The sequence below is a fragment of the Hoplias malabaricus genome, chromosome X2 (genome assembly GCF_029633855.1).
Source record: "Hoplias malabaricus isolate fHopMal1 chromosome X2, fHopMal1.hap1, whole genome shotgun sequence".
NCBI classification, from domain to species: domain Eukaryota; kingdom Metazoa; phylum Chordata; class Actinopteri; order Characiformes; family Erythrinidae; genus Hoplias; species Hoplias malabaricus.
The window spans coordinates 9,911,050-10,048,068 of record NC_089819.1 but is presented as its reverse complement, the minus strand read 5'-3'; the positions used below and the strand labels follow the sequence as shown (position 1 = coordinate 10,048,068).

The 137,019-nt window shown below is 38.9% G+C and overlaps 7 protein-coding genes across 9 annotated transcripts in view; 5 read left to right on the top strand and 2 right to left on the bottom strand.

The window, feature by feature from the left end:
* The first annotated feature begins 24,297 nt into the window (after window positions 1-24,297).
* LOC136677230 (factor in the germline alpha-like) lies at window positions 24,298-33,082 on the top strand. Of its 2 annotated transcripts, XM_066654701.1 has the most exons (6): window positions 24,298-24,624; window positions 27,189-27,338; window positions 27,522-27,584; window positions 27,801-27,890; window positions 28,203-28,358; window positions 32,806-33,082. In XM_066654701.1, the coding sequence occupies exons 1-6, from the start codon at window positions 24,409-24,411 to the stop codon at window positions 32,821-32,823; spliced, it is 693 nt and encodes a 230-aa protein (XP_066510798.1). In that variant the 5' UTR covers window positions 24,298-24,408; the 3' UTR covers window positions 32,824-33,082. The 2 variants fall into 2 exon arrangements, with proteins under 2 accessions (XP_066510798.1, XP_066510799.1); XM_066654702.1 differs by lacking the exon at window positions 27,522-27,584 and having other exon boundaries at window positions 24,300-24,624; window positions 32,806-33,081.
* Window positions 33,083-34,911: 1,829 nt separating this feature from the next.
* On the top strand, window positions 34,912-76,490 carry LOC136676586 (beta-adducin-like). The gene is made up of 15 exons (XM_066653689.1): window positions 34,912-35,080; window positions 56,876-57,094; window positions 61,240-61,381; window positions 61,642-61,793; window positions 63,422-63,502; window positions 66,117-66,266; window positions 66,596-66,739; window positions 67,041-67,139; window positions 67,546-67,722; window positions 69,938-70,180; window positions 71,500-71,616; window positions 72,520-72,606; window positions 73,155-73,281; window positions 75,577-75,645; window positions 76,225-76,490. Exons 2-15 carry the CDS (start codon window positions 56,945-56,947, stop codon window positions 76,488-76,490), a joined length of 2,004 nt encoding a protein of 667 aa, XP_066509786.1. The 5' UTR covers window positions 34,912-35,080; window positions 56,876-56,944.
* On the bottom strand, window positions 41,437-44,969 carry LOC136676587 (TOG array regulator of axonemal microtubules protein 2-like). The gene is made up of 9 exons (XM_066653690.1): window positions 44,820-44,969; window positions 44,339-44,717; window positions 43,961-44,098; window positions 43,788-43,872; window positions 43,361-43,466; window positions 42,363-42,598; window positions 41,924-42,082; window positions 41,658-41,777; window positions 41,437-41,571 (listed from the first exon to the last, which is right to left on the bottom strand). Exons 1-9 carry the CDS (start codon window positions 44,967-44,969, stop codon window positions 41,565-41,567), a joined length of 1,380 nt encoding a protein of 459 aa, XP_066509787.1. The 3' UTR covers window positions 41,437-41,564.
* On the bottom strand, window positions 48,051-51,894 carry LOC136676237 (TOG array regulator of axonemal microtubules protein 1-like). The gene is made up of 9 exons (XM_066653091.1): window positions 51,796-51,894; window positions 51,315-51,693; window positions 50,937-51,074; window positions 50,764-50,848; window positions 50,371-50,476; window positions 48,971-49,206; window positions 48,533-48,691; window positions 48,267-48,386; window positions 48,051-48,179 (listed from the first exon to the last, which is right to left on the bottom strand). Exons 2-9 carry the CDS (start codon window positions 51,676-51,678, stop codon window positions 48,173-48,175), a joined length of 1,215 nt encoding a protein of 404 aa, XP_066509188.1. The 5' UTR covers window positions 51,679-51,693; window positions 51,796-51,894; the 3' UTR covers window positions 48,051-48,172.
* Window positions 76,491-78,768: 2,278 nt separating the features above from the next.
* Window positions 78,769-83,826, top strand: LOC136676456 (U4/U6.U5 small nuclear ribonucleoprotein 27 kDa protein). Its single transcript, XM_066653505.1, has 6 exons — window positions 78,769-78,974; window positions 79,892-80,012; window positions 80,225-80,337; window positions 81,147-81,226; window positions 82,221-82,285; window positions 83,559-83,826. The coding sequence occupies exons 1-6, from the start codon at window positions 78,938-78,940 to the stop codon at window positions 83,611-83,613; spliced, it is 471 nt and encodes a 156-aa protein (XP_066509602.1). The 5' UTR covers window positions 78,769-78,937; the 3' UTR covers window positions 83,614-83,826.
* Window positions 83,827-85,189: 1,363 nt separating this feature from the next.
* Window positions 85,190-118,607, top strand: LOC136676777 (max dimerization protein 1-like). 2 transcript variants are annotated; one of them, XM_066653996.1, is made up of 6 exons: window positions 85,190-86,646; window positions 87,338-87,437; window positions 101,890-101,919; window positions 110,359-110,473; window positions 111,129-111,288; window positions 111,706-118,607. In XM_066653996.1, the coding sequence occupies exons 1-6, from the start codon at window positions 86,580-86,582 to the stop codon at window positions 111,894-111,896; spliced, it is 663 nt and encodes a 220-aa protein (XP_066510093.1). In that variant the 5' UTR covers window positions 85,190-86,579; the 3' UTR covers window positions 111,897-118,607. The 2 variants fall into 2 exon arrangements, with proteins under 2 accessions (XP_066510093.1, XP_066510092.1); XM_066653995.1 differs by having other exon boundaries at window positions 111,703-118,606.
* Window positions 118,608-132,724: 14,117 nt separating this feature from the next.
* The window catches only part of LOC136676946 (low molecular weight neuronal intermediate filament-like), a 10,468-nt gene continuing 6,173 nt past the window's right edge, over window positions 132,725-137,019 (top strand). The window contains exons 1-2 of the mRNA XM_066654258.1: window positions 132,725-132,887; window positions 134,074-134,610. Coding sequence (XP_066510355.1) covers window positions 132,789-132,887; window positions 134,074-134,610 — 636 coding nt within the window. The 5' untranslated portion in view covers window positions 132,725-132,788. The remainder of the gene's footprint in view (window positions 132,888-134,073; window positions 134,611-137,019) is intronic.

The window sequence follows — 137,019 nt, the reverse complement described above, 5'->3', positions numbered from 1 at the left end:
AGACTTTACCACTGCTAAAACCTCCCACACAGAAAGTTATAACATAGTTACAAAATAGATGTTCCCTGGTGCATTTTATTTTGCTAAAAAGATGGTTACAAAATACATAAATATGATGATGATGATAAAAAGATGATTTGTTAAATATTTCTGTTGTATTTCTTCAGCACAAATTTAAACCCCATTAGTGGGGCTCCATGAGGCAAAAATAAAGGTGTTTATGCAGCAAGCCAGTAACCATGCCTTAAACACCAGCAGATGTAAAAAAAGATATGTAAAACTATGTAAAAGTTTGTGGGCAGTGAAAAATATTACCTCTTTCTTCAACAAGTTCCATTTTCATATGTCATCTTGATATCTCAAGGTGAATGGAACACATAAACACATGCACTATTGTAAGATTGGTACAGAACACAAGGGCAGAGTGGCACAGGCCTACAACATGTATTTGATAGACCTATGCACTAACGGCCTATGTGGTGGGCAGGTAAGATATCAGCCAAAGCTGAAGCTTGTTTTGTTCATTTCAGTGCTTTTCAGAATAATTTGGCAGTTACTACATGATCTGAAGAAATATTTAGAGTGTTGGTGAAAGGAATCAGACCTCTAAAAATTTCTATGAACACACTTACACACACCTTTTCAGATTAGATTTGGGCCCAAAACACACTTGCTGATGAAGAGATACAGACAGGGTGTTGCAAGGGAAAATAGTCCCCAAAGCTATCTGTTGTTCACAATTTTATGACTGTGAATATTGCACGTAAAAGGTCATAAGACATTTGCAGGTTAACTCATGGTGTTGTTTATTAAATAAAATTATTATTTGAATTATAAACACTAGATAAAAAATACCATATAACAAAAAACCTTTTAAAATTATTTTGTTTTAATCTCAGCAAAATTTATTGGCACATTTACATCACTTTAACTTTACGTAGTGTTGTCTTCTTACAATGTGAGAATGAACAGAAACACTGTGGATTTGCTTTTGTTTGTTTGTTTGTTTACAGATCTTAACCAAAACTGAAAATTCATTTTCTCCTATCTCTCTTATTATCTGATGGGGATAGCTTTGCTTTTCAGTCTGGTACAGTTATTAGGAGCAATGTTCTCTGTATGTTTTTTTTTTTTTTTTTTTTTACCTTCAGGTTTGGAAACTTCTGCGTTTGATTTCTTCTGCTTGGACTTTCCCCATTTCTATGTCATGTATTATATATTATCAGAAGTACTTCCTAAAAAGAATAATTTATGCCTAATGGTTGTTCTACCTAGCCCAGTCGTGTGTTCTGTGTTTATTGGGAGAATAAATGCATAACTGGTCAATTCACCTAGAAAAAAGATGATTTTAGTAAATAATGGATTAACACGGTGTTTTTATTTTCCAGGAAGATCCTTCCTAAATGTGGATGATATTGCTCAAGTGTCAAGGTCAAAGGAAATTAAAAAAAAAAAAAAAGTGCGGACGTGCAATTTCTCACACTACTTTTTCTCTTGCTTCAGTCCATTTTGCAACAGTTTCTTTATAACACAGGTTGTTACTTACATTTCCTTTATGAAATCCTTTTCTTGAACTTTCAGAGACATTGTTCAGCTGAATTCATTACCAGAATGGTCATAAAATTAGAATATCATTAAAAAGTTTATTTATTTCAGTAATTCCATTCAAAAAGTGAAACTTGTATATTATACTAATTTATTACACACAGACTGGTGTATTGTAAGTTTTTATTTCTTTTAATTTGATAAATCTAACTGACAACTAATGAAATCCTGTTGAAAAACTTTTTCATGATATTTTAATTTTATGACCAGCACCTGTACAGTATAATTCCAAAAATGTTGTAATGTAACAGCAATTTCTTGATTAAAACATAGTGTAGCATAGTGTTGCTTGAGGTGTAGTGACGGAAAGAAAAAACAGCATTTCTTCATTTTTGTAGAAATATATGTGTTTTTAATGTTCAATTATTTGTCATTGTACAGCATAAAATAAAATGTGTCTTCTGCATTTAACCATTGGCAGGGAACACACTCACACACTAGTGCACTAGGGGCTGTGACCACACACTCAGAGCAGCAGGCAGCCATCAGCTATGGGTTCGGCAGGCAGCCATCAGAGCAGTTGCCTTGCTCAAGGGCACCTCAGCCGTGGATGGAGGGAGGAGGACAAGGCTGTTCCTTCACTCCCACCATCCCCAATTTTGCTGCCAGTTGTGGGAATTGAACCAACAACTTTTCCTTTCTAAACCCTCTTCTCTAACCCATAGGCTATGACTACCCTCTATGGACAGACAATTCTTGTTTGTCATCATCTGCATGTGTTTAAATACATCTGCAGGCATCACTGCAAAGATCAGTCTTAGAAATTGTTACATTTTCACTGTTGAAATGTTTACTTTCTATTGAATTTTCCTCAACAAATCAAATCAAATTTATTTGTATAGTGCTTTTTACAACAGATGTTGTCTCAAATCAGTTTCACACAATTCCAGTAAAGATAAAGTTCTAATATGAACTGTAAAAATGTAAAGAAAGAAGAGAGCAAGCCAGGGCGACAATGGCAAGGAAAAACTTCTTCAGCTGAGGAACCAAGGCTCACAATGGGGGACCTACCCTCCTCTGGTCAATCTACTGATAATAATAGTTAGGAGTCCATGAAAACGTCAATGTATGGTGGGCAACTCTAAGGCAAGTGGTGGTGGCTGGAGCGTGGGCAGCTGGTCTGAAGCATGGAGCAGGAGCTCAACAGTCAGTCATCCATCAGTGTCCAGCCGGACAGTTCAGTGGTCGTTTACTCGGAAAAAGGTAGAGGGATGGAATTTGTTTTGATCTGTTTGGGTGAATGTAAAGCAGAGTATGTGAAGATTTCCAGAGTGTGCCTAATGACTCTGGCAGATCCAACTATGACAGTTTTAACTAAAATGAGAGAACCAGAAGGACCCACAGATGCAGGAGCATCCTGAAACCCTGGCATCCCTCAGCTCCACTGTCAACAAACCTGAGTGATCGCGTGAAGTAGCAGGACGACAGCAGCAGTGTCTCAGTTTACTATAATTCCCTGTGTCCCCCGGATCTGCTGCCTATATCTGTGGGGGAGCATTAACTACCAAAAGCTAAACTAAACAAATGAGTTTTTAGCCAAGATTTGAAGATTGTGACTTTGTCTGAGTCCTGAACATTTTCTAAAAGTTCGTTCCAGAGTTTGGGTGCTTTATAAGAAAAAGCTCTTCCCCCAGCTGAGGCCTTCTGAATTCTGGGAACTATTAAAAATCTAGTACTCTGTGATCTGTGTAATCGTGGAGGCGTATGATAGGAAATAATATCTTGAAGGTATTATATTCAGGAGCCAGTTTCAGAAAGCACTTGTCAGAAAGATCTTCATTCCCACATCCGGCAGAGCTTCGACTGCATCCCGGAGGAGAAAAGTGACATTGAATCCAAATGGGCCATGTTCCGGACCTCCATTGTTGAGGCAGCTGAATGGAGCTGTGGCTGCAAGGTTGTCGGTGCCTGTCGTGGTGGCAAAAAGCTCCTGTGGGGCTGTCCTGGCTGAGATGTATTTGCAACATCGCATGGACATCGGGGGCAATGCATCTGGACTGGTAGACTGGGGTGGTGGTTCCCCTTTTTAAGAAGAGGGATCAGAGGGTGTGTTCCAACTATAGGGGGATCACACTCCTTAGCCTCCCCGGTAAGGTCTATGCGGGGGTACTGGAGAAGGGAGTCCAACTGATAGTTGAACCTCAGATCCAGGAGGAACAATGCGGATTCCGCCCTGGTCGTGGAACACAGGATCAGCTTTTTACCCTCGCTATGATCCTGGAGGGTGCATGGGAGTTTGCTCAACCAGTCTACATGTGTTTTGTGGATCTGGAGAAGGCATTCAACCGTGTCCCTCAGGATATTCTGTGGGGAGTGCTCTGGGAGTATGGGGTACTGTGCTCTTTGCTTCAAGCCATTCAGTCCCTGTATAAACAGAGCAGGAGTCTGATTCGTATGGCTGGTAGTAAGTATGACTGGTTTCCATTCGGAGTTGAACTCGGTCAGGGCTGCCCGTTGTCACCGGTTCTGTTCATAATGTTTATGGATAGAATTTTCTGGGCGTAGCCAAGTGGCAGAGGGTGTCTGGTTCTGTGGTCTCAGGATTCCATGTCTTCTTTTTGTGGATGATGTGGTCTTGTTGGCTTCATTGAGCCAGGACCTTCAGCTCTTGCTGGACCAGTTTGCAGCCGAGTGTGAAGCGGTAGGGATGAGAATCAGCACCCCCAAATCTGAGTCCATGGTACTCAGTCAGAAAATGGTGGAGTGCTCTATCCAGGTTAGTAGTCAGATCCTGCCTCGAGTGGAGGAGTTCAAATACCTCTGGGTCTTGTTCACGAGTGAGGGAAAGATGATGCAGGAGATTGATAGGCGGATTGGTGAAGCGTCAGCAGTAATGCGGGCTTTGTACCGGTCCCTTGTGGTGAAGAGAGAGCTGAACAGAAAAGCAAAGTTTTTGATTTACCGTTCAATCTACGTCCCAACCCTCACCTATGGTCATGAGCTTTGGGTAGTGACCGAAAAATGAGATCGCGGGTACAAGCGGCTGAAATGAGTTTTCTCCGCAGGGTGTCTGGACTCTCCCTTAGAGACAGGGTTAGGAGCTCGGACATTCGGGAGAGACTCGGAGTGGAGCTGCTGCTCCTCCATGTCGAAAGGAGCCAGTTGAGGTGGTTCGGGCATTTGGTCCGGATGCCTCCTAGATGCCTTCCTGGTGAGGTGTTCCGGGCATGTCCAACGGGGAGGAGGCCCCGGGGAAGACCCAGAACATGCTGGAGGGACAACATGTCTCGTCTGGCCTGGGAACACCTCAGTATACCCCCAGAGGAGCTGGAAGCAGTGGCTGGGGAGAGGGAGGTCTGGGTTCCTTTACTCTGACTGCTTACCCTGCGACCCGGACCTGGATAAGCGTTGGAAAATGGATGGGTGGATGGATGGTGAGCGAGCCCATGTAGGGCTTTATATGTTAATAACAGAATTTTGCTATCAATATGGAATTTAACAGGCAGCCAATGAAGTGATCATAGAACTGGGCTGATATGTTCAAATTTTCTAGTTTTAGTGAGAACACTGGCTGCAGCATTTTGAACTAGTTGAAGTTTACTCTCTGCTGGTGCATCCTGACACTAATGCATTACAATAGTCAAGCCTTAGTCAAGCCTATGGTCAAGTAATAAAGGCATGTACTAATGTTGCTGCATCATGCAGGGATAAGGCATTTCTTATCTTGGTGATGTTGCAAAGATGTAAAAAAGCTGTCCTAGTGATACTGCCTATGTGCTGATTGAATGATAACTCTGGATCAATTATGATGCCAAGATTTTTTGCTGCTGTAACAGGTTTAACTGGAAGTTAACTGGTAACTTTAAAATTAAATCTGATGATTTATTTCTTGCCACTTTTGGACCCAGAAGCAGGACCTCTGTTTTGTTGCTGTTTAGAAGGAGGAAGTTACGCAACATCCAGCCTTTCACATCTTTTACACAGTCCTCTATTTTCTTTAAACTGTGTTTGTCATCAGGCTTGGCTGATATGTACAATTGTGTGTCATCTGCGTAACAGTGGAAGTTAATGTCATGGTTTCTTATAACTGTGGCTAATGGTAACGTATAATGTAAATAATAATGGTCCTTGCGGATTTCTAAATCTTACTTTAGAGTAATTAGAAGATAAATTGTTTACTTTTACAAATTGATAACGTTCAGGTAAGCATGATTTGAACCATGATAGGGCTGTCCCTGTGATTCCAACCATGTTTTCTAACCTTTTATAAGAATATTGTGGTCTATTGTATCAAAATCTGCACTGAGGTCAAGAAGCACCAACAGGGATACGTGGCCTTGATCAGAGGAAAGAAGAAGATCATTTGTTATCTTGACTAGAGCTGTCTCAGTGATATGATGTGGCCTGAATCCAGATTGGAATTTTTTTCATATATATGATTCTTATGTAGATATGACCTAAGTTGTTGGGCCATAGCTTTTTCTATGATCTTGGATAGAAATAGTAGATTAGAAATAGGCCTGTAATTAGACAATACGTTAGTTTCAAGATATGGTTTCTTGATCATAGGTTTAATAACTGTTTAAAAGCTTTGGGTACATGGCCCAGGCTAAGGGATGAGTTTACTAATTTTGTGTGAATTGCATCAAGTGTGCAAGTTGTACAGGTTGCAGAGGTGATAATCTTCTCTAGTTCTAATTGTGGGAGTGGGTAAAAAGTTTTCAAGTTTAAAGCATGCTTGACAAATGTGGAAATATAAACTTTTGAGGTATTAATGCGGTGATTTTTTTTTCATCTAAATCTTAGTAGAATGGTTTGAGAGAAAAAAAAAGAAGAAAAGCTCCATTGTATTAACTTATTCAATCAAAGGGAGCAAGAGTTGTGTCCTAATTCTGTTTTCAAGCTTCTAACACCCTGAGAGCTGAAGCTGTGTTTACAAGTTGCCATTAAAAAGGTGTCATGACATGCCTCAAAGCAGAACTGGGGTGGTGCACGGTGGGTACATAGCAACATAAGTTGCCATGGTGATAGTGGTATTACTGCATGTCTGGCGATGGTTTTTAGCCAATATACTATTCAAAAAGTGTTGTGAATACATGCTCTTGGTTCTAATTTTGTGGGGAGGGGGGAGAAAAGAAAAACACCCATTCTACAGAAGACAACAAAGGAAGTTGGGTAAATTTTACTTGCTGGCCACAGTGGAATACAACATTTTGTGGAAGTAGTAGAAAATAGTTGAAATTTCCATTATTGTTTCACTGCAATATTAAAATATTAAAATATTATTATGGTTTATCATCAAGGCCTACCACAAACATATATACAAGCAGCATTGACCCTAATAAATCAGCTGATCGCATTTCTCACAGAGGTATGCACTTCAGAAAGGACAAGGGCAGAAACTAGGACATTTCTGGAAGGAGACATAGGCATGGGGTAATAATGGGGGCCAGCAACTGATCAGATTCCAAACCTACTGCATTGTTTCAAGCAGCCACATGACTGTTTGTGAAAGAACACCTACACTGTTCCATTGTGTGTGGCAGCTGAATGACTCGAGCCCACAGTTTGAGATATTTTCAGCCGTGGCGCAGGTTAAATGTGCTCCAGCAGATGACTGTTGTTATTTTTCCAAAGGCCCTCTGTGTTCCCAAACGGATACAAGAAACTACAAATAAAAAGTGTTTAAAAACAGACTTTTTTGGGGGCCTTGAGCAGCTAAAGAAGAAAATATTCATGGATAGTGTCCCTATTTTCATAAGGAAAATCAATTTGGAAAATAATACCCACATAAAGGATGAAGTAAATAATATTACCAGAATACTATTAGCTGCATAACATTTGTCAAACAAGCATTATCTATATTTCAGTAATGTGGAGGGGGCCATTCATGCAAAAGACTCACCATTAAAGGCCTGTGTTTCAAAGAGTGGCATAAAATAATAAATCTATTCTGTTTCATTCTGTGAAACAGAATGTGAAGCTGCAAGCAGTATTTAAAGTAACATTATGCACTATAGCCTAGTGCAATTAAATTTCACTACAGCTTTTCTGGTGTGATTAAAATAGTTACATCCACTAGTCTCTTAAGATTAAAATTAGTTTGAACAGTTCCTAAACCTGGGGCGGCACAGTGGTGCAGCAGGTATTGTCACAGTCAGACAGCTCCAGGGACCTGGAGGTTGTGTGTTCAAGTCCCGCTCCGGGTGACTGTCTGTGAGGAGTTGGTGTGTACTCCCCGTGGCCGCTTGGGTTTCCTCCGAGTGCTCCAGTTTCCTCCCACAGTCCAAAAACACACGTTGGTAGGTTGGTAGGGCAACTCAAAGGTGTCCGTAGGTGTGATTGTGTGTGTGAGTGAATGTGTGTGTGTGAGTGAATGTGTGTGTGTGTGTGTGTGTGTGTGTGTGTGTTGCCCTGTGAAGGACTGGCGCAGGGTGTATTCCTGCCTTGCACCCAATGATTCCAGGTAGGCTCTGGACCCACCGTGACCCTGAAATGGATAAGCGGTTACAGATAATGGATGAATGGATGGAATTCCTAAACCTTGATTCTGCTAGGTAGTTTCATGTGGTAATTTGTAGGCCTGAATGTTGAGAAAGACTTAAAAAAAATGAAAGACAAAATTAAAAGTAACATGCAACAGGTGTGTTACTGACAGGACATCTAAATGAAATGATCTAGGACTACAAAAAATAATGTACATTAGTGTAACACAGTCTAGGGTCAATCTAGGGTCACTTGAAACTTTTCTCATCATCAAAACCCAGATTAAATTCTAAGGCGCAATTTCAGCAAACACAAAGATCAAAGCAATGAGAGAACAACCAGTAAATGCTTCAGCATGATTGCATTATGCATATTGCCCAATGAAAGCTGCTGTGTTCAAATGATGTGGTAAACTAAAATTACATAAAAATGGATTTATGTTTGTAAATGGGCAGAGAACATACGTCACTGAAAAATGTTTTTTGAATTCCTCCTCATGTTCTCTACTGCACTGGCATACACGCTTCTGGGAGCGTGTTAGGGTTAATCTCTGTAATCCACTATGCTTCCCGGTTTGGATTACCTATTTATAGTCAGGTAGCTGGCTATACATGCAGATGCCTGAGTGATGTTGCTTAATAGAAATTTTTTTGTTTGTTTTATGATTATTGTTGTTGTTGTTCTCATTCTATTCTATTGGAATTTTACTTTTTCATTCATCAATGTGACATTACTTAATAATAAATTCAAGCATGCGACTGACATAAAATGTGTGTGAATGATTTCATAAATAGCTTAATAATGTGGAAACAAGCTATTTTATGTTTGGGAAGGTAAATAAGATCTCATTCTTCTGCTTTAAATATCTTGTTCCCATGCATTACTAAGTCATACACACATTTTTAAGTCTTTAGCCCACATTAATAAGCCATTTGCTTGTGTAAGGTTTATGAAGGGCATGGTCCATACAGTTGTTATATTTGATTCTATTTCCTGCCTTGTGTATGAAAACTGCTTTACAAATAAATAATTAAAGAGTCCTGTTATTATTAGTAGTATTAGTATTAGTAGCAGCACTAGTAATGCATGTGTATTGTAGTAAAAAGACATTGATGAAGGAAAATCTGACAGCAGTAAAAACGGAATTCCATACGTTAATGTCACTGAGATGCTCTGTGAAGAACACTGAAAAATCACAACATATTGCATATTAAAATCTGGGTTTAGGCCAGTGTGACCCTTTTTATAAATGCCCATAAATACAGGCTGAATAGTTATATAATATTGGAAAAAACTGACTCTTATTAGCAAGTTCCCAAAGACCTATAAACAGTTCAAAAGTTACTATGTGTAATTTAAGCTCATATTCCAAACCATGCAGAGGTTTATTAGGCTTGTGGGAAAAGAAAACCTGGCTCAATTGTGTGTTAATGTGTTGACCATGACACTTTTGGACTCTAATTAGAACTGCATCACAAATTACAATCTTTTATGAGCTCCACCAAAGTGGAAATAACAAAGCATCAGAACATATTTCAAAGGGGAGTATTCCACAGATGTAAATCGATGCCTTATTTAATTAGTGAGATGATACAAAGCCATTTAGACTGACTTCAGATGAACGGGCAAATGTGAAGTTCGAGGTGTTTTAAATGTGTTCTGATTATGGAATTACCATTGAGAATATGCTAGATTTTTCTTTGGGCACTATTTTGCATTGCCCTGCATTTACGACACCATTAATGGGCTTAAAAAATTACATTCTTTTCCACCTTAATCATTCATTTTCTGATCTCTTAAAAGCAAACTATCTGAACCTCATAGCAAATGATGTTAACTGAAATTATGTTTCAGGACTTGCATGCATGTTTAAGTGCAAAACTAAATTAAAACACTAAAAATATTTCACTGAAAATAGACTGCTTGGCAACAGGAATGCTGCTATTGTATGAAAGAGAATGTCATCAGCAATAGGTAAAAATAGAGGTACGTTGCTATGCACAACTTTAATTTTAAAATGATATGCTACGTCCATTTAAATACTAATTCAGATGATCCAGATGAATCAAGTTTAAGGTTGGAGCACAAAGCACAAAGTCAAACTTATCAGCAATTATCTCTTTTTCTATACAGATTCCTTCCAGAAACCTTGAAATATTGTTTTAATTATTTCATAATTTTTAATATTTAATATTAATTAGTGAGCTGTTCATCAAACAGAAATAATGTTTTACTCAGTTATTTTCCTAGTGATGGTAATTACTGCTTTGAAGTATCATCAGCTTCATAATGTTCAGACCAAGGACTTTTCAGCTTTAAGCACAGTTTCTTCTAATGCTGCTTCAGTCGTATTAATTGAAAGCATTAAATGGCAGCAGAAAGAAAGACTTCTTCAAATGCTGCCCCGTTCTCCTTAAAAAGATGAAGGAGATTAAGGTGTTTTCACCTTAAATGATGTAGCAGTTATGCACCAGTTCTTAAGTCCATGTACAAAAAATAAGGTCAGGAATCTCTGTGGGCAAATCAAGATCTTCCACAGCAAACTCATCCAACCATGCTTTTATGAACCTTGCTTTGTGCATTTGGGCAAATTCATGTTTGAACAGAACACAGCCTTTCCCAAGCTTTATCACATAGTTGGAAGCACACATTTATTCTAAATATCTTATGTAGTGCTAAAATTTCCCTTCACTGGAACAGAGTGGCCTGGCCAACTAGTGAAAAACAAACAGCACAGTGCAGTAAGGTTTTCCTGGCATTTGGCAAATTCAGATTCATCAATCAAACAGTCAGATAAAGAAGCATTATTTTTCACCCCACAGAACACATATCCACTACTTCAGGGTCCAGTGTCTGTGTACTTTACACCACTCCCAGGGCAGTTGGAACTTGCGCTATTCCATTGCACAGTACATGGCTCTGTGCCCCAGTTCTCACAGAGCAGTAGAGCTTTTCTTTTCTTGCTGCATGCCTCTCACTGCTGTTTTTTGTCAGTAAGCAATCCCAGGGACATTTGAACCTCTTTAAAAGACCTCATTGTGAGGCAGATAAAAACAAATGTGATTGTTGCTGCAAACTGGAGATTTTACAGATGTTTGGTTTGTGCTGAAGGTCTCGTTTCGTTGTGATCGACAAGTATCTCTGGCCAGTGCTCTGCAAGATATACATCTCACTTTTATCCCTATTTGGCTCACATGGAACCACATGCAAGCACGTACTAAAAAATAAGCATCAGTTCCAGGTAACAGATTTGCCTAGTGGAAAATCAAAAAAGCTAAGCCAAGCAGAGTAGGTACCATGCAGTGGAAAAGCACCATTATTCAACAAAGCATAGGTGACTTTTTTGCAGTGTGCGCAGTTTTGATCCTCTCTTTAAATTTACATGGTCTGACACTTTGTGGCTGAGTTGCTGAAGTTGTTAAACACTTCCACTTTTTAGTAATATCACAATATCAGTCGCATGAAGTTGCATCCACTATGCTGTACAACAGGCCTTCTGTTCACATTGACCTGAACACTGGAATCAACACATTAACATTTTTATATGTGCATGTGTACATGGGTCTAGCTGCAGAAGATAGAGTTGCAGGCTACTCCATCTGCCAAGAAAACCTAACCACAAATGTTTTTTTTTTATTTAATTACTCCCAAAGGGACTGCATTCAGAGAGAAAAAAGACAGGAAGAGAACAATTTTGTCCTGTTGTTGTATATACACTCATTAGGACTACCTCCCACTGCCTTGCCTTGTTAAACCTGAAAAAGAAGTTGTGAAGTTTTCCTAGAATACTATTTATCTCCTTCCTATTATGTTGTATTAATGATATAGCACAATTACTGCCTGTGGAATTATGCATTATGTTCAGAAATGAAGGCAAGCTTGTGACTCACTAGAAATGCTTACAGACCGTCTTAACCAATTACTTTGTATATGATATGAATTGATCTTACTGAAATAACACTGCGTTATTGATTAGAAGTGGGTGTTGTAACCTAAAGCCTATGAAAATATGTTGAAGTAGCTACATTTTCTAAAACAATCTTGAATAACATGTGGGATTTATGAAAAAATAAAGAGTTTGGATTTAAAAGAAATGGGAAGCAAGTGTTGGCACAAGAGTTCACAGAACGATCTGATGATCCGGTGTTTTCTGCAACAGCGTATTTCTCTTCTGAGAAACAAGATTAGAACATATCTTCTGTAAAGATGTGATGACATTTAGACTAAAGAGCATGATTGAAGCCAGGCACTAATATTGGATGATTAGTCCTTGATTCCTTACGTCACTCCAACTCATCTCATAGGTGGGAGTTAAGTGCAACTTCTCCACAGTTCAGTGGACTTCACATTCAGCATGGTGTTATTACGCTCATGTGGGGTTCCTCTGGAGCAACCTAAATGAGCACACCTTATTGTAGCTGAGAGGTATCTACAACTTTGAAGAATTGTGTGTTCAGATCATTTGGTGCATGTGTAAGTTTAAATAAACTCCAGCCATTTTAGTCATTTAAACAGTACCACATTAAAAACGGAGCATCAGAAGCCACTGTGAGAGAAAATGAAGAACTATACAGCATTACTGCATCGCTATTACTCATTAGAGTTCAGAGGAATTCAGTATTGCATACATGACAAATATAGTCATTGGTAAATGATTTCCCATTTTGCTCAAATGTAATAAAGGAATGAAACCAAAAAGTTTAAGGACTCTAATGGCCATGGTCAGCACTGACATTGGAGAAGCTTGAACGCAACCGTTGAAAGAACAGAATTTATAGTGAAAAACAAACCAGGGACCAATGAGTAGAGCTGAGTAGAGCCACATAGAGTTGGGTAGAACTGGTATCATGCAGTGGAAAATGCCAATTGTGAGTTATTTATTATTTTAAAGTTCAGCCATTGCTAACACGACATTCAATCATCCACGGCTAGAGGAGTATAAAGCCTCCAAGCTGGGCTGTGTTGCAAAGGAACTGTGTTCTGTGAAGTGATATAACAATATCCATTGCCTTCGGGTTGACTTGAAGTGGTGTGTGCTAGTCATACATCCGCATCTGACCTCAGTACAATTATGTGGCTAAGTCTATCTTACTAAAATCTTTCTAGAGAAGTAAAGCTGTTCCTGCACCAGTAAGGACAAACTCTGTACTGATGCCCTTGCTTTTAGACAAAACATTCAGAGACAGTGTGCTAGATGGTAAGTCCATCTATTCCTCTGCACGTTATTATACCACTGCTCAATAGCCAGGAAGCGTAAAGACCTAAAATGAATTTGAAGCAGGATTATACGCTCATCTGTAGACACCTAGTGGTGTGAATAACTGCATTACATGCACACATTAATCTGACTAATCTATATAATCTGTATATAAAAGACAGAGAGTTGTGTCCAATAAAAAGAATTGTTATATAATACTGTAATCATGAACACTAGTACTACGACCCAATAGACAATAAACATCTCTTTATGATTCACCAGTTGATTGTAAATATCTAATGATGCCTTTTTTTAACAAAATATTTCACATTCAGCCTTTGTCTTATCTGCAACTCAACTGAAAGTTACAAGACAGAAAGCGAGGAACACAGCATCAGACACAGACAAAGAAATGTATGAAAGAAAGAAAGGGAGAGAAATACATAAAATGACAGCAGGAATGAGAGACAAAGTAAGAGACAGCAAGAAAATGAAAAAGGGAGAGAAATAATCAAAAAGGACAAAGAAGAAAGAAAAAAAGAAAAAAATAGAAGGAAAGCAATTTCAGCAAGAGACAAGGTCAGAATAAAAAGAGAAAGAAAAAAAAAGATATATATATATATATATATATATATATAAAAGGAGAAACAGACCAAATAAGTCAAAATATGACATGAAATCAGACAAAAGAAGAAATAAAAGAGACAAACAGACCAAACAGAAAAAGATGAGAGCCAACAAAAAATGACAAAATCAGAAACAGACAAAATGAGAGAACGAGAGATTACCAAAGATACTTTAAAATGACTCTATCATGCAATTGTTAGTTCTTGTCCCTTTCACTTTTGGCCAAGACAAAATGTTCAGTATTAGCTGAATGCTTTAGCAAAGCTGTATTCAAGTCAAGTCTGAGTTTAAATGAATTGAGGAGAAAGAGTTTGACCTTGAAAAGACTTTATTGATACACTTTCCTGTCTGAACACCAGTTAAAATTCCTCAATGAGAAAAATAAAAAACACTGATAGTTATAGAACTTTAATCACGTCTTCCTCCTCAGTATCCAGAGTGCATAGTACCCAGTGCACAAAGTGTGAACATCCCTCTCAGCCACAAACACTGCACAAAATGGTACAAAAAGGACACCCAGCCCCTACAGTGGGGACAATATGTTTGTTAGTTGCCATAGCCCCATGTACCACCCTCCACAGAAGATCAGCTTTACAGAGACCACCAGCAACCTCGTGGCAAAGAGAGAAATAACTGTGTCTATTTAGACTCTCTCAGGTCAGAGAGAAAGTTCTGCAATGAGACGTTAACATAAGTGTTCTCAGCCCTGGTCCCGGTGGGCCACTGCCCTGCATGTTGTAGTTTTCTCCTCGCTCAGTGACACCCACTTCATCTTTGGAAAGGGTTTTTAATTAGGTCATTAGTTGCATCAGGTTTGTTGGGAGCAGAGGAAATTCCAAAATGAGCAGTGCAGTAGCCCACCAGGAGCATGATTTATATCCACTGCTTTAACACGGGCCACATACAATGCTTTTCCAAAAGCATCAAATAAGTCTGTAAGTTGTGGAAGTTTAAAAATCAAAAGTGAAGCCTCCCACACACACTCACTTTTAGACTGGGCCTCCACAGCAGGAGCAATGGACAGAGAGGGAAAAGGAAGTTGGAACCCTGTGGACTCCCATCCCAGAGGCTCTTTGAACTGGACAGGTAATGCTGAAATGACTTCCCCCGGAACTCTGTGAAGCAGACAACCAGACTGGACCCCTACCTAAGCTGCATGTACTCTTATCGACTTCCAGGCCCCATCAGCCCTCAGTCATGATTCTTGCTTGTAAAGATATTGTGAAACAGCGGTTTGTCCTCAACACAAGAGGTGAGTGTGCATTCTGTCTGTCCATAACATAGATGACCATGCCCTGAGGACAGACAAGTAAATCATGGTTGTTCCTGATAAATCCATTTGAACATGTCAAGTTCTAGGTTTTCCACCTCCTGTAAAAGCAGGCCTGTCCTCCTTCAAAAAGGAGTTTCTGAGCTGTCCGCAGGCAGAAGGGCTTGACAGAAAGAACTGGTAAATAAGGCCATGACCCCCTTTCTGCAATGGCAGAGACGTTCCAGTTCCAGTACAGAATAACTCCAAAATCTTTCTCAGGTGGTTCCAGAAGAGTGAGCCTGAGCCAGGGCATGAAAGAAATCAAGTTATTGACAATCAACAGGACAGCTGGGGTACAGTAGTGTTCAAAATAATAGCAGTCCAATATGACTAACCAGATTTATCACTGTTTTTGGTATAAATTATATAACCACATGACAAACAATTTACTAGTTGGTGCAGTAGATTCTTAGAAAACCAACAGACTCAGCATTCATGATATGCATGCCCTTGAGTCTGTGTATTTGAATAATTAGAGAGACATGGAAGAAAACAGAAGACTACCATTCGAATGGATAGAAGAATAGCCAGAATGGCAAAGGCTCAGCCAATGATCAGTGCCACGATGATCAAAGACTCATGTTACCTTTGAGCACTGTGACAGTTAGAAGATGCCTGTGTGAAGCTAATTTATTAGCAAGAGGTCCCTGCAAAGTCCCACTGTTTAAAAAATAAAAATAAATACTTAAGCAGATACAATTTGCCAACATACACATCAACTGGCCTAAAGAGAAATGGAGAAACATTCTGTGGACTGATGAAAGTTAAATTGTTCTTTTTGGGTCCAAGGGCCACAGACAGTTTGTCAGATGACCCCCAAATTCTGAATTCAAGCCACAGTTCACTCTGAAGTAAGTGAAGCATGGTGGTGCAAGCATCACGATATAGGCATGATTCTCTTACTATGGTATCAGGTCTATTTACCGCATGATCATGGACCAGTTTGCATATATCAAAATACTTGAAGAGGTCATGTTGCCTAACACCGAAAAGAAGGAAATGCCCTTGAAATGGGTGTTTCAATAAGAAAATGACCCTAAAGACACCAGTTAACGAGCAAAATCTTGGTTCCAGTCCAACAAAATTGAGGTTATGGAGTGGCCAGCCTAATCCCCGGACCTTAATCCAATAGAACACTTTCTACATCAAAAATGTCATTTCTGAGTCAAACCCATGAAATGCAAATGTTGACAGGTTGCCAGAAGTAGTTGGTTGACTCTGTGCAACATAGATGTGAAGCAGTTTTAAAAAACTGTGGTTATACAACTAAATAATAGGTTCATGATTCACAGGAATGCTAAATCACACTGCTATTTTTTGAACAGCCCAATGTTATTTTTGTTATTTTCTGTAAAGTAGTTAAAAATTATATACCTTTCTCTTCATGTTTTGATTTAGAAAACAGTGTGCATATTCCCAGTGCATGGAAATAACAACTGTAATAAAGTTTTGGTGTTTAATTCATGTTTTTGAACACACTGCTATTATTTTGAACACTACTGTGTGTCCATTTCCACTGAAACAACCTGCCACACACCTTCTCTAACATCCCTTCCCAGTTTATTTTATGCTGATGTTCCTTTGTTGCTTAAAATATTCCCAAATATTTTAACCCACTCTGCCATGACTGCAGCTGCCATAGTAAAGCTGAAAAACCTTTCATTTTCCATTGTTCTGTGATAAAGCAGCTCAACCCAGCAGAGGATGCCCTCTCAAAGAAGCCAACTGTGAAAGAGAGCCTGAACGTTGTGCTCTTTCCTGAGCGTCATCAGCACAAGCAGATTGCCACTGTCTCCTACAGCTCTCACACTGACAGCCCCTGCAGCCAGGCCCTCATTCTACACAATAATGACTCTACTTCAAAGCTTTATTGTTGCCCTCATAGTGGACAGCCCTTCTAAGACCTCTGTGAGATGCCTTCTTCTGATCAACATCATGTACAAAAGACAAGTTGTCCATGGTAATACGACCAGGTACAGAGTAAGTCTGATTGATTAACATAAACTACAGATGCATATGATCCTTCAGTCTATTAGCAGGACATTTTGAATATACTTTATAATTAGTACACTATGAAGCCACTGGTATTGTGTTTTTGAAGTGTCCCAGATCCCATTCCTTTGTGAGAAGAGGCAGTTCCACACCTGTGCACCAGGCTGGTAACTGTCCAGTGTTCAAGGTCAGCTGAAAGTCCTTATACAAGTCCATTCTTAGAAATCCCCAGAAGCATGTAGAATTGAGCTGGTAGGCCGTCCAAACACAGCAAGAGTAGTCAGGTCTTGCAGTTCAGTGTCAGAGTGCAAGGATGTAATCTGTGCTGTTCTCAGTCAAGGCAGCTCATACAGTAGGACAATCACAGACCCAGTTCTGTATAGTTCTGCATGAAAGTCCATGGCAGTTCTTAGGGATGCACCGATATGGAAATTCAGGGTAAATTCCAATATTGTACATATACATACCTTCCTATGCCTATATACAGTACGGTGCACCGGAGATTATGAGATTTAAAAAGCTATTTATCTGAGCAGTAAGTGTTTACTTGTTAAAAGACAAGCAACAAATAACACCCAACATTAGAATAAACCCAAATAACATTATTCCAGTAAGTGTGATATTGTTATGGTTGAACTTTTTCCAAATCTCTGCTCGTGGCAGTCCGTATTATTTGAGGTTATCGTCCAATACTTAGTTTTACCAGTTAATAAATAATGATTTTAAATAATGTGTGCTATTGATTTAACAAATTCATGCAGTCAAGGAGAATCTGATCAAAACAAACTCATTTACACCTACTACTTTATAGAAAATTAAATATCTATAACATTTTATATTTGTTTTATATGATTATTTTTTGTATTTGCTGTGATTATATATAACTTTATACAAACACCACACTTACTGAGAAGGCATTAGTTTAAATATATATATATAATTAGCTTAGGTGCCTAAGACTTCTGCACAGTAGTGTACATATTTACAAAATACAAAAAGGGCCTCTGGATTACCATTATAGAAATATGTAACATTTGTATAACAGTTTAGCTTTCAACCAATGGTATGCAAGCAATAAAATTATAGGTGTTTCCTGAGAAAATTGCTAGCCACATTTAGATAACTGTCCTCACATAAACTGGTCACAGCTGTAAACAAGTTAAATAATACAGTAAAAGAATAGGTCTAAACTTCACCCAGCATAAAATAAATGCATTAGCAATTATCTGTAAACACCAGAAAATCAAAGCCTCAGCCCAATTCTGTTTAAAAAAAGCAATTATCTGTCAATACCAATAGTATTCCGATATCGTTGTGCATCATTAAAAGTTCTTTCAATTATTTCAGTGGGCAGAGTAGTCACAGAACCATCAGAACTTCAAAACCACTTCATGTGATTCAGCTTTACGCTCCAGATTAAAAACGTAGTGTGTCAGAGCATCTGTATTCATAATGTTGTGAGGAGAGAGAAAACTAAATGTACAAAAACATTCCACAGTATAGCAAACACCTGCCCAAGTTCCCAATCTTCAACTCAGCACAGTGCTTCATCAACACATACATACTCTTCTTTTTTTTTTTATGGCCCACCAATCCCCTTTTCGGTGGACTATTAAACTTTGTTATTTATTTCATTGTCCATGATATCACAATGTGTCCAGTGAGGAGGGGCAGATATATATATCACATACAGGGTACAAAACATGAAAGAAAGATGAAACAGATATACATCATCAACATGGTAATCCAAAAGAGAGATTGACAAATCAATAATAAACAATAATATTAAATATCTTGATACTGGCCACGGGCGGCACGGTGGCGCAGCAGTTAGTGTCGCAGTCACAACCTCCACAGCCTGGAGGTTGTGGGTTCGATTCCTGCTCCGGGTGACTGTCTGCGAGGAGTTGGTATGTTCTCCCCGCGTCCGCGTGGGTTTCCTCCGGGTGCTCCGGTTTCCTGTCATGGTCCAAAAACACATGTTGCAGGTGGATTGGCGACTCGAAAGTGTCCGTAGGTGTGAGTGTGTGAGTGAATGTGTGTGTGTCTGTGTTGCCCTGTGAAGGACTGGCGCCCCGTCCGGGGTGTATTCCCGCCTTGCGCCCAATGATTATAGGTAGGCTCTGGACCCCCCGCGACCCTAAATTGGATAAGCGGTTACAGATAATGGATGGATGGATGGATACTGGCCACGTGTGTGTGTGTGTGTGTGCGCGTGTGTGTATGAGAGAGTGAGTGTGTGAGTGAATATGTAACTCAAAATTGAGCACAAAAAGTAAGAATGTTTGTGTTTGATAGATTATTTCTTTGTTGTAACAATTCTTCTTGGCAAAAGATCTTATACCGTTGGACAGCCTGTTAATTTCCCTTTAAATGGTGCCACATTTGTAGGGAACATGCATTTGTGGGAGGAGCAGTAGAGCTGAGTATGTGGGTTGCACCCATGAAAAATTTGCCAAAACAACTCTGACAACGCCAAACAGCTTATATTGCTGTTGCTATTGAGACTTGTTTTGAGCTTTTGGTACCCTGATTGGCAGCACCTGTGAGCATGGGCCCTGCAACAGTGGTCAGTAGGTGTCTGTTACAAGAATTGTCATGCCATGTGTGACTGGTCTGGATAGGGCCTGTGCGATAGGGCAACTTCATGCTGATTTTCCACAAAAAAAACAAGCTGTGGCATTATTTGGAGTGAGCCCTAGTACCATCTCCAAATTGAAGTCCAAGTTCCATATAACAGGATGTCAGAGACAGGCCATGAAGTGGGCGTCCCAAGAAGACGAAACCCCAAAAAGATCTTTTCCTCATCCTGTTAGCACTTAGGTAATGCAGGCTGTCTTCTACAGATTTGCAGTCAAGGTTTTGCCGACGACTCTGCCCAGACAATCCAGAACAGGCTGCACACAGCCAATCTCCTGTCTCATTGCCAAGAAGCACTGTTACAACAAAGAAACAATCTACCAAACAGAGTTTTCCATATGTTTGATGCTATGTTATTATTCTTAAACATTATAAAATCATTTAGTGAAATGAAATATGCCAAATCCACTTCAAAAATGCTCAGATTAATCTTTTCAGCATTACATCCGGGTCAGTGAGTCCAAGTCCTCTCCTCTTTATTGTGGGTTTAGCCTGACCAAACACAAAATTCATCAAACAAAATTTGAAATGCTGTGTAAATGTGTACTTTGGCCCCAGTAGAAACAGACCAAATGTAAACATCATTCGAAGTCTTTAACAAAGTCTGTGTAAAAAAACAAAGAGCATATTTAAACATGAGCAGTTAGACATCGCTATGTGTATGATCTCCCGTCCTCTTGGGGACTGTCAGTTTGTACAGCAACCTCAACCACAAGCAGTCCTTGCCCCTGATGTTCACTTATATCCACCAAAGCCTTCAGGTGCCTCACCTTGACACAAACCACAGACTTGATGGGATGGATCTGTATGTGGACCCCCTGCCATCCTCCACTGGCTGAAGACACAAGCATTTATAAAGATTTTTAAGATTTATAAATATTGTAAATTACAAACACTCTAAATAAAATGTCCTTTTCTCATTTCAAGTAAAATTTTAAAAAAGTAAATAAAGTCCCTAATGACTTGTAGTTGCCGTTACTGCTTCACATAACCAGCAATCTGACTGGTTCTTATTGCTGGAGGGCGGGAATCCATGTTCAGTGTTATGAGAATTTCAACCCGTAATCGTTCCCTTAATTTTTAGTATTTCTGATTTTACCTCACACAACACTGTCATCCCAAAAGTGTCCCAAAAGAGATTTTATCATGTCACTTGGGCTATTTTTATTGGCCCTAGGACAGAGCCCTGCCCTGTTTGTGTCACTCACTGGAGTCACAGCGCTCATCATAATGCACAGATCTGATAGTCTGAGCAGCCTCACATGTGATATGCAGAAACGCATGTGTTTAGTCTCGTAATTTCCTGGAACGCTAAACCTGAACCGTAATGACTAGAAGAGTCTCATCATTTAAAACAAACACTCTGGTCAAAATTAAACAGCTAGTTTATCAGTTACAGATCCAGGTCCGGAGAGGACAGTGTATTGGTCGCAGGCCGCCTATTTGTGACCCCTACTCTATGTGGCGATTTCAGTTTGCTGGGCTAGAAGCTTTGATGTTTTCAACCCAGTGCAATCTGACACTCATACATGGCCCATCTTATGCAGCCCAGCATTCAGAAACATTTTCATCAGCGTGATGGTACACCCAGAATGAATGGGTATCAGCTGGTTGCAACATACCAGCTCTTCCCATACCCATATTGTCAGTTCTACTCCCCCCTTATATATAGGCTCAACCGGAAGCAGTCCTTGCCCCTGATGTTCACTTATATTCACCAAAGCCTTCAGGTGCCTCACCTTGACACAAACCACGGACTTGATGTGAAGGATCTGTATGTGGACCCCCTGCCATCCTCCACTGGCTGAACACACAAGCAGCTTCATCTTAAAAGCTTGATCAGCAACTCAGAAACTTGCAGTAGATCATGAAGCTCTCACACCTGTTGGGAAAGAGCTGGCTGCACCTCACCCAGCAGCTGTTCAAGCTCTCTATGTCAGGGGTAACTAATTAAAACTCATTAAGGTCCAGTTAGAGATCATTTTCTCAAGCCAAGGTCTGGAGCATAGTGTATAATCTGCATTAGGATCAGTGCCATATCCTGCATATTGAAGTAGCCTTGCAGTTATAGCATCATTTTATGTGGTTAACAACAGAATTCCAAGTAAAAAGGCCAAACATGGGAAACCTCCAAGCCTGAAAGGTCTAGTTCATCTGTGTTTAGGAGGTACACTGGTCAAGCTGTATATTTCAGCTTTTCAAAGTAGTATATGTCCAGTTTCTCTCCAGAGCATATCCAAGTGATAGAGCGGCCTGGTCTGTAGATCGATAAGGTCTTCCCCTCTCTCATACGAGGGCAAGTACAGAACTATTGCCTTCAGCCAATGTTGCCCTGACCAGTTGTCCACCAGCTTCTTCTGTATCTTTGCCAGAAGGCCAAAAGGTGTTTTCAAAACAGCCAGTCAGGGAAGATGCTACAAAGCTATTGATTACCAGCCTCTTCCAGCATGTTATTGTGTTGGTTACAAATGTCAGGACACTCTCTGTTTTTCCTGATGCTCTATGATCTACCAGCCAAGGTGAACACCCAGCACTTCCAGACCTGTCTTACTCTACTGCAAGCCCCTAGGCAGTGGATTTGGTGTCCTTCCAAAGTCCAAAGAGCAAAGCTCCACTGTTGTCCCAATTCACTTTAGCAGATAACACAGAACTGTATGTGCATAGACACTCTTCCAGCTCTTGTATATCTACTCTGTCACACACAAATACAGAAACATCATATGCGTAGGGTGATACAATGATACCTGGTACCCCATGAATACTCTGTTTACCTTTTTGAGTATTCGCTGTAGTAGATGCTCAATGGCGAAAGAGTAGAGCTGTCCTGTCATGGGACATCCTTGTCTCCTCTCCCCAGCCTGATTAGTCTGACCAGGCCCCCATTGCACTTTCACTAGACAAGAAGCGTCTGTGTACAGCAGCTTAAAAAAGTTTTCTCAAAAGCCAAAATTCAATAACAAACTGAAAAGTTAGCCGTGACCAACTTTATCAAAGGCTTTTCCCTAGTCTAAAGAGATCAAACCAAGATCAGTAGGAATACTGCTTCACAGTTCTAACACGTCCCTAATTACAAATAAATTCAAGTCCAGAAATACAATAGGATTGTTATTAGTGTACGATGGCATCTAGTATGCCCTTGAGCATATTAGCAAATGATTTTGAAAAGATTTTATACTCAGTAAACAAAAGCGCCAAGGGGTGCATGTTTTTCCGTTCACACAGGTTTGTGTTTTATGCAAAAGAATCAGTATTGCCCTCCTGCATCTACGTGTCAGCTCACTATTCTGCATATATTCCATTAGAATATATGCGGAATAAATAAAACCTGATAAATTTGCTCCCAAAAATGTCATATAAAATGCCACTGGTAGACTATCGATGCTTGGAGTATGTCCTGGTGCCATCTGGAAAGCAGCAGTTTTAAGCTCATTAAGGGTCAGGGGGAGCTCCTGCGAGTCCATATTCCTCAGGGCTATTTTAGGTATGTCTGTAGCATGTCCACACATACACCATCATATGCCTCTGCTGTACTGTCAGAAAAAAATTAAACTGCCATTTCATTCATGTCAATGGAGAGATCAAACATGTACAGTTGTTTCATTATACTGTGTTTCAGTGTGAAAGAAGGAGGAACTGGGAGCTTAACATTTTGAACCTGGGTGTTACAAGAGCACATTTTGCCCTGTCAAAGAGGAAGGGGACCATAGCACAGCTCCACCCACTGTGCCTGCAAAGCCTATCAGTTCTGACCCAATATGTTGAAGCAGCTGAACTATTTTGCATAGATCATCTCCGGTCACCTGTTTCCTGTCTGAAGTGGCATACTGTTAAAAATAAAGCTTGATCTCCGAACATTCCACCATTGTCTTAAAGAGTTCAAATCTGTTTTACTGTCTGACTCAAGTCCAAAATTCTTCTGTAAAATAACAAAGACCATGAGAGCAAATGAAAAAAATGAAAGAAAGAAATGAGAGAAAGGAATGAGAGAAAACTATAAATGGAAACAGAAAATGACAGATGGGACAAAATGAGAGGTAGAAAATGAGTGAAGAGAAAATGATAGAAAATTATATATATATATATAATATGAGAAACAAAATGAGACAAAATGATAGATAGTGGAAACCAGAGACAGATTAGACACCAAATGAGATAGAGACAATATGTAATATACAAAATGACTGAGAGAGAGAGAGAGAGAGAGAGAGAGAGATTGCCTTAATGGACTTGAATTTAAGCTCAAAACGATAATGGGGCTGACATTCAATGATCCGGGTGAATATGCGTTTTTTTGTTATTTTTTTCAATATTTTAACCGCCCAAAATCGGTCCCTCCCTCAGCCCCCTGGTCTCAGCAAAGCCCGGTGCTGCTGTCAATCATTAACTCATGTACATTACCTTCAGCACTAATTAAGTGAAGGTTGGAGTCTAGTATCCAATCAGAGAAAGGCGGGGTCTGAACACAGGTGTGATGATTTGAATTCAGTGGAGCTGGGCGAATTCAGGAGCACGGTTTTTTGTTTCTGAGGCAGTCTGTTCTGGTTCATGACCGCATGAAGTTTTTTTTTTATTATTATTATTAATGAACGCTCTACTGTCCGTGTGAAAGATGAGCGCACGACAGCTGAGAGCAGATGTCATGCATGTGCCTGAGCGCGAGCTCATGGCGGATATTTTGTTACGGGAGACGGATGAGTCGTCACTTCCGGTGCATGTCACGATTACTAAGTGGGTGCGTGAGAAGAATGGCGGGTACACGGCCACGGAGAACCGGGAGAACACGGCGCAACGGAGACACCGCGCAAACGCCAAAGAGCGGCTCCGGGTGAGGGGGCTGTAAGCAACTGTTTAAAAACACTGCATGTTCACTGAAAAAAATAGTACAACCGCCCTTTCTGAAACAGCCCGCGACTTCATTGGGTTTGATGTCACACTGTGCTGGCCCATAACAAACAAAAATAATACAAATTAACATAACTGGCAAAAATTGTTACAAGAACTGATTAACATGTTACTATATTTGACATTACAGTGTCTAACATTAAAACAACAACAAAAAAAACTAAACAATAGCTGACCATAAGAAAACAGACATATATAGGCATATAATATTTATGATTCTTGAGTATAAAATCCTTTTTAAGAACTCTTGAAGAACAATGGTTCATTCTAGAAACATGGCTAAAGCAGGAAGAATAGCTTTTAAAAAGTTACAGTAACTGCCAAACAATGAAAACTAAATAACTTTATTAACATCAATTATCTGTTAATGCTTGAGGGTCACAGTTAGTCCACAGTCCACCTGGAATAGCCTAACTGGACACAAGGCAGGAACACACCCTGCTCAGAGCACAATTCCATCATACACTTTCGGAAAAAATATACAGTAATTAGTTACTAAAGGTACAATGCGTGTAAATGTACCTTTTAAAGGTACAACTGTGGTGTTAATATCCAACTGTGTTCCCTAAAAGTACATTTATATACTCTTATCATGATGAAGGAGAGGCGATTATTTGTAATATTTCATTATAGAACTGTGCGAAAGTAAAAGAACATATCACAAGTACAGGGTGGCATGGTGGCACAGCAGGTAGTGTCACGGTTACACAGCTCCAGGGTCCTGGACGGGTCTCTCTCCGGGTTCTCCGCTTTCCTACCACGGGCCGAAAACACATGTTGGTAGGTGGATTGGTGACTCAAAAGTGTCCCTCGGTGTGAGTGTGTGTTGCCCTGCAAAGGACAGGTGCCTCCTCCAGGGTGTATTCCCGCCTTGCGCCCAGTGATTCGGGGTAGTGACCCACTGTGACCCTGAACTGGATAAGCGATTACAGACAACGAATGAATGAGTAAAGATCCTGGAGATAAAACTGGGTGTGTGAAATCAACACAACTTTAAAATATACAATTATTAGAGAATATAGTACGAACATGTTCCCTAACTAAAGGTACTAAATATGGATTTTCTGACATTGTAGGGCATCTCAGACCAGTGGACAATATTTTACCCAATCACTGCTGATTTTGACATGTGTTTGGAGGGTGGGTATTTAGGGGGGGAATACACACCCAAACACACTATAATCTTCACAGACAGCAACCCAAGACAAAGATTGACCCCAGGAGCTGTATAGCAGCAACAATACATCAAGTGCCACAAAAAGTTACTGAGTATAACTCTTCCATTTCCTCCTTCTCCTGTGTAGGCCACTCATGATTTAATGTTTTGTTTGCTCCTGCCTTTTACATGCGTTTGTATGATTAGTTACAGTAAACAAACGAGTGAACAGGCAATAGATGTCTGAAATTGTCTGCATATTGTTATTAGCATCAGACACGTATGCTATAGCACCCAGCAGTAAAGAGAAAAGTTCTCATCTGTAGTATTTTGTAGCTGTTGTTTCTAGATTGAACAGCTAAAATGTTAAATTATCTATAATCCCACCAAATTCCCTCAGAAATTGTAGTCCATAACCACAATTCTTGTCTGGTTTAGTTCATTTCCTGGATTTATTGTTCTTGTGAATGATCCAGTAATCTAAATTTCAGTCTAGCCTAGATTTAACTAGCTACAATGATATTTTCCAGGTCAGTAGTTTAGCATTAACCCAGTAAGTTTAAGCATGACCTTAGTGATACTGTGGCAGCCATTTGTTAGGATGAATTATGTCCATTATGCCCATTTGCACAACATCATAAGCCCTGCTCTGCAATGGTGTAATCAGTAGCTTTAATTAGCCTGTTAATTAGCCTTTTGTTTAGCCTGTTCTGTGATCCCACTATGAACTAGATCTAGACATTTAGCTAGACAAATAACTGTTCAGTAGAAGATTGTGTAATTTAACAACAGAGGCTTAAAGCAAATATATTGATGGGCAAAGCATGAAATAGTCAAGCCGTACTTGAACTTTCTGTCCAGTTGATAGACATGATTGGAATTGGAATTTGTGCTGAGTCACTTTTTTGTTCCTGTGATTTTTGAAGTAAAGCCAGAACCTTTTACATACTTTTCCAGTCTTTCCACTCAGGAACAAAGATCTGTCTCAGTCAGTGATGGGAGTGTTTCTGCCCTTGATTACAGTAGTCAGGAAAGCCATTGCCTGCTGCTTTAACCTGACCACTTTTAGTTGTCTAAGACTTTAAGTTGGAGGAGGGAGAATTATTTTCCCATTTTGATATCCTGTAAAAAAGTATTCTGGAATGAACTCCTAAATGTAATGTTTTAACTGCATTTTATGTTTCAAAATTAGCCATTTAAGAAAGGACATTATTAAATACTTTGTATATTTTAGATATATATAGTTCCTTATTATAATTTTTGTGTCGATATCCTCGACCATATGCTTAAATTGTTTGTTTTTTTATCTTGTTCTGTGGCTCCCTCTGCAGGTGAAGAGCTTGAACAGCATGTTTTCCTATCTGAGACGGATAGTGCCGGTAATGCCAAGGGACCGTAAGCCCAGTAAAGTGGACATGCTGAGGGCAGCAACCGAATACATCCGCCTGCTCTCCTCAGTGCTCAACGACACCAAGGCAAATGTGAGTGGAGGAATAGGGACTTTTAACAATACTAAAATTGTCAGGTGGGTAATAAGGCAAAAGTAAAACTGATAAAAGCATAATTTTATTTTAAGTTTACCCTAATACTCAGTATGCATCAAAATATTTGCGCATAAAATGTTCCAAGTCATTATGGACAGTTTCTGTTGCTCTGTTATGCAGTTTAAGCAAAATGAAAATACCTGGGGTCAAGCAGAGCAACATTCAAATATGGAGAAGACAAAGGTTTCTTTTTCATTTAACTCACTTCCTTTCCATTAAACATTCCCCATTTTATGCTGCCAATCAAAGAGAACCATTGTTATTATCAGGTATATATAACTGTGTCGGTCTTTAATTTTTACTCATTCTCACTGCTGATGTGAGTAGTAGATAATGGAGAGGGGAAAAAATTTGGTGTGAAACTTTGAAACAGTTCTTTTGATAGAAATTTATTGGCAGAGTAATGGAGAAGCAAATGAGCCCGTGGAGAATCTGAGCAGTCATTTAAGCTCCGATGACAGATGTGCTGACCTCTGGGACATGGATGAGGTGAGTTTCTTTCAGCTCTGTTCATTTTTCTCAGTCTGTTGTTTTGGCTGCAAACTCATTTACTCTTTCTCTCCCTGTATTATTTTTCTATTTTTTTTTCCAAATCGTACTACTTGTCTTGTGCCTTTCTTGTCTTTTTCTGTTATCATGTTTTTTCTTTAATCTCTGTTTCTTTCTTTTTCTCCCTCTTTCACTCACTCTTTTACTGTCCTGCTGTTACACCTTCTTTTCTCCTGCTCCAATCTTTTTATCCCTCTTGCGCTCATAATCATTTTTGTTCTCTCTCACTCTCCTGCTGTCTCTCTCTCTCAGGTTCTGGACTCTGTCTCTTCATCTCCGTGTGATGGATGGAACTTGACCACTCCTCTGGCCACTACAGCGTCAGCAGACGAGCCTGAGCTGAGCAATGTTCCAGTGCAATGCGTTGTCCCTGTCTACATTGTCCAGGTTGGCTCTGATCATGCCTTGGTAAGAGCACTGTGCCTAATGAGATGAGATGTCTAGCTCAGTGTGGTTCAACCCTGGTGCTGGGGACAGACTACTCTGCTGTTACAATTTAGTGATTTCCCTGCTCCTAGCACACACCTGAGCCAACTAATCATACCATTAACAACATCTGAGTTTAAGTTTATAGATCTGTTTACAGTCTGTTAAGTGATGTTGGGTCTCTCTACTCTTCAGCATATTGATATTTATCCAAGAAGTGCATATTAGCATAATTAGATGCTGCACAGATTGCTGCACACACGTAAATTAAATACAAGAATCAGCACAAGTAATCCGTATGCAGAATATTTGTTATTTTTGTGTTTTGAATAATGCATAAGGAGTGGCATGGTGGAGCAGCAGGTAGTGTCGCAGTCACACAGCTCCAGGGACCTGGAGGTTGTGGGTTCGAGTCCCGCTCCGGGCGACTGTCTGTGAGAAGTTGGTGTGTTCTCCCCGTGTCCGTGTGGGTTTCCTCCGGGTGCTCCGGTTTCCTCCCACAGTCCAAAAACACATGTTGGTAGGTGGATTTGCAACCCAAATGTGTCCGTAGGTGTGAGTGTGTGTGTGTTGCCCTGTAAAGGACTAGCACCCCCTCCAGGGTGTATTCCCGCCTTGTGCCTAATGATTCCAGGTAGGCTCTGGACCCACCGCGACCCTGAACTGGATAAGCAGTTACAGATAATGAATGACTAAATAATGCCTAATTAATATTGATTGGTTAGAGATATAATAGAAGCAGCAACTTCTTAAAGGTCAGTAACTCCAATGTGATTATGCAAATTTTTTAATTCTAATGCATTAGACACAACAGGTTATTTGATACAGACTCACAGCTCCAAGGTCCTGTTTGATGTGTATCCTCTGAGTGTTTCAGTGCTCTCACGTGGTTCAAAAACACATGCTGGTAGGTAGATAGCAGTGGTGGATGCTGGTCTTTCAAGGAGGGGAAGCTGAATTTCAGCCTACATCATAAAATGTGACAGTTTATTTATACATAAATTCTACCCTCTGTTCCTTTTCAAGAAAATGATCTGTGACACTGTCGTACCAACAAGGCGTCTTTTCCAGGGACTTGACTAGTGTCCTCTCAATGGCCAGCGGAGCTAGGCTGCTTAAACGGCCTTGGCCCATGTGAAGTGTGTCCGCCTGTGCTCCCACGGCTCTTTACACCAAAGGATCGCTGATTCTCTCATTTCGCTGTCAATCAAAAATGGATTCAGCCTCAGACAGATCATCCAATCATCATGCAGAAGCTGAGCGTCCGGGCCAGCCCACTGCCCCATAGACCCCCAGAGACGCTGAGCATCTGATGGGCGGGACAAAGCCCAGTATTTATCCAATCACTCGTCTCGTTTCCCTGCTTCGCTATTGAACTCTGTGGATGCTATTTAAAGCACTGTGAAGCTGCGGGAATGATTGACAGGAAAGCCGTTTCTTTACCAGTGATAAGAAGCTGATTCTGAACAAAAGTTGAGCGCGTTGTAGTGCATATTTATTCAATGACATGTACACACAACAGTATATATTTGATCACTTATTTTTTGACATTTTAGGGGAAGCTGAGCTTCCCTTGCAGTCTTAGAGCAATCGCTTCTAGTAGATAGGTTATTAATATGTAGCCATAGGTGTGAGTGAATGTTTGAGTGTGTGGTGCCCCATCCAGTGGTTGTTCTGCCCTGCTCCAGAACAGGATGAACAGGATGAAGCGGTTACAGAGGATAGGTAAAATAATTAATTACAGTGCCTTGTAACAGGAAAAGCAATCACATTACAGAAATATGCTATTTTGCACCACTATGCCTATAACTCTTTAAAGCAGTATATACAATTTGCTTCTGTAAATCCCTAATAACTCACTGTATACATTTTTCTTAAATGTTATTCAGAACGCTATTGTGATGTACATCTTTATATTATGGTTGTCTGAGGTTTGATGAGGCTTGGTGATTAAATGCTGATTGATTAAATGTTTCATAAATGAGTCAAGGACACAATTTATAGTCAAAGCAGTTTCCAGTCTGTTTCTAGGCAAATGACTCCAGCTGGCATTATCATGTGCTGAAAGCAGTATAAATATTTCAAAGTGTTACCTCATTTAGATAAATCATTGGCAAAGTCTGAGAATGTAAAAATAAATAGTAGAAGATAAGTCATATTCGCCTCCTCCTGCACCGGATGACTCATGTCAGCTGATTTATCGGGTATAAAACCCTACTGCACTAACCAGCTCACCAGATCTATGTACAGTACCAATGCTGATGAAAAGCATACCGTGACAGTTTAATGCAGCCACGCTGACATTGTGTAAGCTGTGACTTTTTATTATGACTAGTGTTGCCACATGTCCTTGTTTTCCCAGGATTGTTCTCTTTGTTTTACCGTCTGTCCCAGAAAATTAATCTTCTTCCTATTCGGGAAGCCTATTGTCCAGGTATTTCTGGAAAACGCACTTCCGTTCACATATTCATTAACCTTTAAATAAACATGTATTCTGCTATAGCATCAGTGTTCTCTTCCCTGCGCCTACATTGGCGTGGTCTGCTGGGCTCTGGGTTGCTGTAGCGGACGGATGCTTTTATTTGGTTGCTATGTAGGCTCTGTTCGAATACGTAGTGAAAACTCGCTCTCTAGACAGCTAGGTTAGTCTCCAACCCCTACCCCTGGAGCTTAGCCAGGATCACTGGTTGCAAAGCAGTCCAGACACTCTGGAGAGAGAGCCAGTCCATCACAGGTCATCATACTCTCACACTCACAGGTATGGACACTTTTACGCAGCCAGTTCATATATTGATATCTTTTTGGACACTGGGAGGAAACGGAGCACTTCAAGCTAATACAGGCAGCCGCAGGGAGAACGCAACCTTGCCTAGCCATGTTTGTGAACCATTTCCAATGGATTTTTTGTTCTCTTGAACTGTTCATTTATGTGATATTCACAAAGCCAGTCCCATGAAATGAAATGGATTAGAAAATTGAATGAGGAGTTGCATAATTATCTTTATCAGAGTGTCACCTCACATTTAGAGATGAAATTACAACCCACAAAGACAGTGAATTAAATCTGACTTAAAACGTATAAGGAAATTGGCTGCAGAATATGAAATGTGTGAACTGAAATGAGGCTGACTCCTGAGTGGTGTTTCACTTTGACTCCACTTTTCTTAAAACTCAAATGAGGAATTTTTGAAACAAGACCAGGAGCAGTTCTGAATCAATCTGCACATTTTTTATGTATTTTATATAGAGTACACTTAACATCAAACCCGAACTTGCTTCTTACAATGTCATTAAGCTTTGGAATTGAATGTTTTCAGTCTGTTTTCAATGCCTCGTTAGCATTAATGTTTATGAATCATTGATTCAGTGTAAAAACAGTCTTGGCAAATCAAAGCATTTTCCCTGCCAACATATTTCTCATTATGCGACTGCTATAACAGTGCAGTGCATTACTAGATATTTTGCTGGGTTTCAGTATTTGTTTAAAAAAAATAGTGCTTTATATGAGCACAATTTACCAGTGGAAAAAAATGTATTAATAAAATGATCTCAAAACAAACACACATTTGGAATAACCCGAATACGCTTGCAATGTTCTTGCAACAGTATCATAATGAGAAAACACCAATCAGCCCTAACATCAAAGCCGCCTCCTTGTTTCATCACCCTTCACTCATTTTATCTTATGTCATAGGTGCACTCTGCAGTTTTGCAATTAGAGTGTGTAGTGCATGTGTTGCTCTGCATACTTTGTTAGCAGACTTTAACCCTGTTATTCAGTAGTCAGTACAGGCTGTTCAGATCCAGCAGTGCAGCTGGAGTATTTAATCATCAAAGTTTCACTGCTAGATTGGGAATATTTCATCACTGATGAAGGGCTAGAGGCTGACCAACACAAACTGTGCAGCAATAGATGAGCTACACTCAAGGAAAGGATTCTGTATAGAACCCTAAACATGGGGAAAAAAAAACATTTGCATGGTTAAAGGGATCATTGCAACATAAAGCGGTTCTTCAGATTGATGGAGAATCTGCTATAGATGGTTGTATATCGTGTTTAGTCATACACAAGGTTCTTCGAGTGTTCAGGGTTCTATACAGAATCATTTTGTTTAGTAGAGAACACTTGTAGATCCATCATTTTTAAGTGTGAACTTGATCTACAAGGTGGACCAAAAGGTAAGAGTGTCTAACAGAGTGGACAGTGAGTGGTACACAGTGTTTAAAAACTCGAGCAGCATTGCTGTGTCTGATCAACTTGTAATGGCACAACACACACTACCATGCCATGCAGGTCTTAAGGGGATAGGTATGTGACAGCATAGTCCCCTGTAGAACTGACACATGAATATTCTATATTCTTTTAATTTACATAATTCACATGTTCTTACATTTCAGAACGATGTAATGACTTATCTTTCCATTGTAGGTGTATCAAGCGAGATGAGGATGTGACCACTTAATTTTTCCACAGCATGAAATGAATCCTTCACTCACAGTAGAAATGTGACTCAGAATGAAGATGTTTTTGTTTGTTTATTTTTTTCTCCCTCTCTTTTTAAATGTATGTTGTAAATGTATCTAAACTGCTACTGAAGTCATTTCGCAACCAGTGAGTCCTCTCAGTAGTTTGTTGGGGTATTTATTTTGTTTGTTCTCATGAGCACTATCTAATAAACATCCACAAGCAATGCACTGAAGTTCCTATCACTGAATCAGCAAATGTCCCTAACAGAAAATGATCTAATCTTCTGGGGAGAGTGTGAAACAACACGTTGTAGTTTTTATTTTATAACTTTAAAAGGATTTCGGCGAGAGAAATATTAAAACAGGCTCATCTAATATTTCATCTGACAACAACAGTATTAATATGTAACAGCTTGTAACTTTCTGGCAAGACCTTAAGTTTAAAAAGTAAAAATTTAGTGAGGTCTTCACTTCAACTTATTCCAGAGGTATTAGATAGTGCTCCATCATTCCACAGAACAGTTCCGCTGCTCCACTGCCCAGTGTTTGAGGGCTTAATACACATTGGATATATTGGCTATTGACCTGTGCAGCTGTTCCGGAGCATTCTACTTCATGTAGTGCTTTTCTTTAGAGATTATACAGGCTGTGTGTGTTCTCAGTGGATGACCATGAAAGTAGCTGGGCGAATCATTTTAAAAAGTGCAAATAAACATTTGAAAATATTGTGCCCTGTACCTACTGTTCAGAGAGAATTCAAGCGAAAGTGGCACATGTCACATCCAGAATTACCCCTCAGGCAAGGTTACTGCACCAGACTCAAGGGCTGTTTGTGACTCTCGCTAAAAAGTGATTTGCATGGTAAATCAATGCAAAACACCAATCAGTGAATATGATTCTCTTTTGTTGGAGACAGGCTTTCAAGCCTAAATGCATGAAAATATATCCCTCCAAGTAATTATAAGTAAAAAGAGGTCATTTTAAATATAGTAAAAAGGCTTTTTGTCCAAACAATAAGAGCACATTGAGATTAACACATAAAATGTGCCTCCACTCTGTTTAACCCCTCCCCTGATATTTTAAATATACCAAAAATAAATGTAAATGTGTTTATAGAGAGGACATGGCTTATTTTCTCTCAAAAACCGATAACCCATTATGGGACTGGAGTTCTTATACAGTTGCAATTCTGCTGTTCACCACCAGATGGAGGCTTCATAACGTTTTGCTGCGATGAAAGAGCAGTTAACTACATTTCAGAAGTTACGTGTCAGAGATTACACACTATAAATTCCACATTATTATAACTCGTGTCTTATAGGCTAGGGAGGGTGTAAGGTGTATTATTATTATTATTATTAATAAGAAATCCACTAATGCAAATAATGATAAAAGGAAGTAAGATAAAAGAATATTCACTGGGATAAATACATTCGGCTGTACAATATACTCTGCCCCCTACAGAAAGTTATGGTTCTTCTTTATAGGCTTTAAAATGTTTATTGTTGCTGACTGTTCTGATTTATCATGTGTCATTTCATAAACAGAGTAAAGTGTGGTATTCAAGTTTGCTCGATTGAGCAATTATTGAGAGAAGGCTGAAAATATGACCATATCAGTCATTACTTGATCATGTTTAAATAGGCCTGGTACATTCTCAGTGTTAACAGCTATGTCAGTTGGTGTATTATTATTGTTGTTATTATTATTGTAGCCGATCTATAACAGCATCTGTATCTAATTCTAAAAAGTGGACAGGAGAGTGTTTATATTTCTGATCTAATAATCACATTAACTTGGTCTCAGTCATTTTCCTAAGTCTAAAGAAAGCCATTGCTCTTTACTCAGGAAAACATGATCCTTAAGAGAAATTGTTAATCACTCATGTATATTAATTATTAATAATTAGTACATTAAATTAATTAGTAAAGTTATTTGTGCATTATGTACACTGGAGCCGGGTTTACAACGTGTGTGAAGGCTGCAAGACCCTCAGTGATGTTTTGCAGGCGTGGCAGTGGGCTGGTCCAGTCTGCAGAAGGGGGGATGCTCTCAGCATCACCACAGCCTTTAAATCACTACGGGGAGGCTTATTCCAGGGAAGCGAGGACTGGAACATATTCCTGTCAGCGTTGGAGGGAGAAAAACTGATTGTGCATCATTTTCAGTCGATTTATTGCTTCACCGACTGAGACTTGACTGCAGGTGTGGCGTGCTCCAAAGGACAATGGTTTAAGGTAAGCTTTTACAGTAGGCCATGCTTTTTATCGTTTACCCCCTTTCCACAACGGATATAATCAATTGGTTCGCTTGTACATATCATTTTATGAAAACCTGCTTTGGACATTTTTATATTATTATATTATATACATCGTAAATAAACATCTTTTCTCACAGGTTTTAAAGCTTATCTTAATAAAGACACATTTTGCAAGTGCCAGGAAAGCTTAAGCATGGGCTGTATCTATAATAAAAATAGCACCCGCCTTCTCATTTGTCAGTTTCGTATTCGAATTTTTCGTTCCACCTTAAGTGGTGCAGCGGATACATTCGGGCGCCTAGTTTAAGGTGGAACGGAAAAATTCTTATAAGCAGCTGACGAACAAGAAGACGACCCCAGCTTCGTGTAATAAAGACAATACTGTGACGCTAGGTATGGAGGCTAGGACACCACTGTTTCTCTTCTTTGGTCAGTATTGATTAGGGCTTATATTGATACACTGTTCTGGCTATAAATACCATTGTTTACATTGTGCACAATAACTTCTGTCAATGTGTCCTTTTTCTGCACAACAATCTGACGTATCGGGGGTTAGGCCGATGGTTTGGTCTCATTATGAGCGGAATCAATTTCGCTTCTCCTCACTAATGATGTTTCGAGCAAGTCGGCTCTCTGAGTCGACTCACATTGAGGAGCCGATTCTTTTAGTTGTAAATACAGAACCGCTTTAAAAAAATTTTAACCTTTTTTTTATTTAACGCACTTTAGACGTTATAACACTAGTATTTAATGAGCTGCATAATATTCTGTGGTTACTTAAAAAGTTAAATCTACATAATGTAAGTTAATAAATATAATAAACTTAATGTAAGTTTTTTCATTTTTTATCACAAAATTTCAACTCATTAGAATTTGTAATATTTATTTGTTTATTTATTTATTAACAATTATGGGGCATGTGTTTTGTGCAACATGATGGGTTAAAGCAGTTAAGTGTGAAATTTCATTTATGATTCACTTTATAAAAAAAGAAGAAGAAAAAAAAGAAAATACTGAGATTTGTGAATCCTCACAGCCCCTCACATGGGTCTCACTGGAACATTCTAACAACAACACATCTCACACATTTCACTAAACATGCTTTGTTTTATAACTTAAAGATTTATATATTGTTTCCATATAATTGTAGCCTACTCAAATAATATAATCATCTGGACCCTTTTTTCCCCTATGCAAAATATGAAAGGGATTTTCTATGCAACCCATCCTCTATTGAGAACTCACTACATTTTAAGGTGCAAATAGTAAATTAACAAAATATTTGCATTAAAAGCTGTGGATGAGCTGATTTATTTTTACTTAAAAGATCAACCTACAGCCTTATTTAACCAGGTCTCTTCAAAGTGCTGTAAATGACTCTGATTGTGGCAAATCTTGCAGAGCTCAATTTGAAAACAAAGATCTGAATTAAGAGTCGTTTGGGAGTCTTAAGAGTCGATTCTCTTTGTGAGCTGAATACATTGATGTGATTCACTGAAAAGATCCATCATTGCTCCCCGCTGTAGCAGGCTGCACCCAACCAGAGATTCGCCTGCAACAAGCCCGCTTTTACACTTCAGCCTCAATCATCTCTCCCTACGCTTGAAACAGTGTGGAAAACAGATGAAAAAATTCCAGTTAGCAGAAAAATATAGCGTGGAAAAAATAATAAACAGTAGACGGATGCTCGTCGCCAGCAGCGACTGCTCATCCAATCAGAGCAGGTCTCGCTGTTGCTAGGCAGCCGCCAGCGCGCGGGATTTTGGCAAGTGTTGGGGTGGAGTCAGTTTAGAGAACTGGTTCTTGTAGTGTATAATACTACAGTGGGACAGCATTAATAAAACAGGGGGAATCGCAAAGAAATAAACCCATTATCATCAGACAATTTCTGTATTGTTTGCTGTGGTTGGCAGTGGTAACACCATTACCATATGTGAGAGACCTGGGTTCGATTCCAGGTCTGGGCAACCAGTCTGTGCTACACTAATAAGAGTAATTGGGCAAGACTCCTAACACTGCATTGGCCTACCTGTAATACTAGTAACCTTGTGAGTCGCTCTGGATAAGAGTGTCTGCCAAAATGCCAAAAATGTAAAATGTAATTAGTTAATTTTTTTGGAATGCTGGTGTTTGGATGAAGCTAAAAAAAAACAAAATCCGAGGAGAATCACTGTTTGTGCCTAAATATTGTGGCAACCACCACAGTTTTATGGGCAGGGGCCATACAAAATGGCTTGAGCATGCCTTACTGTCAAAGGGACGTTTTGGTGTTCATGATTGTTGTTGAATATAGTCTGTTGTTGTGTGTGAAGATGTTGAGTTGTGCAGTGATTCTATTTGCACATACCCACTATTCGAATGTTACCTCTACTGCAACTTTAAAAGAATAATAACTCAATGTATGGATCTGCCAGAGTTTAAACGCTTTTTCTTCTGTAAATATGTAGGTTCTGATGTCAATATAAAAATGTATTAAAACAACAAAGTTCAGTCGTTCCATTCACAGTAACTCAATATCTTTTGAACATTCTAACAATGTATTACAATAAATACATAAATATTTTTCTCTGAATATTATTAACAAAATAATAATAATAATAAACAGCAACAATGGTGATAATGTTTAATTTATTTAATGCCTGTCTCAGATCCATGGTGTTAGTAAATGTAATATAATTAACATATTAATAATAACACTATTATAATATAATGTCTACTTGTCTTTTTATTTCTGTTTTAGTTTTAATGTTTTGACAATAATCATTTGCCACTAAAGCACTTCCAAGTATGACAGGGACCATTTATAATCACTCTCTGTGTGTGTGTGTGTGTGTGTGTGTGTGTGTTTGTATGTGTGCCCATGTGTGACAGAGAAAGAGAGATGTGGGAGACCCCATGCAGATGTCTTGCCCATTTGAAAGTTAATTAACTTTTCACTACAGTTGTGTCATTGAATCAAACTTTATTTAACATCTTGGCACATTGAATGTGACATTTACGAAAAAAAAGGATATAAATTTAAATATAATTTTGTAATGGACTCATTGTTAATCTGAATTTTTGACAAAGCTATACATATAGGATATAAAGGCCTCCAGGACTCTGGTGCAGTGTAACTAGGACAAACTGTCCATCATCAAGATCTCAGCAATGTTTACATGAATCCAGTCAAATTTTTACAACATTTCTTCACTAGTGTAAAGCCTTCTCAGTATTTTAGAGGCTGCCTCCTGAATAAAATTGGCAGAAAAACTTTAGATGAAGTAATATATTTACTATTGAGTTATTCCTGCTGTTTACTGAGGGAATGCCCATGAACCAAATGTAAAAACTGTAATTTTATTGAGTGAATAAAAACGTTTAAGATTAAGAACCTCCATGTCATGTAAAGCTTTTTTAACACTGCATTCAAACCAACCTATATTTTAATGAGTGCAAGTTTTATTTTCTGATCTAGAAGCAGTGTGCTGCAGTCTACTGCTCTTTAACGTGATTACTGTGTTCCACTAATGCCAATTAAACCTCACATATACTTCCACATTCCCTCCAGTCTGCAGTCTTCTTCCTGCGCTCTTCTTCTAAAAGCTTTAAAATCCCTCAGTTGTGGTGAAGAACCTCTTCCGCTCAATGAGAGGTTCTTTCAGACAGATCAATATGCCTGAGTAGAGCGGACATATCCACAGCAAAGTGGTCTTCTCTCCATTTCTTAAAAATGCTCAGTTCTAGAAAAACATAATTGTTTAAAGTGCAGAGGAAAGGAACCATACATTTTAAGGGTTTAAGACATTTTCTTAAGATGATGCGTTTATCTCTGCTTCTATCCTGATTTATACAGAGATCATCTCTGAATATTGCAGCCTTGTTTCTCAACAAATCTGGTGTGAGCACGGACCGGCTCGCTCTAGAGAAGAAAGGTTCAGAAATCCTGGACGGGTCCAACATCGCACAAGTCAAAGATCCAGAGTTTGCTGAAAAGAGCAAAAAGGAATGTGTGACTGAATGGAAGTATTCTACCTCACGGAAGGGTGATTAAAAAAAATAAACGATTTCTTCAAATAAAGTCTTCTTTATCTTAAAACCTAATAATAAACAGCGATAACAAACTATGGTTTAATCGCAATAGTACACTCCAAGTTTGTGCTATAACATGAGATATTGGCACTGGTGTGCGGCCACCTGCCTACGATGAGAGGGAGTGCCTATTATTGCGTTAGTAGTCACTAGTGCAGCACCAGATACCCTACTACTTGTACAATGTGAGGCATGTTTAAAATGAGGGAACATGGGTTGAAAGGTGTAATAAATAAATAAATAATAGTGTATTAAAGGGTAGAAGCTGGGGTTAGTGTTGATAAAATAAGTGTGTATAAAAGTAGGGGATTTTTCATTTATAAAGAGCAGAAAACTTGAGTTGAAATGTGTATATTTTCATAACTTATGACAACCACGCAATAGACATTATCAACACATTGTATTGTCTGAAAACATCATATTCAATGCTTCTGAGCTTCTTGAACTTTTTTGTATTGCCAGCATCAGTTAATAATAGTAAATTAAGGTGATTATAAATGCTGAATTGGAGAAATAATAACCCAGTGTCCCATGTTATACCGCCAGTTAATTTCAGTGTTCTTAAAATGTGATAGACGTTTTGTTTCAGGATACTGTGATAGAGTATCTCTCAATGGTAACACATGGGTGGAGTGTGATGCCAGTTTTGGCTGCAGAGGGCCAGGCTTGTTAAAATTGTCCCTAGAGACAGTGCCTCAGAGTGGATTCTCTCTAAGCAGCTGATCCCCTGCCAGACGGGCTGCAACAAAGACTTTCAGCTTGAGTACTGGAGCATGGATAAATGGACAGGCATATCGCTTACATATCAATAACAATAGTGTCTGTCTCAAGGCCATCAAGCCTGAAGACGTCAGAAGATAAATGCTGTTCATTTTCACCTTGCTTAAAGTCTTTTTGTAAAAAGCAGGAAAGGGGCTTATTATATGAACATATGAGTTTTAATGTAGTGCTCCATTGTTTTAAAAACCTTATCATTCACTGTGCAGTCAGTACCCATATATGGAAATTAAGTTTCAATAATAGCCAGTGTATTTACAAAGAAGGGAGTCTAATCTGTCTAATCTAACTTATGTTTAAAGTTCTGGATTTGTGACAGTGATTATGTTGGTTTTGGTGTATCACATTATGACCACCTCCTTGTTTCTGCACTCATTGTCCATTCTCTCAGCTCTATTGACCCTTTAGGCAGTGTTTGCTCTTCTACAGTTACAAATGGAATTTCATATGTTGTTCTGCATAGTTTGATGCCACCTTTCACCCTGTTCTTCTATGATCCAGACCACCACAGAGTAAGTATGATTTGGGTGGGGGATCAATCTCAGCACTGCAGTGACACTGACGTTGTGGTGGTGGTTAGTGTGTGTTGCACTGGTATGAGTGGATCAGACACAGCAGGGCACCTTGAGTTTTTCAACACGTTTTCCACTCACTCTCCACTCTGTTAGACATACATACCTTGTTAGCCCACCTTGTAGATGTAGAAGTCAGGGACCGTAGTTCATCTGTTGCTGCGCAGTTTGTGTTGGTTGTCTTCTAGTCCTGTGGTTATAACGTCAGACATCCGAAGACTGTTTTTTTAGATATTTAATATCTGCATGAGAAACAGATTCCATGCAGCACAGGAGGAACAGATGCACTAACACATCCACTAAGGCAGGATGACCTGCGTTGACCTCCATTATGTTAGGTGCCAGCATTCTGGTGCCCTCTGGAGCTGATTGACTGATGTTCTTAGGAGCAGTGGGTGGCACTCTACGATGTGTGTCTGCCTGTGTGGTGCTCTTTAGAGTGGGCACAGTGAGCTCAAAGCTGGAGTTTGAACAGTACTGAGACTTAAGTTTTGCTTTTGGGTTCTGGGCTTGACTCTGGACAGATACTAAAGACTCCTTGTTAACGCCACTGGAGAACAATTCCTTTGAGGTAAGGCTTGCGTTAACATCTATGAAAATGGGTGGGACTGCATTAAAGTCCATGAAGGCAAGCTAACAAGGGCTGAAAAATTTGCAGAGTACCATTAGGATACATATTGTTCTCTTCTATTTCAATGGATAATGTGCAACCAATATTGTGCTTGAATAATTTCACTGTTTGAGCAGAAGAATATCTAAAATGTGCCAAGACCAGGATTGAGAACCACTGGTGGACAGGAAAGCACAGTGTTGATTGTACAGATAAAATAAAGGTTCCAGTATTCAAAATTTGTTCAGCAGCACAGCTGTAGTTCATTGGAGACAGGATGTTATATAGTGATATATAGAGTTTTATTGTTCAACATTTTAATTGGCTTAACTGGAGAATCAGGTGTAATCCATTGTCTCTGTTTTCCATTAACAACCATAAATGAAAATTCATTTCTGATGAATATTGGCCTTTCACCCAGGATTTCATGTTCAAGCTCTGGAGGAGAAACAAAGTAGTAAATCTTAGATGAATGGTACAAATCTAACCACTAAATCAAGAGGTCGTGGTTTTATTTCCCATACCTCAGTTTAGTAATAATAGACCTGATGAATGGTTTCTCCTTCTGAGGGATGAATTTGTCCACCATTTTATTAAAATCCTTGTGCGTGGACAGAAGCCTCAGACTATTTCGAGCATGGAATCTAATGGAAAAGAAAAGGATCAATTAAATGTGTATCTGTAAAGAACAGCAAATATAGTACATGCCTGTTGTTGACTTTTACACGAGGAGCACATTCACCTAGTGGACAAAAACACAGGACTGTTAAATGAAGGAGAAAGTGTCTACCTGACATCCTGAGCTGCATCCAGTGCTAACTGGCTGATGGACACCAGGTACAATCTGGTAAAGTCAGATTTGTTGGATAGTACGCGAGGTGCTTTCATCAGTTCAGCCAGTTTTTGCAGATTCAGAGCTGTGCATTGTCTGACTGCAGCATTGCGGTGGCTACAACAAACCACACATAGAAACTGCTGTATCATTCCATAGCAAATCATTCTTATTTTAAGTTTACTGTAATAATATTATAAGACATATTTCTTCAATTGACTATAATTGTGAACTTGAAGTAATTGTGTGTATTTTTCCCCCTCTTTTTCCACTTGGAGATAATTTTGTTATTGTAATTATTGTTGCAATTATTATCATTATTTCTCACAAATGGCCTAAGCTTCTGCTTTATATATCGGATTGCAAGTCGAAATGGCTTTGACTGTAGATCCCTTACCCGATTCCAGTGGTTACGAGGGCATTGAGGGCACGTTTCGGGTTGCAGTTCTGCAACATGTGTCCAAGAGCCCGCTCTACATCATCACGAATGAAGTTGTTTGATTCTCCAGCTTTGAGAAGCAGCACAGAGACAGTGCTGTCCAGCTCCTTGTGCATAGCCTTTTTTAGATGGATATACATGTGGCCCAGAGTTGCCATCGCTGCGCGTGCTACAGCTGATCTCGGGTTCTTCACCTAGACCATGTCCAGATACAGAAGTGATTATGATACTGTTCAAAACTTCAAAAATATTGTTCATTTGTACCATTCACTAGCTCTCTAGTCTGTTTGTGTGCTCAAAATCAGTCTAAAGTATTTATGAAGCCCTGGTGTCTGTAAATTAATGAAAAACAAAGTGGCTCGGTTCAGTATGCAAGTCTCTCTCTCTCTCTCTCTCTCTCTCTCTCTCTCTCTCTCTCTTCTCTCTCTCTCTCTGCTAATGGCAGAAGCTTCTGGAGTTGTTTTAGACAACAAACAGAAGTATAAATGTTGAGAAACAGGAACCAAAATGAGGATTCCTGCTCCATATATGTGTAATAATTATCCATCCATTATCTGTAACCGCTTATCCAATTTTAGGGTCGCGGGGGGTCCAGAGCCTACCTGGAATCATCGGGCGCAAGGCGGGAATACACCCTGGAGGGGATGCCAGTCCTTCACAGGGCAACACAGACACACACACATTCACACCTACGGACACTTTTGAGTCGCCAATCCACCTACCAACATGTGCTTTTTGACTGTGGGAGGAAACCGGAGCACCCGGAGGAAACCCAAGCGGACATGGGGAGAACACACCAAGTCCTCACAGACAGTCACCTGTAGCGGGGCTCAATCTCACGACCCCTGGACCCTGGAGCTGTGTGACTGCAACACTAACTACTGCACCACTGTACTGCCCATCATATATGCTATTTAAAAAATAAATAAATAAATAGGAGCATAGTTAAGCCTTACCTCCTGCATCAACAGTAGGACAATATCATGAAGTTTCGGAATTAAAACTTCCTCGTGATGCTCAGCTAGAGCTCGAACATATTTTAGGCCTGCCACCTTTTTTTCCCTGTTGGAGATATATTTCAAACATGCACTTCATAATGTTAAACTTTTGTTCATATTTCCAGCTTTTTACAGTATCCATTTTAAGTGTATACATCTGATGCTTAATTCATTTCTTGTAACATTATCAACACATCCTTTCTGAAGTTGGCTGGTACAAGGCAGACTGTGATTCAGTTCCTAACCCAAGAAAGCATAGTCAAATATACAAATAAAGTCCTGGGCAAGACTCCAAACACTACATTTACCAGATTAAAGTTACAAGTTGTACTGGATAACAAGTGTCTGCTATATGCTGTGAACGTAGTTTAATAATCCTACGCACCAGTCCAAAGCTTTTAGCAGACTGAAGGCTTGCATGAGTCCCAGTTCAGGTGTAGTCAGCGCCTCCTCTTGGAACAGTGGCTGTTCTGCATGCATCAACATTGTATAAAATTAGTTGATTTCCATTTGGATTTTACTTTTAATACATTTAGAAGCATTTGTCCTGACTCTGACCTGCAGTATTGCTGGCTGTGCTAAATAACTTTGGTGGGGTGAGTAGTCTTCTGAATCTAGATGATTTGTTCCTGGGTTTAATGGGTTCAGAAGGGGGCTCTGGTTCAAGACCTCTAAATGCTGACAGTGCACGGCGCTCTAGAGGGTTGTAGTAACAAAAGGAGCTTAGAATTAGACTATCAACAGGAATGATAGAGTTCACAGAGTCATTGCTTTTCCAAAAACTTTGAATGGCTTCCATCACATTGATGGCCTCCTGTTCCAGGTGAGCTTCCATCGTATGAACCTCGTCCAGGTGATTCACCAAGAGCTCAACCTGGTCAAAAGGGGAGCAGGCCTTCTCCTCCTTGGGCTTTAGCACCTTATCAGAGTCCTTACCTTTCTTTTTAGTGACTGTGGTCTCTGTGGTAGGGGTCATAGAGTTGGAGCAGGAGCCAAGAGCTGTGACGTTGCTGTTTATTCCCTTATTCCGGATGGGTTTTAATGGATGAGATCTGTCCACGCCTCGCAAATTCTTCTCAGGCGGCCGGGGCACATAGATAGTTTGCTGACTACCTTTAGACTCAGCATCCGTAAGATTCAAGTGGGGCATGAACGTGCTTTTAATTGCTCTGATATTTTCCTCTTGGTTCTTCTCAAATTTGGCACTCAGGCTGTGTGCCCTGGCTAGCATAGTCTCATTGTGAGCTTTTTCTATTTGCTGGAGCCCTCTTTCAAAAGCAGGATTTACTCTTGAAGGCATCTTGTGCACACAACGCTTTGAAATAGAAAACATATATGTAAGATTTCTCTTGAAACATAACATATATCCTCTAAAAGCCAGAAAGAAATCTCTTCATGTTAAAACCACTTAACTTACTCTGTTTTGCAAGAGGTTTTTGTTCATAAAAGACTTCAGTTCTTCACTTTTTATGGTCCAAAAATTAATGATGTCTTGCTCTTTCTTCCTTTGCTTCTCAATATAGGAAAGTTGGTCTGAAACTTCTAGATCTAACACTGTTTTAGACATTTTGATCAAAAGGCTCTGTTTTCAGTTTCACTGCTTGCTGCTGAAGTTTGAAACAAACTGTGATCTCCTGTGACGCATCCGAGAGTTCTACGCTAATGACATCACAGTGCTTAGCACCATCTAACCAATCAGCCTCCAGCAACACAGTCAGTCAACCAACCAACCACACCCATTTCCCTTACTGAAGGTTAAGGATGATGTCACAATGGCCTTAATGGTCACTGGGCTGTAAACTTTCTGAACCAAGACACATATCAGGAGTGACCTTCATTAAACCTTTTAGTATTTAGTCTAGTCTTTAGGTGCCAATATACAAATGGGCATCATGTACATATGTTACAGCAGCAGCATTTAAATAGAATGAACTAGTGCAATCAATGGTCAGCTGGAAAATATGCACATAGATAGGAAAATATAACTTTTTTTTTAAACCTGGCTATGTTCACACAAACCTCATTGTCTTTGTAATATGAAACATCTGTGACTTTTTTGGGATTGGTTTTCCTCAAAAATCCTGGGAATGCTGTTAGGATGCCTAACATAAGACTCAATGAAAAAAGGTTTTAATTAAAAATTTGGATGTCTTTAGCAAAAAGCTAAAACTTATTCATGGATGAATCTTCAGGCAGGAAGATTGTTAAGCAATTTCTATATTTAAAAGAGTTAGATCTGTAACCTAAAAGGAAATTTAGCCTCTTTTGCAAGATGAGGAATATATAGATCATGAAAGTCAGCATAATTCATGTGCCTCTAATTCAAGAACTGTTTGGTGAAATGTTTTCAGTTGTGTATGGTACAGAGCACTATGATACTACCTTGATATCACATGACAGTCCGTCTATAACTGAACAGTGAAATGCCAGATGTTTTTTAGTCTGCAAGCTATTTAAGGTTGTGCAGTTTATATTCGCTGCACAGTAATACATACCAGAGTCTTCAGACCAGCTCTACAGATTTAGTGTTCAATCCGGACATTGCAAAGCACTGAATGAGTTCTGCCACTCTCAATGAATGTAGTAATGAATGAAAGTCTGAATGTAGCCAATGAGAGTCAGAACAGTGCTGGCTGTCTCTTGACAATACAAAAGCATCAGAGTAAAGAGCTGCCAAGGTTATAATGAAACTGTACTTCAGCTGCAATTTAACAACATTCAACATCCCTGTTACCCTCCTGTTGTTTTCAATATTTTCATGTCTTTGCTGTCCAAGTAAAAACATGTATCTCCATATTGTCACGCCCTCGTCTTGTCATGTCTGTTTTTCCGGCCATGTGCTCGTTCTCAGCACATGGCTCTGTTTGTTGTTGCCCTAGTCCTGCCTTTGTTCCGCCTCTTCGTCTGTGTCTCATTTGTTACCCTGCCCCCTCGTTATCTGTCCAGGTGTATCTCGTCTGTTTGTTCTATTTAAGTTCCCTTGTGTCTGTCTTGTTGGTCAGACATTTCACCTTTGTTTTGTACTCTCTGTTCTGTCTGTCTTGCTTATTTCTTATACCCTCCAAGTCAGTCTTTGTATCTCTTTTGTCTCTTTGTGTGTTTACTCGGTTTATGTCTATGTTCAAGTTTAGTCTGTTTAGCTTTCTGTGTCTGTTTAGTTCTAGCTGTTCAAGTGTCTATTTAGTTCTGTCTAAGATTAGTCTGTTTCTCTCTTTGTATGTTTAGTTCTCTCTTCCTAGGTTTCTATGTCCAGTTCCTTTTCTCTGTCCAAGTCATTGTTTCCAAGTTTCTCTGTCTCAGTCTTTCTTTGTTTAAGTTTTCTCGCTAGTTATCTTAGTCTGTCTTTGTATGGTTGTCTTGTCTTGTAAATAAAAGTTACTGTGTTTTAGCAAGTGCGTCCGCCTCCGTCAGTCCGCTCCGTGATTGTGACACATATTTTGTTGATTATTTTTAGTTAAGTACGTTATTCGAACCCAGCAGCTGTGTGAAATTGTCATGCTGAACAGAAATGCTCCAAAATTCCATTAAGTCAAATCTTGTTATATAGACTTCCACTGAAAGTCCAGGAGGTTTTTCCTTCTTATATAAAATGACTGTATATGGGATACATGTTTACTTGTAAGATACAGAAGGTAATGTTCCTTAAATGGATCTTCATAGGTTTATTTGGAAGATTCAGAGACCTTAGTTCATCTGTTGCTGCGCAGTTTGTGTTGGTTGTCTTCTAGTCCTGTGTTTATAACGTCAGACATCCGAAGACTGTTTTTTGGATATTTAATATCTGCATGAGAAACAGATTTCATGCAGCACAGGAGGAACAGATGCACTAACACATCCACTAAGGTAGGATGACTTGCGTTGACCTCCATTATGTTAGGTGCTAGCATTCTGGTGCCCTCTGGAGCTGATTGACTGATGATCTTAGGAGCAGTGGGTGGCACTCTACGATGTGTGTCTGCCTGTGTGGTGCTCTTTAGAGTGGGCACAGTGAGCTCAAAGCTGGACTTTGGACAGTACTGAGACTTAAGTTTTGCTTTTGCTTTTGCTTTTGGGTTCTGGGCTAGACACTGGACAGATACTAAAGACTCCTTGTTAACGCCACTGGAGAACAATTCCTTTGAGGTAAGGCTTGCGTTAACATCTATGAAAATGGGTGGGACTGCATTAAAGTCCATGAAGGCAAGCTAACAAAGGGCTGAAAAATTTGCAAGGTACCATTAGGATACATATTGTTCTCTTCTATTTCAATGGATAATGTGCAACCAATATTGTGCTTGATTAATTTCACTGTTTGAATACTTACACCTAGAACAGTTATTATTAGAGTGCATATACAATGTCACACACTGTAAGGCAGTGGTTCTCAATCCTGGTCCTGGTGGGCAACTGGCCTGCATGTTGTAGTTTTCCCCTTGCTTTATTACATGCACTTCATCATTGATAGTTGTTGTTAACTTGCTTATTAGCTGAGAGCAGAAGAATATCTAAAATGTGCCAAGACCAGGGTTGAGAACCACTGGTGGACAGGAAAGCACAGTGTTGATTGTACAGATAAAATAAAGGTTCCAGTATTCAAAATATGTTCAGCAGCACAGCTGTAGTTCATTGGAGACAGGATGTTATATAGTGATATATAGAGTTTTATTGTTCAACATTTTAATTGGCTTAACTGGAGAATCAGGTGGAATCCATTGTCTCTGTTTTCCATTAACAACCATAAATGAAAATTCATTTCTGATGAATATTGGCCTTTCACCCAGGATTTCATGTTCAAGCTCTGGAGGAGAAACAAAATAGTAAATCTTAGATGAATGGTACAAATCTAACCACTAAATCAATAGGTCGTGGTTTTTGTTTCCCATACCTCAGTTTAGTAATAATAGACCTGATGAATGGTTTCTCCTTCTGAGGGATGAATTTGTCCACCATTTTATTAAAATCCTTGTGCGTGGACAGAAGCCTCAGACTATTTCGAGCATGGAATCTAATGGAAAGGAAAAGGATCAATTAAATGTGTATCTGTAAAGAACAGCAAATATAGTACATGCCTGTTGTTGACTTTTACACGAGGAGCACATTCACCTAGTGGACAAAAACACAGGACTGTTAAATGAAGGAGAAAGTGTCTACCTGACATCCTGAGCTGCATCCAGTGCTAACTGGCTGATGGACACCAGGTACAATCTGGTAAAGTCAGATTTGTTGGATAGTACGCGAGGTGCTTTCATCAGTTCAGCCAGTTTTTGCAGATTCAGAGCTGTGCATTGTCTGACTGCAGCATTGCGGTGGCTACAACAAACCACACAAAGAAATTGCTGTATCATTCCATAGCAAATCATTCTTATTTTAAGTTTACTGTAATAATATTATAAGACATATTTCTTCAATTGACTATAATTGTGAACTTGAAGTAATTGTGTGTATTTTCCCTCTCTTTTTCCACTTGGAGATAGTTTTGTTATTGTAATTATTGTTGCAATTATTATAATTATTTCTCAAAAATGGCCTAAGCTTCTGCTTTATATATCGGATTGCAAGTTGAAATGGCTTTGACTGTAGAACCCTTACCCGATTCCAGTGGTTACGAGGGCATTGAGGGCACGTTTCGGGTTGCAGTTCTGCAACATGTGTCCAAGAGCCCGCTCTACATCATCACGAATGAAGTTGTTTGATTCTCCAGCTTTGAGAAGCAGCACAGAGACAGTGCTGTCCAGCTCCTTGTGCATAGCCTTTTTTAGATGGATGTACATGTGGCCCAGAGTTGCCATCGCTGCGCGTGCCACAGCTGATCTCGGGTTCTTCACCTAGACCATGTCCAGATACAGAAGTGATTATGATATTGTTCAAAACTTCAAAAATATTGTTCATTTGTACCATTCACTAGCTCTCTAGTCTGTTTGTGTGCTCAAAATCAGTCTTAAGTATTTATGAAGCCCTGGTGTCTGTAAATTAATGAAAAACAAAGTGGCTCGGTTCAGTATGCTAGTCTCTCTCTCTCTCTCTCTCTCTCTCTCTCTCTCTCTCTCTCTCTCTCTCTCTCTCTCTTTCTCTCTCTCTCTCTGCTAATGGCAGAAGCGTCTGGAGTTGTTTTAGACAACCAACAGAAGTATAAATGTTGAGAAACAGGAACCATAATGAGGATTCCTGCTCCATATATGTGTAATAATGCCTTATTGGAAATGCCTTCCAACTTGGAAGATGGCGAACTGCATTACCAAAAGTGCTACAAAACTAAACAGCTCGAGTTACAGATGAGTTTCTGGTATAAAACTTACAGACAAGTTTAACAAATTTTTGCAACATACTAACAACAGTCATTATTTCCCCCCGAACATACTGTTCCACCTTAAAAGACACTGGGCTTAGAGCTGTGTTTCCCCATAATCATAGACATTCCCTTTAAATGACAAACTTGATTTATTTCATAAATATTAATGTATGTATGATTTGATTTTTGCAAAACACTTAAAAAGTTGGGACAGAAGAATGTTAACCACTATGCTACATCATGTTTGCTGTTATTTATTTGGGAAGAAGAGCAGATGCATTGTGGGTCAGCAATGCCACATATTAACACATGCAGACTGAGGCCTGGCAATGTCTCACTGAAATAACCATAGACTTTTCAGAAAAGACTTTACATTAATAGCAGCATATCTTCTGGAGCCTACCGTGAATCGCTGTGCACAAGACAGGAAAACACCCTGGACAGGGTACCAGTCCATCACAGGGCAACACTCACACCTAGGGACAATTTTGAGTCACCAATCCACCTACCAACATGTGCTTTTGGACTGTGGGAGGAAACCTCACAGACAGTCACCTGTAGCGGGGCTCAATCTCACAACCCCTGGACCCTGGAGCTGTGTGACTGCAACACTGCCTACTGCACCACTGTACTGCCCATCATATATGCTATTTAAAAAATAAAACATATATAAATAAATAGGAGCATAGTTAAGCCTTACCTCCTGCATCACCAGTAGGACAATATCATGAAGTTTCGGAATTAAAACTTCCTCGTGATGCTCAGCTAGAGCTCGAACATATTTTAGGCCTGCCACCTTTTTTTCCCTGTTGGAGATATATTTCAAACATGCAGTTCATAATGTTAAACTTTTGTTCATATTTCCAGCTTTTTACAGTATCCATTTTAAGTGTATACATCTGATGCTTAATTCATTTCTTGTAACATTATCAACACATCCTTTCTGAAGTTGGCTGGTACAAGGCAGTCAAATATACAAATAAAGTCCTGGGCAAGACTCCAAACACTATATTTACCAGATTAAAGTTACAAGTTGTACTGGATAACAAGTGTCTGCTATATGCTGTGAACGTAGTTTAATAAACCTACGCACCAGTCCAAAGCTTTTAGCAGACTGAAGGCTTGCATGAGTCCCAGTTCAGGTGTAGTCAGTGCCTCCTCTTGGAACAGTGGCTGTTCTGCATGCATCAACATTGTATAAAATTAGTTGATTTCCATTTGGATTTTACTTTTAATACATTTAGAAGCATTTGTCCTGACTCTGACCTGCAGTATTGCTGGCTGTGCTAAATAACTCTGGTGGGGTGAGTAGTCTTCTGAATCTAGATGATTTGTTCCTGGGTTTAATGGGTTCAGAAGGGGGCTCTGGTTCAAGACCTCTAAATGCTGACAGTGCACGGCGCTCTAGAGGGTTGTAGTAACAAAAGGGGCTTAGAATTAGACTATCAACAGGAATGATAGAGTTCACAGAGTCATTGCTTTTCCACAGACTTTGAATGGCTTCCATCACATTGATGGCCTCCTGTTCCAGGTGAGCTTCCATCGTATGAACCTCGTCCAGGTGATTCACCAAGAGCTCAACCTGGTCAAAAGGGGAGCAGGCCTTCTCCTCCTTGGGCTTTAGCACCTTATCAGAGTGCTTACCTTTCTTTTTAGTGACTGTGGTCTCTGTGGTAGGGGTCATAGAGCTGGAGCAGGAGCCAAGAGCTGTGACGTTGCTGTTTATTCCCTTATTCTGGATGGGTTTTAGTGGATGAGATCTGTCCACGCCTCGCAAATTCTTCTCAGGTGGCCGGGGCACATAGATAGTTTGCTGACTACCTTTAGACTCAGCATCCGTAAGATTCAAGTGGGGCATGAACGTGCTTTTAATTGCTCTGATATTTTCCTCTTGGTTCTTCTCAAATTTGGCACTCAGGCTGTGTGCCCTGGCTAGCACAGTCTCGTTGTGAGCTTTTTCTATTTGCTGGAGCCCTCTTTCAAAAGCAGGATTTACTCTTGAAGGCATCTTGTGCACACAACTCTTTGAAATAGAAAACATATATGTAAGATTTCTCTTGAAACATAACATATATCCTCTAAAAGCCAGAAAGAAATCTCTTCATGTTAAAACCACTTAACTTACTCTGTTTTGCAAGAGGTTTTTGTTCCTAAAAGACTTCAGTTCTTCACTTTTTATCGTCCAAAAATTAATGATGTCTTGCTCTTTCTTCCTTTGCTTCTCAATATAGGAAAGTTTGTCTGAACCTTCTAGATCATTAGACATTTTGATCAAAAGGCTGTTTTCAGTTTCACTGCTTGCTGCTTAAGTTTGAAACAAACTGTGATCTCCTGTGACGCATCCGAGAGTTCTACGCTAATGACATCACAGTGCTTAGCACCATCTAACCAATCAGCCTCCAGCAACACAGTCAGTCAACCAACCAACCACACCCATTTCCCTTACTGAAGGTTAAGGATGATGTCACAATGGCCTTAATGGTCACTGGGCTGTAAACTGTCTGAACCAAGACACATATCAGGAGTGACCTTCATTAAACCTTTTAGTATTTTGTCTAGTCTTTAGGTGCCAATATACAAATGGGCATCATGTACATATGTTACAGCAGCAGCATTTAAATAGAATGAACTAGTGCAATCAATGGTCAGCTGGAAAATATGCACATAGATAGGAAAATGTAATTTTTTTTTAAAAACCTGGCTATGTTCACACAAACCTCATTGTCTTTGTAATATGAAACATCTGTGACTTTTTTGGGATTGGTTTTCCTCAAAAATCCTGGGACTGCTGTTAGGATCCCTGACATAAGACTCAATGAAAAAAGGTTTTTATTAAAAATTTGGATGTCTTTAGCAAAAAGCTAAAACATATTCATGGATGAATCTTCAGGCAAGAAGATTGTTAAACAATTTCTATATTTAAAAGAGTTAGATCTGTAACCTAAAAGGAAATTTAGCCTCTTTTGTAAGATGAGGAATATATAGATCATGAAAGTCAGCATAATTCATGTGCCTCTATTTCAAGAACTGTTTAGTGAAAGGTTTTCAGTTGTGTATGGTACAGAGCACTATGGTACTACCTTGATATCACATGACAGTCCGTCTATAACTGAACAGTGAAATGCCAGATGTTTTTTAGTGTGCAAGTTATTTAAGGTTGTGCAGTTTATATTCGCTGCACAGTAATACATACCAGAGTCTTCAGACCAGCTCTACAGATTTAGGGTTCAATCCGGACATTGCAAAGCACTGAATGAGTTCTGCCACTCTCAATGAATGTAGTAATGAATGAATGTCTGAATGTAACCAATGAGAGTCAGAACAGTGCTGGCTGTCTCTTGACAATACAAAAGCTAAAGTAAAGGGTAAGTAAAGTAAAGAGCTGCCAAGGTGATAATGAAACTGTACTTCAGCTGCAATTTAACAACATTCAACATCCCTGTTACCCTCCTGTTGTTTTCAATATTTTCATGTCTTTTTTGTCCAAATAAAAACATGTATCTCCATATTTTGTTGATTATTTTTAGTTAAGTACGTCATTCGAACCCAGCAGCTGTGTGAAACTGTCATGCTGAACAGAAATGCTCCAAAATTCTATTAAGTCAAATCTTGTTATATAGACTTCCACTGAAAGTCCAGGATGTTTTTTCCTTCTTATATATAATGACTGTATATGAGATACATGTTTACTTGTAAGGTATAGAAGGAAATGTTCCTTAAATAGGATTATTCGGAAGATTCATAGTTATACCATCGCCATTTTGTTAATACCATAAAATACATAATAAATAAATTATTGTTATCAAGCATTGGGGGGCACGGTGGCGCAGGTAGTGTCGCAGTCACACAGCTCCAGGGGCCTGGAGGTTGTGGGTTTGATTCCCGCTCCAAGTGACTGTCTGTGAAGAGTTGGTGTGTTCTCCCCGTGTCCGCGTGGGTTTCCTCCGGGTGCTCCGGTTTCCTCCCACAGTCCAAAAACACACGTTGATAGGTGGATTGGTGACTCAAAAAGTGTCCGTAGGTGTGAGTGAATGTGTGTGTGTCTGTTTTGCCCTATGAAGGACTGGCGCCCCCTCCAGCAGTGTGTTCCCGCCTTGCGCTTAATGATTCCAGGTAGGCTCTGGACCCACCGCGACCCTGAATTGGATAAGCAGTTACAGATAATGAATGAAAAGTCTGCATTGATACTATTGATGTTTTATTTAGCAAAAAAGCAAATAAATAAACAATTTTAGTTGCACAATAGCCACCCACCATCTCTAAATTACCAGGAGTATTTATAATTTGGTTATAAGAATAGAAGACAATGAAATAATCATGTCAATTTTCATGATATTTACCTAAATACAAAATGCAAAGTAAGCAAAGTCTCCAAGAGCAAACATCCTACTGATACACAGATTATGTCACTAAATAAAGCACATTCTCTTTACATTATGAGTGAGATCTCAGAGAAAATTGAATAGTGTGTGTAGTATCCATTATTGAAGTGTTGATTCTAAGAATGGTTTGTCATAGTGAAGCATCTTCTCTTCACTTAATGTTCATATGGTCACCGATCTTATAAACAGTAAAATACAGCAGTCTTTAATACAGCACACCAGTCGTTAGTACCATTCATTCATTCATTGTCTGTAATATTGTTCCTATATCCAGTTTACGGTTAGCGGTGGGTTTAGAGCCTACCTAGAAACACTGGGTAAAATTTCTAACTGCGCAATCAGGAACACACCCTGAAGAGGGCGCCTGTCCTTCGCAGTGCAAAACCCACGCACACTTTCACTCACACCTATGGAAACTTTTGAGCCAATCCACATAACAATGTGTGTCGTTGGACCGTGGGAGGAAACCAAATCCCACGCGGAGAACACATCAAACTCCTCACAGACAGTCACCTGTAGCAGGGCTCAAACCCACAACCCCAGGACCCTGGAGCTGTGTGACAGCAACTCTACCTGTTGTTCTACCATGCCACCACTCTTTAATATCCATCCATCCATCCATTATCTGTAACCGCTTATCCAATTTAGGGTCGCGGGAGGTCCAGAGCCTACCTGGAATCATTGGGCGCAAGGCGGGAATACACCCTGGAGGGGGCGCCAGTCCTTCACAGGGCAACACAGACACACACACATTCACACCTACGGACACTTTCTAGTCGCCAATCCACCTGCAACGTGTGATTTTGGACTGTGGGAGGAAACCGGAGCACCCGGAGGAAACCCACGCGGACACAAGGAGAACACACCAACTCCTCACAGACAGTCACCCGGAGTGGGAATCGAACCCACAACTCTTTAATATCAGTATATTTAAATATAATGTATAGATAAGAAATGTACACTGTATGCCCAAAATGTTGAAAAGTACACAAAAAGAAACAATAAATAAACTTTTTAACCCCCTTGTCCAGATTGTGTACAGGGTGAGTAAAAAGTCACAGGATACAATTTTATCTGAATATGCCAGTAAGTAATGGTTGAAGGGCCTCAGGCTATATCCAGAATATGGCCACCATCTTGAAAGGCACCATATTGGATCAAGAGCAAGTTTTTCCAATGGGAAGGTGGTCATGTAGCATATTAAAGAAATAAAAGGGTGTCCTGTGACCTTTTACTCATCCTGCATATAAAGCATTTGTATATAAATTATTTTTAGACACAGCATGATCCTTTTAAAATCTCATTGCTGTTTACATCATTTAGCCTTTAGGATTTATTGAGTCTTCTTTTTTTTCACCCCATATAATTTCCTGAAGATGTTTCCATAGACCTTCAGCTGCCACTTTGCTGTTTAGGTGAAATGGATATACATCTACATATACATTAAGTGCATAGATGTAAGGGTAATGCATTACAGGAACTTAAAGTGCTTTAAGGCTGCAGAGGTTCCTGCAATATGGCTAGGAGCCATGTGCTCTGCAAAGCAGAATGTTTCTGCAGCACTAGAACAATGTGCGAAATTATTAGTTCCTCAGCGAAATTGTAGGTTTAGGATAAGGGGTCTATACAGCAGCAGTCAAAATACAGACCAAAAATAAACTGTTCAAGTAGAACAGAAGGCTAGTTTCATCTCCAGCACTACCACAGCTGTATGGATGGGAGTCCACGAGTTAATTGTCTTCTGTCTGTCTGTGTGAATGTGTCCTGTTAGCTAATCTAACAGTATTGGTGAGAGTTGGTATACTCCTCCAAGTGTGTTTATTTGTGGTGACATGTTAGCTGCAGTTTGAAAAGATGTAATGACAGTCCAGTTAGCCCAGGACAGTGTCCACTAGAGGGGAATAAAGCTCCCAGCACTGCGCTGCGAAGCAGTGGAATTATATTTTCTGGACTGATGGGACACCATCCAGTAGTTTGGGGAAGTATTGGAGTGGTGTTGATGATCCAGATTCAGAACCTGACCTCACTAACTCATCTCAAGTGGAATGCAATAACATTTGCATGGGAGTGTTCCAACATTAAAAGTAGACCTTTTGAAGAATGGCACATGCTATTACTTTCTGTAATTTACACCAAGTGCAATTTTTCCTATAAGGTGCACATTTGTTTAAACTGCACATTGGAGAGCACTGACTGGACAGCCTGGTCTATAACACATACAGCAACCCAGAAAACCATGAAATTGGACCTGGCTCCTATTATTTTGTAGTGTTGCAGTTCACCAGTTTTGGATGCAGTATGGGTTGTTTTTCACTCATCAGTCTCTGAGGAATAAATCTGTGTTTTTTGATTCATGCAGTTTTCCTTTGCTTTAGAATATGATATACTCTGATAATATATCCTCACATGGACTTTATATTTTATATTTGTCTTAGACATAAAGCGTATTATCATCAGCATTTGTAACAAAATTTTCAGAACAGAATATTACAAAACATTAAAGTGTTGTTACTGTATTCTCCACATCCTGGTGTATAGTACTGTGTTGACATTTGAAGTTCCATTGGACGGTTAGTGCAGCATATCACATGACTTTGGGTGTGGTGTGCAAAAAAAACCTTATCTGACATCCACAGGCCAGTGTCTGTGTTTAGTGTGTGGGAGGGGAGAGGCATGTGTTTGTTTATCTCTTCTCATGTCTATGGGCTGAGAGTGTGCTACGTAACTTGATTCCATTCTGTAAATGTCAATGAAATTACAGCACAGATCATATTTCAGTAATTCAACATGATTGATTATATTTCTTCTCTTCTCTTCCCCCAGCTCCTCCCTCTCTCCTTCTGTCTCTATTTTTGTCACTTTCCTCCTTTCGTTCTCTGGCAGTGAAAGAACATGAGCAATTCTCCCACCCCTAAAGGGACCCCGGTCCAGCGTAGCCCAGTGGATGGAGAGTGTGTGATGATGGAGGCAGTTCAGTCCCCCCAGCCGTCCACTCCAACCAGCGGCTCAAAGAAACGGGTGTCCAGCATACTGCAGAGCCCTGTGAGCACAGTTATGTGTCTCTGTTTGTGTGTGTGTGTGTGTGTGTGTGTATGTGTGTGTTTGTGTGTGTGTGTGTGCGTGCGTGCGTGTGTGTTCATACCTAAAGCTGTACGATATATTGTTTGCTACATCTTATGGCTATATTGGACTTTTCTGATATGTAACTAGAACTCTAACAGAGCATAATTTTAAAAAACTGAGATGTGACAATCGTGACCAATAGACAGTCATAGAAAGCAGGTTTTACAATAAGGTTACATAAGTTTGTGATATTTAAGACAGTAATAAATGGTTAGGTAATGTCACAGTCATTAAATAATGCTATTAATGAGCATTCTTTTAGGACTTTTATAAAATGCCTTAGCCATTTTAAGTCCATTTTTACTTTTCACATTTTCTCAAATGTGTGTTTGTGTATCTTTCTGGGTTGGTAGGATACACCTCTCTCTCTCTCCTTCCATCATTCAGCATAATCCTAGCCAACATAATTTTTCAGTAGCTAATGTAACCAAATAACTTTTAGTGTTGTCCTTCAAGTGCGTTGTGTTGTTCTCCCAGATTTGCAGCATGATGTGATAAAGGGATACCCAAGTAACAGGAGTGAAATGAGTGTGGAGATTTCTGCCATTTAAAAATGCCTTCTGTCTTTATGATCATTAATGGAATTTAATAGGAACTAAAGTGTTTCAATCATTTAAATGTGACCATATTAGCTATATCATAAAAAAGAACAAAAATCTTGTCAGATTAGCATACATTAAAAATTAAGGACATGTTTTTTATATTTCTTATTAAACCACAGTTCTGCTATAAAAGCTGTATGATTGAGTTTTTCAATGCAGTATGATTCAGCTATTGTATACTTTATTAACTATTTTCTTTGCACTTAGAAAAATGCTCTGGGGCAATGTTAAAGCATCATTATTACAGTTAACCCTTCAGATTAGGCCATAAATGTCAGAACTTGAAGAGTCAGGAAAACCCCAATTCTGCAGTAATAAAAATCCTAGTATTGTGTTAGCACTAAGCTAACAGCTAATTTGCAACACCGATCAAAACCCATTAAGTTCATGACATTTCTAATAGTTACGCTACTTAAGCTAATTAAAGAGGCCTTTAGAATAGCTACAGAAGCCTAAACCATTGAGAGAGTTTGTTTGTTTGTATCTATAATCTCCTGACAGGGTAAATTTTAGTTTTCCAGCAATAAGAATAGAACTATTATACTTAAATACAGTTTTTTTGTTTTTAGTTCCCAGAAATCTTTAGGCTTTCAGAGTATGGAATCAGATTTGCGCCAAAAAATAGAATAGAAAGCCTTTATTGTCATTATACACAGCGTACACAGTATACATAGTACAATGAAATTGGAAGCTGCTCCTTAAAAAAAATGCCCACAGTGCAATATTTAAATATTTAAAAAAGAATCGCACAAAAATGTTTATCTCAAACGTAAAACTTATAACTTGCAAACAAAATATCCAGCTCTGACCTTTGTGCTCCATGACTTTTGTGCGTGAGCTCTGAGTTCTGTGCACGAGCTCTCTGAGTTTTGTGCGCCTGATCTGAGTTTTGTGCGCCAAAACTGCTCGCAAAACTCAGGGATCAGGCGCACAAAACTCAGAGAGCACGCGCAGAAATCAGAGCTCACGCACAAAGGTCAGAGATGGATATTTTGTTTGCAAGTTATAAGTTTTACGTTCGAGATAAAAATGTTTTGTACGATTCTTTTTGGCACAAATCTGATTCCATATCAGAGAAGGCCTTGAAGGTTTTGAGAGTTTTCCTCTGCTCCTGTGTTTTTCAACATAATCTCTATATCACTTGTGTAGTATAAAATCAGTACTGGATGCCCTATATATGTGGGTTATTTTCTGATGATTCCCCTGTACTTACTTATGCAGAACAGTTTAAACTAAAGAGCAATCAGTGAGAAGTATTTTTGTTAGTGTTACAGTTATTGCAGTGTGAGTCCTCCATTAAGGAAGAGTTTGTCAATGATGTGTCAAACTGCTGTACTGTATAGATTTCAGCATGAGGTTGTGTGTATATATGTTTGTGTGTGTGTGTTTTGTATATGTAGGCATAAAAAAGGGTTGTGCACTGAATATAAGCTTTTAAAAGGTGACAGAATAAAGAATAGACCTCAGGAGTAGTGTGTCTTCACTTCTTCTTTTGGCTCCTAATTTCTTCTTTCTTTAATGGTCCCCCCCCCCCTTCTCTCTCTCTCTCTCTCTCTCTGTATATTCCGCTATCACTCCTTCCCCCTCATTACACTCCTGAAGATATGATTAGCTCCACAGCTTAGAGATAATCTGTCCTGAATCACTATTCTGAAAGAGAGAGAGAGAGAGAGAGATTAGGATGATGTGGAGAAGGCAAGGGATTGAGGGAAGAGAGCCAGTAGAAAGAACAAAGACAGAAAGAGACAGTGTAAGTGTGGAATCATAAACTGTCAGTGTCAGAGAGTTTAAGAGGGAGTCAGAGATAAAACTGAGAGACAATAAGTGAAAGATAGAGTACTTTAGGGGGAGTGTGTTGGCTGAGAGAGAAAGCGATAAGTGAGGCAGCAAGAGAAAGAGAGAGATGTAAGTGTGTCAGTGGAAGAAAGAGGGAGAGAGTGGGAGGGAGGGGACAGTATCGATAATATCAGTGAGCTGCAGTAGCTGTCACTTAGAACAGACACAGTTAGAGTGAGTGAGGGACAACGAGAAAGAGACAATATAGCCTAGAAAACAACAAGAAGAAGCAGGAGACAGGATGGTTAAGAAAGAATAAGAGAAAGGAATAGACAGGAGCAAGAGTGGAAGAAGAGGAAGAGTATGACTGCAGTTCTTCATCTTTGTGTTGGATTGTGGAAATTTAGGACCTGTTTGCACAGCTTCTGAATGTATGTGTATGACTTAGTCTCTACATTGTGTGTCTGTGTTCCAGACAAAAATATGTGTACATCATTTTATTTATTAGAATAATTTCAAATTTTTGGTTAAGCATCAAATAGACTTACTAACTTGCTAAACCTGTTAGTTAATGATTACGTCTGTCCATTTTAGCGCACTCTGCCACTCAGTTTGTTCCTGAGTTGCACTCAACATTGACGTTCCCATGTTCCGGGATGTAAACTGTAGGGTGTCTGTGGTTGCTTTAACAGACACAATGACTGAAATGTGCACCCAGAATCTCAAGAAATGCTGATATAGAGCAGACTAACAGAACAGGAATAATGTATTCAACAAATGTTTTTGTCCAGTCATATTGTATTATGTGTTTGTCAGTGTCAGAACACAGCGCTTTATCTCCATTTTTTTCATTTTCACATTTGGATATAATGTGCAGTTTTGTAAGTTGTCATCTGAACTGTCCACACATTAGAATGGACATCCAAAATAATGTCCCAATCTGATCCAGAATAAGTTCAGCTCATTAGTAGCTACTTTAGCTCATCCAAAGTAAAGGATATTATTCCTACAGAATAATTAGACAGTGAATTGACTGTGAAGTTAAGTTTATAACGTGTTGGGTATTGGTTATCAGTAGCCTAAAATTAAATAAGCAGTTGCACTGTGTGTGTTTGTGTGTAATGTCCAATATGTATATCACATTGTTTACAAACTGACATTTTGACTATTATTTTATGTGGACAAAAGCAATGTGCTCATATGTAAACTATGTTTTTAAGGTGAATATGTGTTAGGGTTAGTGTTAAGTTAGGGCTGGGTTAAACCATGGTTATGATTAAGGTAAAGGTCACTCTCCCCAAAATGAATGGAAGTCTATGGAGTATGTGTGTGTGTGTGTATACAAAGAAGAGGGATAAAGTTGTTTGAGGGTATCTATTCAATTGTTAGCACACATTGTTTTAAATTTGGAGACCACTCTTCATTTATTTATAAATGTTTGTTTTTCACTGTCAAGAAAATTCAGAAAACATATCTGACTGAAAAGTAAACTCCATTCCAATTTTGGAAACTTATTCCAGTTTCTCCACATATATTCCTTTGCCTATCAATGGCTAACTTTATATCTCACTGGAAATTAATACATGGAGGGTGTTGTGGTGTTTGTATAGTACTGTGTAGATGGAGTTTATTTAGTATATGAGTAATTACGCTCACTGTTGCTGTCTCTGTGTGTTTGTGTTCCAGTCATTCCGTGAGGAGCTGGATGTGTTGATTCAGGAGCAGATTAAGAAAGGAGGGAGCTCCTCCAGTCTTTGGGCTCTCAGACAGATTGCTGATTTTATGGCCACTTACGGCTCTCCAGCTGCCTTCCCTGTATCACCGTCCAGTAAGTATACACACACACACACACACACACACACACAAACAAACACACATTTTGGAATGTTAAGATACCATTGCTCTAATATGCTAAATATTAAGTAATAAAAAAAAATAATACTAAAATACCATTGATAGATCAATATTGACATGCGATTCACAGCCACTGTATCTCTTTACTGTATCTTTGTCTATCTGCCTTTTTGTTTCTCTCTGTCTGTATTTTCCTCTCTCATCTTTTTGGTGTGTCTCTGTATCTCTCATCAGCAATGACCATGGTAACCCCTATAAATGACCTGCATGGCTATGAGCCTGGCTCTATGGTGAAGGGTGAGAGACTGATGCGCTGTAAACTGGCCAGTGTTCACAGGCTGCTGGACCTTTATGGCTGGGCCCAACTCACCAGCGCTAACCTCACGGTGAGAGAAAACAAGTTACACACTGACTACAGCTGAGTTATCCATGTTCCCCTACAATCTGTCCTTTCATAGCAACTGATGCGAATTTGTTCAGTCAAACGGAGCACTGACAAAGTCTAAGGCTGTGGATCTCTCTTGAAACAATGTGAAATACTGTTACTATTCATCACAGTTGGTACTTTACAGTCTGGGAATAAACATTACTATTTAAGATGTCATTATTTGTGTGCTGGGCCTAAATCCTCCTTCTATTTAAAAAATAAGGCATTAAAATAATTCGATGTTTGGCATTTGCATCAATTTTCTTGTAACCAACAAAGTAAAAGCTGATTTTTTTAAATTGTTTTCTTTTGGAATAATAGTACTATATGTAGAGGTTTCATTGATTATATATATTGTTGTCACGGTTGGCCAGGGACAAGTAGGAGGATCCATCCATCCATCCATCCATTATCTAAAACGGCTTATCCAGTTCAGGGTCGCGGTGAGTCCAGAGCCTACCTGGAATAATTGGGCGCGGGGCAAGAACACACCCTGGACTGGGCGCCAGTCCTTCACAGGGCAACACACACACACACACACACATTCACTCACACCTATGGACACTTTTGAGTCGCCAATCCAGCTACCAACGTGTGTTTTTGGACTGTGGGAGGAAACCGGAGCACCTGGAGGAAACCCACACGGACACAGGGAGAACACAACAACTCACAGACAGTCACCCGGAGCGGGAATCGAACCCACAACCTCCAGGTCCCTGGAGCTGTGTGACTGCGACACTACCTGCTGCATCAGTGTGCCGCACATTATATGCAAATTAATTTATTTAAAACAAATAACAAAACAAGGGAGGCATGGTGGCGCCTCCTATATGGTACATATAGTGTGTATATATATATATATATCTCACCTCCAGTGTTTGCTTTGAACTCTTTCTTAGTAAAATACTAAACTCACTCTAATGACACTTTTCCACTGCATGGAACCTACACGACTTTACTTGACTCAGCGCGGTTCTTTTGCTTTTCCACTGGCCAAATCTGGTACCTGGTCCCTGGAACCGGGTAGGTCCCAGTTCGGTTCAGGTTCCAACCATGCAGAGTAGCTATTAAATGGTGATGTGTAAACCCTGCAGAGCACTGATTGGCCAGAGTGATTTGTCTATCACCAAGAAATGCAGAACTCAAAGGCAGCCCGTAAGTTTACTTCGATGTGTTTTGAACAGGTTTATGTGCTCCTTGGGTCGGTGGCCGATGAAAATTTCCAGTGAAAGCAGAACGTGCAACAAGTAAAACTGATCTGTGCGGAGCCGTGTTTAGTCAAAAAAATGAATAAATGATGAATAAACTTTACTGCTGCTGTTATTGTGGTTTTCTAAGGCAGCAATTCCTTTTAGAGATGGGGTTTTGTGACATCGCCGTCTCCATTTCGCGGGGGGAGCCCTGCCAGTGCAAAATTGACAAGCGTGCCAATTGTGTAGAGCTGGACCCATGCAATGAAAAAGTACCATAATACTCACTATGTTGCACTTTCCTTAGGTCTATGTTGCATTTTCTTGTGTTTGTGTCTGTATTATTGTATCAGTACTAGTAATTAATACAGTCAGCTCTCTCTCTCTATTTGTGCAGATACGCATCAGTAAAGAGCAGGAGCATTTTCTGGTTCTTCCGGATGGTCTATCCTATAGTGAGGTCACTGCATCCAGCCTGGTAAGATTTTACATGCTGTTATTACACTTCAAGCAAGAAAACAAGCACACAAAAACTCACCTAAACGCATAGGAGACCTTAGCTGTTGTTTGTGGCTGAAGGTTTCCTGCTAGTCTCTGTTATAAAACTTATAACAAACATAGCTGAATTTTGATAGATTTTTTTGTGTGTGGCAGAGATTGTCACTTTGAAACACAAAGCACATGAAGAACAGAACAGAAGTATTTATTTGTGTTTGTTGTTACTGTGATTAAACAAAAGAGCAAAAGAGTCATATGCTATTTTGGATCCAGGGATTTGTTTCTACTCTGATTTATATCACTATGCGCTAATGTATCTGAATTGGTCAGTTAGTGTTCTTTTTCAAGTGTTAGTGGCAGGAAAGGAAACATTGGCTGGTTTCACATGTCTCAGAGGAAGCATGTGCTAACCCTGACCTTCACAGCGTGATAGCATTGTATGATAGGTGGGAGTCTTGCAAGTGGGTGAAAATGAACAAAGATTAAAGAGATGTGCTGAAAATACAGTAGTGGAGAAAATGCATGATTGAGTTTGCATAGCTTCTCTAAGTGCCATACTACCATTCCTCTTCTGTTCCTACTTTATTTTTAACTGCAGACCTATGCACTTTTTTTCTGTCAATATATCATGTACTGATTCTACTTATATCTCAGGGCTGAACTCAATGTGACATTTCATTCTTTTAATCCTTCAAGATAGTCACCAAATGATCTCATCTGAAAAGCATGCATTTTTAATATGTAGGGAGTAGCTGAATTATAAGCGATTAATTATGCATGCTTATCTCATTTATAAGGTACATCTCCAGTAATATTTACTTGTGTCTTGCAGTAATAGCTTCCAAAAATGAACAGGCTGCAGTATCTAAGGTGAATATAATCTGACTAGACTGAATAGTGCCTGTGCTTTTAATTTGTCATTTTATACAGCTGAATGCCTTCACATACTCACAGAATGTTTGGAAGGCTATAAGTGACATATACAGTCAGCTGGCCAGCTGAACACAGACAGCCATACAAACATTAGTGAGGTCAGGTTCTAATGTTGGACGTTTAGCTTTGTACAATAAAACCACTCCTGTTCATCCCAGAGATGAACGGAACTCCATCACCTCGCAGATCACAGTTATACAACCCCAGAACCCTCTAATTGATGCTTGGCATAAGCCCTAGCGTTCTTAAGTTAATGTACATCTGCTCTAAAGCATACCATTTGATTTTATTTAGATATATATATATATATATATATATATATATATATATGAACTAGTAATTGTTTATATAAATGTTCCTGTTAAAAAATAAGTACCTTTTGTTATAGATATGAGTGGATTATTGTGAGTATTATTACTGTCAGTAACTTAGGAGCACAGCCTTGAGAAATTAACTTTAGCAGTTTACCAAACAGCTTACTGATGGTAATTTAAAATTTCTGGTATTTTATAATACACTGAAATACTGATGGACACAAGCTTCAGCCATTGGCCCTACATATATTTACATTACAAAGACATTAATTCGAATTTTGCTTTACTGCATCTGTTACATTCTGCAGGAAGCTGCTGTGTAACATGAGTGTGACTATTTTTTTCTGAAGATGATAAAATGAGCAGAAAACGGGCACATTTTGGATGATGTTAGCTGCCAGTTAAAATTTACAAAAATAGTAAATGACATGAACTGCCTCTAAAAGCAAAACTAGCACAGGAATTGTGAAACAAGAGCTTTATGAAATGAGTTTCTGTGGACGAGCAATGGTATACCTACGCTCAGTATGTGCAAAGCTAAATGTCAGCTGAAGAGGTACAAAGCACACTGCCAGCGGATTTGGAATGATGAATCACTCCCCTCTATCTGGTAGGGTCATGGAATAATTGGCAAGAAGCCAGGAAAATGCTACCTATCGGAAATAATAGTGCAACTAATAAAATTTGGGGGAGGAATGGTGATCATCTGTTTTTGGGCAAAGGCTTATTTACATAATGACGTCATGCAGTGACCCGTAATACAGCATACGCTCTTTACATGAGTTTAGTCACAGTGAAGTATGGTGGAAAGTGACTCTGAAGTGGAGGAATTTGCTCCAAAAAAGTGGAGTGGCTTGTGGAGATGGTTTTGTTATAAAATATCAGATGTACCATAAACCAAGGTATTATGTTACCATGAATGAAAGAATCTTTTAATATTATTAATATATACTAAATATATTTAATGGAATATATTTCATATTAATATAACATTGATTTTATTCCAATAGTCTGTTTTTGAAAGTAATACAAGTATTTTTCAGTGTTTTGTTCGTATCGCCAACAATATCATTATCGTCAAAAAAACCTGAGATATCGTGATATAATTTTAGGGCCATATCGCCCACCCCTAGTTTGGGCTAGGTTCCTTCAACCCTCTGACAGTTATTGTTAATGCTACAGCATACAAAACATTACATTTTAGACAGTTATGTGCTTCCAACTTGTGTTGGAAGTACAATGAACAATGTAACATTATAGAAAAATCCCTTTGCTGTTACAGACTGTGCTGAAACAGTACAACAAGAGTCTGGTGTTTGACTGCAGTGCATGTGTTTCTCTGTGCAGGTAAAGGTGAATATTCTGGGTGAGGTAGTGGAGAGAGGCAGCACAACACTGGGAGTGGACCTGTCTGCCTTCAGCCTGCACTCAGCCATCTACTCAGCAAGACCTGATGTCCGCTGCCTTCTGCATCTACACACACCTGCTACTGCTGCTGTAAGATTCAATCAGACACACCGATCTGCACACACCCTCTACTGCCGCTGTACGATACAAACACAGACAGATCTACACACACCCAGTACTGCTACTGTATGATACAAACACACAAAGATCTAAACACACCCTCTGCTGCTGCCCCCCCCCCCCCCCCCCAACACACACAAAACACACACACAAAACAACACAAACAAGCAAGTATGCAGATCTTCAGATTAAAGCATGGGTTGTGGTTAATATCAAATCGCTGTTTCAGTGGAGGTTTTCATTTGAAAGTAACTTGTCTATGTGTAAAAAGCCATGATGTGAAGTTTACTCTTTCACAGGTCTCAGCTATGAAGTGTGGCCTCCTGCCATTGTCCCATGAGGCTTTACTCGTGGGAGATGTGGCATATTATGACTATAATGGAGTCATGGAGGAAGAGGAGGACAGAGTGAACCTGCAGAAGTGTCTGGGTCCTACATGCAAGGTGATGGAAAGAGTGAATGCAATTCTAAGCAGAAAATAATAATTAATTAATGACTGCTATTACTATTAAATCTAATCCTAATAAAATGAAGAACTAATACTTCAGATATTAAAATTATTCATATTCATCAAACATTACTTTGTATCTATCATACTTTCTTTCTGTAGTTCCGTTGTTGAGAGTGAGAAACTGAGGTGTGGAGCCATGTACTGACCTTAGTATTTTAAAATTGCATTCTGCATTTAGTTTCTAATAGTGTAAATAAGCAGTTTTTAATTACGTGGAATTTATTTTGTATCAGGTTCTGGTCCTGAGGAATCACGGCATTGTGGCTTTGGGGGAATCCGTGGAGGAAGCCTTCTATACCATCTACCACATCCAGTCTGCCTGCCAAATCCAGGTCCTCCAAAAATACCAGCACTACTAGCCCCTCTGAGGAATAACATAATAGAGTCCATTACTGGGTCAATGGGGCAGAGAGAGAGAGACAGATGCAGTCATATTCAACAGTCATAGGAAAATCCTAGTAAAATGACAGGTCCAAATGATTTTTAAGGTATTTGTAGATGAAACATTTTATGAAAAATTTCTCTCACATAGAAAAGAATAATACATTTCTTATTCAGCAGTTAAGCATCAATCATTCATACTGATGTTGTAAGTGGTGTTTCAATTAGGAATGTTTTTAAACAAGGTACATTGCAGGACAGAGCTCAATTACATATATGTGTCTTAAATGCACAGTAATGAAAACATCTTGTTTAACTATAAGGTTTAAAGCGAGCTTGGTTTGATGCTGTGGGCAGGTGTCAGCTCTGTGCTGTGCTGGAGGAGAGGAGAACCTCATCCTGCTGGACCGAACCACACACAGACCCAACCCCACCGGTACTGTGGGCTGGGCTGGGTCCACGTTTGGCCCTATGCACAAAAGCCGGCTTGGAGAGCATGAGTTTGAGGCCCTCATGAGGACCCTCGACAACCTGGTGAGAAATAAAAATCTAAATTAAATATATGTCATCTCATGGAACTGGCTTGTAACACACACAAAAACAATTCCCTCTGCAATGCAGGGATATTTCAAACACTTAGGACTCAGTGGAGGGCTTTCACTGCCCTCTGCTGTTTTTATTCCTAGAGTGGGTGATATGGCAAAAATATAACTGTACTTGAAGATAGTTCCAGAACTCTCAGTAGGAAAGTTTTTAGTTTTTGGACTTTAGATTTAGTTGGAAAAGACAGGGGGAAAAAAAGAAGTGCCATGTTTAAAAATACTTTCAAAGCCTGAGAATACAGTAATATTTACTGACATCTTTAATGTTGAAATAATCAGAACTGTTAATGAATTATAGTGTTTTCTAGTAGTATTGACATTATCTTGTAACTCACTCATTCATTTAGTCAGTCATGTTAATAACACAAGGGGTGTTATTCAGTGCTTCACATTAGTGATATAGAGTGTCCTTTTTTTCAGTAACAAAATACAAGGATAAACACATCAGTTGGTAGTTTCTGAGGTAGCTTCAAATTTCAAATATAAAAATCACATTCCCTTCAGATGCAAGTCTTCTGCCACATGATAACATTTGTGCTAAACATAACTATAAGCAGATCTGTATGATTCATAATTATATATATATATATATATATATATATATATATATATATATATATATATATATATATGACTTCATGGGGAAATGAAAAAATATATATTATTGCCTGGGAGCCTGAACTGAGCTGTTGCACCAAGGAATGGCACAACTCTGCTCTGGCTTTTCCCTGGCTCCTCCCACCTAATCTCCACATGTGCCTCCACCCAATTTAACCAGAGCACACTCTCGTGCTGGTGCATAGTCTAGGTTACAGGGTTCTAGCTCTCAGACCTTGTTGGTAATTTGGGGTAGAGTCTCTTGAAGTTGTCTTCTTTGCGTCTTAAATCTGTTTCCTCTTGACGTCTTGTCTTTCTACCTCAAGTGTCTTGAGGTTCAATCCTGAAAAGAAAAAAGTATTAAACACCACAGTTTAAATTTAATTTTATGAGGTATAAAATTAAATAACTTTTTTTTTTGTTTTCATTATGTTTCCTCCTTAAGCCCATCAGCTTTCCCCTCATAGCTTCATGGTCCGTGTACCTTTTGTTAACTGGTTTTCCATTTTTAATCCTGCAATAGAAAAATGGAGAACGACCCATTTCCCTATTTTTAATAATATAAATATCAATGATTTAAGGAAAACAACCAGTTTTCTACAACATAATGAAACTAAATACAACCAAATATGAAAAAGGAATATGAACAATTATAAATCAAAATGAAATGGAGAAGCAGAAAAGAAAATGATGATGATGATGAGTTTTTTCATTTCTGTTTGTGGCTAATTATGGGTTGGGCTGCTGGTAGATTAAAGATGAACATACTTAACCCATTTCCCAATTTAACTAAAAATATTCTCAAGGTCGGGGCAACATATGCTGAGATTTCTGTGCACACTGGGGACATGGGTGTCCAGAGAGGGTGTTCTAAAGCTAATATAAGGAAGTTTGTGAAACTGCAGCAGAACTGTGTTAATATGTGAAAAAAAATCAATTTATAGTGAACTAAAATAAAAAATATATCATATTCCAATATTCCTGGCATTTGTGTTTTGATGCACTGGAAGAAAAGATAAAAAAACAAAAAAACAATAAAATCGACATTCTCTGGTTCTGTTGATAACGTACAAAATAGGGAAATGGGTTGCTCTTCATTTTTCTGATGCAGGATTAGAAATGGAAAACCAATTAACAAAATGTACACAGACCCTTTTGTTCATTCATTCATTCATTCATTGCCTGTAACAGCTTATCCAATCACTTGGTGCAAGGTAGGGACACACCCTGAAGGGGTGTACTTCACAGAGCAACACACACACACATGTTCATTCACACACTCACACCTACAGACAGTTTTGAGTAGCCAGTCCACCCTCTGTTTTTCATTGTCTTTGGGTGTATTTAAGTGTAACTGTAAATACATTTATAAATAAATAAACAAAAATTTGCAGCTCACTCAAATGAAAAATGCAATTTATGGTTATGGTGAGATGGGGTTAATCAATATATTTTTAGCTTTTAAGCACCCATGGTTCATACTGAATGCATTGTAGAATGTTATTTTGTCTGTTTTTACTGCAGTTATACTGTGATCTCTCTCCATTCAGGGCTACCGCACCGGTTATGCCTATCGATTCCCTGTTCTGCTGGAACGTTCTAGAACCCGCAGAGAGGTGGAGGTCCCAGCCACTGTCACTTCCTTCAGTTTTGAGGATGAGCGGAAGCACCCCCACTCTCGCATCCAGCCTCACGCTCAGAAACAGCAGCTGGAGAAAACAAGATGGCTTAACACCCCTAACACCTACCAGAAAATCAACCAGGACCAGGCCAGTCCTGGACACCGCACCACGGTCAGCAGGGCTTATTTATATAATTTTATACATAGTTTTTATATAGTTTTAACACGTATGCATAGAAACATTAAACAGGAAGGTGATAGTTTATTTGTATGTTCTCTATAACGGTCAGTTCACATGAGATGAAGAATCAAACTGCTTTATAGTTCCTGAATGAAGCAGGTTATTCTCCATAAAATGGGTCAACCCATGCTGTCGGCCATGTTATGGGTTTAGTACAAACTCTCTGACACATCCAGCACACTAGGTGTCAGTATAATAGCCGTTTAGCTGTTTCTAGTGGTCAACAAAACAAAAAGATAAACTTAAAATATTTTTGCCAATCACAAACCAGTACATATAAACCAAAATAACAGGAAGTAGGAACTAAAATTTTGTTTCTCAACAATTGGGGGCGTATTATTAGATGGAACAGTTTTCAGGCCCATGCAGTGAATTCACATAACATACAGAAATGGTGAAGAATACTTTAGATTATACATCTCTCTCTCTCTCTCTCTCTCTCTCTCTTTCTGACTCACACACACACACACACACACACATATAAACACACACACACAAAAACAATTCCCTCTGCAATGCAGGGATATTTCAAACACTTAGGACTCAGTGGAGGGCTTTCACTGCCCTCTGCTGTTTTTATTCCTAGAGTGGGTGATATGGCAAAAATATAACTGTACTTGAAGATAGTTCCAGAACTCTCAGTAGGAAAGTTTTTAGTTTTTGGACTTTAGATTTAGTTGGAAAAGACAGGGGGAAAAAAAGAAGTGCCATGTTTAAAAATACTTTCAAAGCCTGAGAATACAGTAATATTTACTGACATCTTTAATGTTGAAATAATCAGAACTGTTAATGAATTATAGTGTTTTCTAGTAGTATTGACATTATCCATGATATGCTCAGAAAAGCAAACTATGAATTTTATCATGATTAAGATATTATAATATAACCTACACCTTATCTTCCTTTAATTCTTCTCATTTTGCTCATCCAGCTGTGTACTGAATCTGCAGTCTGTCACTATTCTAAACAGAAACTATCAAGAAACAGAAATCAATTGTATGCTAAAGTATATCACCCCTGTTTTTAATCATATATTGATTTTCTAAGTGTGTATATTTTTTAGATATTTGCAAATGATTTTCCGTAAAAAAAGTAGTTTTAAGATACATTTCAGACGATATGTCATTTTTTTCATTGAAAAAAATGTAAAAAATATATTATTTGACCAGGGGTAACCAAACATTTGCATATGTCTGTAAGCAGGTGATCTTTCAACATCTATAAACATGTACATGATCTTTCCTCCTCAGTGGCTGAGGACAGATGAAATAACTCAGAGCAGCGGAACAGCCATTAAGATTGAGAACCCAAACCAGTTTGTCCCCCTCTTCACCAACCCTAAGGAGGTGCTTGAAACCAGAAATAAGGTAGAGTCGACCTTTTCTTTACAGTGTTACTGAGAGTAAAAATCTAGGCAATGTATATAACATGTCTCATTATGAAATTATAAGTTTAGTAAACCTATTTCTAGATTTGTTTTTGCTTTATAGTACCTTATTACATTGGCAGATTACCTATATATATGAGATTAGAGGTAAGGTGTTTGAAAAACTGAACTTAGTGATAGAGAGGCAGTCCTGTTTTTTTTTTTTGTTCACCTACTGCTGCTGGAAGTCACAGTCACTAAAGCAATAGTGCATTGTCAGGATCTGGGATGGTCGACCTCTGGCTAGGTAGAATACAATAGCACGGGAAGATGCGCCAGTAAATGTGACTAGTGCCTCTTTAGGTAAATGTGGGCTAATTTATGAGGGGCTCTCAATAGATTGTCATATCTATGTTATAATCTATTAATTCTGCAGGCAATATTACACTTTCTGAGTGTAGGTAAAAAACACAAGTATGTTGACCAATAATAAGCAGTGATTTTTACCTGTTCCAAATTTAAACAAAATCTCAGTGGAACATAATTTTCCTTCTATATACACATCATGTGACTAACCTGTTAGGAAAACACAGAATTGACATTTAACCAAACTGCCTTCATGATGACCTCTTCTTCAACTCCTCCGTAATGTCCAAGGCAACAGCCAAGATTAGCCACACAAAATATGCCTTGTTCTAATTCATGGCCAATGGCATACAATTTAATATACAATGAAAAAATTGCTTGTCTGATGGTAGTAAAATAACAAACAATCTCTTTTTTTCAAACAGCTCTTTAAAGAAATAACATCTAACTTGAGCATGGCTGGCAATTTCAGTAAGATTAATGTTTATATCTGAGCTTTGCTTGCATTTTGAGAAAACGTTATCTGTTTTTATTTCAGATTCGAGAACAGAATCGTCAGGACATGAAGACAGCAGGACCTCAGTCTCAGTTATTAGCCAGCGTCATCACTGAAAACAGCCCACCAGTACGACACCACCAAACACTAACCAAAAATGCAAACATTCCAGTCCAATAAGTCTTGTGTTGATTGATGCACAGCTAAGAGTTCAAAAGACATAGGATTATACCTTGTCATTTTCCTACACTAGTTTTTTTCCCCTTTTGGCCGTACAAAAATAGAAGTTAATATTTAAAATTCATGCCTACTCAAACAATATGCGTACTGATTACCATGCTTGGCTAGTTTTCCAATAGGAACATTTTTAGCAGCTGTATGTAACCTATTATGCATTATTTACACTTTTATGGGACTTGTATTTCCCATTAAATAAATAAATAATTATAATGAATTAATGCAATAAAATAAAACAATAATAATATATTAGGCCCACAGCTCCACTGCAAAACTAAAGGTTCAAACACCAAATTGAGGTTGACTGCATAAAGTATTTTGAGAAAATATTATGTTTTTGAATTCTTATAAAGAACTCAGAAGAAAGGAGTTGTTTACAGTGACAGAAGGAAACTACTAACCATACGTTTGTGTTTATCAACTCTGTGTATTTCTCTTAGTCTCCAGAGAAAGTTGAGCTTCCTTCCACCCCTGAGCCTGAGCCCCCAAACCCATTTAATGAGCTGACGGATCAGGAGCTGGACGAATATCGCAAAGAGGTCCAGCGTAAACAGCTTGCCATTGACGGTACAGTGCATAATGCTCTCTATTGCCTCTGAGTTTCTTAAGCGCTGTGGTATACTGTACTGTAAATATACAGTGGAAATATAAAATGACGCAAGAGTTCTTTGGCGTGATGCCTTTGAAGAAACACTTTTGGTTCCCCAAAGGCACTCTTAATGGACTGATCTTACTCCGGTGTTTTTCAGTCTAATCTCTGTCAGCTTTGTCTGTGGAGTACACCATTAACAACAGGCAGTGATTTTGAAGTGCTTTCCTGTACTTAAATAAGGACTAAAAACCTGCTGACTCAAAATCCACAATGATGGAGTGAATGGATTTTCTGGGATGAGTGTTTTGTTTTGTGGGCTTTTTTGTGTCATTAAATAAGTCTAAATGGTTCTGTAATTAATGAACCTGGTATAGAGTTTGTCTAGTTTAATTTGGTTTAATTTAAAACCTGCCTGAGCTGCATATCCATGCTGAGCATAGTAAACCAGATCAGCTGATTTTGTGCTACCGTTCATCTTATCAGTGTGTAAAAGTAACTCTATCCAGCCTTTATTGTGCAGTACTGTAGATACTATGCATTATAGGTATAAGATATCTCCATAATTGCAATTATGCCAGTTTCATAATTGATTTCTATTATTTAGATAGAATAATAACACAAAAACTGATCAAGTGTTTTACACAGATTATTATAAACAGATCTGCTCTAGTGCTGGTATGTTTGAACATTTTTTTAATGGATGTATTGTGCCACAGAAACAGGATGCCTTCAATGGAAATATAAATGTGTTTGTCACCACAAAGAAAATAATAAGAAGGGCCATACAGTTCACTTTTCTCCTCATTATGGATTTTTTTGTCCTCATCTATTATTGGCGAGTTGTTTTTGAGAATTATCTTTCAAATCATATGACAAAACCAGAACTCTTCCATTCCCAGCTGGTGCAAAAAGCCCTGCTGCTTATAGTTGGAATGTTTTGATTTTGCAGTTATAGAATGCTTGTTTAGCAAGCCCTTCTTTATAATTTGCCAATATTTTTCATATTGTACATTTAATATAAATATAATTAATTACTTACATTGTCCTTACTGAATCTAAAGGGATGTAATATCAATAGTATGCTTACCCAAATTACAGTGAACCTAGACATTTAAATTTTTTTTTAAAATTACATTGATCTACTGTTGTAAACCAGTGCAAGGAAATACTTGCTCAGCATATGGAATTTACACTCAATCCATGAATTCATTCATTCATTCCTTATCTGCAACCACTTATCCATCAGGGTCGCAGTGGGTCTACCCTGAATCATTGGGTGTGAGGCAGGAATACACCCTGGAGGTGACACCAGTCCTTCACAGGGAACACACACACACACATTCACTCAGATACTCACACCTACAGACACTTTTGAGTCGCCAATCCACCTACCAACGTGTGTTTTTGGACTGTGGGAGGAAACCGGAGCACCCGGAGGAAACCCACGTGGACACAGGGAGAACACACCAAACTCTTCACAGACAGTCACCCAGAGCAGGACTTGAACCCACAACCTCCAGGTCCCTAGAGCTGTCTGACTGCAACACTACTTGCTGCGCCACCGCGCCGCCCATCAATCCATGAATGAATATCAGAAATAAATTTGCCAACCTGAGATATTTACTAGTCCAGTTAATTATATTTACAATAATTTCTTTGTTTGCTGTATTCTTCAGTTTTTTATGATACTGAGATTGCAGTCGAGCAACAACACGTGAGCATCACTATGCAGTTAGCTGTGCTCTTTTGCCTAGCATGGGCTACAGAGGTTTAAAACTCCCAGACATTAGACCTGACCTCAGTATCATGTTCTTGTGCATGAACACTACCAAATACTCACTGAGAAATCTAATGAAAAGCAATATAGTACAACATTGAGAAAAACTAACTACAAATACTCATAATTTCAGCAGAAATTTTGGAATATCAACAGTCCTTGGTAAACAATAATAATTCATCTCAGGTACGGCCACACCCAACACCACCTGGTTTACCCCACCTGTCATGGACGGACAAAATTTTCAGCAAGCTCAAAAACCCTCAGTGATACCATGCTCCATTCACTGTATAGAATGAGTGTATAATGCTTCACAATTAACATTAATGTTAATGTTAAAAAAGATTTTCATACCTTGCTCTTTGGCGATCATCCCTCACCTGTGTCCTGTCTCACGTTTCACAAACACTACCCCTATAAAATGTTTTATTCTTTTGTGTTTTATTTCTCCTTTTTTGTGCCTTTGTATTCACTTCTTCTTGGGATGTATCAGGTGGGGAGGAAGTGCTGAACGATGCAGGTACTCCCCCTGCGGCCTCCCCCACCAAAGCCCCTCCCTCAGGTGAGCCCTACACCTGGAACCCTATCTGCATGCCTCTGCCTGGTTCTGTAATGCAGAGGAGCATGGTTTGGCCTGCTATTGTGTTTTGTTTTTTTTTTCATAACAAATGTTGCTACGTAGGACAAACAGTAAGAGAACCCTAGTACAATAATTCTGTCCGCTAATGTCAGCATGGTAGCAGTGTGGCTTTGTCAGTTCTTTTGCTTTTTTAGTTTTTCACTGATGCACAAAAGCTAATGTAATAGGTTTATTTATCCATTTTTGTTAGCTACATAAGTCTTATAGCTCCAGTGCAAAATAAATAAAGAAGACATCAGGCGTCCAACATGTCTTGGGCAGCTTTGGGATAAAGGAGAGATTGTGTAAGTTTGATTGTTCGGTTTGTCAAAATATGGTCATTTACATGTATCAGTCGAAACATCACAGCAACATCAGCTTGAATAGCAAGAGGTTGGAAATGGGAAATAAAAAACCTTAACAAATGTTATTAATGGACCACAAATGACTGAAATATAGAGGAACTAGACCCTTTGAGCTTTTCTTATTTATCTACATGTTCTTTTCTCTTTGTACCTATAGATGGTGACACTACAGATGCTGTACAGAATGGAAAAGAGGAGGATGAGAAGCAGCAGGAGGAGTTGGAGAAAGGATTGAAGGCTCTATCCACCAATGACACATCGGAAAGCTCACCTTTGGCCCCACCCGCTGTTCCACCCACAAAGCCTCCAGGCACCACCCCAGAGGGCTCTCCTTCCAAATCGCCCTCCAAGAAGAAGAAGAAGTTCAAAGCTCCATCTTTCCTGAAGAAGAGCAAGAAGCAGAAGGAGAAGGCTGAGATCTGAGCTTCAGAAATAAATTCCACAAACACTTCTGCAGTACACTACAGTAACACACAAGCCCACACACACACACATTTACATAAACACACACCTCAACAGCCCTCGGCTAAAAATGTTGCACTTACACTCATTCAGACTCACTGTGTATCAATCAGATCATCCACCTGTAACATACTGAGCATTTTTGGATTATTGTTTTGTGACATGAAGCTCATTTTCATTAAGATCTTCATCCACAATCTTGACTAACCTTCAGTGAGATCTAAATAAAAGTTCCAGTTGAGCTCTACACTCACTCCCCATGCTTTTAAAACAATATTGCACTTAGCACAAGCATATAGACGAGAATGTGGCATTATGTAAGCACTGATTGTTCATGTTAGTCCATTTTGATTGTTCACTGATGGTCATTGCACAACTATTTGTATAAGTGTATTTGTGTGCACTCTACTGACTGAAAGCTGGTTTCCTCATTTTTCATAATAATTCTTGGTTTTGAACAGCAGGGATACAGTACATGGCAACGGTGATGATGAAATATCTAACGTTGAATGGAAAAAAGAAAAAAGAATCTGGCTTCTTTATGCAACGTTAAAAGGCACTGAAACATTCCACTCCTAGTTTTTATTTTGTACAGTTATTGGGGGAACTTCTTTGCAGTTGTAATTATTTTTATGACCAATTTCTTTTATTTAATTGCTTTTTGTGTGTATATCTGCTGGTTTTCAACTCTGAATCCATGTCATATTAGAATGTAAAGTGTTAAATGCTAGGTTGTACCAATCATTAAAATTCATTTAAAGGAATTTCTGCTTCATGTGTTTAATTGTAAATATCAAATGGCAAAAAATGTCTTCTAAATGTATTTATTTCTGTCTTATCTGTTTTTTTATTATTATTATTATTTTATTACAATCAGTGGAATAAAGTAGACACTGTCTAGAATTTCCGATCGGTCATTAGCACAGAATTCTCACTTTAACACAGTCTTTTTCAGAATTTTGTGTTTTCAGTGTTTGATTTTATTAGAATCTCATTTCCTTCTAAGAAACCTTGCTTTTTTTGAGCAGTGAGTGCACTAAGCTTTATGACTTTTTGTAATTTCATTCTGATTTGCTGGAGTTTTTAAGATTTAAAGGCAACAGTTCAGTTACTGCCCTGTGCACAATAACATCAAACACAATATCATATTATGTGTAACTTAAAATGCTACCGCATGCAAAATGAAAAAAAAAAGGTATAGGCCTATTCAAAATACCATGTCATTTCAATGTCTATACTCTAACGGCTTATACAACTCCAGCCACCAGAGGGCAGCAGGGAGCCTCGATTACAAATTAGCTTCTAAGTGTGTAAGGTTCTTTTAACAAAATTCCCAGTTAATACTTATGCCTTGAACTTCAAAGACATTGTGTTAAAAGCAGTTTGAAAAGATTTAATGGGTTTTCATGAGTTTGGGAGCCAACTCACACTAACTCCAACCTTCTTATCTTGGCAGCATCCTGTGGAATTGGACATTAAGAACATCCGTCCACATACTGACTAACATGGTGATTTCAATGTGTTTTTTTACACACCACACCATGAGCTTGACCCAGTGTAAAATCAAATGTTCGATGCTTACTTAATGCCAATAAACTGCCTCCTTGGTCACCCTCGTGCAGAAGAGCTAGTCACCAACAAAACTAACCTTAACTAACTAACCTGGGGAAGTTCAGAGAAGAGAATGTCCTCCTCTTGACAATTATCCACCATACTAATGGGGTGATAGTCTGGGTAATGCTCCAAGGTCCCTTCCCCCAAAGCTCTATATCCTATTCAAAAATTAATAAATTAGTTAATTAATTCGAAAATTAGAAAACATTATCATTAATCTTTCTAGTAAATTTTTATTAGTCTGTCAATTTATCATAAGTCATCATTATAGAACAGTTAGTTCCACCCAAGTATCACTATAACCGTACTCGGAATTTTAACTAGATATGTATGTCGTTCTTAATGTTCATTAATAATATACTGCTATAGGGTTTAAACTTATTGCTACAGATAAATACATGAGCTGGCCAACACGACCTATTCAAAATAGGCAGCGAAAGCTAGCTATTATGCATGGAGACATGTTGCTTGGCAACAGTTCAGTCCAGTTTCAGGGTTATTTGTGCAGGCGAAACTAAATAAATTATTAAATTAACAAATCCTGAAGTGTCGTCGATCATTACTGCGAACTAATTAATGGCGCCTGTGTAACTAAGGAGACACGGAACTGATCTAATTAATCCTCGGACGTTTAGGTAGGAACTACGTGTTACTTGATGTTTGTTTCCACCGGAGCTAATTTCACGCGGCTGTTATTTGCAATGGCGTAGTGTCGTAGAGGAGCCCGTATATTTTTTTCAGAAAACTTGTGAAACCGGAGGATTTCTAAGAGATTTTGAGAAGAGAAGTGGAGAATGGGGCGAAGCAGGAGCAGAACACCACCACGTCGAGGTATGAAAGAAGCGTTAATATAATTAAAATGTTACATTCAGCTGTCGACCAAAAACAGCCCACTCTCCCAAGTGATGAATAAACACATGCACAAATAATGTTAATGTAAAAGCATGAAAAACTGTTCACTAGTTCCCAAATCTAAACAGATTTACTGAAATACGTGGTTTATGAATGAAAATACTGACGGATATAGTAGTATATTCGTCAGTAGTGAGTAAGTTATTGTTCGTTATTGAATAACTCATACAGAAAATGCCATTTTCCCAATAAAAAGTTGCAGACAGTTTGTGCGACATAGATCTTTACTACAAGTACAGCTCAGTGTTTATTACATATTAATACACATTAGGTAAGTAAAAATGTGACAGTTTGTTACCATAATAGTGCGAAATAAATTGTTTAATATTTTATTAAATAATTGAATAATTATTATAAATTATCACTATTTTATATATACACATATAATTAAAGGAAATCAGTTAAATATAAAGTTTTTTGTGTAATATTTTTAAATGTATGTCTGTATACTGTATACATTTAATCTTATATTGTGTAAGGTTCATTTTAATGCTGTATTAAGAAAAAGAAGCAACAAAGCTATATCACATTTGTATGTATTTGCATAGAGTATCAGCATTCGGGAAACACAGGTTAAAATTTCATTACTGCTAACTTAAATCTCATCTATTAACTTGACATAAATTTTGTCATATTAAATGTCATTCATTCTCCTGTTCATGCACTAGTTTGTATGTTCATCTAGACACAGAGTAGCAGGATACACTGTCATGGGAATACTTTAGTACACAAATGTAACATAAACCTGGGAGTTATGGTAACCAACACACTCATGGAGAAAATTTTTTAAGTCTCTCTTCTTATTTCTAATCTGTTCTTTTGGTTTATTCCTACAGAGAGACGGCGTTCACGGTCATCTTCCAGGGATCGTCGGCGCAGAGATCGTGAACGTTCACGGTCTCGAGACCGGGACAGACGCAGGAGTCGATCACGATCACCACACCGCCGGAGGTCCAGGTGAGGCAACAGAGGAGTTATAGTTTGAGTGTTGTATTTTAATACTGTTATTTAAATCTTTTTTTTAAAGTTAAAGTTAAATATGTATACTTTGTTTATGGTAAAATATTAATTAATATTGTTACTGGACTCAAACATTGCCCAACACAGCGGTCAGTAATAAAGAACTGTTAGAGAAAGATTAGTTAGTACTGAATAACACTTTCTTACAGATCTCCACGACGACACCATTCATCCTCACTCTCTCCCATGCGACAGAAGGACCGACGGGATGAGGACAGGAAGGATGTGAAAGAGAAGCCTGCAAAGATGCATCAGATATCAGGTGAGTGGGGGCTTCTGAGTGGTTCAGCAGGCTAAGACTTGGCCCTGTCATCAGGAAGTCATGAGTTTGATCTCTGGTGTGTACTTGGACATCTGAGGCCAGGAGTCAGAGAGAGCACAATTGGCCCCGCTCTCTGTGTGGGTAGAATGACTCTCCTCACAGTACTAGCCAGCATGGGTGTTTGTGAGCTGATGTGATAGATCCGGGTATATTGCACTGTCCTCCGGTGTGTAAAACTGTTCTGTGGTATTGAATTAGCAGCAGTTCAGTCTGATGACTTAAGCCAGGATATCAGCCTATACCAAGTACTGATTTGACTTGTTTATCTTTTTCAATTTGATATCTGGAAACATCAGTTAATTCAAAATAGATCTTTTTCAGAGGTTTTCTCATAATGGTTTTAAAAATTATACAGACTAGAGAAGTCTGAAATAGTTATTTTCTGTCAAAGCTGGTGTGAACAACAGAAATGGAAATCATTACACCTTATATACAGTTTGTTTTATTCTTATGCTGCAGGTTTTTGTAGATAAACACAGGTTCTGCTGTTCTTTCTTCATGTCTAGGAAATCTGACAGTATTGCCACATTTAGAAGTATACTGTCAAAAAGGAGTACATTATGTTAAACCAATTCCAAATGACCTGGACAACTTTATGATATCTTTGTACTGGTTCTAAGTGTAATAATGATATCCACATTATTTTCAATATACAACAATTTACTCATATTTTATATATGTGATTGTCGCAGCTAAAGTTACATGTGATTGTTGGAAAATGCTATTTTATTTTCTCTTTTTTTTTGCAGCTGAGGACATGCAAGGAAAAACAGAAGAGGAGATAGAAATGATGAAGATGATGGGCTTTGGTTCATTTGACACCACAAAGGTGAGAATTTTGAAATCACTGTGAAAACATCAGTGTGATTGGTTTTTAAGTTATGAACCAGAAGAACTCGGGGAGATCTTTGAAATGTATTTGGTGCATTCTATATTAGTGTTGCATGGTATACCAGTACTAAATCAGATACTAGATCAGAATGAGCTGTGAATGTGCAAAAAGTGCTGCCAAAGACATGTTTGCTTCTATTTATGTTACATTTATTACTTTTTCTGAACTCCTGATCTGAGATCCCATAATTGATTGAGGCATTCAGCTTTATTCAAACAGTAAACTTATGAACGTATGACACGGGGCCAAAGGCGTCACTCTTAACAAGCAGACACCAGCGATTCTGCTGAATGCCCTCATCTTTTAGAGGAAGTAAATTACTTTTCCTGACGCTTTAGATTTTTGCAATGGTATAATTTCAGTATCGGTATCAAAATATTTAGGCAGGTATTGTATCGGAAGTCATAATTTTGGTATTGTGACAACACTATTATTTTAAAAAATAATTTTAATGAATTATCTGTGCCATTTATCAGGATTTTAACTGATGTGATAGTTTACTCGAAAAAATAACTTCCCCTTTTTATATTATAGCAGATAGACCGGATTATCCTATAATTTTGCATGTAGGACATTTAAGTGAATATTACATAAAACAGGTCCAATAGCTCATATGACAACTCCTGACCACATGGTGGCAGGATTGTATAAAATAAATTCTCTGCTTTTTTTCTTTTCCTTCTGCTTGGGTACAGATTATTATTATTATTATCATAAATATTCGCATAATGCAGGCTACATTTCAGACTGGTTAGTACATTCATAAAGCTTCAGTATACATTATGAAATATAAGTCTTAGATTTTTACTTCACCAATGGGCATGACACTGCTTTTTATCTCCTGACACAGTTTGCATGTGTTGGGTTATTTAACTATGCTTACAAAAGGTATCTTTAGAAGCCTACTTGTATTGTTCCTCTTCTTCTACAGGGCAAAAAGGTGGATGGTTCTGTAAACGCTCATGCAATCAATGTGACCCAGAAGAGGAAATACAGGTTAGTTGGGGTTTTTAAAAATCCATTTTCAGCATAGTTCGCCTGATTTAATAAGTTCCCACCAGCATGATTTAATAAAAAAAAAGTTTTCATATTTTTTGGAGCAAAAGGAAAAAACATACTTTTGACATATCGTCACTGTCCAGTGAAAAACCATGCATCTCCCAAAATAGTTACACTACAGGAGAAAGAAAACGCTTTAACTTTCAGTGGAAGTCAAAGTTAAATGATTTCATTCCATTTAATGTTGGAGCATTTTTATTGGTCCATTCATCATAACATTTTAGACATGACCGCTGTGTTTAATTTACATTTTATTGTTTTTATTATATATCTTTTACTAACTATTTAAAGGTTATTGTATATAGGTTGACATATGTCCTATATGTTATATCTAGAATTTGTCTTCTGTTGATGGTCTGACTTGTACTGTTGAAATAGTGTATTTTCTATAAGCATTTGCTTACTTTCCTAAATGTAAAAATAAAACACATTTAGGGCTTTAATTTTCAACCTAGTAGGTCAGAACTTGCATCATGAGAATATAATTTTTAATATGTTAAAATCTGGAAAACTATTATTTTGATCCTCAACACAGTCTTGTTATAAGTAATGTATGTATGTTTTATGTTAAAGTAAAACTTTTAATGTAATAATTAAGACATAAGATCTTATAATTCCAGAAACTGAGAGGGGTAGAAACTGGTGCAAAACAATGTTGCACAGATTAGTGAATCTTTTATCACTAGAATACAGATGAAAATGTGTTGTCACCTTCTTAGTTATTTTCTTATTTATATATGCTGCTATGATAATATGATGTTTATGTTCAGATCTTTTAAAGTATGATTACAAGTCTTCCAGAAAACCCCCAAGTGGTTTATTTCCTTTTGATGTCTCTGCATTCCAGATACCATCCTTTTATAATTGTCGTTAATGCATTCAGTATTATTATTTACATTTAAAATGTGGTACCAATTTTTTTAAATTTAATTTGTTCTGAGAGTTTACACAGTAAAAATGATAGTCTTGCTTTTATCACCAATGATACAAGACCAGGGTGTGTATCTGTTTTGATTCTGTTTACATGTGTCTACTGTCTGCTTTTGAGCAAGAGCATATTATTTGGTTGTGCTGTTAATGGCAACTGCCTGCTTTGCAGCCAATCACAGCTGCAGGTGCTTCACAGCTAAGCATTCCTATTGGCCAGTGATGATGTAATATGTTGGTGCAGCAAGGAGGATCAATGATGTAATCATATTTTCATTTACAGGCAGTATATGAACAGGAAAGGTGGATTCAACAGACCTCTGGACTTCATTGCTTGATAAAGGACTGTTTAGAAACTCTTTGTGCTATGATGGTTAGATGGTTGTTATTCTCTGTGTAACTTTTTTTTCTCTATTTTTGGCTGTGTAGTTAGTTATATAAATGCAAATGCTTCTGTTTTGTTAATTATGTCAAGCTGTAACAGTTTAACTTCCATTGCCTGTGCTCTTTTTAGGTGGTTTGCTTGTTTGAATTGATTTTGATGTCTTGACTCTAAATAAAATTTGAGAAATTAAAAATAATTGATGGCGCTTTACCTCTGTATTACCTGTGACTTTAACTATAATAAAAATCTTAGCTGATGAAGTTACATGTCTACAAAACAATCATCACATTTGATCTAATTTGAACAGTATTTCTAGTTTTTGTTATACATGGTTTATTTATTTATTTATAACTGCTTTTACTATGGTATTACTGCATTGTAAGTTGCTCGTTAGTCTATGAAAAATCTCTGAATAATTATTATTTTACAGGCACATAACTTAATCAACAGTCACATGATGAAACTTGATACAGTGCCATTCTAGTATGCAGAATATGATTCATTATTTTAAAATAAATTTTCAATCAAAAGTTTGAACTGCATAATTTGGGCAAGCTTGATAAAAAAACATGATTTTTTTTCTAAATGAAATAAGTAAACAGCCTTTAGAAACAGCTGCTATATATATAAACAGCAACCAATAATACTTACAATGCAGGGTTTCTGGCCACTGAATAACAGTAAAAGGAGGCGAGCAAAATATATACAGAGCGACAGATAGACTGCAGTCTGTAATTGTGTGACCTATACGGTAAGTGGAGCAGATAAAATGGACAATGCTTGTATAAACAATAAGGTAAAATTAGTGTGGTATTATGTAAACTAGCAAATTAACAATTGTGAAAAAGAATGTTAACTTATTTTCAGTTAGAGAATCAAACCTCCATGTGATATTCATGTCCACGTTTGTGCATATAACTGGATGTGAAAAACAACACAGACTCGTGCTGCTGCAGTAGCCCACGCTGCTGGGTCCAAATCTCTGCAAAACAGCATGCACGTAAGGGGCTAACTAGAAACTGCGGGCGTTGCTTTTAGACCAATCAGAGCTAAGGATTTCCGGGGTTGCCTCTTTTTGACCAATCACTACAAACGAATTCTGTAGGTGTTGCCTTTTGGACGAATCAGGAAACAAGTACCGCACGGTGTTTTGACCAATTGTGATTTTACCAATAAACGTTTTTGTACGACATGGAAAGTTGGCGTAGACTGCATCTCTAATCGCTAACATTTGGGTCGGAATATTTTGGTGTCCGTTTTCTTTTGTTCTGTTATGTTTTTCCTTCGTTTCTTAACAGCGAAAACTGACAGCCACGGCAGCCAACGGAAACTCTGCTTCTTGAGCCACGAGAGCGGAGGAGAACCTCACGAGTGACCAACACAGTCCCAGCCTGCTGTGAGAGACGACCAATAGGAGCGCTACATTTGGTGAGGGTAGACCAATTGGAGAGCCGATCGTCTGGTTTCCATGACAGAAGTTACAGTAACATTGACAGTCGCTCACAAGCCGCCTGCACGAGCTAGGCGAGTTCACCGTCTCGGCGTCTTTAATTGGTCTTTGATTCACTGGGTTCAGGCGCTGTGACCGTTAACGGTAGACGCCGGTTACTGTCTGTGCTTTTTAACCTATCTTTGGTAAACCTGTTCACACAGCCACTGTCTAAGCGGAACAGAAATGAAGCGGTAGCCAGTCTGTTTTGCTTAATAATAAATCCGAGAGCCATTGACTGAAGGACGTTTTCTCTCTTTTTTTTCTTCCTTTTTCGAAGATTTTTAACGCTTTCGACAGCTGGACTAGCAGGGCTAGCCAGTTTAACTAACTGTCATAACAAGAAAACGGAGACAGTAACCGTGGCTTTTGTTTGCTGAATTATAATTTATTTGAACTCGGTTGGACTTCGCTTTTTGCTTGTTCGTTGTTTTTTTATTCGAAACTTTTAGGGGGAAATAGCCAACAGGCCAGGCTTTGTAGGTAACATCCAAGACAAAGGTTTATTCAAGTCCATTAAATGTTGTGAAAACGTCGTGGATGTATAGGTAACTTTAGCTGCCTGGGTGGTGGTGGTGGTGGTGCTGTGGGTCAGTGTTGTTAAAGACGGGCTTATTTTAGAAAGAAAGGCTGGTAAGCAGCTGTCAACGTTGTTTTGACAAGTTCATCTAAAAAAAAAAAAAAAAAATCAACAAGGCACGGTCATTTTCAGTGCACTTAGTAATCTACATGTTCCGCTGTAGTTTGAGGCCTTCGCTTTGTAGCTTTTCTGTTTTTGAAAGTTTTTTCCTTGAAGCATTTGCTAGTGATTTAGCCAGTTTTTGAAATAAAAGCTAATGTGCAGAAGCTGCTATCAAGAGAGGGACGCGTTATCAGTCGAAGACAAGCATTAAAGGCACTCATTCTGGAAGCTTTTCTATCGGATTCAGACACTGAAATCACTCCAGTTGGACATTTATTAGTCAGATCACTGCATTTGGACACGATCGGATACAGACGTTAAAATCACTCGGTCTGGACATTTTCACCGGATCCAAGCATTACACTCTTAAGTTTTTGGACATTTTCAGTGAGATCTCTCCATCTGGAATATTTTCTCGTGGATTCAGACACTAAAAGCGCTCAGTTTGGACACCTTTCGTCGGATTCCGTCGTCAATCTCAAAATAAGTCGTGGAGAACCAGCGCAGGCTTCAGCTCTATCTCTATCAAAGGGCACATCAGTACTTTCTTATCAGAGCCAAAATAAGCTGTTAATATCACCAAGCGTCCAGCTACACTGAATTTTCTTTTGACATTTTTGTATGCACTCGTCCAGCTGGCTTGTGGTAAATCTCCAAGACAAGAACGGAGGAACAACAACAGCAGGCTGCTTTGTTTTCTTATTATTTTTGACCCGGGGTGTCATTTCTTTGCTTGTTATTGTTGAAAATGGCCGCCATCGGTATGGTGCAGATGTTGATTGAAGCTGCCGAGTATCTTGATCGCAGAGAAAGAGGTAAATCAGCTCAAATGCAAGCAATCCTATTTTTTTTTTGTTTTTTTTTACGAAGAGAGAGATTGGTCATTTTCACACCAGTACAGTACCACCACCACCATTGCTGCATGCACTCACATCTTCACCAAACTGCTTCACGAAAAGCTAAAAAATAAGACGTTTTCAAAGCCAGTCGACTATATAAGCCACATTCATGACAACCCACAGACTGAGCATGGATGGCCAGTCTTTCCAGATGATACTAATATGGTGTTATGACTGTTTCAAAGGCTAGTGCAATGTCAGGTTTTCCACTTTTGTGCCTTGCAGGAACGAGCACCTGCATCAGGAAATAGATTTGTATTGAGTAGACTTTCTTTGTTTTTTTTGTCTCTGTATGTGAAATTAAAATCCATGCTGCTGTTTGTTCCTGACAGAGGCGCATCCCCCCTCCCCTTTATCTGTTGTGGTTTGGCTGGCTGCTGGGTTTACTCCAGTTCAGATGACATCATTGACTCAAAAGCCATATATTTTTGCACATTAGGCAGCATAGCTGTCATTTTTACAATCTATTTGTTAAAAGGCTGTTTCTGTAGCAGTATTATATTTTATATGTGCTCAGTTGCTCTGTACAATTCGTGTGTGTGTGTGTGTGTGTGTGTGTGCACACGCATGTGTTTTTCTCATGTGTTTTTTTTTTTTCTTTTTACAGAAGCAGAACATGGGTACGCCTCAATGTTACCTTTCACCAGCCACAAAGACAGGGAAGGCTCTAAACGGAAAAATAAAAACAAGAAGAATTTCAGCAGCAGGTAATTATGACCTAGATTTCACGTAAATCGGCTCTCCATGGCCATCTTATACACCTTGCAGGTCTCACAAATAAAGTAGTCAATTTTTAGCAAGTCATATAAGCAAGGAGTGTTTATTGGATTGTCCCTTCCTTCTTTCACACACCATAGAAAACAGTGAACTGTGCCTGGTTTTGGGCCGGAAAATCTCTGCGCAGTCCCATCAGCAGCACTACACCACCACCACCTCCTCTCTGCTACTCTCTGTCAGCATGTTTTTACACCCAGGCTCTATTTCTGTCGGCCAGCGAGACCGTAGCCAAGACAAATAGATAGTGAGGGGGAAAACATATAAATTAATTCTTTAAAGGCTCTGTCCAGGCTGCAGTCATGCAAATACACTTTAAGACAGAACGTGTATCTGTATATACTAATTAGGTTAGGTGTTCACCATAAAATATCTTCATAGATACTATCAGGGGTCCATATTTAATATTGCCCAGTGCCCCTGGCCATGACATTTCACATGGGTATAAATTTTCCCCAGTTTTATCAAATACCCAGAGCAGGTTAATTTCTGCATATCTAGAATTTTATAACATTAATAACGAAACAAATACTTTCACTTTTACTTTCAACAAATACTTTCAAGATCCTGTATGAAATTCATTAACCGTATATTTGGACATAGAACTAATTTCATACAAGGTTGCTGCTTTCAACTCGAGCACTGAGATGAGTTTGTGATTAAAAAAACAAGGCTGATGGATGTGAGTAAATTGGATGTGGATAAACACATCCAGTAAATTGGATAAAAATCTTCACTCCATCATGAATGAGCAACACATGAGTTTTAATTTTTTTATTTTTGCCAATAAAGCGTGTTTGTTAATTCTACAGACATCATCTTAACATGTTTCAAATACTTTTGCAATATCTGGGGGTGGCACGGTGGTGCAGCAGGTAGTGTCACAGTCACACAGCTCCAGGGGCCTGGAGGTTGTGGGTTCGATTCCCACTCCGGGTGACTGTGAGGAGTGTGGTGTGTCCTCTCCAGGTGCTCCGGTTACCTCCGGGTGCTCCGGTTTCCTCCCACAGTCCAAAAACACATGTTGGTAGGTGGATTGGCGACTCAAAAGTGTCCGTGAGTGTGTGTTGCCCTGTGAAGGACTGGCGCCCCCTCCAGGGTGTATTCCCGCCTTGTGCCCAATGATTCCAGGTAGGCTCTGGACCCACCGCGATTTACTTTTTTCAATATACTGAGTGTTTCTTCTTTCAGAAACTCCCACAACATTGTCACATTGTGTCACATTGTGATTTTATGCTTTGTTTGAAGATTGTACAGCTGTTTTTGTGTGGTATTTGTCTGCGAACTGTAACAGTGCACAGTAACGCTTGCAAGGCCATCCTTTCATACAAAGCATGCCAACTTGAAGGTATATCAACAAGCTTAGCAATAATCTGGGGGAAACCAAATAATTTATGTTAATGAAGACTGACAAAAAATAACAAGTTTACAGAAAGAATGAAGAGTACCCTAAATGTTTAACCACAGACACCTGCAACTTCAAACATTTTTGTGGGTTTTTCTAAGTGAAAGGAAGTTTAATAAATAAATAAATGCTTTAAAATTTGTAAAGGTGTGTTCTGAGGAGAGGACGTATAATCACATAGTAAATAACAAATACATAGAACATGACTAGGGGTGCCCCAGTGTTGCATATGTTTAGTTATTGTTTATTTCTTGTATTTTTTTTTCTCAGTGCAATCTCATGTTAAAATCACAAACCATGATAAATACTTATAAGCTATTACATTTAATAATTGTATATTATAATATGTATATTATAATAATTGTAATTAATCAACTGTATTTGCATATGATCAATATACAGTACATTTAATATGCAATTAACGTCAATTCACAGTTATCAACATAAACTGCTGTTTACTAGAGTCTATCCTGATTGCATAATTTTAGTGCCAGAGTGTGCAGTCTCAACACTACATTGTAATATTGTGCTGCATCACTGCACTGTATCATTGCAGTCAGAGGGTAACATTTGTTAGTGGATAGTGTTAGCTTTTAGCTAATGTATTAACTTGAGGATAACATGACGCAATGATTGGAGGTTATTTTTGTCATATTAAAAGATGCACTGAATTGAGGCACCACCTTGTTGTATTAAACTTGATTAATAATTTACTGAATCCTTACACCCACAAAAAATAGCTAAAATTTCTGTAGTTAGACGGCAATGGGTAACAGCATGAAAGACTTAGTTAAGTGGTCCAACAGCCATTCCCCTTTGATAAAGCTGACTAAATGAATAAGTCATGTCTTCAAAGATCAGACATGGAGGAATAGCCCACAGGCAGCATGGATGGCTTGTTAGTGAAAAAGCAGTTTATAGAACACTGATATATTGTTCAGCCTCCACTTTAGCCCTAAGCTACTACTCTACAGGAGTGTACTACTTAAACCTATCATTAGCATGCATCTGCTTATAATATTCAAGTGCTTTCTGTCACCGCATGGAACTTCATCATGTCTGCCTGACCAAAACACACCCACTGATATAATAGCCTCTCAGATGCTGTTCAGACATGCTGTCCATTCACTACTTATATACGCACAGTTTTTAGATTTTTAGGGACTGCGTGTGTTAAAAATATTTAACAGACAAATTCACAGAAGCCTTATTATGAATAACTAAATACCCAATACAATTAAGTCATTTAGTATTTTTTTGTGTCCATTCATTCTTTTCAGGAAACATGCTTGCAGAATTTTGGAGAAATCTGCAAGGATGGTTTTCAGTCTTCTTTGGTTGCTGGTGTCACAGTCCAAGTAACCCCCAAACAATGTTGAAGTGTGTGCTCTGGGGCAGCCAGTTCTGAGAACACCAAATATTGTGAAAATATCTTTTTCTGAATAAACAATTTTGGACAGCTCCATGCCAGTTCAGCCCTATGACATTGCGTTTTATTCTTTTGGTAGGAGGATAGACAAAATATTTTTGAATTTTATCAGCCCTGTAGCAAGAGTGTAAACCTTTGAGCACAAAGATATGCTGGCCTACCAAGCCTGGTAGGATTCCTGTTGTCAGTATATAGTTTAATAATAATAATAAGAAGAAGAAGAAGAAGAAAACTTATTTTCAATATGATAGATTTCATCAAAATAAATAAATAAAATAATAATTCTTGAATCTGTTATGGATGGCACAGTGGTGCAGGAGGTGGTGTTGCAGTCAGACAACTCCAGGTACCTAGAGGTTGTGGGTTCAGAAAACATTGCAAAATATATTCTTTGTACATTTATCAGCTAAACAAAATTCCAAATATAAAGAAGACTATAGATTCATGCTTTTATTGTAATTTTACATTTAAAATATCCTAACCTTATCTGGAAATTTTGATCAGAAATATGAAAGAAGGCCCCTTACTTTTACAATATAATGTATACATGTGTAATAAAACACTTCTATGCCTAGTAAACTAACCCTAGCTGTGTCCTGTTCAAAATTAAAGCATGGAGCATTTTTAAAATGCATCTTACGATAGATTTTCACCTTTTCTTTAGATTCTTCCAGGTACTATATAAAAACAAGGGCGTACTAACAAAGACTGCTCTGATTTTACAGACAGACTCTCACATTTACCCAGCACCCCCACTCTTGTTAATTACTCAGCCATCATTCAGTGCCTTAGGTCTTCTCCATCCTCCACTGAATAATGCTCCAGGAGCATGTGCATCCTTGTGAACTTGATTGAGCCGATGGTTCAGTAGTGTTGGTATTAATAATATTATTAAATAGTATTGTGTTAATGTGTTGTTATACATATCTTTCTTTGTTGTTGGAGCAAACATGACTTGGTTGCTCACAAAACAAATGAGGGTTTGTTTTTTTTTTGACTGCAGCTCCTACCAGACCTTTCTGTTCTTTAGGCCCATCTGTTCATCAAGCCACTGGTATAGTCATACACACTGATACCCCTTAATACACGTGGTGCTTTTAGGGATAGTGTGATGATGTATGAGTGGATATTGGAGCTTTGGCATAGATTTATCTGAACAGTGTTAGTTTGCATGTGTTGTCTGTCAACGGCTTGTGACTTAGGGGCAGTAAAAATGAAACTGAATGTCACATTTGCTAAAAATATCTCAGTATAATAGAGAGAATTCAAAGCTTTCCTCATTTGATTTAGTACAATGCTTTTAAGATTTTGATATAGCAAAAAAGTACATAGTTTATGTTTTTCTGTTAAAGTTTCCATTTGTAGTTTATTGAAGCTTTCGTCATTATAAAAATACAATATTAAAAAAAAAAGCTTTTAGCCTCAAGCTTATGCTAACCACAAATTAATTTTATAGCTACAAGCTAACAGCCACATGCTAGCCACAATATAATTCAGTACAATGTCATCAGATGTAGTCTGCTACAGCAAGAATTTTCCAAGTTTAATATCCAACAGTATGAAACCCTCAGCGAATGACACACTTTAAATTAAATTCTCAGGTAGGAGAGGTGAAATACAACTGTATTTATCATCATTGTAATAAATTCTGTCATTATGCAAAAGGTTTAGTCACAAAGAAAGCACAATTAGGCATCTAAACTGAATTCATTTCAGTGAACCGTGCTCAAACTGAAAGAAGAAATATTACTATATACCACATATGTCATTCAGATATCAAGATATATATTTTTTTATAGTGAGGAGGACAGAAGACCTTTATCTGTGAAAAGAGGCACCTGCTGTAGTATATGTCAGTGTGTATGTAAGTATGTATGTATGTGTGGTCTGTAACTGGAGATAACTGGATATGAAATCCTGATAAGGGTAACCCAGGGTTGAGCTATTTATACACAGCTGTAGGTGGCGTGGTCAGTGGGAAACCGTTTATTATTCAAACAGTGAAGAGCAGGAAGTGGTTCAGGTGACTGTGTGGGCTTCCTCTATGTAACAGACGTTATCAGTTCTTCTTTAAATGCCCACTCCAATCTTTTTTAGCTTTCAGATCCTTCTCAGCATTAAAAAAGCTCCTCTTGGGGCTGTATTTTCTCTGTGTGCGATTACATGTCGTCATAGCAACATCCATGGTGCTGGGTATCTGTGTTTGACTCGTGGGAGGCTGTCGCTAGTGTAGGCGTACTCCTCATAATGAGAAAAAAAATCCACTCATAAAGAATGAGATTAAGAATTTGAATTTGCCGCTTGAAACATACAAACCATTCATAAATGGACACACGCTTTATGCTGTATGTAGTGCTTTGTTGTTAAAATGTATAGATTGTAGTACAGCCCTGAGGCTGATTCCTGTACAGTACTGTGCTTCAGATATAGAACAGCTATATAGATTTTTTTAAAATACATCCTTACTTCCATCCATCCATTATCTGTAACCGCTTATCCAATTTAGGGTCGCGTGCATATTTAATTTCTGTACATTCTACAAGTTTCTGTATAGTGTAATTGTTAAGGGGAAATAATGTTAAAAGAAGTAATTTATAGTAATTCATCCATGAAAACATGCTCATATGTCACTAGTGGGGATACAAACCAGGGGTTGTGCATTTGAGACCTTACATCTTCTATGTAAAATCATTTGCATTTTTCATCACACCTCAACACCAAAATATTCTAAAAGGTTTATTTTGTTGCAAATCAAACACGGGCCATATTTAAACGAACACATGAGGTGACAATATCAATGTCGATGAGCTAATCTGCAACATTTTGTAAAAGATTTTTCATCTGGGCTTTTCAGTTCAGGTTCCTTAGAAGTCCTGTCCTGCACATCCTCTTCTAACACCTGATCCACTTAATCACCAAATGTTAAAAAAATCTGTTCTTGCGGATCCTCTTATTTTGTTGATTATTATTATGTTATTTTAATAACATGAATTTGTTCAGGGCGGCATGGTGGCACAGCAGGTAGTGTTGCAGGTTCGATTCCCACTCCGGGTGACTGTCTATGAGGAGTTGGTGTGTTCTCCCCGTGTCCACGTGGGTTTCCTCCGGGTGCTCCGGTTTCCTCCCACAGTCCAAAAACACACGTTGGTAGGTGGATTGGTGACTCAAAAGTGTCCGTAGGTGTGAATGTGTGTGTGTGTCTGTGTTGCCCTGTGAAGGACTGGCGCCCCCTCCAGGGTGTATTCCTGCCTTGTACCCAATGATTCCAGGTAGGCTCTGAACTCACCGCGACCCTGAACTGGATAAGCGGTTACATATAATGAATGAATGAATGAATTTGTTCACTCATTCACCTAGAAAATATTGCAGTGTGATCCATATTACTTTGACCAGTGCTGTGATGTAAATGGTGTAGCTGCCCCAGTGCAGATAATAATGAGACAAAGTGTTTTCGAAAATGCTCTCCAAGGTGGAGATTTTTGAAAACACTGTTGGCACTGTTCTCTTGTGGACAAAAGAAAACAGAAATTTTCAGAAATGTTGATGTAATAACAAGCTGTGTCTGGCTGAAATGCAAATACCTCCTTACTCCCTCTATAGTGAAGTACATAAGTCATTAAAGTACAATGTACATGCAGCTAGCACTATGAATAAATGTAAATGATGCTGTATTAGAAATATATAATGTACTATTACAATTTAGATTCAGTAATTATATGACTATTGTAGTGCACTACATAGGGAGTATGGAGTGATTTGGGATTAACACCTGTTTCTTTCATGGTGTTTTGATGCTTCTCTTTGAAGTAGTACTATGGTCCCCTACTGGACTGGAATGATAATGCAGCGGATTTTAGTAGTTGTCTGGACAGGGATAGTTTCAAATACCGAGAGAGGAAAATCTGTTGATACAATCCTGTTAAGATTTGATTGCACCTTGCCACAAGAGTATTAATGAGGTATTGAAGTTGGGTAATTAGTCACTAATCATAAAGTCACTACCAACTCATTTCAATAGAGTTGAATGGAGCTCCATTCTTCCAGAGAATCCAGTTCCAGTGACATTGGGTGTGGTGACCCTAGGCGTATGTACTTACTTAAGAGCTTCCAAATTTGTTTGTCAGTGCTTTCCTGAGGAGATGAAACAAGCTGTGTTTGTACATTTGTGTCAACACTGCGTGCATCTTAAATTCACCTAAATCCTATTTAGACCTCGCTGAAGCTTAACCAGCAACCATCAATTAGTGTTTTTTATTTTATTCCCCAGTATTTTTTTAAATGTTGCAGCTAAGCTATTATTATCTAACAGCAATGTTTTTAACAGCAGCCTTCACTGCTTGAGCTTGTCTCTTTTGGACATGTTCAGCTGTTATTATTCTTCAGTGTTGACAAAGGCCTGCAGTGAGAAGGGATTGGTTATGTATTTCCTATTGACCAGGATTTATTCAAGACATTATTAACTTTGTTCTGTATACCAAGTCATGGTATACTGATTACACTGGTGCATTTTATTCTGTTACTGAGTGTATACTTGATTTAGGGGTTTATAAATGCCAACATTGGTCAAAAAATAAATAAATATGTGCTTTTATCCAGTTCTGTTTTTTAATGTGTTGTGGGTTATGAACTGCGGTAAGGCAGTTATTTTCATAATTATCATCATCTTTTTTCATTATACAATACATTTCTCATGTTCAGGAATGCTTTAGAACCACAGAACATTGAAACATGAAACACATATCCAATAACATTAAACATGTAATAATTAGCAGTCTATATAACCAGTAGCATGTGAAACAATTCATTTTATAACCTGCACACACATACTGCGGGGCACTTTGCTGAGATGAACATCTGCAGCACACGGCTCATACTAAAAAGCTCAGAGTGATTTCAAACAGTCATAGGATGCCAGGAGATATATACACATTGAAATTGATCGTTTAAGGGTATATTCTTGGCCTCTTAGTTTTTATGAGGGGTAATTTTTAATACTACAGTGTACAAAAATATTTCAATTTTCTGTCTTCAGTTTTGTGCTAGCACATTTGGAAGTGCTCTTTCCCATTCTAGGAAGGCAGTCAGCCAACTTCATATAAATGCTTGTGGTGTTTTTAATGGGATGTCCAGCAAGGTCACATCTTTTATTTACATAGGTGTTCACAATGTAATATACTATTTAAAAATAATTGTTCAATTATTCAAAACAAATTTGGTGAAATCCCTCTTTAACTTAAATGTACATTAATGAGTAATTGAAGTAATTTTGGAGTATTTCAATGGGTTCAAGAAATATTCACACATGGGCAGCTTGTTAAAAATAAAATATAAGATGAGTGATTTTGATAAGATAGTGACAATATACATCTTTGAATAGTAAGCTTTTGTGTTATATGGGTCAGGTGTCAGAAGACTCTCTCTCTCTCCCACTCTCTCCCTCTCTCTCCCTCTCTTCCTCTCTCTCCTCCCTTCTCTGGCTTGGTAGCATTTCCTGATGGCTTGTGGGGGAAGGGTGGGAGTGTTATGTGTGCTCATCTCATCTCCTTCCCTCCCCCTCTGTTCTGCACCATTGCCAGATTGGAGCAACCAGTACAGTCCTACAGTTCCACCATTGCACACATGACACTTCTCCACCTACCTCTTCCCAACAAACACGCACATATACACACACATTCAGAACAGCATGTACTGTCCCAAACCAGCAGATTATAATACTGCATTCCTACTCTCATCATCATATGCAAGACCTTCACATAATATTAACCTAGTTTTTCATGGGGCATGTCCCAAGCACTTTTCAAATCCACATTTATTAAAAACAACACTGATCTCATGTTGGCATCAGACTGAAAAAGCTGGAAAAAATGAATTAATGTGATCAAACACTGTAATAGAATTATTCAATTGTAGCTCTCACTCAGAAAATATGGTTTAAATTGAGTTTAAAATGCTTTGTGGTAGTAAAGTATTTGAGTAGTTGGAAAATACCTTTTATATGCTTATCATCAGCATGGTACTTTAGTGCTGCAAATGCCTCATTTTTAAACAGAGACTGGCTAGTAACACGTTCATATACTCAAAAACTCAAATACCCATGTATATTTAACTAAATGTTATCCATATGGTGGTTCCACTCACTCATGAACTGCTCACAAGGGAATACAGTTCAGTCCATTGCATCAAAGACTCTTTGGTAAATATCAAATATTGTATCATTATGAACCTAATAGAGGTTGTGGGTTTGAGCCCCGCTCCATGTGGCTGTCTGCAAGGAGTTTGGTGTGTTCTCCCCATGTCCTCCGGGTGCTCTGGTTTTCTCCCACAGTCCAAAAACACGTTGGTAGGTGGATTGGTGACTCAAAAAATTGTCCGTCGGTTTGAATGTGTGAGTATGTGTTGCCCTGTGAAGGACTGGCACCCCCTCCAGGGTGTGTTCCTGCCTTGCACCCATGATTCCGGGTAGGCTCTGGACCCACCACCACCCTGACCTGGATAAGCGGTTACAGACGATGAATGAATGAATGAATGAACCTAATATTCATGGTTTCAGTATGGGTGTCAGACAAGGAGTTATGCTGTGTTCTCTTAGCTTCAAAACTTTTGTAACACATTATTCGTGTTATATTTACGCGACTGTTGTCTCTGTGTACAGAGGGCAAGGACTCCTGGTCACAGTTGGCTGTGGCTTTGCAGCAGATCAGGATCATGATCTTCTGGAGCTAGGGCCAACGAGTAGGAACACATGCCATCTGGAAGTCCCTCCATCACTTATTTAGATCTTTCAACATGATTAATATGTCTAAATAGAAGCTTAAAAACATTAGACTCTGCATGTAGAGAGAAGAGCATCATCTCAGGCTGCAAATGCTATGCTCAGTGGCGTATGCAATGGCAGTGAATAGCTGATACTACACAATATATGCACAGACTGGGGGGATGCTCCGTTTTGAGAATGCACTGGGTTTGGACCTCAGGGTCCATGTAATTTCCAGAAGTTTGGAATTCCTAGAAATTTTCAAAATGGTTTTTACACTTGAACATAGGAAGTCTTTGATTTACAAACAGGCACTAAATTCAAATGACATAACCATGCTTAGCCCACAAGTGTATTTCTACTAATCAACCACTGGCAAGTTGGGCATGTTTGAAAAACCAACAAACCAAAACCTGATTTAACAAATTTTAAAAGTGTAAAGCATTAGTTGCGAAAGTATATGAATGTGTAATAATGGTTAAAAAAACAGGTCAAAAACTCATTACACATCATTAATATGCAGCATGTGCATAAATAAAAAGGCACGACAGTGAGTTTTTATGTGTGGCAAATATGAATGTTAGATGAAACTAAATGTGGGCTCACTATTGCAAACAACACTTCACTATTTACCTTTTTATTATAAGATTTTTAATTATTAAAATTATGTATGACTTAATTACTATAATATTAACTACTCTTAAACTTGTTTGTAAACCTTTATAAGTGTAGTCTTTTTGTCAATTGGTAGTGTTTATTTATATGATGCAACAGTTGGCTTTGTGTACAGTAAATGCCTCTGTACTGTAAGATAGTAGGTTATGTCAGTGGTAACTCATAACACACACCCACAATACACCTCTCCCTAAAGGCAGTTGAGACATTCCCCTTAGCGTGCCTCTCACACATGGTTATCGCATTAGCCAAGCTCTCTTCATATGGCACCACCTATACCACTCTGAGTTTGTCTTTGGCGTCTAAATGGCATGTGTTTCAGAAAGCAGTGCAGAGATAAGATGTTTTGAAATTTGGTGGAGTACTAGCTTGTGTTTGTACTGGGTGTTACATATTGTTGATATACTAGAGTATTGGTTACAGTACACTAGCCTCTATCCCTTCATGTTGAAGTTATAAAAAGTATTTCAGCCTAGACTGCTTTTTAAAGGAGATTCGAAGTAGCCAATCACAACAGATGTCATTTAAAAGCAGAGTAACAAATTGCCTGTTTACATGTAAGTTTTGGGTGCATGAAACCACACAGAGGTTATAAGTGGAACTCAGGGCAGGGATGGATATAAAATATAAAGCAGAACATGCTATGGTCTTTTCAGAACAGAAAAACAATTAATAATAAATAAAATATTCAAAGGAAATATAAGGATATGGAATTGTAAAAATTTCTCCCAGCTTTTGAGTGTGTGCTGCTCATTCTAGTGATACTACTGGTGCATGTGGTGACAAGAGAAGCCCTTGGGTGTTTAAAGAGGATGGTGTATTTTTAGATATAGGGTTAACTCGGGGTGTCCGGAGGTCAAATGGAGAGACACGAAGGGTGTGTGTGTGTGTGGGTGGGTGTCTGTCTGTTTGTCTGTGTTTGGGGGATAGCAGAAGAGCCATTGAATCTTCCCCCTTTTGATTTGAGTTTACACAGCTCCTTTTCAGAGTCAGAGAAAAGCCTGACCTCATTTTCTGGGACTGCTGTGACTTTTAGTCATGGTGTGTGTGTGTGTGTGTGTGTGTGTGTGTATGTGTGTGTGTGTGAGATGGGGGGGTTGAGTGTGTGGGGTGTTCACCACCACAGGATTATACAGTAGGTTTCAACTAACTCACTCTCTCTCTCTCTCTCTCTCTCTCTCTCTCTCTCTATATATATATATATATATATATATATATATATATATATATATATATATATATATATATATATATATATATATTTATTTATATCCTTTTATCCTGTCACTCTCTTTTTCTCTCTCCCTTTCTATACCTCTCTCTCTCTCTCTCTCTCTCTTTCTAGTTTGCGTTGTAACACTGGCTACCACTGCAATATAATATTATGTTATATATGTTATATGCTTATTTTCCATTGTGGTAAAATAATTTTGGATTAAGTAGACATCTGTCAGTAGTGTCACAGAAATCTGAGGTCCTATTTATGTTATGTTGAGTTGCTTAGTTTGTGTGCTGTGTGTGTACCAGGAACATGGCAGAGACCAGGATCATCATGGCTGATTTTACATTTATGTTTCTGAGCACAATTGTGTTGTATTAAAAATTAAGACTACATTTAAATTAAGATACAAGTCACTGTTTAACACTTAGGGATCAAAGAACATTTTCTCAATTTTTGTGTATCTTCTTTAACTCCCAGCACCATGGGCCAGTACCATGTTTCATATAAACATTGTCAGATCAATCTGTTTTCTAGGATACTCCATTTGACTTAGAGTATGGTGAAAAAGCATAATTTGTCCCTAAATCTAAAAATCTGAAAACTTTATCTCTCTTATGAAAACATATTTTCGCTCATGAGTATCTGTTAGTCAATTGCAGATCTTAGTCAGAAATGACATCCACCTATTCCACATGGTGAGAGGCAGGTGATGTCAGTTGTACCTCAGAACTCCTTCATAACCTCCAAAGAGTACAATTGCAAAGATATTAATAGAAACCTAATCACTAAACGTTGGCACATTTGTAGACCCCAGAACAGGGGTCATTAATCTTATCCATGTAGGGCTGGTTTGGCTGCACATTTTCATTCCAGTTAAGCAGTAGAACTCCTGATTCTTCTTGTTTAATCAACTAGTCTCAAGCTGGGTTTCCATCCAAAACGTTTGCAAATGTTATGCCCAATAAAGAAATATTGGCAGAAAAAAAGCAAAATGAGCTGTTTTTCCATTCATTACACTTCTGTGAATAACCTTCAGATGACGTGGGCTTTCTGCGATCACTGAAACGAGAGAGATGGAGAGTTCTGCATTGTTTTTTGCTTTGATCAGAACAATTTTTACAGCTGTTTATATCTAAAAACACAATTGCTTGATTTATTATTCATTTGTTGGGGCGTCTGCGTCTTTTCTGTTGTATAAAGCTTCTTCCTAATTTTTTGAGAGGAATGTAAAATTTGTGGTCTCTCACTTTCGCACAGAGCTGTATATGAGTACAGTAATCAACACATGCACTAAAATAAGAAGCTCAGGTAGTGCTGGTGTGAGTGTGGAGAGGAGAGGTCAGAGAGTCCAGGGGGTGGTCTGTTAAAAGCCCATGGTTGCGGGGTCAGTCCAAGGTTCCGGCACATGCCCAGTCAATTTTTATTTGAAAAACCCTTTTCCATCTCTCTTTTGCGCATTTGTACTTTAGTGATAATCAAATTTTTCCACTTCGCCCGAGCGTAAAACTTTTTGCGATATTTAGGTGTTTTTGCAAATTTTGGGCCTTTTCCATTCAAGTTTTTCTTTTTTTCTTTTATAAGTCGCAAGAACTTGGGTAGATGGAAAACCCACTACTGTCTATAAACAGTTGTTGGTGTGCTCCTGTGCGGTTGGAATGAAAACCTGCAGCCATGCTGGCCCTTTGTGGATAAGATTAGTTACCCTGAACTAGAATATTACCTATAGTTACTTACATATTTAACTGATTTATTATTTAGGTTGGTTTGTTTTTTAAAGCCTAATGTTTCTTATAACAGTTTCCCAAAAATCACATCTCCTGGGGTTTGTACACAAGTGTATACAGAACATAAGCCTCTCCTTTTACTTCCCTATTCATCCCTATTCTCACAAAAGCCTAGTTTTAATTATGAAAAAAATAAAAAGCAAATATCACAGCATCATGGCATTTTAGCAATACATTATTGAATGTCTATACATTATATTAAACTATAAACATTATTTTTAAAATTCACTTCATTTGTTTGCTTCATCCCATTTGTCGTCGTAGTGGATCTTGAGCCTACCCAGAGTAACTGGGCAGAAGCCAGGAGCACATCCTGGACAAGATGGCAGTACATCACAGGGCATCACACAAACAAAAATTCACTCACACCTGTGGACGCTTTGAATAAACAGTCTGGCTACCAGTGTGTTTTTGGACTATGGTGGCAATGACACTACCTGTTGGGCCAATGATCCATCTTTTTTTGTTATACAATAATAAAATCTCTACAGTTCAAATATAAATTTACCTTATATGCTTGGCAGATGCTCTTATCCATAGCAAATGGTGTGCCTGCCTGAGCGGGGAAAAGCCCTGTTACCTACTAAACTATGTCAGCTGCATAGTATAGTATATTATATATGGTTAAATTTAATCTATATTGTCCAGCCCCACTTAGCTTTTTGCACAAACTTTTAACACAGTAACTCTCTGCTATGCAGTAGTTAATAGCATTCAATACAGGCTTCAAATGTTGGATAATCCTTCCGGTCATTTTCATGTGTCTGGGTTTATAATTTTCATGCTGTGTGCGTGGCTAGTTTTGCAACAAACAGCCCTCTTATTCTCCCACATACACATGCGTACTAGTGATTCTTTGTACCGTCATCCGCCTCTGCACTGAACACTTCAAATCAGTAATGACCACATGAGGATTCTTTCTGAGAGACTATTATAATTTTCATGCAGAAATACTGTGATTGTAACCTCTCTCTCTCTCTCTCTCTCTCTCTCTCTCTCTCTCTCTCTCTCTCTCTCTCTCTCTCTTTCACTCCTTCACTCTTTCTCCCCCTCTCCCTCTCTTTCCCTCACTCCCCCCTCTCCCCTTATACTTCCTCTTTTTCCCTTTCTCTCCAGGTCCACACACAATGAAATGGAGAAGAACAGGTATGTCCTTTTTGCTTCACCGCCATCTCGGTATAATGATCATCCAGTCTGACTATGCTCTTGCCCCTCTGTAGTCTTATTAATTACTGTATTATGTAGCCAGCAGTGAAGTCTCATCCCATGGGTGTTCCACCCTGATAACGTAAATGACCTACCATCAAAAGCGAAACAAGTAGCTAGGGTTTCTGGACAAGTGTTCTTTAGACTGTTGCCTTTAGACTGATTTGAACCCAATAAAGACCCATTTCAGTCACTCTGAGACCATTATCCTGTTAATTAATGCCTTAAATACAGTCTTGTTTTGTAATAATGCAGATAATTCATACGTTTATTTTAATATTTAAAGACCAGGCAACAATCATTACAAAACATATACATCCAATACGTATCTAAAAAGGCAATTTAGATCCACAGTCACCCTGTCTACCCCCTTCACTCATCATTCCAGCTCTAAATGAAAAATCTGATTCATTGGACAAAACTGACATGCATGCTCACCAAATACCCTGGAGACTGATCTTAATTAAGAAAAATGATAAGGTACAGAATCTTATTTAATATTTTTCTTCTTTCCTTGCCAATGCAAATGTCTCTGTGGCTGGTTTGATAAGAGTCAGGCATGATATAACCCGTAAAATTCTAAAGGCTGGCTTCCCAGCCTTGAATTAAACCTAGTCATGGTCTCAATTTTTCTTTCAGTGGAAAATTTCCAATGCTTGGTTTAATCCCTTTTGCAGGAAACCAACCTTAAAGTTCTAAATGTAGCTCCAGACTTCATTTTCCTACTCACACATCTAAAAAAACAAGCACATTAGTTCCACAGAGTTTACTAATTTGAAGTAATCTCTGAATAAATAAGCCTTAAGGCTACCGCACACCACTCGTGTACCATTGTTTAGTGTTGTAAAGCAGATGGGTAGGACAGTATTTTCATCTGAATTATTAGATTGACAGCCTTTTGTGTTATAACATCAAGCTACACTCCAACTACTACACTTTTTGTGGTCTCATTCTTGTTTAATATAATTCCATAGTAGCTTGATGGCTTAGTCTTGGAATGGCTTGTTCTGACAGTAGAGATTTTTCTAAGGGCATTTAATACAGATTGAGTGCAGTTTTACTGTGCAAGGGCTTTTCAGTAGAGGATCCTTATTGACAGTGTAATTAGTTCAGTTTAGCTGTAGCTCAGTGGCTCCCAATCACAGTCTGTCTTAATTTGTGTCAGAAGAAAAGGTATGAGTGACAATGTATCTTGGCTACACTAACGAACCACTTTTTTCCTCACTATGCCCTTTCCAGTATTCCGCAGTTCCTTCCAGCTAAGATGGGTCACACACACACACGCACACATAGGGCTTCGAGCTCGGCTTGCAGACAGCATTGAATAATACATGGCGGCCAAGCAGTGTGCACTAGCAGGCGTCTGAACTCTTTTGACTCTAAAACTCTTAACAATGCGCACAGCTCCTGCCACATCCCCTCTCTGCCAGCGGGTGTACCCTGTCTCTCTCATGCAAACAGGCTTAGCCATGGCTGCCTCTGTGGATCTGCATATATTCAGCTGCCCACAGTGCTGCGTGGTTCCACAGCTACAGTGGTCTACTTTAGCGCTCACATTTAAAGAGTTGCTTTTGTCCTCATTTACAGAAAAGCAGACACATTGAGAGACAGTGGCAGATTCTGCAAAATTGACTCAAAATGCAGTGCTAATTGCAGTGCAATACAATAGCTTCCAGCCTAGGAGAGCTATAACGAGTAGTAAGCTAGCGGCTCACCGCAGTACCTCCATAAGAAATGTATGTAGGCTAACCTTGAATAGGTTTGTACACTCAGGGACATTACAAAAACAGTAAAAGAGAGTTTACAGAAGTTATAATACAAAGTTTTACAGTTGAATTCATGTAAAAATTAAAGGAATATCTTTACCAGGACAAATGATTTCCCCTTTACCCCAAATGTAGCCAGTTAATCAAGATGTGGGACAGATGTGGCCTAATGGTTAGAGAAGCAGGTTTGGGACTGAAGGTTGTCAGTTCAATCTCCATGACCAGCAGGAAAATTGAGAGTGTGGGGGATGAAGGAACATCACTTGCATTTATTTGTCATTGCACAACATAAAACAATAGGTATCTTCAGAATTTAACCCATCCACACACACGTTAGTGCACTGAGGGCAGTGAACACACACACACCCAGAGTGGCAGGCAGCTATTCCCAGTCACCCAACCCCCAACTCGTCCTTGCGCTCTGGGAATAGCTGCCTGTGTGGATGGGTTAAATTCTGAAGACACATATAATTTTATGTTGAATAGTGACAAATAAATGCATGTTTGAAGTTCATGTTTGGTAACCCAAATTTTGCAGTAGGGCTGCAAGGTTAATGTAGCCAGAAGTAATGAAAACTGCATGGATAAATGTAAACATGCTTGGCACCAGCCATACAAAGCAGACATGCTTTTTATGTGTAAAATTGAACCAAAGTAACTGTACCTGAAGAAACTAAAAACATCCTGCTAAATGCAATTAGATAATGTTTTGTTGCTGTAATGTAAATGTAAAACATTTATTTGTTTAGGTCTGGGTACTACAGTGCTCTGATACGACTGTGTGATGTAATTTTTCACTCTGGGAACACACAGCGAAGTTGGCCCGAGAATTGTACAGTATGATCTTGTTTACCAGTACTGGTGCAAGCTGTTCCCAGTGCCTCAGCAACCTCCCCCTTTCACACATTTTGCAGATATTTACCATGTGCCAAATCTGACCCTAGCACTGACACATTTCACTTAGGAGACATGCACACACACACGATGACACACAAGCAAACGCAGGAAAGGAGGCAGAGAGTGGGGAATATTTAACAATTCCCCAGGAGGAATTGAAAACACCTTCCATTCATTTTCTTTCTAAGTCAAAAAGGAACCACAATGGGGCATCCTGGCTGAGACAGAAGTGTAATTAGATCAGCTAATGCAGCACTGTGTGCTCTCTTTAAAAACCAGGATTGGGGGTGGGGCTTTTTAACTGTAATTTGAGCCTTATAGAACTGCACTTCTGCCTGCATGCTGTACCACTAGGGGTTAAGACAATTCCTTAGAGGTCAGAAGGTCAGGGGGATGGAAAAGAGCAATTTACAGCTGGCAGGGTCAGAGGTCGCTAATGTGAACTGTTTTCTGGCATACATGTGATGGTGTTGAGTCCATATGAATGTTTGGTGAGAGCTGGACACACGTGGGCCTAGACCTGCACAGTGTGTTTATCTTCTCAAGTAAGGTTTTTTTTTTTTTTTTTTTTTTTTCTTCCCTCTCCCCCCTCCCCTCCCTCCCCAGCAAGTTCTGTTACTGCACTCTTTCTTTTCGGCAGTGACAGTACCTGTATTTTTAGTGTAAGAACTCTCTTGCTTGTTAGTTTGTTAGTTAATGCAATAAGTTAGTTTTACAGAAGACAGATATATGTACGTGAGGTCTCTTACATATATGCCAGGAAAAAGGTCACATTATGTATATGTAGTCATAGCATAGTATCGGGTCCAGAGGTGGGTGTGGGAGTCCTGACCTACTGCTGTGTGATACTGATAAAAAGAATATTTTCATTCCTCATTTATTAGATGATATGTAAGTTAGCATTATTAAAGTACAGGAACTATCCTTCCTTTGATCTGCTTAAATAAGAGAACATAGCTTGCATTGAGTGTTTAAACCAATGGGAACCGTGTATTTTAAACAATAGTCAAACAGAAACCACTATTGGATAAAGGAAATTGAACCTACCTGGTTAAACTAGAATAATATAACGTAAATTACTGAGTATTGTCAAGTCTGGAATATTATGTGAAAAGAACACACTATAGAATTAAAAATACCATGATATTCACAATCAAATCAGTATCGACAGATGGTTGTTAGCCTCAAACCATTGCTTTATTTATATATTTATTTAGATATTTTATAGAGATTATTTATATGTTGTTCTTTGGAAAAGCAGTTAAAATGTGTAAAAATGTTAATACAGGGGCGGCACGGTGGCGCAGCAGGTAGTGTCGCAGTCACACAGCTCGATTGTGGGTTCGATTCCCGCTCCAGGTGACTGTCTGTGAGGAGTTGGTGTGTTCTCCCCGTGTTCACGTGGGTTTCCTCCGGGTGCTCCAGTTTCCTCCCACAGTCCAAAAACACACGTTAGTAGGTGGATTGGCGACTCAAAAAGTGTCCGTAGGTGTGAGTGTGTGAGTGAATGTGTGTGTGTGTCTGTGTTGCCCTGTGAAGGACTGGCGCCCCCTCCAGAGTGTATTCCCGCCTTGTGCCCAATGATTCCAGGTAGGCTCTGAACCCACCGCGACCCTGAACTGGATAAGCGGTTACAGATGAATGAATGAATGAATGTTAATACATCTGCATTTTATTCATATTCCACTATTTATAACCTAAAAACAAAGGCTGCATAAAAAGAAATCTACATATCTGGATATCAGCCCAAAATTACCATGTTTAAAATTTCTCTGGAATATGAGCCTTGTTAGTTATCACTGAAACACAGTATGACGCCAATGCTAGCGTATTGTTTTTGACAGTATATTGCCCAAGACATAACCACATCCCAGTGACTACTTCAAAGCAGGCTTTGACCAATCACTGCTCTCCACATGTGCAGCCCTGGAATGGAAAAGCCAGCTCGCACACGCGAGAGTAATATCATTAGACAGAGAGAGAGCGTGGCTCCCTGAGAGAGAAAGTCTGTGCTCATGCCTTTTTGACCCACGTGATTGTGACCCATCACCTACGACCCATGAACCACAGCATGCCTTGTGCAGCAGTAAGAATGTGTATGCGGAGTTTATGTTTGTTTAACAAACGCCAGGGCCCTTATTGTAGTTATGTCACAGCGGTGGTAGCGTGTTCAGAGGTTATGTAATCCTACCCCACTGCCCTTTGGACCATGCAAATGCTGAAATGAGAGAGCCCTGCCTCAGATGTGACCCTGTGCATGTGCGGCTTTATGTGGGTCATCTGTGCAGCAGAGACAGGTATATGTTTATCTATTCTATTTCAGTTGTTTGCACAGATCCACCTTTAATAAGCAGAGCTCTCAGTCTGAACTCACCTTTCTGCGGACTCACCCCAGCCTTCATTCACCATTAATCATTCACTCAGAGCTCATCGATCCTATTCACTGCTGCAGCAGCCTTGAGCTGTTCACTTCATTGTACAAAGCATGTGCAATCCCCAGAGTTTCCATCTGGAAATTTTAATGCCCCTCACAGAACATGAAATGACCCAAAATAATAATTACATGGACAGATGAGTAAAATGTATGTTTACTTTGTCCTCAGAAACTCAAAACATATGCATTTTATTAATAGTTTTAATTTCTTTGGGTGAGGGTGAGCTTTTTGCCTGAATTTTTTTCAGTTTTTCAGAGGCCAGTTTCCACCCACTTGTTGATAACACCCTATCATGTGATGTTGGGAGGAAGGCACCACTTGGACAGTTTTACATTCTTAGAACGGGACACTAATTGCTAGTTCTGTTATGTGCGCTTACAGGCATCCCCACTGGTCAGTATCAGGGAGAAGCAAGGCCACAGAGAGGCTGAAGTAACAGTGGGGTCAGCGCTTGATCATTGTGCCACTCAGAAACCAAAAATAAGAATTTATTGACAATAAAACTCTTATTATAAAACCCATAAAACTAACCTCTTATGTGACCCAGTGTAAAAAATACATGAAGTACCTATAAAATACACAACGACAGGGATCAGTGAAGGAAACTTTAAGTAAAAAGAAAATACGTATCTACTTTAAACCATTTTTAAATTGTGGATGCTACACAATTCAGGATACAGGTGTGCAAGCAGAACACCAGAACATTTTCTGCATAACACCAAGATTTTGAAAGGCCAGTATCAAGCGTGGGTGTATGCATAAAAAGGTTTTTCACAAAAGACATCATTCAGCCAGCTTTATTATGGCAGTATAAGTGTTTAAAATGTAAATGAGATGTTGTGTAATCTTTAATGATCTAGCGTTTTTCAGTCAAACTAATATAAGTAGAACCTGTTTTGGCTTTCTGCTTCTTTTAGTATACAGTTACAGAATGGTCACAGCAATCATGTTTCTGATAAAAAAAGGATGTGTGTGTGTATAAAGAATATGCAGCCCCCTGTGTTCAGACATAGAAGTGTGTCTGGGATCCATTTTGTGTTTTTTTTTTGTTTTTTTTTTCCTAATGAATTGGGGTAAGTTGAACTGATGGCCTACTGTTTACTTTTTCCATCAGTATAAGCATAAAATGCCCTCGTCTCTCAACGGAGCTACTATTTCATGGCCGTACACCCCTGCTGCTGTATTTTCAAGAAATAACACAGCTGGCTACTGTTGCCTGAAACTCTTTCAAAGCTTTCAAGCAACATTCTTTTTCCCATAGTATAAATTACGCCTTGCTCTTCAGTTTAAAAAAAAAAAATATATATATATATATATATATATATATATATATATATTTTTTTTTTTTTTTTTTTTTTTTTTTTTTTTCCCTCAATTTAGTTTTTCTGTACTTGCTACAGCCTTTTGAAGAAAAAAAAATAATAAACAAAATTTCTCTCTTTCTAGAAATGTGATTTCTGTTTGGGTAATGTTAACAATACTGTTTAAGCCTCATTTTAAGAGAACCATCAAACCAAAAACATTGTGTCAAAATAGACCTTGTAAACTGTGTCTTCAAAAAGCTTGATATATTTGAAAGGTATTGCCAACTGAATTTAAACAATATCACCTAACCCCACTCTCTTGGGCCCTGTGAATGTGGAGCCTCATGCCACCCACAAACACTTCACTTATAATAATAGGCTGAACGTCTCTAAAGCTTTGGGTAGTTAGGTTATTACAGAATCCAAAGTCTATTTAATTCAGAATTTTAATGTGTTAGCATCATTAAAAACCTTGGCATTCTAACCTGCGTGATTACAAGCCTGACTTGTTCACCTTTTGTTGAAGGAGATGTGTTTTCTTTTTCTTTTTTTTTTTTTTTTGAAGGGGACAGCGAAAATTGCCCCTGGAATAGTAATATGTCACTCCCTCTTGCTCCTGCTCTCAACTATTTCTCTCTCGCTCTCTCTCTCTCTTGCTCTCTCTCTCTCTCTCTCTCTCTCTCTCTCTTTCTGTGTTTTTAGTTTAATGCAATGGCTCACAAAGAGCTGCCCACACATAAATACACACACACACACTGATCTTCTTCTAAATAGGAAAACACACACACACAGTTTCTGTTAGCCAAACACACACATAGCTAACAGGCAGACAGGCAGTGAAATCGCTGGGTTGTGACCCACGCCTCCGTGTGTTTTCAGTTGCAGTAGTGTTCTGCAGGCAGGTTGCATAACACTATCTCACATGGGCAGTGCCACCCACCACACCCTCAAATGCTGGGATTGCTGTCATCACTACATTTATCCTTTGATCAATTTTTCATCATTGTCATTTCTCTTTTTCAAATTTGAGACCTTTGAGTAGAATATGCCACCTGACATATAACTTAACACAGCAAATTATAGAAGTAATAACATTGAATTTTCATTTGCTTTATTATTTTCAGACTTTGTACAGTTCTAATTCAAAATTATTCTTGATTATCAAGAAGTTCTCACGTCTTTTCTAGAATTTACATCCAAGAACCTGAAACTGTTGAACTCATTATGGGCCAATAGAAATGATCCAGAATTTCTTCAGCTTTGTAACAACAGAGTGTCGAGTTAAGGACAAGCTTAGAATTGACTTTACACTCTCAGACTTTAAGGGTCATCTTCAGAGATCTGGAAAAAACAGCGTTCTAAGATTCTAGAGGAATGTGGTAAAAGAGTAAAGGGTAACATTTTGCTTTAGCTGGAATAAAACATGTTCAACAGCTAAACAATCTGAAGTAAACAAAATGACAAAATGAAAGAGGCATGGTCACCTTAATTCTAAGAAAACGTGGCTGGTTGGTGGCTGCTCATATACTGAAATGACTACTTCCACCATCCCTCAAGCATTTTAAATCTGGATTTCCATATATATGTGTATATATATATATATAAAAAACGCTATAAAGCAGTTTATGATACGGACAGTTGATACAGGCTGTTAATCCTTTTGGCTGTGCTTTCATGTTTTTGTATTCTGATCTATGTCACAGTGACCTGGAGCTGTGTGGTAATTAACACATCTTGCTGATTCAGATTTTGTAATACATAAACAAACCTCTTTAATGTGTAACATGGATTTGGGGCATGAATCTTTACACTTACTGTGTGTGTATTATGTTAAGAAGTAATATGGTACCTTACATTGAATAGTGTGCAGGTTTCATTTTTCCGCGATCATAACTGCACTTGAAATTAAATTCTACATCTCTCTCTCTCTCTCTCTCTCTCTCTCTCCCTCCCCCATGCCTCTGTCTCTCCTCTTAGACGGGCACATTTACGACTATGCTTGGAACGCTTGAAATCCTTGGTGCCTCTGGGACCAGACTCCAACAGGCACACTACCCTTAGCCTACTAATGAAGGCCAAGGAACACATCAAGGTGTGTATGGATGAGTTATTGAGTGATGAAAATGAAGGGATCAAAAAAAATATTAAATTAAAATTAAATAGAAAACAATCAGTGTTTTGTTTCTCTGTTTTTATTATTTATTAATTTCTTACAATTACTACAGACCCCATTTCTGGAAAATTTGGGATGTTTTTGTAAATTGTGATAAACTAGAATCTGTTATTTGTTCATTCTCTTGAACCTTTTTAGAGATTGTACATTTTTAGTTGCATTCTGAACAGTAAAATAATTAAATTGATTAGGAGATTTTTGTTTTATGGCATCATTATTGAAAATTATGATTCCTGGCAGACTTTACTCCTGAGAGTACTTTACTACTGGAGTCCTTGGAGGCATCTAACCAGTACATAAATCTTTCTGTTTGTTTTTGGTTCAGGTTTTATTTTTATTTATAGCTTTAATGGAGCATAAATGTGGGCTGAGGGTGGCTTGGGAAACCATGACACTTGGCCAGGGATAAATAGCCTAGGACATGTTTTGTTATGGGTGCCATTAAAAAAAAAACAAATATTAATGTTACTTCTATATCAAGCCTTATATCTTTTAGCCTTACATCTGACGGAGTACAGGTTAAGGTTTTCCATGTTTTGTACTTTGAAAAAATTCTATGTGTGTATGTCTGCAGAGGTTGGAGGACAGTGAGAGGAAGGCACAGCACACAATAGACCAGCTTCAGCGGGAGCAGAGGCACCTGCGCAGACGACTTGAGCAGCTTGGAGTTGAGCGTACGCGCATGGACAGCATGGGTTCTACTGTTTCATCAGACAAATCCGACTCTGACCAAGGTAAACTTATATATGTAAACACCTCCACAAACACATACAAATGCGTACAAATGTTTGAATAATTTGTAATGAAATTTTGTCAAATAACAATAATATGGCAGGTGTATGTATACAGTGCTTATTGTGACAATATTTCATTAGTAATACATTTACAGATTTCAAGTCATTTGTAAGAAACTGTAAGGTAATTAATATAATTTAGACGTATCCAAAGCCTTGTAAAAGATTCACAAAGCCATCTTTAGGGACACATTTCTGTTCTGTTTTAGTCCCTAACAATAACAAAGCCAGGTAAAATCTGGCTTCAGGTCACTGTTTACTTAGATCAGGGTTTTTTGGAGCTGTAATGAAGCAAACGTGAGCCTGGGTGGGGCTTGTATTTACTGAGGTGCGTTCCAATGTATTTTATTGCAGAAGAGCTGGATGTGGATGTAGAAGGTACAGACTATCTTCTGGGGGACCTGGAATGGAGCACCAGCAGTGTGAGTGACTCAGATGAGCGAGGAAGCCTGCGGAGCAGCTGCAGTGATGAGGGCTACTCCAGCGCCAGCCTCCGCCGCCTTGGCAACACTCAGGAGAAAAACCCTGCACTGGGCTGCAGTCTATAAGAGCACATCCCCTCCTCCTCTGCTCCTGAAGTCTCCACCTGCCTGCATTCTCCACTACACCTCAGTAAACTCCATTCAGTTCCCAGCCTCATTCAGTCAGGTCCTGGTTCTGTACCATGAATAAGCTTTCTCTCATGTCTGGGATGGGATGGATGAAACAAGAATGGTTCTTCTCACTGGGCTTGGATCTGATACATTTTTATCAAAGTAAGAACACTGATCTAGATTCAGTTTATGCACCGTATATCATTACAAATACAGTGATATTGGCTGAGATGAGCTGAGCAGATCATTACTCTTACTCTGAGAAACCTGATGCATATGAACCTAAAAGGTTTATGGACGTTCTCACCTTTGGGATAGAGAGTACATTGAAATGAAGGGTAAAAGCAGGACTTCTTCATAATCCCTGTCCACCTCTAGATGCATATGAAGAACAGAACTCATTGAAGATTAGAGAGTCCAAGAGCGTACTCCACAGTCTCTGGAAGCCAAACCTTATATATCCAATCAAAATTTGGCCGAAAAAGCCTGTAAATCCACTCCCCCTTGCATCACTGACCTGCCTTTTAGACCTTCTCCAGTCCCCTCCTGTCATTACTCTGCACCATCCAATCAGCTGCAGAGGGGCAGCGGGTTACTGTCTGCTGTCATCCAGCCAGATCCTCTTTCCCTTTGGTTGCCCCTACCTCACCATCATCCTTGCCAGTATCGGAGAAGGCGCTTGTTTATCCCTTTTGAAAGCTCTGAAAGAGCTGGACCTTTGAACACCCCTGAAAGTGGTGTGTATCATACCAGAGAATGTGTATCATACCACACCCACTGCCTACTCAACTTCTCTCTGGATCAATCATACGCAGTCTCTTACCGCCTTCCATTTCCTCCAATCAGACTGGACCGTCCAGACACAGGGCTAGGTCACCTGACTGGTCAGCTGACCTATCAGAGCATGGAATTTTGCACTTAAGAGTAATCTGTTGGTGCAAGCTGCCACTTGTCGCAGATCTGAGATCAGTATTATTGTTTGTGTCTGACAATTCTAACTGTTCTGAGATCAGTGAGAAAAGGGCTGCTTCTACCAAGAGCTCAGATCACACAGCAGGAACGATTTTGGGTCAAAAAAAAAAAACAAACAAAACCAAAACAAAACAATAAAAACAATAACGAAACAACTAAAGGTGTGCGGGCATGTCATAGTTATCGTCATCGTTGGTTTATTTTTTCCCCTCTTCCGAGGGACTGCAGCTAATCTAGTTATGTATCAGGTGTAGTCTTTTAGCTAGTCTTAAGAAATATCTTCCTGCACTGTCCAACATCTACCCCCACCTCACTGCAGTGGGAACCATGGGACACTTACCAAGCACTGGTGTGATGTCATTCTTCTCAGCAACTACTACTACTACTACTGTTCTCCGAGGAATTTGTGTAAGGTGCCCTTCATGCACAGACGCAGTGTCCCGTGTTATAAATAGCAACATAGTTCATTCAAATATTGATAATATGGCTTAGGAGTAACTAATGCTGCCATGCACTCACTCCTGGTTAGCCAAATTAGCAGTGTTTGTCTGAACTACATTGTTCTGTTCCAGCGATAAAGGGCCAGTATCCAGAACTCTTGGATGATTTAACAGCTCAGACACACCTGATTCAACTCAGACTCAGTACGAAAATCACCAACCTGTGCTGTACACTGACCCTGCTAGACTGGAATTCACATGCTCCTGAATACCCCATGAGATCAAGGCCAGTTTTTAAAGAACTTTCCACAGAATTTTTTACATTTTTACATTATTAAATGGTTGAGATTCAAACAGGTCATTGAGGGTGTTGTGTTGTGAAATATTTCATTCTACAGGAATCTTCTAGAGAAATACTCACAGTGGTTTAGGCATTCAGTGTGTTTAATGCCTCTCAGTGCCACATGGCTTTTACATTTGAACGTGGATTATATCATTGATTTATGATATTTTTGAAGTAATATACATATATCATCATTTTAGTAACACAGTTATTATAACATAATGATAACTTATATTATATAAATTGTTATCACTATTATAAAAGTACTCCTATTATCTTGGTCCATTTGGGTAGCAGTTAAAATGGCTACATTTTTGTTGTGGAGATCAAAACCACTGTGTAGTAATGAAATCATTTCACTGCAGTTAACTATTTCACTTCAAACTCCTTTCAGTGATTTGTTTATATCTCGACCACTGATTGATGCTGGAATTTTGAAGAATTGGTGGAAGGGGAACAGTTCTCATGTTCGTATACAAGCATCTTCTAACTAGAATGTTATTGATGTGTCAGGGCAGTGAGGGGGCAGTAAACATCAGCTATCCTTATGTATTTTTTTTCTCACCTTGACTCGTTGCTTTTAACACGTTCAACCTTGCCACCTTGAATTTTTTTTTTTTTCTTTTACCAAGGGCAGTAAACCGAAGTGAACTGAAGACGTTGGGTCATTGTTGAAGAACATATTGCAGCATGAGATTGTGTGGGTAGGGGCTGGAGGGAATTTGGGTGGGTTGAAATTCGGAGTTCAGCTTGCTCCATCTCTTCCTCTCTCTGTGGACAGTGACGTTTAATGCACCCTCGCACGAGTGGGCGTTTGTGTTCCTACTGCTCAGCTGTTTTTGGTCAGAATCCTCAGGAAGAGGATATGAAGGAATAAATGAGTAATAAAGGCAAGTAAGCACATTCCACAGCAGAGGAGGACAGCACTGTGGTTAGTAGCTTCATTGGGAGAGCCTGCTTGGAATAGTGGGAAAGCAAAGGGGCTTTGAATTACCCATGCAGCACTGGGGCTGACCTTCTCAGCCTCTTCTCCAAGTAGCTCGCTTGTGTATGAGTTTCTGTGCTCACACGATTGTCCGTCCTTCACAGTTGAGGCACTGCACTGCGGTTTTAGTCCTCATGCATGTCTACAGCTGTTTAACCCTTCAGCTTAACATTGTCATTCTTTGTACATAGTTTACAGAAAGAAATCTATATGTGTAACAAAGTATTTATTTAATCTAAATATATGTCAGAGCATAGATATATATAGAGAGAGACAAATATATTTAAGTAGTGGTTTTAGTTATCTCTGTGGGTTTTTATGTAATAGTTAATTTGCACACAGTAGTGTTTATCTATAGTTTTAGAGCTATATTGTACTTTAGACTAATTGTGTACATTCTGAATTAAAAAATTGTGCTGTTAGATTTCCAAAAATATTGTGTTTGGACATATTTTGCAATTTCAAAACTAATTTATTTGCAACAGTGGAAAAAATGTAATGTATATTTACAGAATAAAAAAATTTAATATGTTTTAAAAAAAAGTGCATAAAAGTGAAGGATATTGAAAAGGGAAGTTATTTGTTCTGGTGAACTTGTAATGGTACAACACAGTAGTACGAGAAGAAAAAAGCTAGTCATTTCTGTGCCTAGAGGTTCTGAAGAAAGCTTCGCTCTGTATTTCCCATCACACTCACGAGGGATGGGAAGTGGAGGATGCTATATTCAGAGCTAGTGAAGAGATTTGAAGGATTTTGGTGTCTGAATGTAGTTTTTAGGAGGGGGATATTAAACTCTCTCTCTTATTTTACTAGTGCAGTGCAGGATCCTTTGTGACCTGCAAATGACGTCGTTTTGAAATACTTGAATGAAATGCACCAAAAAAAATGAATAAATAAACATAAAGGAATAAATAATTTTTAACAAAAATAGGATTATTCATTCTCAATATGTGGAATGCTGCTCCTAATCATTTTCCAGGCCTTCTTTCCCCCTAAAAAGAAAAGGTAGCATGAGAAAATGTAGCCGTGAGAGAAGTGAAGTGATTGTTAATGGAGCACTCAGTTCGGGGAGGGGGTCTGTATGGCTATGTTAGGTTCACTGGTGTCGTCACTGTCCACAGACACAGAGAGAGAGAGAGAGTTCGGACCGGGCTTTTGTTTGGTCGGGAGGGCGTGGTGATGTTGGTTTATTTGAAGCTATTTGTATGGATATGCTTTTGTCTTGTTTTTATTTGTTATAAGTAAAAAAAAAAAAAAAGGTGCAAACTAAACGTCCATTTCCTTCCCAAGACTGTTTTCAGAACTGATGTAATGTTGGTTCTCAGAACACACATCGACTCCCATTTACACACAAATATACCCTGCCTTCTGGTTGCTGGATCTCCTTTTACTTAAACATATGTGAACGAGACTACTCTTTCTGCCCTGTTTGAAGGAATACTTCAGTGTTTTTCAACCTAGCCTTTATTTCCTGGAACATTAATATTAAAATTTCCATGTTGTTATAAAAGAACAGAATAAACACAGACTCAAAGCACATCTTCAGTACAAGTCAGTGGGCAGATAAAACTAAACCATCTGCAAACTGGCCTCTGTTATGATGGTAAAGCCATGGTCACACCAGACAGTAACTTTTGCTCTTTTCTTTGTTGGGGTTGGAGGATAAATTAGGTAAATTCTTGATATTCAGTGAATTTGTACGACACATAGCTCTGTGAGCATCTACTGATGTTTAACTAGTTAAATGTTTTTGCAGTTGTGATCTAGGAGCGACAATCTGTGGGCTGAGGAGCAGCTTTTCAGTTCAGATTGTTTTCAGAAATAAGAAACAACCGTCTGTAATCCCGTTTTTAATTGCCTTCTGCTTCCAAGTTTATGAATTCATAGGTCAAAGTTCACCTACATAAATAATTGCCACCAGAGGCTAATTGCTTGTCGTGTCCGTGTGTCCTTTTCCTGTTCAAGTAAATAGGCTCAAGGGTAAAAGTGCATATACAAACTTTTAATAGAAGCTAATGGACACACTAGACATTTGTTATCCTTGTTGTCTTGTAAAATGACAGTGAGTCCTGTCGCCTCCCTTTCAGGAATGTATTTGAATGTAGTGGGCAAGAAATATTTATAAAACATTAGCTCTTATACAGTACTTACATTAATGTTCCTTCAGAGTTGGATCCTCCATGTCCTTCGACCCTGTACAAAGGCCTGTACCCTCAGCAGTCAGCACAGCCAAAGCAGCAGTGCAATTGTTTGAGGAAGCAAATTTGCTTGTCAAAGTGACCACAGTTGAACTTAACACAATATTTCACATGCAAAAATCACTCGCCCAAAGTCGACGAGGCAGAAGCACCTATCGTTGCAGGCTCCACTGAAATGAACATCTTGCATAGTCAAATTTTGTGGACAAAGCATGAACGCGTGATTGGTTATAGGTGCATGTGTACACTTATAGAAAGCAGTTGGAAGATTTAATGGAAGTGTGTTTTGAGTCAATATTTTTTGCAGGTCTGTGTTTCTTTCTTATTTGCAAATGCATAAAAAGTTATTGTCCATAGTAATTGACCTTAATCACCCATATGATATAATAATCACTGTAAAAGAAATCATGTGTAGCAATAATCACGTTTTTTATTACATTCAAAGTATACTCACATACATTTATTTTCAAGCTGTGCTGTTTTTTGTTCTATCACAAGTGGCATGAATGTCGTCGGCGTATTTTGCCATTTGCTTTGCCTCAGTCAGACAAATACAGAAGGTAAAAATTAAGTTGTTCAACACTGGAGTATTCTTTTCAACATCAGTTGGGAGAGAAGGCCAAATGGGTGCAGTCGGGAACATTCTGTGAAAGACTAAAGGGGCTGTGTTCCAATAATGGAGGTTTCACACCGCTCTGTGCAGATTCACAAATCATAAAATTGCCGTTTGCCTGAAATGCACAGGATTTGCACAACATCTGCGTTACTGGAGCACACCCCTGGGTGCTATCACACGCTCGTGGACTTCTCCTCGAGAACAAAAACCCTTAATTTAACTCGGTGCCACCTTCATCACTGCTACTAATGTCAGAGGCTGTGATGGGACATTGTATGCTTCTTTGATGTATATATCGGAGTTGTGAGCTCTAAGGAGAATACCAAATGGCTGAAGCCTTAAAGGCATGCAGTTGTATGGACATAACAGGTCTTATTATGAAATGTATACCAACAATAATGATCTGTTTGCAGAACATATACACACAAAATCATTACAAATCATTCCCACTGATTGTGTCTGTGTCTCAGGTGTGTTCTCATAGACACACAAACGAACACTTTCGAACCTGCTGCCTTTGGGAAAGCCGTTGTGTTTTACATATAATCAAAAATGGACATTTTTATGCTGTTTCTTTGTTAGAAATTGGGCTACTAAATTGTGGTTTAAAAGAATGGATTTAAAACATGGAAAATCAACTATATGTAAATCTGTTGGATTTGTTACTATTTGCTAGTAACATCTGAAATAAAAAAACAAACAAACATAAGAAACTAATTTACTGGACATTTTTTTTGGGTTTGATTGCTTTGGTGCAAAGGCTTTGGGGAAAAATATATATATATATCAGCTTCTAATGAAGAGTCCAGTACTGGAGAGCCCAGAGCTCGCTGAATTCAAAGCATAGCTCTTCCTTTGATCTTATGTTAAACAAGATGGCTGACCATGGAGCATTAGATCAGGCTTGATCTAAACATGTTAATATGGAGGACATCGTCAGTCTTAATCATGCCACTGTGGGAGTAGATGGCAAGAATCCCAAAACAATAACCCGCATCCCACATCCCTGAACAGGGGAGGGATTTCATCTGCACAATACAGATCAAATTCTTTCTGCCACTTTAGATATTAAGATATTTAATAAAGATACTTAACGACTGTGAGGAGATTGGTGTGGATTTGCTACTCAAAAGTGTCCATAGGTGTGAACGTGTATGTCACCCTGTGAAGGACTGGCTCCCCTTACAGGACGTGTTCCCACCTTGCGCCCATTGATTCTGGGTCAACGACCCTGAACTGGATGAAAGGACTCATAATTATGGGATGGACTCAAGACGTCAGATGTGATCACAAAACAGCTACACTACAGCTAAGAATGTAGACTAATTACAGTAGGAACAAACTGAAATTTCCCAATTAATGTCCAGCACCAAGTAAAAACAGATTACACACATTACAAGATCACACCTGGGCCTGCATTTTTATAACTGAACTGCTGTATTAAAACACACGTAGAAACTGAGCTGACACATCTGGAAAATATTTCCAAAAACAACTGTGTAACAGGCTGCCAATCAGCAGAACTGCCTCAATTGGTCCTATTGTGAATAGCACTTTTCCACGTCACAGAACCTACACGACTCGATTATTCCACTGGCCAAATCTGGTACCTGGTCCCAGGAGCCCGGTACTTGTTCAATCCCTGTTCGAGTTGAGCCGGTACTAAATTATGACGGGTAAAACCACAGAGTGCTGATTGGCCTTAGAGACCTGTCAATCACCACAAAATGCAGAGCTAATACACAAACTCACCGCTTGTAAAACCGCTGAAGTTATGGTAGCTTTCACATTTATTTTTATTGGATTCACAACGACAGCTCGTAACATTGCCTTGAGCTGTTTGAAGAGCTTAAACGCTCCTTGGGCTGATGGCCAACAAAACCTCCCCCCAACCCTTTCACTCCGCATGGTGCATCCCAATGCAGGCATCTATTAGTTAACAGAACTGGGCAGTTAGTGTTCTCCTCCAAGTACATCGATCTATCTAGTGACATGAAGCCAGCCAACATTCTGACATCTGAACATGTATGTCCTGCAAGAAGCATGTTCAAGCTTTCTCTACTTTCATTGTGTGATCACCGGAGCTCTGAGTTAGCAATGGTTGGTTTGAATATCAATTATGCATCATACACTGGATTTACAATCGATTAGAAAATCACTATCGAAAAAGTTCGTTTATGTCACTTGACTGAAACATAGCATACTGATAGAATGTTTTATTTAAAATAAATAAAAATAGAAATAGAAAAATACTTTGGATTGCCTTGAATTCATACATTAATTGAGCCTTACTTGTTTATTTGCATCAAAGAACCAATTCTTCCTTCCTTCATTAAAGAATTAATTTATCAAAAATGGCCGATATATGGTTGTGGTCTCAATTAGTGTTATTACCTGAACTTACATTACCAGTTATGTTTTTCATTCTCTTTGTAGGTTACCATTTTGTTACAAAACTGACTCACAACACAGCCCTACGTCCATCAGTGCCTAATGTGGAGAAAGTATGTGGAGGACAATAAGGCCTGCTCAGCCTGTTGAGAGGGAGAGAAGCGAGCAAGAGGTTGAAGGGTTCAGATGGCCTGGGGTAGATAATTATCGTAAAGGCATAATGCTGCGATGGCACCATAATGGCCTCTTATCCGCCCCCTTCTCTCCTCTCAACCCTTTTTAGGGCTTTTCTATGAAAAGGCCATTATATAACAGATACATAACACGAGGAAATGTGTTTGGTGGTGCCAAAGAAGGTTGTGCTGGCAAAATGCTTGGGCTAGGATTGTTGGATGCAGCAAAATATCTCCTCGACTAGTTCTCTGCATTGATAACGCATGTTTATTGTAATGATGTCAATGTGGGCTGATACTGAAGTGGTATTTCACGTACGTTTTGGCTGAAGCAAAACACACACATTCATAAATCACAGAAATCAGATCTAAATCCACATGGATTGGCATTACAAAGAAATATAGCATTTATTTGAAGAGGCCTATGAATGGATGTGAAGGTGTATATAGGGGTATTGTGTCACAGTTGCCCCACCTAGACCTTCTGCTCCACCTCAGGTGTATTTTATCAAATACGGGTTTGAATATATTCGTCAGAACTAAATTTCTGGGAAGCTGTCAGCTCCAGCTTCTCCTCCTTTGGGAAGGATTTACACCAGATGTTGGCACATTTCTACGAGGATGTAGATGTAATTACATTCAGCAACTGAGCACTAGTGAGGTCAAGTACTAAGGTTGGAAAATCAGTTCTGGATGGAGCTCCATCAGTCCAGAGAATACAGTTCCACTGCTGTACAATCCAATACTTTTATTCCCTTTTAAGATGACACTTACACGACAACCTGGGCCTTGTGAACACATGTGGCCTTTCCAGAGCACCTCATTGGTCCCTGTGTTTCTATGGAGATTATACAAGAAATAAAGGCATAGACTGGGTGTCTGGAAAGGATACTTGAGGACATGTGTGTGATGTATTTCACAATGCTGTATTATAGCAATAGTCCAAACTGTAGCCATTAAACCTTTAGTTTTATGTGGGCACTGCTACTCCATGTCATCATAGGAAGCATGTCTTTGTTAGTCCGGGTGTATTTGACCCCTCTCCCCGTGCTGTCAGATTAGTCAAATCCTGCAGCTTATCCCGCAGCAAGCTAAACACGACCTTCGGCTCTGTGGCCTGTAAGGATATATACACGCACATGCACACACACACAACACACACACACACACACACACACTGGGTCACACAAATCAGGTCAGGCCCTGGATATACATTCAGTTGCATGCAATGCTTTAATGCTCCTGGACAAATGACTAGCTTTGTTGATATACTAAATACATTTGCTTTACTGTTTGTTTGTTTGTTTAATTGTTTAACACAGGCCATGCTTAAGATTTTATTATGCTTTTAATTCATATAATCATTAATTGTGCGTTAAAATGCACAAATGAGTTGTAGTTCCAACACAACGCCATATCACCAGGGGTGCAGCTGTGCTTCACAGCAGGTGTGCTACATATATACACACACGGAACATGAAAGAGCTGAGCGTTCTCGTATTAACATGAGGAACAGGATCACGACCTGCCACAAGACTTGCGTACAATCATTGCCACACACATACACACATGCACATATGGCCAAACTCAACCTGGCCATATGATGCTGAACCGTTCCATGGTCAGAAAAACTGGGCAACCTGCCTCCATCCTGCTCTGCCTGTGAGGAAACAAGATGGAGGAGCCACCATGGGGCCACAGGCAAGCAGATGGAGAGAGAGAGGATGAGGGCTGTGCTCTCAGGGGAGTAGAACAGAAAGAGCGAGGAGAAAAAGAGAGTGGCGGGGGAGGAGAGACGTGGTCTACATCATGCAGATAAGTCCCAGGAACAGTCTGAGTATTTGGTAAATAGTACAGCCATAGTAAATAGTGCTAAAGCCACACAAAACAGTCATTTATTTAGTTTCCAGCCAAGAGAAGCTTAAAAACCAAGATGATTTACACCAGTCAGCTATAGCATTGACATTCCCTTCTTGTTTCTTCACTTGCTGTTCCTTCTTTCAGCTCCACTAACTACAATTATAGGCTGCATTTTTTTGGTGCTCTGTATACTTACATGTTACATGTTCGCCCTGCTCTCACCCTATTCTTCATTTGTCAGGACCGCCCCTCTCCACCCCCAGTGTGTGGTCAGTCTGTGTTGCTTATTAAAGTTAATTAAACACAGCAGTGCCCTGGGGTTGTGGATTCGAACCTCGCTCCGGGGGAGGACGTTGTATGCTTAGCCGAACCTATGTGTGCTTTTAGGTCCTTTACACCTTTATTTGCTACACAAAACATGGAAATTTCTTTTTTAATTAACCTGAGAACTTACATTTATGTTTCGGCATAGGTGCTCGAGATGAGGGTAGGTACATGAGTTTTGCCTGACGTAAACAAGGACTACTGACGTGCAGACTGACCAATTAAATGTTTACAGAGAAGGTTATCGACCAATAACGGTAGCTCTACAGTCAGACCGTCCAATCCGAAGATTTTAGGCTACTTCACCACGCCCCCTTCTCACTCAAGCGAACCATACGGAGTAGGGGAGGGCGGGACTAGTTTGTGAATGAAATGCTTCTCAAAATTCTATGTAAGCTCCAGAAAAACAAAATCCCAGCCATTTGTGAAAGTCTAAAAAAGAGGACACGTCCGGGTAAAAGAGGACGTCTGGTCACCCTAGTGTCACATCAAAATTTGCTTGCAGTTTTCGAAGAAATGCACAGGGACATTTTCCACACCCCCAAAGTTCATTCTTGGTGTTTGGTTGCATGTTCTGCTTCTTAAAATCCAAGTAATCCCAAAGTACTTCAGTGATGTTGTGGTCTGGGCTCAGGGGTGGCTAGTCCATTGTTCTGAGAACACCACAAATTTCTTTGACTTACAAATCTCCTTTTGTGAATATATTCTATTGTTAGTACTGGCTTCTTGTCAGCCACGTAGTGCTGTGTTTTTCAAGTCACTGTGGAAAAAAACATGTACAAACACCAGTGGATGTTTTCAGCAAGAGTGGAGCCTGATGAAAGGCTTAAATACTTTCTGTCTGATGAGGACTAAAGGTCTTCCATGGTTGTTAAGAGTCTTAGTTTCTCTTTAGCTCCTAATTGCTTTTTGAAGTTGTGTTGGAGAGGTATGTTTTTCCCTCCAGTTTGTTCTTAGGGTCTTTAGACATATTTCCGTAAACAGAAATGAACTATTAAGTGTGGTCTCTGATATTTGCACAGGAAATGGAGTCTGGTGTAAGAGTTTTTTTTAAGTCCTTACAGTGTGTATTATTGAATGGCCTCTGACCGCCGAGAGAACGGCTCCAGCACCTCTGACCTGTGGTGACCTATTTGAGAAGCAGGCATCAGGCTATATTTACATAACGTGCCCGAGCTGTCCTTAACAACATAACAGCGGATTAAGAAGAGGAGTTCCCTCTCTGCATGATCCGCTTTTATTCTCAGCCTTACCTTGGTAAGAAGGGGCTGGGAGCGGCAGGCAGGTAGATGTGCATGTGTGTGTGTGTTTGTGTGTGTGTGTGAGTGATGATAATAATAGCCTTGACCTGGATAGTGGCCTTACCTGTGATTCCCTGAGTCATGAACACCCTCCCTCTTCTAAGAAGGTTTGTGTGTGTGTGTGTCTTTCCTTGAGGTGTGTTTATTTATATGTAGACAAGACAAGTCAAATATTATTATTATTATTAATATTATTATTATTATTGTGGATCCATATGTCTAATATGAGAGGACATGGGGCTGATGGATGAAGTGACCAAACGACATGATGTTTTAACTGTGTGTACTCATGCCAAATGATTATGAAGCATAAATATATACTACTAGAAAGAGACTGAAAAACTAGAAAAATGGTGGATGAAATCACATATTATTAATTATTACAACAGATGTCATTGATGTCATTTTCAGAACATTTTGAGGAACATTGTCCACTTTATCCAGTGACAGAATATTATATTGGATTTAAATACAGGCAGCCATTTTGTCTAGTGATTCTTCAAATTATGAGACAGTCATTTTACTGATACCTAGAGGATGTCAGAGATTTTGCAGTGAACCTACAACCCCAATTTCAATGGGGGCATTGTGTAAAACATAAATAAAAACAGAATACAACGATTTGCAAATACTTTTCAACCTATATTCAATTGAATACATTACAAATATATTTAATGTTCAAAAGGATAAACTTTATTATTTTTTTGCAAATAAAAAGCCAGAATCTCTGATGGTATGGGTGTGTGTTAGTGCCCTTGGCATGGGTAACTTGCACAGTTGTTCTTAAACTGTTGGACGATTTGCTCACACAGTTCTTCACAAAGTGGTGAACCTCCCCCATCCTTGCTTTATACACAATCATGACACTCACCTGTTTCCAGTTAATCTGTTCACCTGTGGAATGTTCCAAACTGTTGTTTTTTGAGCATTCCTCAACTCTCCCAGTCTTTTATTGCCCCTGTCCCAACTCTTTTGGAACGTGTTGCAGGCCTCAAATTCAAAATGAGTGAATACATGAAAAAAAAGAAAAAGAAAACTTTATCTGTTTCATGCCTTATAGTGTATTCAACTGAATGTAGGTTGAAAAGGATTTGCAAATCATTGTATTCTGTTTTTAATCATGTTTTACACAACGTCCCAACTTCATTGCAGTTGGTGCTGTATTTTAATCATGGCTGCCCCAGTGTGGGGGGTCCACTTTATGGAGCAGAAACTTGTTCAATCAGAAAAACTATATTTTAAAAATGTAATAATAATAAATAATCACAATCAAAATATTGTTTGTTGTTTTGGCATATTAAAAATTGTTGATACATTTTTATATTTAAAAAAAACTTCACATGAAGTAGAAAAAGGCCTACATTATATATTTTTTAATTTACAACAACTGTGTTTTTACACAAAAGAGTAAGACATTCACAGTTAATTTTTACAAGAACATTTATACGTCTATTTTTTTTGTACTTGGAATAAAATATGTATTTTGCAGATTGGTTTTTATATATGGACTGTATCGGTAGTAACCAGTGTGTATGCACATTATGTCTATGCTACATTAAAATCACTTTCTGCAGCAGTAACTGTAGTTTGTCCTGAATAGGGACTTTTTTCTGAAGCCGCTGTTCAGTGCTTTTCAGAAATTGTGGGATGATGGAGAAATCTTCCACTAACGCAGATCTTTCTGTTAAAATGATCAGTGTCGTTGTTTACGCGACAGAAACCTTTCACCTGCACCTTACAAAGAGCACTCTTCCGTTTGTGGAAATGTGAGCCCTCTGGTGGACAATATGCGGAATAGTCACGGCTATTAATTCATTTCTGCTTTCGCCCACAATCTAAATTCAGCTGAGCAGAGTGTGTCCTCTAGTGGCGGATTTGGGGAACGATTTTCTGTCTGTGTGTCTGTCTGTCTGTGTGTCTGTCTGTCTGTGTGTCTGTCTGTCTGTCTATCCCCCCAACTTTACTGTGATGTTTCAGCTTAAAGCCTTTTCCCAATCATCAGTTAAACCCCTCATAACTCACCTCTTTTCTAAAAAATCTCTTTAGAAATGAATTACAAAAAGAATACCGTAATTCTTTTAGATGTAACTCTACATTTTTTTGGAATTTATTCATGTGAATGAATGCAATACAAAACGCGTGTGAACATGCAATAAGTGACCGCCCCTGTCTCCACCCAACACTACTCCATTCACCTGCTGCTCCAAAGCTCCTCCATGCCCCACAAGATGACAGGATCTGTTCCTTAGGTTTATGATGAATGTAACACAGCTGTTTGAAAGTTTGGAACATAGCAGTTTCAAACTGGAAGGGCTCAGTCATGGTGTATGATATGTCTTCTAGCTAATAAACAACACCACAAAGGCTTGTAGCCATGTCTGACTTTCACTTGAGGGAATCCTTAAAAATTAAAACCTGGCTTTAAAAAGAGGTGACGTTTCACCTAAAAAAATTAAGCTGGGTTATTTAAAGTTCATTCATTCATTCATTATCTGTAACCGCTTATCCAATTCAGTGTCGCGGTGGGTCCAGAGCCTACCTGGAAACACTGGGCGCAAGGCAGGAATACACCCTGGAGGGGGCGCCAGTCCTTCACAGGGCAACACACACACACACAGACAGACACTTTTGAGTCGCCAATCCACCTGCAACGTGTGTTTTTGGACTGTGGGAGGAAACTGGAGCACCTGGAGGAAACCCACACGGACACAGGGAGAACACACCAACTCCTCACAGACAGTCACCCGGAGCGGGAATCGAACCCACAACCTCTAGGCCCCTGGAGCTGTGTGACTGCGACACTACCTGCTGCGCCACCGTGCCGCCGGTTATTTAAAGTTAATTTATTATATTAATTTGTTTGCAGCAGCTGATTAGCCATGTGCGCTATTAGCTTTGCTGCTTTCTTTAAAATCAACAATCAAAACATCATGGCTATTATAATCATTCAAATATCATGTCTGCTTTCTCTCATTCCAAACATGAGGACCAAGAGCTAAATTCTCTAAATGGAATCTCGAAAATGTTGGAATGTATAGGGTACTTTACATCCACAAGAAACACTCAGCTTGTGTATTCTCCACAGAAAAAGCACGGGAGCAGCTTTGAAGCAGCCAGGCATGAACCTAAGGTCAGCATGCCAAGTGCCAAGATTGGGCTAGAGGGGTATAGAGCCTCTAACATCAGTTCCTGACTTCACTAATGCTCTTTTGTCTGAATACCATCAAATCCTTCCAGCAATATTCCAACAGCTAACCTCACCGAAAGAGTGTAGGCTGGTACTGCAGCAAAGAGGCAAGACAAGGCAAGTTTATTTATAGAGCACCTTTCATACAAAAGCAATTCAAAGTGCTTTACAGAAGACAAAGTTAAATTAAAAGCAAGAATAAAAATAAAATATATTGCAGTAAAAGGAAATACATAAAAAGAGTAAAATGATTAAATGATTAAAAATGATTTAAAAATGATTTAAAAGTGTCTAAAGTCAGGGCTCTTCTAATATTCTCAGTCAGCTAGTTCCATTTATGAGTGGCATAGGAGCTAAACGCTGCTTCTCCATGTTTAATTCTCACCTGAGGCAGGACTAACGGACTAGCCTTCGGCTTGCTCGCATTGGGCTTTGATTTAAATGTTCTGTTTTGAAACTGTGAAGCTGCTTTGTGACAACGTCAGTTGTAAAAGGCGCTATACAAATAAATTTGATTTGATTTGGTGTGATTCCTAAAGATCTGAGATCTCGGCTCAGCTCATATCTCTGTAGCAGATCTGATAAATACACTGGTCCTATCCCATTAATACATTTATAGACCAGTAACAACACCTTAAAGTCTATTCTGTAACAGACTGGTATCCAGTGTAAGGATTTGAGGACGGGGGGTGATGTGATCTTTTCTTTTGCTCCTAGTGAGAACTCTGGCAGCTGCATTTTGAATCTGCTGTTTAATGCTCTTTTTTGAAAGTCCAGTTAAGAGACAATTACAGTAATCAATTCTGCTAGAAATAAAAGCCAGGATAAGTTTCTCTAATCTTACTGATGTTCTTAAGATGGAAAAATGCTGATCTAGTAACCGCTTTAGCCTGAGAATAAAACTGAGATCTGAGTCCATTAATACACCAAGGTTGTGAGCCAGTTCTTTAGATTTGAGGGCCCTCGAGTCCAGATACGCAGCCAATATTTGTCTTTCATTGCTGTTCCCAAATAGTATAATCTCAGTTTTATCTTTATTCAGCTGCAGAAAGTTGTGCCCCATCCAGTTAGTGATGTGTTCAAGGCACTTGCTTAATGGGCCAACTGGACCACAGTCATTTGAGGACAGAGCCATGTAAATCTGAGTATCATCTGCATAGCTGTGATAGGACAGCCCATAGTCCTGTAGAATCTGGCCAAGAGGACGCATGTATAAATTACATAAAAGTGGACCAAAAATAGAACCCTGGGGGACACCACAGGTCACTGGCATGTTCTCTGAAATATTATTTTATATTTCTACAAAGTAGTTCCTGCATTCCAGGTAAGAAACAAACCACTTCAGGACTGTTCCTGAGAGTCCAACCCAGTTTCTGCGTCTATCTATAAGAATCTTATGGTCAATGGTATCAAAGGCTGCACTAAGGTCAAGAAGTAATAGAAGAGATACCTTTCCAGTCTCCGTATTTAAGCAGATGTCATTAATTACCTTGATTAGAGCAGTCTCAGTGCTGTGATTAGACCGGAACCCGGACTGGAATTTGTCTAGGCTACTGTTTATGGACAAGAAACTAGTGATTTGCCTGAAAACAGAACATTTTCTCAATTATTTTACCAATAAACGGTAAATTAGAAATTGGCCTGTAGTTACTTATTTGATGATTATACATTTTTCATTTTTAGAAGAGGCTTTACAACTGGAGTTTTTAGTGAGCTCAAAAAGACCCCTGACATGAGTGAAGAGCTAACAATGTGAAGTAGGTCTGGTGCTATATTGTGAAACACACTCTTTAAAAATTTGGTTGGTAGTGTGTCTGACTGCAAGAGGATGATTTGAGATGACTAACTGTGTCAATTAAAATTTCACTGTTTACAGTACTGAACATTCCCTCTTTTGGATTTGAACAACAGAAGCATTTCTCCGTGGTGCTTTCTGTTTGCAAAACATAGCCTTCACTTTAACTGGCGCAATCTCATCCATTACACTGACGACTTTTTAATTAAAACTATTCAGCAGATCATCAACAGAGTTGGGTTGTTCACATGGTGTAGTGCACATTGCACATTGTACTCATGAAAAGTGTAGCTGTGCAGTCCTTTATAGTCCTTTTCTTGACACAAGCTCTTCTGTCCTTGATGACTGGTGAGGCCCACATATCAAAGAACACACAGTAGTGATCTGACAACACAACATCCTTCACAGTCGCTGATATGTTGAGACTCTTTGAGATAACGACATCCAGCGTGTGACTATGACAATGTCTACTCCCTGTAACCTGCTGTGAAAGGCCAAAAGAGTCCAATATGGCGTGTAGTTCCTTGGCCAAACAGTCCTTGGGATTGGGGGCATAACACTGACTCTTACCCTTGTTTTTAGAAGACTACAAGTAAAGACACACTTATTGAGGTATTGTATAACATTATATGTGCTTTATTTTCACAGTACCTCAAACTTTCACTCTGTGGAAGTGTGGAAGTGTATAGTGGTCTTTCTTGCTGTGGCAGTGAGTCTGGACATGCTCTCTTCTGCTGTTTCCTACAAAAACAGAGACATGGAGAATGAGCCTGTCTCAATATATTGATCTCTCTCTCTCACTCTCTCTCTCACTCTCTCTCTCTCTCTCTCTCTCTCTCTCTCTCTCTGTCTTACACTGTGAAATGTAGTGATGTTAAATGGTCTCTGTGTTTCTGTACCATATTTCTGTGATGTATCATCTCAACAATATTAATAAGAATATCAATGAACCTCATAGACCTCAGGTTGGTAAAGTTCAAGGACACATCTTAGATTTGTTTAGGTCCTCTTACAACATTTGTGTTATTTACTAAGGTCCTTAATAAATCATAATTAACATTCTAACAATTCCCATTTCCCAAGTGCTTTATACAACCTGTTCAGGCTGAAACACTGCTTCATCTACATCCTCAAACAGCGAGGCACAACTGCTGTAGGCTGAACAGGTAACAATGCTGATTTCAAAATGGCAGAGCAGGGTTTCACTGCACTACACCAATAAGAGTCCTTCGGCAAGATTCATAACACAACATTTGTCTTTCCCTGTACTGTGATTAGTAACTGTACTATAAATCCCTCTGCTAAAGGGCGTGTGCCATATGTCGCAAATGTAAACGTGCATGTCAGCATTGGTGTCAATGAAATTAGCATCATTGTTGATTCAGTGCAGGTTTCAGTGACTATTTTAAAAGCACTGTGCTAAATCTCTGAATTTTAAGATTGTTATATGACCTTATACCTACATATCACACAAACACAACAACAGCATTTAGAAATCATATTACAAATGGATAAGAATGTATAAATCTGCATAAATAACCAACAATGTTTGGACATAATACTTACATCTTGTGTAGTATTGTCATTACTCACATAGCTCCAGGGTTCTGGGGTTGTGGATTCAAACTGTGTTCACTAATGAAGGACTAGAGGATGACAAACACATACTGTGCAGTAATAGTAGTTTTTTTTTAACATTTACATAAATAAATCGCCCTGATTGCCTGATTGTGTTGCTGGAGCTCTCACCCAAGTGGGACTGAAACAGCTTGCCTGAGGTGTTTGAGGAGCGCTGAGTTTTGATATAGTGAGTGACTGCAATGTGTGGGGGCGGAAGGGTGGTCATTATGGCTATAGTGAGGCGTGGCTGCTTTCCCCATCACCGCTTTAACACCTAGAGCACCAATGGGGATGCATAACCTTCCTCTCGGCACACAACCCCCCAAAGGCTCATAATGCTGAATCATCTGGAAAAAGTGCTGAGAGATGCAGATTCACTGAAAATGCTCCCTTCTTATATCTCTCCTTTATCTGTGTTATAGGATATCTGTGTATGGAGCTATGACATGTCCCTTTAATCTCCAGCACGTGTGCCTGTCTGCCTGTGTTTTAAGGTCTTTGTGGGGACCAATGACAAAATGCAGCTAGGAAGAGCCAAATGGAGAGTCTAAGGGTTTGTATACACTGTTATATCTACAGTATTCAGCTACTTTCAAATGCACCCATTCAGTTCTGGAGCAGCCACACATGAGTTCTATATCACAATGCCAAGAAACAGGCTGCAGGGCAGTGGGACTGCAGTCTCTGGAGCCTATGGATGGAGTATACTTCCATGCCACTGGGATGAGTGGCTTTTGTGATCAAATCTTAAGGTCAGAATGCCCTCAAATCTTCACAGAACAGTTTCAATATCTCATTTAAAGACTTCACAGAAGACTAGAAGCTAAGACAATCTACCTAAAAATACCTTTGATAATAGATGAAATGCTGGCTGAGGAGGTATTCATCCATTTTTAATCTTTGTATCACTTTTATTCCAGGAGTCGAGAAAATTAATTTCCTGGCAAACTGTAGATGAGGGGTGTCAAAATGAATACATTATGGAAGATGTGGCCCTCTGGGTTAAAGGCATAACAGGGAACAAATTAGTGTCTGCACACTCACCTTAGTGAATGTAAACTGTGAAAGATTGAACAAACTAATGCAAAATATGCTGTAAAATTGTGTATTAATATTTAAATGTTGACATTGCTCACTGCTATGTCTGATCCGCTTGTACCAGTGCAACACATCAGATATTAGGACACACCACCTACATCTGTCACTGCAAGTGATTCACCATACAAAACATGCACTGTGGTGGCCTTATGGAGTGCTTCGACAGACTGAAAGAAGGCTAACAAAGAATGTAGAGCAATAGATGGACTACAGTGTCTGATTGTACAGGGTGAGTCAAAAGTCACAGGACGCCATTTTTTCTGAATACCCCAGTAAGTAATGGGTGAGGGGCCTATCTTTTAGTATATGTCGGGAATATGGCCACCATCTTGAAAGCCGCCATATTGGATCAAGGGCAAGTTTTTCCAATTGGAAGGTGGTCATGTAGCATATCAAAAAAGAAATAAAAGGGTGTGCTGCGACTTTGGACTCACCCTGTAGAACTACAAATGTCACCAATATGGGTGTGGAAACAAGGTGGCCATTAGCATGTTATAACTTATTTGTTTATATATCTGGTGCTGGGTGAAATCTAGGCACAAACATGTTTAAAACTGTTTATAAAATCTCGTTACAAGAATTTTAGTAAGTAACAAGAAAAGCAGCTTATGGAACAAAAATGGTTGTGGGAATTTATTATTTTTATTATTATTTTTAGTTTGTATTTTTGGTTATATATTGTGTTCGGCCATCACATGTATTTTTACAGTTTCAATTGCAACAGCTGATTTTATTAAATGAAGGACGTATATAACTAAGACTAACTATTAACCTGTACCGTATTTACTGTAATAATAATGGATTTATTTTCCTGAGCAAAGGAGTACTTTAACCCTCACTGTGTGTCCAGCTGTGTGTCTGCGGGTGTGGCTGGGGCAGGGAAGGAGATTTTCAGGGTCAGCTTTTTCCTCATTCTGTATTCAGCCACTGCAGAGGACAGTTAGTGAGAGGTGGGAGGCGGGGGGAGGCCTGCAGAGTCAGAGGCTCCGCATTGTTCGATTCTTCACAGGAGAGAAACCTGCAAGTGCAGCAGCTGAGGAAGCATCACCTCTGTTTTTGTTCCCTGTAGATCTATGAACTTCCTTAGAATCACAACACAGCTGAAACACATGCATTCTCCCAAACAAAAAAGGATTAGCCCAGCGTAAACAAACAAACAGTGATAACCAATATTATTTACATTATCTCACCATGTATATCGCTCAAACGGTATACCCGTATGTGTATGTTTGTGTGTGCAGCTAGGTAAAAAAAAGATGCACGTGCGCTACTTTGGCTCCTTTGGGGTTGGGAGGGAGGCGGGGGTGCAGCTGAGTGCGCGTGCTGGCCGTTTATTTATTTATTTATCTAGCGCCCCCCACCAACCCTTTTCTCTTTCTCGCTCTCTCTGCCGATATTGCGTCTCTGCGTCAAATGACGCGCCAGGGATATATATAGGAGGGTCCGGATGGGACAGGAGAAGGCGCTTGTTCCTCCTCTCTTTCACTTCGGTCACTCCATCCCTCTTTCTCTTCCTCCTAGCATCTGTGAAGGAGAACGCAGTCATGACTTTTTCCGGTGATCTGTACTCGAGCAGCTCGTACCGGCGGATATTCTCTGAGGCTCCTCGGATGTCTGCGCGCACCAGGAGCCCCCGGCTGCCGGTAAGGACGACTCCGAATGTTCGATTATTCGAATTAAAGTTAGGGTCTTTATTTAATCACTTATATATTCATTTATTTAAACCGAACAATAACTTTGACTGATCTTGGCTATATTTGCAGTTAGAATGTTCGTGAAGGTTGAAGTGAATTCTGTAACAATTAAATCTAAAAAGAGATCAGAATTTTCCAGTCTTGTAATCCTTATACATTCTCCTAATACCCGAAGATCCCAGGATTCTGGGAGAATTTTCTTTACCGTGCGACCAGTGAAATATATGCAGTCTGGAGACAATATACAGCAAATTGTAAATTAGCTTCTCCAAAATGATTAATTCTCCTAAAGATCATGACACATGTCACCTAGAGTCTTGTCAGAATGTTTAAACATTCAGATAGTCATGAGAGTTAATGGAATATTCCAAAAGTTTGAATATTCAAAATGTAATCATATTAAAAATAAATATATTTAAAAAATAATAGAATATATTCACATATTCACCATGTAACCAAAACCAAGATATGCCTCAGTGTTTAAGGTAAGCATCTTTAAATATTCCAATTTAATGAAGGTTTATTTTAATTAGTTTGAATAGAGAAATCATAATACTAATTATCATTATTATCATCATCATTATTATTAAGGTGCAAGGAACAACAATATGCAAACTAGCTTCTATCTAAAGATATGCATTCACCTTTGAGCTTTGTAAACTAGAGGAATCAAAATATTCAAATTATAAAGAAAACTTTAAAATAATAACAATAAAGATTTATTAAATAAATATTTTACATTTTAAAAACACATTGCTAGAAAATCTAAAATTAGACATTTTTAGAAATTTAAAACATTTTTAAATATAATATGAATGTGGCATTTTAAAGTCAGTCTAAACTTACAAATTCTCCTTAGAACCATGCATTATTTCAACTTCATTGTCCCCCAGGAGGCAGTGTGAGGCCTATGTGCTGCATTGTGGCTTTGTGCTCTGGTTAAACTTGCTCTAATTAGTGCCTTGCTGCTTATGAATACATCCACCTTTAGCAGGATAAAGATTATCCACAAGGGGGTGCTGCTATCACTAAAAAATTATTGGTGCTTTGCATGAAAAACACTTTGTGCCCTAATACTATTAACACCTTACAAAGTCAAATAGAAAGTTATATTAAAATATCATATGTTCTGCAGTTATTGCCGGATAGCACAACGGCGGAGCTTGCGCGCACCGCAGCCGTGACCAACGAGATGAAGATTGTCCGCGCGAACGAGAAGGAGCAACTGCAGGGCTTGAATGACCGCTTCGCTTGCTTCATCGAGAGGGTTCGTGTGCTGGAGCGGCGTAACCGCGCACTGGAGACAGAGGCAGCAGCACTGCGCGAGCGTCACAGCGAGCCTTCGCGCCTACGAGACCTCTACGAGCAACGCACGCGTGAGCTGCATTCTCGTGCCGACGAGCTGGCTCGCGATGCCAGTCGTCTTCGGGTGGAGCGTGAGCAGGCTGGCGAGGCACTCCAGCGTGCCGAGGAGCGTCTGCGTGAGGAGGTGCGGCTGCGTGAAGAGGCAGAGCGTGCAGCCAGCAGTTGCAGGCGTGAGGCGCAGGAGGCAGGGCTTGCCTCCCGTGAGCTCCAGATGAGGGTGGAGACGCTGCTCGAAGAAATCGACTTCCTCAGGAGGGTACATGAGGAGGAGCTACGTGACTTGCAGGCCTCCCTGCAGGCCTCACAGGTAAAAACAACATTGGTACCTAAGGTATTGTTTGGTGATTGCTATGGTATTCCAGGTTATTACTGGAGGTTGCTTTGATATTCCAGATGATTGCTAAGGATCTCAAGCCTTGCGCAGCTAAATGCTATGCTGTCCCAGGTAGCATCACTGATTTTCTTGTATCCCAGGTGGTTGTTAGGATGTTGGCAGACTGCTACAATTATGTCAGAGGTGACTGTTAAAGTCATTGGTTTCCCAGGTGGTTATTATTGGTGGTTTTTTTTACACTTCAATTTAAATGTCGCTATTAAAATTCCATTTAGTGTAATTTACGTATTAAGCAGATATTTTGCATTAAACACAGGCTTAAACTAGCAATGTTTATAAATTAAAATCCCTTTTAGTTCAATTTTGGAATAACTCATGATGCATGAGATGTAAAAGACGTTATTCAGTGTGGTTCTGCTTAAAACGGTTTACTCTATAGAAATATACATACACAGACCTAGCCTACTCCAAAAGTTACATAGTGCTGTTTCTGTAGAGCTGAGCCAAGAGCAGCAAAGACAGAGGCTCTATCCTCCATATAACAAGTCAGTGAATCCTTTAATACCGTTTTTTTCTTCATCATAATAAATCGCATGCGTAATTAATAATCAATGTGCGTTGACTGTGTGGTTGTAAGTAATGACTAGGGTGGAAGGGGTGAATAATTAACTGATGCGGGAGGTTCGTCATGATAGACTGAAGTCTGCACTGCAGCAAACAGTGAGGAGCGAGGAAATTTAAAGCATTCTTTCACAGCACAGGGTGGAGAGAGAGAGAGAGAGAGAGAGAGAGAGAGAGAGAGAGAGAGAGAGTTATTGGAGCAGTAAACTTGCTGCACTCCCTTAGTAGCGCAGGATTTTAGGTGTGGCTCTCTGCTACGTTTGGCTGGGATATTCGTGAGGTGAACTTAAGTGGCCAATTACAGCGCAGGAGGGCGGGGCCAGTTATGCCGTCGAGAATGTATAATTAATTAACAGCAGTCATGGTCAATGTTAAAGAGCCAAATGTAATTGTATGCGGAAGTTCAGAGACCTTTGATCAGCATTTGTATTTTTAATAAAGGAAGAGTAAAATAACAAAAAATAAATTAAAAATAATAATAAAATCATCACAGTGCCCTGATCAAAAGGTTGGACACCTTACAGAGTCAGAACCTAGTGACACCCTCTTTGGCATGAATTACAGTTTGCCAGATTTGTTGTAGGCAATTAAAAGTCTTTCAGTTATTGTATTTGGAACTAGTCTCTTTATTGCAGATACCCTGTAGTTCTGGGATAGACATCCACCTTGTGTTATTCAGGTAGTCCATAGAGAATTCTGTGGTACCCTTTTTTAAAAAGCAATTTTTAAATTTCCTGTTTTCTTTTAGCCTTTTAACAGAAGGTTTCATCTTACTTTCAGGACTATTTTTGTGAAATCCCAGCCTTACTGCCTCCAGTGCAGTATTCCCAATGCCAATGTAAGCAACAACTCCAAACACAGTAGGTTCTTTGCGGGTTCATCACAGTTCTGTTTTCATAAATCATCTGGCTTGTCTAGATGTTCTGTAGCATACTTCAAACGTCAAGTTTTGTGAAGAGTAAATAAGTATGTTTTCTTTCTTATGACCCTTCCATGAAAACTTTGTGCAGCAACGCATTGCACCACCACTCTGACACAGATAAACCTTCCAGCAGGTTCTTGGCAGTGATATGGGGTTTTAATTAGCCTTACTCACCAACATACAAGCAATTCATGCACAGAGTTTTCTGAGTCTTCCAGGTCTCCTCATGACCTTCACAATTCCTCTGAACTGCCAGTTCTTAAAATACTTTCATTTTCAGAAATTTAGAGAAGCCTAAGGTTGCTGCATGTCTGCACAAGGTTTGAAGAATGTACAACGCTTGGAAAGTGTTCAGTTGAGAGTTCCTTATTGCAGCTAGTGGCATGCCTCAGGACTGATTTGCTAATCAAAGCCTGAGAATTTGTCAAAAATATTAACCTACATTGGCTACACTGATGACTTTTATTTTATATTGTTTAATGTTATGGAAGACAGTGCTAGGAACGTAAAGAAAATGTAAAAATATTGTAATTTTTTGGCTATTTAGATATGATTACTACTTAATAAGTATACTCAATTAAAAACCCTAACTAGCAATCTATTTCCTCTTGGGAAGCAGATCCCTTCTTTTACTTCTCATCAATTTGATTAAATTCCATCAGCAGCGTCTGTCCTGTGTGTGCAGATCTGACTAAAGCTTTCTGTGGTTTAACTTCAATAAAACTGCCGTCTTTTCAGTCCATTACACAAACTAATGACAAATTCGTGTGACTTAACCCATTAAACTTCAATTTTACAAAGCTGTTGTCACAGAACTTGCGACATAAAAAGGTTTTACA

Bases quoted from the DNA above. Each gene is read 5' to 3' on its own strand.
- LOC136676587 (XM_066653690.1), bottom strand. From the start codon at position 44,969: ATGTCTAAAACAGTGTTAGATCTAGAAGTTTCAGACCAACTTTCCTAT. The intron at 44,718-44,819 runs GTAAGTTAAGTG...TCTATTTCAAAG, and splicing joins AAAACCTCTTGCAAAACAGA to CGTTGTGTGCACAAGATGCC. The intron at 44,099-44,338 runs GTAAGGACTCTG...ACAACCCTCTAG, and splicing joins CACAGTCACTAAAAAGAAAG to AGCGCCGTGCACTGTCAGCA.
- LOC136676237 (XM_066653091.1), bottom strand. From the start codon at position 51,678: ATGCCTTCAAGAGTAAATCCTGCTTTTGAAAGAGGGCTCCAGCAAATA. The intron at 51,075-51,314 runs GTAAGCACTCTG...ACAACCCTCTAG, and splicing joins CACAGTCACTAAAAAGAAAG to AGCGCCGTGCACTGTCAGCA. The intron at 50,849-50,936 runs GTCAGAGTCAGG...TGATGCATGCAG, and splicing joins CACAGCCAGCAATACTGCAG to AACAGCCACTGTTCCAAGAG.
- LOC136676586 (XM_066653689.1), top strand. From the start codon at position 56,945: ATGAGCAATTCTCCCACCCCTAAAGGGACCCCGGTCCAGCGTAGCCCA. The intron at 66,267-66,595 runs GTAAGATTCAAT...ACTCTTTCACAG, and splicing joins ACACACCTGCTACTGCTGCT to GTCTCAGCTATGAAGTGTGG. The intron at 73,282-75,576 runs GTACAGTGCATA...GGGATGTATCAG, and splicing joins TAAACAGCTTGCCATTGACG to GTGGGGAGGAAGTGCTGAAC.
- LOC136676456 (XM_066653505.1), top strand. From the start codon at position 78,938: ATGGGGCGAAGCAGGAGCAGAACACCACCACGTCGAG. The intron at 80,013-80,224 runs GTGAGGCAACAG...ACTTTCTTACAG, and splicing joins CCACACCGCCGGAGGTCCAG to ATCTCCACGACGACACCATT. The intron at 82,286-83,558 runs GTTAGTTGGGGT...TTTCATTTACAG, and splicing joins ACCCAGAAGAGGAAATACAG to GCAGTATATGAACAGGAAAG.
- LOC136677230 (XM_066654701.1), top strand. From the start codon at position 24,409: ATGAGCGCACGACAGCTGAGAGCAGATGTCATGCATGTGCCTGAGCGC. The intron at 27,585-27,800 runs GTTTCTTTTTCA...ATTTATTGGCAG, and splicing joins CAAATATGGAGAAGACAAAG to AGTAATGGAGAAGCAAATGA. The intron at 27,891-28,202 runs GTGAGTTTCTTT...TCTCTCTCTCAG, and splicing joins ACCTCTGGGACATGGATGAG to GTTCTGGACTCTGTCTCTTC.
- LOC136676777 (XM_066653995.1), top strand. From the start codon at position 86,580: ATGGCCGCCATCGGTATGGTGCAGATGTTGATTGAAGCTGCCGAGTAT. The intron at 101,920-110,358 runs GTATGTCCTTTT...CTCTCCTCTTAG, and splicing joins AATGAAATGGAGAAGAACAG to ACGGGCACATTTACGACTAT. The intron at 110,474-111,128 runs GTGTGTATGGAT...GTATGTCTGCAG, and splicing joins AGGCCAAGGAACACATCAAG to AGGTTGGAGGACAGTGAGAG.